Source organism: Scyliorhinus torazame, chromosome 18 (genome assembly GCF_047496885.1).
Source record: "Scyliorhinus torazame isolate Kashiwa2021f chromosome 18, sScyTor2.1, whole genome shotgun sequence".
Lineage (NCBI taxonomy): Eukaryota > Metazoa > Chordata > Chondrichthyes > Carcharhiniformes > Scyliorhinidae > Scyliorhinus > Scyliorhinus torazame.
The window spans coordinates 155614243-155758421 of NC_092724.1; the positions used below are offsets into that span (position 1 = coordinate 155614243).

Sequence of the window (144179 nt, forward strand, 5' to 3'; positions counted from 1 at the left end):
GCCACGACCAACACAGTTGTTAATTTTAAATCAGCCCTTATCACTCTCTACAATCCTTTCAGCAGGTGCTAATGGTAAACTAGAACCGGCTGCTAATTGTTTCAGTCCGGCTGGGTTAATCACTGGAACCGTCCCACGCAAATAAATCACTGAAGTGTTAAATTAGTGAAGTGGAGGATGTGCAAGTGAGCCTCTAATTTCTCAGTAATAACCTCATTTACATTCTCTTGCACTGTTTGAAACAGCAGCCTCAATTTGCCCTTCTCCTCTCCTGATGGTGCTGGTTACAGTACAGTCTTGCTGGATTTGTTCCATTGCCATGTGTACCGAGGTACAGTGAAAAGTATTGTTCTGCGTACAGTCCAGACAGATTGTTCCATACATGAAAAAAAACATAGGGTATACATCAATACAGAATGTAGATAAATAGTCACAGGCATCGGGTGAAGCATGTGGAGTGTGGTGCTACTCAGTAGAGAAGATGTGTGAAGAGATCAGTTCAGTCCATAAGAGGGTCATTCAGGAATCTGCTGACAGCGGGGAAGAAGCTGTTTTTGAACCGGTTAGTGCGTGTTCTCAGACTTCTGTGTCTCCTGCCCAATGGAAAGGGTTGGAAGAGAGAATAACCCTGGTGGGAGGGGTCTTTGATTATGCTGCCGCTTTCCCGAGGCAGCGGGAGGTGTAGACAGAGTCAATAGGTGGGAGGCGGGTTTGCGTGATGGACTGGGCTGTGTTCACAACTCTCTGTAGTTTCTTATGGTCTTGGGCCGAGCAGTTGCCCTATCAAGCTGTGATGCAGCCAGTTAGGATGCTTTCAATAATGCATCTGTAAAAATTGGTGAGAGTCAATGTTGACATGCCAAATTTCCTTAGTTTCCTGAGGAAGTATAGGCGCTGTTGTCGGTTCTTGGTCGTAGCGTCGACGTGGGTGGACCAGGACAGATTGTTGGTGATGTGCACACCTAGGAATTTGAATTTGTCAACCATCTCCACCTCGGCACCATTGATGCAGACAGTGTAGCCATCTGGGATGGCCACGTCCCGATTACAAAATGGACACTTGCAAAGACTGCAGGGAAAATTGGACAATGCTAAGAAACAAGCAGGTGCAAGCTCTGTCTGTTGATTAGAACCTTAAACTCTCAGACAGGACAGAAACTGCCAAGCAAACTACATACTAATGAGCCATCTCCGGGAACAAAAGGGAAACATTTAGATACACAATGTTAGGACAGACTCCCCGGCGCCAGAAGAAGCTAAGGCAAAGCAGACTGACAGTCACCAGGACACGGCCAGTGATCAGGGAACCACCCCTCTATTGGAGGAAATCGATACCGATGATTGGGAAAGACCCAATTAGTTGAGGCCAAGTTCAAGGCCCGCCCAAAAGAGTGCGAAGCCCTTTGCAGTATAAGAGATATCACCCAAGGGAGATCGCCCTCCTTTGGCTTTGGCTGTCAGCGAAGAGAGAGACCTGCCTAGCAGCTGCATCAGACCAAGTAAGTTCCAAGTCAACACGCACTACAAGATAGACGCTCCTAGTTGCTGCCCTGTAAACAGCTCAACCCAGCAGCCTCAGAACCGAGCAACGGCCATTGTTCCTCTGACTGAGTGGGCACCCGAAGCTAAGTATAGGCTTTAGTAATAATGGTAGTTTAGGTTGTAGAGTTTTATGCATGAGTAGATTTGACTGTGTGTAAATAAATGAGCATTACTTTTGAACTTACTAACTGGTGTATCGAGTCTTTGATCAGTATTCGGTTCTGAGCCTTGTGGCGGTGTTGAAAGATACCTGGCGACTCTTGAGCAAACGTGATTAAATAGAGCCAAATTAAGAGCCAACCAAAAGTTAGCAACAACAGGTTGTATACGATACTTTGCTTTCTGAAGTCAATGACCAGCTCTTTAATTTTGCAGACATTGAGGAAGAGATTGTTGCCATTACATCACGTCATTAGGTTCTCTATCTCCCTCTTGTACTCTGACTCATTGTTGTTCAAGATTCAACCCACTACGGTTGTGTTATCAGCAAACTTGCAGATGGAGTTGGAGCCAAATTTTGCCACGCAGTCGTGTGTGTATAAGGAGTATAGTAGGGGGCTAAGTACGCAGACTTGCAGGACCCGGGTATTGAGGACTATCGTGTGTCATGTGAGAGTACCTTCAAGAAATGGGTGTTTATAAATGGGTGTGTATATAAGTATCTATAGTGAGAGTACCTTTAAGAAATGGGTGTTTATTACTGCAGTGATGTCAGAGAGTGGGTGGAGCTGGGCTGTCTGTCAGCTTTTTACTTTTGTTTTAGGCTGTTTGCTGCAGGTTGTGTTTTAGTTTCGTTTTCAGTGTTGGAGCTGAAGCCAGACAGAGCAGGTGCACAGTTGATCTCTCTGCCATGAAAAGATTATCTCTTGATCATTTGGTGAATTCAGAATTATAAATGTTTTCAGTAGTGAATGTAAACCTGGTGTGCTTGTCAAAAGGTATTTTAAGTCTTATAGATGTTAAAAATGAAGCTTAAAGGATTACTTAGTGTTGTATTCTTTGGAGGTTGTATTTGAATTAATGGTTGCTGAGATGTTCACTGTATGTTTTAAAAAGGTTAACTTGAGTTCATAGAATAAACATTGTTTTGCTTTAAAAAATACTTGTCCATTTCTGCTCTACCACACCTGTAGAGTGGGCCGTGTGCTCCCCGTACCACAATCTAGTAAAAGTTGTGGGTCAGGTGAACACCATGATACACTTTGGGGCTCTCTAAACCCTGGCTCATAACAAATTTGGGGCTCGTCCGGGATAAAAGTCTATCTATTGGATTGGCTTAGTGAGCTTAAAGACAGTGAGGGGTGAGCCTATTGTGGTTGCTTATCAGGTGTGGTATTCTAGTTGAGGACAATGGCTCTTTCAGAGGCTCAGATGTTTTTGGGGGTGGAGATGGTCACACGCAGTACCTTATTGACAGAGTTTAAAAGCAGACTGTTAGATTTGGCAAAAACATTGCAGTTAACATTACCTAACAAAATGCGAAAAGCTGAGGCCATTATGGCGGTGGTTAAGCATTTGAAGTTGCCCGAGATACAGTTTGACTCATTGGAAATGGCAAAAATTCAGTTACAAATTAAACAAATGGAGCATGAGAAAGAATTATAGCAGCTTGTATACGAAAGAGAGGAAAAAGAGAGAGAAGAAAGGAAAACAGAAAGAATAGACCTAGCAGAACAAAAAGAAAGAGAAAGGGAGATACAGATCAGGGACAAAGATAAAGAGAGAGAGTTTGAACTTCAGAAAATGTCCATGAAACACGACAGTCAGTTAAAATTGGCAGACGTAAAGGGAAACGTATAGTTGGAGGATAGTGATGAGGATAGTGAGAAAGAGCATCATAGTTGAAGGCTTGGTGGGAATCTATTTAAATATGTCCAAGCATTGCCAAGAAGGAGGTAGAAGCCTTTTTTATTTCATTTGAGAAGGTGGCTAAACAAATGAAATGGCCACAGGACATGTGGGTATTACTGATTCAGACAAAGCTGGTAGGTAGAGCTTGTGAAGTATTTGCATTACTACCGGAGGAGGTATCTGGAACGTATGAGGAGGTGAAAGAATCCATCTTAAGTGCATATGAGCTAGTGCCTGAAGCTTACAGACAAAGGTTTAGAAATTTAAGGAAAGAATTTGGTCAAACATACTTGGAGTTTGAAAAGATCAAACAGAGTAATTTTGATAGGTGGATAAGGGCTTTGAAAATAGACAAAACGTATGAAGCTCTCAGAGAAATTATACTTTTGGAGGAGTTTAAAAATTCAATTCCTGATGTAGTGAGAATTCATGTGGAAGAGCAGAGGGTTAAAACTGCGAGATTAGCAGCAGAAATGGCAGATGATTACGAATTAGTTCATAAATCAAAGCTTGGTTTCCAACATCAGTTTCAGCCGGTGAGGGATAGGAACTGGGGACATGAGAATTACTCAAGTGGTAAAGGTAAAGGTGATCTGATGGGAGATAATAAGGAGAGTGTACCTCAGATTTAAAAAGAAATCCAGGAGGGTGGAAGAGACATGAAAAATTTCAAATGTTTTCACTGTAATAAACTAGGCCATGTAAAGTCACAGTGTTGGTGGTTGAAGAAAAGCACTGGGAAGGCTGATATGGTAAAACAGGATAAGACAGTAGGGTTTGTGAAAGTGGTAAAGGAAAGCCCAAGTGAAGCGAAGGAGGTGCAAAGGATTGTACAGCCTGATCAAGAGGTGATTGATAAGAAGGTGTCAGAGAGGGCAGCACAGAAGAGAAGTGGGTTAGCCCTGTTGCCTCACGGCGCCGAGGTCCTAGGTTTGATCCCGGCTCTGGGTCACTGTCCGTGTGGAGTTTGCACATTCTCCCCGTGCCTGCGTGGGTTTCGCCCCCACAACCCAAAGATGTGCAGGGTAGGTGGATTGACCACGCTAAATTGCCCCTTAATTGGAAAAAATGAATTGGGTACTCTAAATTTATATTAAAAACAAAATTACTTCCTGATTTTGCAGAAGTTAACAGGCTCCCAGGTTATGTTATAATTTAAAATTCAACCCTACTCCAAATTCAAGAAAACAGAACTTGCCTCATCAAGTTCAAAGGGCTGAAGAACACCGAGGAGATGGAGACGCGAGTGAAACAAAAGTCAAGCTGCCATTAATCCCGCAATACGAAGGAAATTCTTATCGACAGCTCAATGAGTTTCTGTTGTGTGTGTGCTGGAAGTGGAGATGTACCTTAGCAGCAGGGTGTAACCTGTACAAAAGTACCATCCAAAGAATCTTTGAAACCATCCCAATTACAAAGAGATAACAAGCATCAAGTATGTTAGGGCAAGTAATGTTCGTTTTTGTAATTGTGCCGTTAACATTTAGACAGGAAAGATATTGCCTTGTGACACAGGGGGGTCCGTGAATATTTGATAAAATGGAAATGGGGCCTCTGGAGCAATCAGATTGAGAAGGCCCGACTGCAGCTCCCCCTGCTGCCTGACATGTGTCAACACCACTCCGGAGAGCAAGGCATCAAAACAACAATTTTCCTGTTCAAGTCCTTCAGGTGACTTAATGGCATTGAAAAGGCTGAGCCTGAACTCGTCTGGTGTCAGGTTCATCACGGCAGCCTCTGATACTTCAGTGGGTTTCCCCAACACAACGCACAGTCCTCAAACATCATAGCATACGGTCCATAAATTATTAGAATGTATATTATAAAATTAGTACAGATTCTATGACTAAGCGGGATTTAGGGAATAGAGTAGTTGTGTTACAGATTATGCGATAGAGGTCGGGGTGATAATAATGGCAATCTAACAGCAATAGCAAGGGTGGCACAATGGTTAGCATTGCTACCTCACAGCAACAGGGACCTGGATTCAATTCCAGCCTTGGGTTACTGTGTGGAGTTTGCACATTTTCCCTGTGTCTGCGTGAGTTTCCTCCAACAATCCAAAGGTGTGTAGGTTCGGCGGGGTTATGGAGGCCTAGGTAGGGGGCTCTTTTGGAGGATCGGTGCTGACTTGATGGGCCGAATGGACACCTTCTGCACTGTAGGGATTCTCATGGGGGAAATTAGATAAAGCTTGCAGATACCTGATAGTGATGGGGTGACATCTGATAGTGAACAAAGAACAAAGAATAAAGAAAAGTACAGCACAGGAACTGGCCCTTCAAGCCTGCGCCGACCATGCTGCCCGTCTAAACTAAAATCTTCTACACTTCCGGGGTCCGTATTCCTCTATTCCCATCCTATTCATAGAGAGTATTCATAGTGATAGGGTGATATCTGATAGTGATGGGGTGATATCTGATAGTGATGGGGTGATATCTGATAGTGATGGAGTGATATCTGATAGTGATCTCTGATAGTGATGGAGTGATATCTGATAGTGATGGGGTAATATCTGATAGTGATGGGGTGCTATGATAGTGATGGGGTGATATCTGATAGTGATGGGGTAATATCTGATAGTGATGGGGTGATATCTGATAGTGATGGGGTGCTATGATAGTGATGGGGTGATATCTGATAGTGATGGGGTGATATCTGATAGTGATGCGGTGATATCTGATAGTGATGGAGTGATATCTGATAGTGATCTCTGATAGTGATGGAGTGATATCTGATAGTGATGGGGTAATATCTGATAGTGATGGGGTGATATCTGATAGTGATGGGGTGATATGATAGTGATAGGTGATATCTGATAGTGATGGGGTGATATCTGATAGTGATAGGTGATATCTGATAGTGATGGGGTGATATCTGATAGTGATGGGGTGATATCTGATAGTGATATCTGATAGTGATATCTGATAGTGATGGAGTGATATCTGATAGTGATGGGGTGATATCTGATAGTGATGGGGTGATATCTGATAGTGATGGAGTGATATCTGATAGTGATGGAGTGATATCTGATAGTGATGGGGTGATATGATAGTGATAGGTGATATCTGATAGTGATGGAGTGATATCTGATAGTGATGGGGTGATATCTGATAGTGATGGGGTGATATCTGATAGTGATGGGGTGATATCTGATAGTGATATCTGATAGTGATGGGGTGATATCTGATAGTGATGGGGTGATATCTGATAGTGATGGAGTGATATCTGATAGTGATGGAGTGATATCTGATAGTGATGGGGTGATATGATAGTGATAGGTGATATCTGATAGTGATGGGGTGATATCTGATAGTGATATCTGATAGTGATGGGAGTTATATCTGATAGTGATGGATATCTGATAGTGATGGAGTGATATCTGATAGTGATGGAGTGATATCTGATAGTGATGGGGTGATATCTGATAGTGATGGGGTGATATGATAGTGATAGGTGATATCTGATAGTGATGGGGTAATATCTGATAGTGATGGGGTGATATCTGATAGTGATGGGGTGATATCTGGTAGTGATGGAGTGATATCTGATAGTGATGGAGTGATATCTGATAGTGATGGGGTGATATCTGATAGTGATGGGGTGATATCTGATAGTGATGGAGTGATATCTGATAGTGATGGGGTGATATGATAGTGATATGTGATATCTGATAGTGATGGGGTGATATCTGATAGTGATGGGGTGATATCTGATAGTGATGGGAGTTATATCTGATAGTGATGGATATCTGACAGTGATGGAGTGATATCTGATAGTGATGGGGTGATATCTGATAGTGATGGGGTGATATCTGATAGTGATGGAGTGATATCTGATAGTGATATCTGATAGTGATATCTGATAGTGATGGAGTGATATCTGATAGTGATGGGGTGATATCGGATAGTGATGGGGTGATATCTGATAGTGATGGGAGTTATATCTGATAGTGATAGGTGATATCTGATAGTGATGGGATGATATCCAACATTGATAGGCGATATCTGATAGACATGGGGTGATAGCTAATTGTGACGGGGTGATACCGACAGTGATGAGTGATATCTGATATTGATGGTGTGCTTTCCGTTAGTGATGAACGCTATCCCATAGTGATCGGATTATAGATCATAGAATCCCTACAGTGCAGAAGGAGGCCATTCAACCCATCAGGTCTGCACCAAAAGAGCACCCTACCTATATGATAGTGAGGGGGTGATATCTGATACTGATGAGGTAATATCTGATAGTGATGGGGTGATAGCTGGTTGTGATGGGTGATATCTGGTGCTGATAATAGTGATGGGGTCATAACTGATAGCAATGGTGACATCAGAGAGTTATGGGTGATATCTGATAGTGATGGGGTCATATCTGATAGTGATGGCGTGATATCTGATTGTAATGGGTGATATCTGATGCTCATGTGGGTTATCTGATTGTGATAGGTGAGCTCTGATGGTGATGCCTGATAACTGATAGTGATGGATACCATCTGGAAATGATGGGCAGATATCTAATATTGATGGTGATATCTGATTGTGAAGGGTGATATCTGAGAGATGTGTGATAGCTGATAATGATGGGTTGATATCTGATAGTGATGGCGTGATATCCAACATTGATAGGCGATATCCAATATACGTGGGGTGATAGATGATTGTGACTGGGCGATACTAATAGCGATGGATGATATATGATAATGATGTGTGATATCTGATGGTGGTGGGTTGATATCGGATAATGATGGGGTATATCTGAAAGTGATATTTGATTGCAGCGAGTGATATCTGATGTTGATGTGGGATATCCGATAGTGACGTTTGTGGAAGAGGTGCCAATCAAGCGAGCTGCTTTGGTCCTGGATGCTGTTGGAGCTGCACTCACCCAGGCCAGTGGAAAGTATTGCATCACATTCCTGACGTGTGCCTTGTAGATAGGGATATGCTTTGGGGTAATCAGGACGTGAGTAACTCACTGCAGGATTCCTAGCCTCTGGCCTGCTCTGGTAGCCACAGAATTGATATGGCTAGTCCAGTTCAGTTATTGGTCAATGGCAACCCCTATAATGTTGCTAGTGGGGGATTCAGCGATGGAACATTAAACGCTGATGCTTAGATTCTCTCTTATTGGAGATGGTCAATGCCTGGCACTTGTGTGGTGCGAATGTAACTTGCCACTTGTCAGCCCAAGCCCTGATATTGTCCAGGTTTTGCTACAGTTGAACATGGACTGCTCCATTATCTGAGGAGTCTCGAATGGTGAACATTGTGCAGTCATCGGTGAACATCCCCACTTCTGACCTTATGTTGGAAGGAAGGTCATTGATGAAGCAGCTGAAGACGACTGGCCTAGGACACGCCCCTGAGGAACTGCTGCAGTGATGCCCCAGGACTGAGATGACTGACCTCAAACAACCCCGACCATCTTTCTTTGTGCTAGGTATGACTCCAACCAGTGGAGTTTTCCTCATGATTTCCATTGACTCCAGTTTTGCTAGGGCACCATAATGCCATGCTCGGTCAAATGCTGCCTTGATGTCAAGGGCAATCAAACTTACCCGATATCTGATAAGGTGATATCTGATGGTGTGATATCCAATGCAATGGGGTGTAACTGATGGTGATGTGGGATATCTGATAGTGACGGATGACATTGGGTGACTCTCTTGTTGCGTTTGGACTTTCTCCTCTTGACTGTGTGGGTTTCCTCCAGTTTCCTCCCACAGTCCAAAGATGTGCAGGGTCGATGGATTGGCTATGCTAAATTGCCCCTTAATTGAAAAAAAAATGAATTGGGGACTCAATTAATTTTTTTAGAAAAGTGATGGATTGATATGCGATAGTGGTGGGTGAAGTTGGCACAGTGGTTAGCATGACTGCTTCACAGCACCAGGGACCCGGGTTCGATTCTGACCTTGGGTGACTGTGTGCTCCCCATGTCTGTGCGAGTTTCCTCCGGGTGCTCCTGTTTTCTCCTCCAGTCCAAAGATGTGCAGGTTAGGTGGATTGGCCATGATAAATTGCCTCTTAGTACCAAAATGATGTGTAGGGTAGGTGGGGTTATGGGGTGGGGCGCTCTTTCAGAGGGTTGGTGCAGACTTGATTTGGCCAAATGTCCCCCTTCTGCACCGTAGGGATTCCATTCCATGATATCTGGTAGCGATGAGGTGATACGGTTGTGATGGGGTGCTATATGCGAATGATGTGAGGTACATAATTGTGATGGGGCGATATCTGACAGTGATAGGTGACATCCCCCTGGTGCCTTCCTGGTCAGCCTTCTCCCTCACACCCTCTATAAACATGCTCATCGATTACTCTGCTGTCCCTAACCTATCACAGTGATCCCCATTTACCCGTCACTACTGCACTCGCTGACACACATTGGCTTTTGTCCAGCAACACTTCAATTTCCAAATGACCATTCTGGTTTTTAAATCCCTCATTCAGTAACAATAAGCCAAGAAGTAGTTTTCTTGACTGAGTCACTGTTGCAGCTCATCCCAGGCATTCAATTTGGAAGAAGAGCAAAGGTGTTCCCTTGTGCCCCTGGTCAATGCTTAACCCTTGAGCGACTTCACCAAAAAAAAAACCCAAGCTATCTGCTCAATCATATTGCAGTTTGTGAGCACCTCCTGTGTGCAAACTGGTTGCTGTACTTCTGACATTACAACAGCAATTACAGTTCAAAATGTACTTAATTGGTTTAATACCAGCTGTAAAAGGGAATTAAAAATCAGTCTTTCTTTATTCTACAACTGCACTATACCACTAGGTGGAACTAGAGTACCTTATTTCACACTAGTGACAGCTCAATAAACTACTAAAGTCAAAAGTAATAAAGTTGTAAAATAACATTACTGTAATCAGGGTTGTTTACTTTTCCATTCAGCATTTGTTCTGGTATTATTTTAGACACCAGTGAGTGACGCCTTGGCAATGTTTTTCTGCATTATCATTGTATGTAAGTAATGGAGAATTCAGGGTCCTCATTCCCGACCCATCAAACCAGGAACAGAGCCATAACTGACCAATTACCTGACTGAGGTACATCACTCCACAAGTGTTACTAATCATGGTCTTTGCTTATATGTAATACTGGAATGTTAAGAAGTCTAAGTTGACATCTCTTTAAAGTGCCTAAATACTGTAATGTAGCTTTAAGAAATAACACATGGAGTTAGAGTTGGGTCACGTTTGTACATTTGGGCCCCAGTGAATCTAGCATTATTAGTAACCCAAAAGTCCGAACTGGAAGGTATATTGACTAGAAGAACAGCCTGAGGGCTAGAATTGTAAGTAAAAGGGCACGAAGGGCAATTTATCATGGCCAATCCACCTAACCTGCACATCTTTGAACTGTGGGAGGAAACCGGAGCACCCGGAGGAAACCCACGCAGACACGGGGAGAATGTGCAAACTCCACACAGTCACCCGAGGTCGGAATCGAGCCCGGGTCCCTGGAGCTGTGAGGCAGCAGTGCTAGCCACTGTGCCACCCAACTCCATTTTATTGCCCCATACACCCGGTAATCCTTCAATCGCAGTCATTAATATATTCAACGACTTGAGCATTCACAATCCTTTCGAGATGGACTTTCAAAGATCCATAATCCCGAGTGACGAAATTGCTAATTGTCTAGCTTCATAGTTGGGGAAAACGGGCTCTCAGCACCCAAGCTCTGGACCAACCTGAAATGTTTAACCCTTTCCCTCTCCACAGATACTGCCGGCATTTCCTTAATTTTCTGTACACGTTTTAGATTTCCAACAATCATCCATTCAATCTGCGTGCGTTGGTGCTGAATTCTGTCTGATAATGCATGTGAAGAAGCCTTGCGATCTTTGACAATATTAAAGGCATTATACAATGTTGACAGACAAAAGACAACATGTATTTAGTCTGAATATTTTATTATATTTGCTGTGAAAATGAGGATACTGTTCTTTAACCTGTTATGTCCAGTCTACACAAGAGTCACACGAGAACATTAAAAAATCCATTATTTTAAAAGGGGAAGAGCAGGGATATGGCAAGACAAACAGGTAAAAATGACATTTGGTCCCAGTTCTAACCTCAATGGCTACAAGACGTCCAATGATGCATGCTGACGGCTTAGAATGCTATTTCTTCAATACGCCACATTCAGAAATTGAATTAATCAACCAAAAGTAGCTAGGCGAGAGAGCACAGAATCCAGGAATTGAATACTGCTGCACATTGATGTGAGGCACAAAATACAAGAGGCATAATGTGAGTTCCACCATCCCTTTCCAACACACCGAGGCAACGTTTCTTTCATATTTTTTTTGTTGCTGAAGCTTCATCTACTGCTGAAATGGTGTTCCGCCAGCCCCATTTAGCACCAGCTCTTTGCAAACCTGTACAGGATTCTTCCCTCTGCTGTAACATGCCAAGACACTGCACAAACCGCTCTCCTTAGCAGCTGTAGGCCCTCAATACTCAATTTTGTACATTTGGAATACTACTTTTAACGGGTGTGCACTCATATCACAAATGTCAGCAGTGATCAGACTAGCCCCAGAGCAGTGCCATCACACCCAAAGGCAGCTTAGTCAGACAAAATGGGTTCTGGATCTATGCTATCGGTATAAAAGATTAAGAAATTCTATCATGATTTTTTTTCTCTTCTGCCATTATTTCAAAAACAATTTTAGCATACATAAGGCAACATGGTTACACAGAATAAAAATTACAGGATTTTTTTTTTTTTAAATCCGAGAAAGAACTGCCTCTAAAGATTATATTATATTCTTCTGCCTGGTTGAAACATTATTGTCATCATTCACATTTCCAAGCTTAGCTTCGCATTTATGAAACAGATGAGAAGTGGTCAAATCCCCACTGCAGAGTGTCAAGACATCTAATTTGCTCAATGCTTCCTCTTTTAAAGCAAAACTGCAGTCCCTCTTTGCCCCTCCCCGTCAAAGAACAGAAACAAATTAAAATGAGACTGGGGAATGAAACCTGTAGCCATGCCTCTGACCTAGGTATAACTAAAAAAATGGGTTTGATTTTCTTTTGCCAATGATCTCGCTGTGCAGTATAAATCGAACACTTTGTTCCTTTTCAAAAAAAAAAAGATAACTTTGGTACAGGAGGTGTATTTTTTCTTTTATTTTGTTTCCTCCGTCAGATGGGCTGCTGGTCTTGCATTGATTACTCTTTCCAATTCTTTGTGATATTGAGTTGCCACTCCCAAGAGAGGTGTTTCTGTTGATCATCATCTGTGAATAAGGATCTGATAACGTAGCTGCCCCTCGCCAGCATTCCTTTGGGGGCTTCTTCCTGTGGTGTCACGTACATGTGTTCGGAGTCGCTTGGACCATAGCTCCCCACCATGTATTCAGTCTTATCAACTGTTCAAAATGTACAAGAGAAAGCATTTTAATGAATCATCTATTAACAACCCAAGTGCCCATGTACCTGTTATTTAACTAGCAAACCAGTGGGATACATGGTTACTTAGCAGTTCCCTTCCACATGCTACCAACCCAGCATGTACTCAAAAGGCTCTCTCTGTATTGACCCTCGAGTACCCAATTCTTTTCCCCCCCCCAAATAATGGGCCATTTCGCTTGGCCAAGTCACCTACCCTGCACGTCTTTTTTTTGGTTGTGGTGGTGAGACCCACGCAGACAGACTATTGACCCTTTTCACCACTTAGGAATATAGACGGTCATTCGGTATCTTGCCCCTGTTCCACTATTCAAGTCAGCCACCCTCAATATCATTTTCAAACAAAAACCAGCGTTTTGAAGCTTTCCAACTTGCCCAACTGAAATGTTTATGGGGAGGGGAGTTCTCCATTTAACTGAAGGGATAGGATAGAATAGGCCATACAGCGCCGTGAGCCTGCTCTGCAGTTCAATAAGATCATGGCTGAACTCCTAAATCTCTTTCCTGCTCAATCTCCGGTGCTTAAAACCTTTAGCATCCAAAGTTCTATCAATTTCAGTCCTGAATAATACTCAACAACGGAGCATCCACTGCCCCCTGGGGCAGAGAGTTCTAAAGATTCACCATGTTAAGTGAAGACATTTCTCATCCGACTGATTTGTCCAGTGCCTGGTTATCATGTCCTAATAGAACTCAGCATTTTCTCTACTACTGATACCAGATTAACTGGTCAATAGTTCCCCGTTTTCTCTCTTCCTCCTTTGTTGAACGCAGTAAAGTTTACATTTGCCACCTTTAATCTCAGTTGTTTTAGAATCTAGAGACTTCTGGAAGATCAACATCAATGCATCCACTCTCTCTGCAGCTGTGACTTCAACCCCAGAGGGTAGGCCGACACATCCATGTTTTTGGTCCCATTAATTTCTTCAGTTTTCTCCACACTAATATCCTAAAGTTACTCACTCTCATTAAGACTTTGTTCCCTGCATTGCTCTGCATCTCCCACACAAACGTCAGATCCCCAAGGGATCCACATTTTGTTGATTTCTCTCTTTTTACAAAGAGAAAGAAGCTTTTGCAAACTGTTTCGATATTTCTTAATGGTTTATTCTCATTCTATTTTACCTCGCTATCACTTCCTTGGTCATCTGTTGCAGATTTGTAAAAACTTTCCCAAACCTCAGAATCACTGCACTTTTGGACAACTTTGTAACCCACTTTTGTTTTAACACCATCCTTAACTTTTCTAATTCGCCACAAAGGGAGCTTAGTTCAAATCAGTCAATTAGTATAAAGGTGCCTAGAATTAGGTTTGAATGGATTATGGCGACATTAACCGGATATCACACTCTGCTTCCCAGATAGCGAGGGTTCACTTACAGAAGTCTTTGACCTAGGAGAATGAGAAATATCCAGTTTAAACCTAAAGAAAAATATGCATCTTTCAATGAGCTACGTAACACCCAGTTTTATCCCTCTGTGCAGATACCCAAACCCCCATAGATTCCTATGAATAGAACACATCATTGTAGTTGATACACAATGTGAAAACACAAAGAAAGAAATATGTTTTAAAAAGTAATATTGGGAAAGGTTTCTCATTCCAGAGACAGTCAGAGGTGTTGTGCTCTTGTAGCGATTATTTTCCTTACAGATTTTCAGGGTGTTTATAAGTCTAAATCAGATAACCCACTTTTGAAATCTACCCCTAGAGTAATGTAGAACTCAAAATGTTATGGCTGGTTTGCGATTTATTACATGCAAACAGAAATATCAACCCAATCAGCACAAGATTCAAATCACAGCAATATTAACTATTAATTCTAAATGTATCAAAAATTTGCAGCACGGTAGCATAGTGGTTAGCACCGTTGCTTCACAGCTCCAGGGTCCTAGGTTCGATTCCCGGCTGGGTCACGGTCTGTGCGGAGTCTGCACGTTCTCCCCTTGTCTGCATAGGTTTCCTCCGGGTGCTCCGGTTTCCCCTCTCGGTCCAAAGATGTGCGGGTTAGGTGGATTGGCCATGCTAAATTGCCCTTAAGTGGGGGTTACTGGGTTAGGGGAGGTACATGGGCTTCAGTAGGATGCTCTTTGTAAGAGCCGTTGCAGACTCGCTGGGCCGAATGGCCTCCTTCTGCATTGTAAATTCTATGAAAAAATGATCAAAATAACACATCCGGTTTTGTCTGAAACAACAACGTTGTTGCATTTAACATTGCATTATTGTGAAGAGGAACTAGTGTGTGTTTGTATTTGGTTGGGAAGGGGAGTGGAGGATTAGACTGCTTTTCGGAACGGGGAATAAAAAAGAAGAGGAGCTTTAAAAGATTTGATTTTTCATGGCAATTAATATTATAAACAGACATCTCAAGAGCAAGTGACACACTTGTACTCACTTTGTATTCCTTTCCTCGACGTTGCCTGAACATATTTCAGCCCAGAGACTATTTCTTTATTAACCTGGAGAAACAGAGAGGCTCAGTAAACAAATGGACTCTCAGCTATTGATACAATGCTTGCTAATCCTTGCAGTAGTTCAAACGTTCGTCACAAGTCTTGGACATAAAACACCGCGCTCGTTCCCGAGAACCAACCTCTGTACTTCAACACACTGGTATGAAGCATATTTAGTTAAGCTTCACATCCACCCCATTCTGATGTAGGAATGGACCCACAAAATTGAAATTGTGTATTAAATAGAGTGGATACAAGGGTGACGAGGTGGTAAGGGGAAAAAAAAAAAAAATCACAGAGTAGGCTGCTGCGGAGAGGCTCACGCAGGCTGGAAGCAGAGAGTTGTCACCATTAGTTCGTTTCAACAGCAAATCTTTGTTTAATCCTTTGACGGAATGTGGGTGTCAGTGGCAAGACTAGGTAAGGATGGAAGATTTCCTTACTTAAAAGAACCAGCTGGCCCTTTACGGCAATGCCAGTTTCATGATCACTGTGAGACTAGCTTTCAATTACAAAATTTATTCATTCAAATTCCACCAGTTGCCTTGGTGGGATTTGAACCCATGTCCCCAGCGCATTACCGAGCTTCTGGACTGCTGGTGCAGTGACGTTACACCATGTCGCCATCTCCCCCAAAATATTAAAATAACCTCCATGAATACTGGAGGATTTTATTTATACCAACTCCCTATATATTCCCACTGGGTTATATTAAGTTTTCTGCCAGTTTTCCAAGCTATTCCATTCCATACAGGAAGGAGATGGGAACAACAGGAACAAATCTAAAAATAGAACCAAATAGTCCGAATTCTGAATTCTAAGCTGCTTTAAGCACAAAGTGGCGGCAGCCCCACAGTCATAACAATGGAACCATTTGTCAATCTGACAAAGCCAACTATAACATTGCAAATCTGTTCTTAAACTTAAGAATCGCTTGGTCCAGACGACTAAAGGGAGAGGGGCTGCAGTGGATGAGGAGTTGGAGGCTACAGCAACAACAAACAACATTTGCCCAAGTTCGCAAAGCCTGGTAACATTTAAACCAGGGGTCTCACTATCACGCTTATGAGTTTGTATGCAGAAACATACCCTGAAGCTGATTTTTATCTTGTATTCCACGCCCTCTTTCAGTACAAAAGGATTCTTTTTAAAGTTATCAAGGTCACCTGAAAATAAAGACAATTAGTCAAACACACAAGTTCAAATAATTTTTAAATTTAAGCAGTTTCATCTTGCACTCTCATTCTGAAAGTGTGTCTGGATAGAATTACACTTTGGGGTGAAAATCACCACGGCACCTTGAAAGAAAAGCGACAGAAACGAAGCAGAACCGAGAGCGAGGACAGAATGCATTAGTCGAAAGATAAGTAGACAGGAACAAGGATTTTGAACTCCAGTGGGATTAGTGCAGGTGATCCTGCCAAGAGACCTTGGGTGAGTAATCAGATACAGTCTGAAGTTCAGCATCAAAACACAAATCTGTGAACAAAGGGCCTAATTCTAAACTTCTCGTGTTACAACTTCACAGGCTAGTTTCTGGCCACTAGTGTTTTCCGAAAACACAAATTCTTAACAACAAGCTTGATGATTGCTTAAATAAGACAGGCTACTGAACTGGCCAAAATCCAAATGGAATTTTAAAAAAAGAGACCACCTCCAACATTTAACCGCTCTTCCCTTTTATTGCTGCGTACAAATGTTTGTCCTGAAGCCAACTTAAACCAGGTAACTCCCAAAATGGAACGAGGGAACCTTCTTTTCAACTTGCGCTAGCGGTTGGAATCCAGAAATCCAACTAAAATGGCACCTGAATTTGCAGAGGTAATCCAGCCAAATAAATTAGACCAAATATTAAATCTTTTTCTTTTCATTAAAATGAGAAGTGTAAAACACTGCCTTGGGAAGGAAAAGTGAAAAGCACAGTTCATGAAATATTATATTAGGTAAAGGTGAAAAAAAGATTGATGGGTTTAACCAGAATTTCACATTCAACGTGGCCAGTCATTGCTGAGCTGTAAATGAAGCTAACATAACGGGTGCTTATGGTGCCTAAACCGTACATTCTAAAGTGCCTTTAACATATTAAAATGCCCCAAGATGCTTCATCAGAGGGATATAAAGTGAAATTTGGCACAAGCAATATTAATTAAGGCAGATGGTCAAATGTTTGGCCAAAGTTGTAGGTTTCAAGGTGCATCTTAAAGGAGGATAGAGAAGCAGAGATGTTTAAGGAGGGGATTCCAGGACTTAGAACTTAGGCACCTGAAGGCCAGGCCACCAATGGTGGAGCACTTAAAATTAGGGATCGCAAAGCGGTCTGAATTAGATGGACACATATATGTGGGGATGGAGGGGATTAGCGATAGGGAGGGGCAAACCGCTGAGGGATCTTCAAAGGAGGGTGAGAATTTTTAAATTGGGGCTTTGATCGATCAATGTAGGTCAACGAGCAGAAGGGTGACAGGTTAACAAGACGCAGTAGAACAGGCAGCAGTTATGGACAACATCAAGTTTAGAGATGGCACAATGTGCCAAGAGTATGCAGAGTAGTCAAATCTGGAGGAAACAAAGGTAGTGAATGAGGGTTTCAGCTGAAACTGGAGCAGATGTTAGAGTCAACCTAAAAACCGTACAGTGCTTTGGTCACGCCTTAAGGCTGTACTTAATTCTTTGGTCATCAAGACACAAGGAAGATATTCAAGATCTGAAAGAGATGGGACTGATTCTTTGCCAGTGAAGTTAAAGAAAAGCTGGAGAAATGTATTATCAACCTTTAAAAGATGAAACGGCAGTACCAAACAGCAAATGGGACAGAAAAGATAGGTTTGAAACATTACTTCAAATTAAACTGCAACCACGATACAAGGAGACAGATTCAAACTAGTAAAACATTGATCAACTTTAACGCCTTTGAAAATTACACACAAGGGCACATTTCGTGATTATGAAGACCTCGAGCAGGGAGCTTTACTCACCTGTTAAATCCAAGACCAAGGCATGAGGTGCTGCTGCACACACCAGTGTTAATCGAACCACCTGAACATTTGGAACATTCGGGTCTGTAAATGAAGAATAAAACACCACTTAATAAAGGCTGATCCCCAAACATGTTTCTCAATACAAAGCAGACTTAAAGTGGTCAGAACACTGTAAAGATCCAAATATCACTTATCTGATACGGGTTTATAGTCATACTCAATACTATCCTCGTGGAATCTGCAGTTTGTCCAAGTACAACTCCGTACGAAATCGGAACTGAAGTTTACCATGAGTGTATTCAGCTTCTATGTCCTAAATTATCTCCACAATGGCTTTTCTAAGCGATACCGCAGCGAAATCTCCTTCAAACAGAGAAGTAACAATCTTTCATCTCAGATTTGATGGAACAGAGTTTCTTGGTCCCCTCCCTGACATTTTTCCTCAACTCCTGGCCAGTATCTGATTACACCACAACCATGGGTTACTGAAACACTGTACAAGTTGCTGTTGCAGCAAAAGGAGTGAAAGTTTCCCTTTAAAAGTGACAAACCAGGATGCTATGCGCTTGCCTGCGATGAGAACAGTTGAAAACTGTTGACCAATCAACACAAGCTGCCAATGCGATTTTTTACGTTAAATGTCCACCTTCTAGGAAGTGCAGTCTCCAAATGCACATTAAAATAGTGGTTTTCATTCAGTCAAAGTTTATTTTCCCCCCTTTTTATCAAAAAGTTCCGGGAAATTCAACTGAAGGACTTCAGAATTGCCACACCTTTGTGAATTTCCACTCACAACCACTTACTACAATGCCAAGTCACATTACCAAAAAAGTAGAAAATTACTCAGTGCCTTTGAAAGTAATAGTGCATTATTAGAAACACTTCTCTGTCCCAGAGCACCGAGAGCAGTTAAAACCATTCTGCCTCCCATGTTAAACTAACACTGAACAAGCCAGTATATCCCATGTTCTACTGTGAACCAAGACAGAAATTATATGCAAACCTTAAAGAACTGTACCAGACTGTGCTTACATTAAGCAGAATAGTAACACTATATACATTTTATGCAATTTTGAATTCCAGAGTTTTAGTTTTCATGATTCTATGCTCAAAGTCATGGTGATTCCAGTCACAGTAACAATCCCAATCACAGTAAGAAGTCTTACAATACCAGGTTAAAGACCAACAGGTTTGTTTTGAATCACTAGCTTTCGGGGCACTGCTCCTTCCTCAGGTGAATGAAGAGGCAAGTTCCAGAAACATATATTATATATATATATATATATATATATATATATATTATAGACAAAAGTCAAAAATGCAAGACGATACTTTGAATGAGAGTCTTTGCAGGTAATTAAGTATACAGGTCCAGACGGAGCCCCAGTTTACTGCAGCCCATCTGCACCAGCACTTCGGTAACAATGTCATCTGAAATAACTTGTTTTAACATTGTACTGTAGCCACCTGGGTTGGCCACTTCCCGACTTAAAATGGAGAACCGCAAAGGCTGAAGGGAAATTCAGCCAACACAGGCAAAGACTAGCAAATACAGAAATCATGTATATTGAAACCTGCAAAACAACCAGACAGCACTGAAACCAGCAGCCATCTGCATAGTAATGTGCGATTCCCAGGCACAATGGCAACAGTTAAGGTAAATAAAGCCAAGCCAGACTCCTCGGCGCCAGCAGGAGCCAAGACAAAGGAAGGCCAACGGACACTTAGGGACCGCCCAGCGATCAGGGAACCGCTCCAGTATTGGAGAAATCGATCCAAGTGATCGGAAAGTAGTCTAATCATTTGGAACCAGGTACGGGGTCCGTCCCGAAAGGCGGGAAGCCCCTGGGGACTATAAAGTAAAGCCCCCCAAGTTCAAATCATCCTTCTTTGGCAGGGTCACTCAGCAATTTGAACCAACCCTCGAAAGTGACCTGCCTCGCTACCGCCAACCAAGTCTCAAGTCAACGCTCGCTACGAGATAGGTGCTCCTAGCTACCAATCCATACCACAGCTTTTGAATCCTGCAGACTCAGGACCTGAACGAAAAGCCATTTATTCCGCTGACCTGGTGGGCCAGTCCGAAGCCAAGTATAGGCCTTTTAGTGATAGAAATAGCCTAGAAAGTAGAATTTATGCATGAGTAGTGATTTACTGTGTATAATAAATGTGTTTTGATTTGAATCTTACTAATTGGTGTGTTGAGTTATTGATCATTACTTGAACTTGAACCTCATGGCGATATCATAAAGATACCTGGCGACTCTAGAGCAAAGGTTAAACAAACAGAGCAAATTACGAATTAAGAGCCAACCAAAAGTTAGCAACAGTACGTTTTCACAAATGAGGGAATTCCATTAGGTGTGACAACTGCCTGGGTTGATGACATTACCCCCTTCCCTTCTGAAGCCTGACTGACACCACAACCTCAGAATTACACCACCACCCATTGTGTCATGGCACTCAAATCAGGAAACCCACGACGCCAGTCACACCTTGCACCAAGCATGGCACAAAATCATATCTATCCCCAACACAGGCTGTAAAAATGTAGCTGCAAGGATCCTGCACAATCTGTTTAACGCTTTGAAGAAGGTTACTGCGCGGTTTCCTTTTCCTCCTCCCACTTGAAGTAATTGACGCAAAATTTGAACGGCCTTCAAACCTCACACCCACATCACACACTCGCAGCTTGGCGCAAGTTCAGAAGATGACAGACTGATTAAATTAAACCTATTCTCTAGAGTTTAGAAGAATGAGGCGCAATCTCAATGAAACAAAAGATTCTGAAGGAGTTTGATAGGGTAGACAGATTGTTTCCACTGGCCCAAGAGTCTAAAACAAGGGGGCACAGTTTGAGGATAAGGGGCTGATCATTGGGACGGAGATGAGGAAAAAGTTCTTCACTCAAGGATGTGAATCTTTGGAATCATCTACTCCAGAGATTTGTGGCTGCAATAATTGAATACATTTAAGGCTGGGACAGACATACTTTTGTTCTCAGTGAATCAAAGAATATAGGGAGCATGCAGGAAAGTGGAGATGAAGACCAAGATCAGCCATTATCGTATTGAATTGCAGAGAAGACTCAGTGGACCATTTAATCTACTCCTGCTCCTATTTCTTGTGTTGTGAGGTGGTGACCATTTGACCCCATCAGACCTGCTCGGCCATTCAATAATATCATGGCTGATTGGATTGTGACCCAACTCCACTTTCTTGCCTGATCCACATAAACCATAACTTCCCTTAAACGGAAGACCTCTTCTCTTTAAATTGTGCCCCCTAGTTCTAGATTCCTACACGGGGGATACCTTCCCAGCATCATTTAGGTTTTAGGCACTAGTTTCAGACGCAAGGTTCTCACCTTCAAACTGAATCTGAAAAGATTACTCCTACCTGGAGCGTCCTTTAATTTATTTAAATTTATTCATGGGATGGGAGTATCACTGGCTAAGCAAGCATTTATTGCCTATCCCCAGGAGCCCTCAAAAAGGTGGTGAGCTACCTTCTTGAACCGCTGCAATCCATGCGGTGCAGGTGAACTCACAGTACTGCTGGGGAGGGATCAATGATTTATAGCCAGTGATGGTGATGGAAATATAAAATCAGGATTGAGTGACCTGGAGGGGAACTTCCAGGTGGTGGTGCTCTAACTGGTCTGCTGCCCTTGTCCTTCTAGATGGTAGCGAATGTCCATTTGGAAGGTGCTAAGGATCCTGCAGTCCATCTTGTAAATGTTACACACTGCTGCCACTGTAGGTTGGTGGTGGAAAGAGTGAATGTTTGTGGATGGGGTGCCAATCAAGCAAGCCGATTTGTCCTGATGGTATCAAGCTCCTAGAGTTGTTGGGAGCTGTACTCATCCAGGCAAGTGGAGAGCACTCCACTTGTGCCTTGTAGATGGTGGACAGGCTTTGGGGAGTCAGGTGGTGAGTTAACTACTGCAGAATTCCCAGCCACTGATCTGCTCTTGTAGCCAGTGTTGATATAGCTACTCCAGTTCAGTTTCTGGTAAATGGTAACCTACAACGATGTTGATAGTGGGGATTTAGTGATGATAATGCCATTGAAAGTCTTGTTAAAGAGAGTCATTGCCTGGCATGTGTATGGTGCAAATGTTACTTTCCAGCCCAAGCCTAGACATTGCCCAGGTCTTGTTGAGAATTTCAATGTACACTGTTACAGTATGAGTCACCACGAACGGTGCTGAACATCAGTGAACGTCCCCACTTCTGACATTATGATGCAAGTAAGGTCATTGATGAAGGAGCTGAAGACGGTTGTCCTAGGACACTACCCTAAGGGGCTCCTGCAGTAATGCCCTGGATCTGATATGATTGACCTCCCAACAACCACAACGATATTCCTCTACACCAACTAGGTCTCCAATCACTGGGGAGTTTACCCCGATTCCCATTCACTCCAGTATTGCTCGGACTTTCTTGTTGCCATAGCATCATAGAATTTACAGTGTAGAAGGAGGCCATTCGGCCTATCGAGTCTGCACCGGCCCAGGGAAAGAGTACCCTACTCAAGCCCACACCTCCACCCTATCCACTTAACCGTGCCTATCCTTTTTGGTCACTAAGGGCAATTTTTGCATGGCCAATCCACCTAACCTGCACATCTTTGGACTGTGGGAGGAAACCGGAGTACCCGGAGGAAACCCACACAGACACGGGGAGGACGTGCAGACTCCGCACAGATAGTGACCCAAGCCGGGAATCAAACCTTGGGGGGGGGGGGGGGGGGGGGGGGGGGGGGGGGGGAGGAGAAAGGAGAGTCACTCTCACCTCACCTCTGTAGTTCAGCTCTTTTGTCCATGGTTGCATTAAGGCTGTAATGAGGTGAGGAGTGTAGTAACCATGGCAGAGGCCAATCTGTGCATCACCAAGTAAATTATTATGAAGCAAGTGCCACTGGATAGCACTGATGACGACCCCTTCCATCACTTTATTAATGATCGAGAGTAGACTTATTGGATGATAATTGGCCAGGTTGGATTTGGCCTGCAATGTGTACAGGACATACCTGGGCAATTTTCCACATTGCTGGGTAGATGCCAGTGTTGTAGCTGTACTGGAACAGCTTGGCTAGGGGTGTGGCAAATTCTGGAGTACAAGTCTTCAGTACTATTGCCGCAATACTGTCAGGGCCCATAGGCTTTGCAGAATCCAGTGTCCTCAGCTGTTTCTTGATATCAAGTGGACTGAATCAAATTGGCTGAAGATTATGATGCTTGGGACCTCTACAGGGAGCCAAGATGGACCATCCACTCGGCACTTCTGGTTAAGTTTGTTGCAAATGCTTCCTTATCTTTTGCACTGATGTGCTGAGCTCTCCCTTCATTAAAGATGGGGACAATTGTGGAGCCTCCTCCATCACCATTCACGATTGGATGTGGCAGGACTGCAGAGCTGAGATCTAATCAGGTTACAGATTGTGGTCGAGTACGATTTTGCTGATGGCTCACAGAACCTCATAGTTGCCCACTCTGAAGTTTCCAGATTGGTTCACAGTGGTAGTGCCACACAACACGATGGAGGGTATCCTCAATGTGAAGACAGGACTTAATCTCCATTAAGGACAGCGCAGTGGTCGCTCCTACTAATACTGTCACGAACAGTTGCATCTGCAGCAGGCAGGTAAGTGAAGATGAAGTCAAGATTCCCTCACTAGCAGTCGCAGAGCCAGTCTAGAGGCTATGCCCCTTAGGACTCAGCCAGCTGTCTGCAGTGTGCCATCAAGCCACTCTTGGTGGTGGGACATTGAAGCCCCCCCCCCCTCATCAAGTGTACATTCTGCACCCTCGTCACCCTCAGTGCTTCCTCCAAGTGGTGCTCAACATGGAGGAGTACTGATTCATCAGCTGAGATGGGTGTGATAAGTGGCAATCAGCAGGAGATTTCCTTGCTCATATTTGACCTGATGCCAAGAGATTTCATGAAGTCCAGAGTTAATGCTGAGAACTTCCAGGGCAACACCCTCCCAATTGCATGCCACTATGCCACCACCTCTGCTCTGTCCAGTCAGTGGGACAGGGCATATTCAGGGATAGTGATGGTGGTGTACATTATTTGTAAGGCATGATTTTATCAGGATGACTAAATGAGGCTGCTGCTCAACTATTCTGAGACATTCCGTCCAACTCCCAAATGTTAAATCAGGACTTTGCAGGGTTGACAGGGATGAGTTTGCCCAGTTGATGTTATAATTGCATGAATTCTGGTTCAAAAGACTGCAACTTAAAAAAAATAAAATGTGGAGGAACAAAGTCACAGGATGTCACAGGACCACAAATTTATTTCAATAAGAAAAAAACCATTTATTAAACATGAAAAGATTGGGTTATGATACAATACGCCTCAACCCCCCCCCCCCCCCCTTAACAACGACACACTGTTTTAGGATTAACATGGATTACAAAGTACACGTTAATCTACAATGGTCCCATTAGCACAAAGATCCTTTAAGCTCACAATATGACTGTGGGCAAATACATCTCTACACTCTGAACCCCAAGTGAACTTTTGTGGATGTCTCCTCAGAATCCAACAAGATGATTGTCACATGAGTTTCCAAACTACACTCCCAAAAACATGCTTTAAAATGTTTTCTCATAATTATGCTTTCCCTTCGAGATTTGCATTCAGAAATCCAGGCCAGATTTTCCAAATGACACTTGAACAAAGCTTCCACTGTACATTTTACACGAACCCACTTTGGATTTGTGTGTCGAGGGACAGCACTAAATTGCCCTTTAATTGGGAAAAAAAAAGAGAATTGGGAACTTTAACAAAAAAAAGTATTTCTTTGACTTGATTGCTGTGTAAACTACTCACAATTGCTTTAGCTCTCGATTCTCAGACAATATTAAAAGGGCAGCGGACATTTAATTCACCTTTGATGGCTGCTGTGCCACTATAAATCTGGTTACTGCAATTGTCTCAAAATGCAAAAACTAGACAGACCTGGCTCCTCCCATTAATTCTATAATCTGTATCCCACTAGGTTGTCCCATGATCAATCCCGGCCCCGGGTCATGGTGTGTGTAGAGATTGTACATTCTCCTCGTGTCTGTGTGGGTTCCACCCCTATAACCCAAAGATGTGCAGGTTAGGTGGATTGACCATGCTAAATTAACCCTTAATTGGAAAGAAAAATAATTGGGGACTCTAAATGTTTTTTTTAAATAAACTTCGAATACCCAATTTATTTTTTTCCAATTAAGGGGCAATTTAGTGTGGCCAATCCACCTACCCTGCACATCTTTGGGGTGTGGGAGCGAAACCCACGCAAACACGGGAGAATGAGCAAACTCCACACGGACACTGACCCAGAGCCGGGATCAAACCTGGGACCTTGGCTCCGTGAGACAGACAGCAGTGTTAACCACTGCGCCATCCTGCTACCTGGGACTGTAAATTTAATAAAACATTATCCCATGACCTGCTTAGCTAGGACTAAACGCCACTCCATCACATTATCTAGACCCCAGGGAATCTCCAGCTTTCAAAACAATTTCCCATTAGCCAACTTTAAGTAAACAAGGAAATGGTTAGAATCAATAATTACCTCACTTTTTACAACTTCTTAATCACAGCTTTAGCTGCTTGCATGTATTTTAAACCAGGGTTTCCAATAACATTTTTAATAACAAATATACAATATGCATATTAATTTCTACATTCATCACACTAGTTAAGGACAATGACGGAAGATTTCCTTCCCTAAAGAGCATTAATGAAACAGATGGGTTTTTGTAACAATTGACAATGTTTTCATGGTCAGACGTTTTATTCAAATAGTTTTTACTGGATTCAAATTTCACCATCTGCTATGAGGAAATGAATCCTGTCTCATTGCACATTACCAGGTTCGAAGTTACTTGCTCCCTGATTGGTTCGAGAACATTGTGCAAATAAACTGCCCCAAGTACACTATGAACTCAACCTCTAGGCTATTTTTGCCGATTTGATTCATCCAATCTATAAGATTAAAATCTCCCACAATTATTGCCATACCTTTCTTACAAGCATCAATTTCCTGGCTTGTAATCTGTCCTAAAGTGTAGTTACTGTCAGAGGGCCTATAAGCCACCATGACCAGTGAATTCTTTCCTTTGCTATTTCATGTCTCCACCCAAACTGACGCAATATTTTAATCAAACCAAGATCATTTCTCACCACTGTACTAATCTCATCCTTGATTAACAGAGCCACCCCACATCCTTTCTCCTGATCTTCCAAAATGTCAAAAATCCTTGAATATTCTGGTCCCAGCCATGGTCACTTTGCAACCATGTCTTTGTAATGACTATATCATATCCATTCATTTCTATCGGTGCTTTCAATTCATCCAATTTGTGCTGAATGCTGCATGCGTGCATTCAAATAAAGAGCCTTTAATTCTGGCTTTTTGCCTTCTGATCTTATTTGCTGGCTCACACTGTTCCTTCCAGTCACACCCGAGGTATCATTCCCCCATCGCTCCTCTGCATTATTAACTCGTCTTTTCTCTAACTAAATCCTCTGCATCCCTGGTTATGCGATTCGGCAGTATGCTGGACCTAACACGGTTCAGGTGAAGGTGCTCCTAGCAGTTCTGGAACAATCACTTTCCGTACAGCAGTTTGCCTGTGTGCTTGTTCAAACTTTCACCCATTTCTAAAGAGGAATAGCTTCTAGTTATTTGACAAAAAAAAACACACAAGCATGTTAGCATTTGTTCAGGAGCAATTCAATAAGCATTCCAGGGAGGCCAATCTTCAAACGTGCATCTTAAGAGTGAATGCTGACAGGTTATTGGCTATGGATGCTGGGTTGGTAGAACAGCCAAGTCTTAGCCAATCTCACCTGATCGCTACTCCTATATTTTCCAGTATGAGTCATTGGATAACAACCCGGCCAAATTTCTTTCTTTCCATAACAGAGACAATAAAGTCCACTGTGATGTCCATACCGCTGAGTAGCAAATTCAGTATTGATCGAAAGTTTATCTCGGGATGTGCACTGGTATTTTCCAGTATCGCAAGATGTGGCTCGCGTGTTAGCTTACTGAGTTAGAGTTCAATAACGTACACTACCCTGCATGAAGAATAGTTGGGAAATATGTGCATGTCAGTACAGAACATTGAAATATGATCATGCTGATGCACAAGGCAAATTTTAAGAAGTAATTACACCCAAGGAAACATTTTGTAACAATGTTAATTATGAGATGGCTTAATTACAGCACACTGGATTAGTATAGATTTACTGGGATACGCAGCAGTTTTGTGCTCTGTACAATCTCTGTTCGTCCAGCTGGCAATTTATCCAGTCTTAAGAAAAAATGTATTAACGGGTTGTGACACGTCAAACCACTTTCTACAACAAATGAAGGCGACTAACAAAATCCACGAATGGCAAATTTACACGATGTCGTGCACAGCAGTCTTGCTGTATGAAATGGCTCAGTAGAGTATTGCTCAGAAACTACACTTCGGACTTCCGGTTGCGGCTATGCAGAGCTAAGTCGCACGTTCGGCATCTCCCGCTAAAAACGGACTTTTGGGCTCTTTTTAGGTCCCGCAACGGTGCTTGTTCGACGTTTCCCGGTGTGGGAAGGAGACAGCAACATTCCCCCGATAGTGTATGGAGTGGGGCGATTAACAAAGTGGCATTGAAGCAAAGAAAGGTGCGAGGGAGGAGGACCAAGATGGTGGCGGGCGGAGACCAGACAGCGTGGAGGCAGTGGGTGCAAGAGCAGCAGGAGCTTCACCAGCGTTGTTTTAAGGAACGGAAAGCAGAGCTGCTGGAGCCAATGAAGGCTTCAATCGATAAGCTGCTGGAGACCCAGACGGCCCAAGGGGCGGCGATCCGGGAGGTCCGGCAGAAGGTCTCGGAGAATGAGAACGAGATCCTGGGCCTGGCGGTGAAGGTGGAGGTGCACGAGGCGCTCCACAAGAATTGGCATGCGAGGTACGAGGAGATGGAGAACCGGTCGCGGCGGAAAAACCTGCGGATCCTGGGTCTCCCGGAGGGATCGGACGTGGGGGCCTACGTGGTCACCATGCTGAATTCACTGATGGGAGCGGGGGCCTTTCAGGGGCCCTTGGAGCTGGAGGGGGCCCACCGAGTGCTGGCGAGGAGGCCCAAGCCCAGAGAGTCGCCGCAGGCGGTGCTGATGCTGTTCCACCGGTTTGCTGATCGAGAGTGTGTGTTAAGTTGGGCCAAGAAGGAGCGGAGCAGCAGGTGGGAGAACGCGGAGGTTCGGATCTACCAGGATTGGAGTGCGGTGGTGGCGAAGAAGAGGGCCGGTTACAACCGGGCGAAGGCAGTGCTGCACAGGAAGGGGGTGAAGTTCGGTATGCTGCAGCCGGCGCGTCTGTGGGTCACAGATAAGGATCTACACCACTATTTCGAGTCCCCGGAGGAGGCGTGGGCCTTTGTTCAGGCCGAAAAACTGGACTCAGACTAGGGGTCAGGGATGAGGGGGTCGCTGTGGAGGGATGGTTGGGGATTGCTGGGTTGTGTTTCGAGGGAGGATTCTTTGTTTCTTGGGGGCTGGTTGGGCATTGTGTTAATTAGGTCCGCCGGGCGGGCTCGTTGGGGGGGGGGGGGGGGGGACGACGGACGGACGACTGCTTATGGGGTCGATGGGGCCCCGCGGGGGTGGTGGTGGTCTGAGTTTGGGGGGGGGGGGGGGGGGGGGGTAGTGGGACCGGGCCTGGATAGGGTGCTGCGCATGGGGAGGCGGGGACGGGCGAGTGGAAAGCGTGGGCTTTTTCTCCCGCGCTGGGAGTGGAGGTTGCTGACGGACGAGGTGAGCAGGCGGGTCCGGAAGTGTATAGAGAGGTACCTGGAGGCTAATAACAATGGGGAGGTGCAAGTAGGGGTGGTCTGGGAGGTGCTGAAGGCAGTGGTCAGAGGAGAGCTGATCTCCATTAGGGCACATAAGGAGGGGGGGAAAGGAGAGAGAGGGAGAGGTTGGTGGGGGAGATGGGGAGGGTGGATAGGAGGTACACGGAGGCCCCCGGAGGAGGGATTGCTTAGGGAGTGGCGTAGCCTCCAGGCTGAATTCGATTTGTTGACCACCAGGAAGGCGGAGGCGCAGTGGAGGAAGGCGCAGGGGGCGGTATATGAATACGGAGAAAAGGTGAGCCGTATGCTGGCGCACCAGCTTCGGAAGCGAGAGGCAGCTAGGGAGATCGGGGGAGCTAGGGATGGAGGGGGGAACACTGTGAGAAGTGCGGTGGGTGTCAATGGGGTCTTCAGGGACTTCTACGAGGAACTGTACCGGTCTGAGCCCCCACTGGAAGAGGGAGGGATGGGTCGCTTCCTGGACCGGATGGGGTTCCGAGGGTTGAGGAGGGGCAGGTGGCAGGGTTGGGGGCGCCGGTTGGGTTGGAGGAGTTGGTCAAAGGGATAGGGAACATGCAGGTGGGGACGGCATCGGGGCCGGATGGGATCTCGGTTGAATTTTATAATAAGTATGCGGACCTGCTGGGCCCGCTGTTGGCAAGGACCTTTAACGAGGCAAGGGAAGGGGGGGGCTCTGCCCCGACGATGTCCAGAGCGCTGATTTCCCTGATCCTGAAGCGGGACAAGGATCCCCTACAGTGTGGGTCATACAGGCCGATCTCACTCTTAAATGTAGACGCAAAGTTGCTGGCAAAGATTTTGGCCATGAGGATAGAGGACTGTGTGCTGCAGGTCATACACGAGGATCATACGGGGTTCGTGAAAGGGAGGCAGTTGAATACCAATGTACGGAGGCTCTTGAATGTTATAATGATGCCGGCGATGGAAGGGGAGGCGGAGATAGTGGCGGCGATGGATATGGAGAAGGCCTTTGATAGGGTGGAGTGGAGGTACCTGTGGGAGGTGTTGGAAAGGTTCGGGTTCGGGGAGGGGTTCGTCAGGTGGGTGAGGCTGCTGTATGAGGCCCCGGTGGCGAGTGTGGCCACGAACAGAAGGAGGTCAGAGTATTTCCGGGTACACCAGGGGACAAGGCAGGGGTGTCCCCTGTCCCCCCCCCTGCTCTTTGCACTGGCGATTGAACCCCTGGCCATGGCATTGAGGGAGTCGAGGAACTGGAGGGGGCTGGTGCGGGGTGGGGAGGAGCATCGGGTGTCGCTCTATACGGATGATTTGCTGCTATATGTGGCGGACCCGGTGGGGGGAATGCCGGAGGTGATGAGGATCCTTAGGGAGTTTGGAGATTTCTCCGGGTACAAGCTTAATATGAAGAAGAGCGAGTTTGTAGTGCACCCGGGGGACCAGGAGAGGGGCATTGGCGAGCTCCCGCTAAAAAGGGTGGAGAGGAGTTTCAGGTACCTGGGGGTTCAGGTGGCTAGGAGCTGGGGGGCCCTGCATAAGGTTAACTTCACGAGGCTGGTGGAGCAGATGGAGGAGGAGTTTAAGAGGTGGGACATGCTGCCACTCTCCCTGGCAGGTAGAGTGCAGTCAGTTAAAATGACGGTGCTCCCAAGGTTTTTGTTCCTGTTCCAATGCCTCCCCATCCTGATCCCTAGGGCCTTCTTCAGGCGGGTTAACAGGCGCGTTATGGGGTTTGTATGGGTGCAGAAGGCCCCGAGGGTGAGAAGGGTGTTCCTGTAGCGGTGCAGGGGTGCGGGGGTTGGCGCTGCCTAATCTCTGTGGGTATTATTGGGCCGCCAACGTGGCAATGGTGCGTAAGTGGGTGATGGAGGGGGATGGAAGAGGCAGGAGATGGCGTCCTGTGGGCACAAGCCTGGAGGCGCTGGTGACGGCGCCGCTGCCACTTCGTCCAACGAGGTATACCACGAGCCCGGTGGCGGCGGCTACCATCAAAATTTGGGGGCACTGGAGACGTCACAGGGGGGAGGTGGGGGCCTCGGTGTGGTCCCCGATTCGGGGGAACCACCGGTTTGTCCCGGGGAATATGGATGGAGGGTTTCTGAGCTGGCACAGGGTAGGCATTTGAAGGATGGGGGGCCTGTTTGTGGACGGGAAGTTTGCGAGCTTGGGGGAGCTGGAGGAGAAGTTTGGGCTCCCCCCGGGGAACACCTTCAGATATATGCAGGTAAGGGCGTTTGTTCAGCGGCAGGTGGTAGAGTTCCCACTGTTGCCGCCACACGGGGTCCAGGACAGGGTGCTGTCGGGGGTGTGGGTTGGAGAGGGAAGGATTTCGGCAACATACCAGGTGATGCAGGAGGAGGCGGCGGCTTCAGTGGAGGAGTTAAAGGGTAAGTGGGAGGAGGAGTTGGATGAGGAGATTGATGAGGGGATGTGGGCGGATGCCCTGGGGAGGGTGAACTCTTCCTCCTCTTACGCGAGGCTCAGCCTCATACAATTTAAGGTGCTGCATAGGGCTCACATGACTGGGGCAAGGATAATACGTTTCTTTGAGAGCGAGGACAGGTGTGCTAGGTGCTCAGGGAGCCCAGCAAATCACACGCACATGTTCTGGGCCTGCCCAGCGCTGGAGGACTTTTGGAAGGGTGTAGCGAGGGCGGTGTCGAGGGTGGTAGGTTCCAGGGTCAAGCCGGGCTGGGGGCTCGCAATATTTGGGGTGGCAGAGGAGCCGGGAGTGCAGGAGGCGAAAGAGGCCGGTATTCTGGCCTTAGCGTCCCTGGTAGCCCGGCGAAGGATTCTTCTTCAGTGGAAGGATGCGAGGCCCCCAAGCGTGGAATCCTGGATCAACGATATGGCGGGGTTTATTAAGTTGAAGGGGGTGAAATTCGCCTTAAGGGGATCGGTACAAGGGTTCTTCAGGCGGTGGCAACCGTTCTTGGACTTCCTGGCAGAACGTGAGAAGATGGTCAGTAGCGGCAGCAACTGGGGGGGGGGGGTCGTTTTTCTTGAGTGGGTGTGTAATTTTGCCGTTGTGTTGATGAAGGTTGTTAATTTATTATTTATGTATATTGGGAGGGGGGGTTCTTTCTGTATTTTGTTGTTGATATTGTGAAAATTTGAATAAAATTTTTTTTTTAATTTTTTTTAAAAAGAAACTACACTTCACGTTTTACATCAGCTTCGCATTCATTTCAAGCTCAGCTCAAGAATTATTACAGTGTGGCCCGCTGGGGAATACAAACCACTAACCTCTTAAATTGGAAAACACTGCAACACAAACAAAATAATATTCACCGAGAAACACATTCAAAACGTTAGACACATCTGGACAAAGGGGAAAAATTGAAACGGGCGTGGCAAAACGGGACTATGAGACACATATAACGTGCAAGCTGCTGCTTTTTTGGTGTAATAATCAATTTCTCCCAGAACAACAAGTAAAAGACTAAATGCATGGGCTGATAAAGTGAAATGAATAACCGAATCTCCAATTTTATTGAACGATAATAGAGACTGATCTTTTTCAGCAGCCACACGTTAAGCAAAGAGCTAACTTGCATTTACTAGAACCTTTAATGTAGTATAATGACTCAATGCATTTCACAGGAGCATTGTGAAATAAAATTTGACACCATGCCGAATAAGGAGATGTTATGGGGGGAATTATCAAAAGCTTAAAGTATGCGACTGGAAGGGAGTGAGATTTAGGGAGGGAACACCAGAGCATAGAGCCTTGGAAGCTGAAGGTACAGCGGGTCAATTAAAATCAGGCATGGAGAAAAAGCCAAAATTGGAGGAATGCAGACATTTTGGAGTGCTGTAGGAGGCTACAGAGTTTTTTCTTGCACGGTGTGGGGTGGCGAGAGAGGAATCTGAAAACAAAGATGCAAATTTTAAAATTGAAGTGTTGCCAAACCAGTCAGCATACAAGGGTTTATTGGTAAATGGGACTTGCTGCAAGATTGGATCTAGGCTGTAAAGTTTTGGATGAGCTCTAGTGCATCATGCAGTGGGCACAGCTCAAGGAGGAACACATCCCAGCTCTGAACTGTCAACTGAACAATCTCTGAACAGCGCTCTACATTAAAGTTGAAGCCAAGCATTTATTCATCGCAACTTAATAAGGAAAAACCCAACTATCCTCTCTCCCACCTGAAGAGCCATTATTAGTAATGTTTCATTTTCATAAACAAATATGTCACGGGACCTAACTAGGCAAACTCCTTACGATATTTAAATTAAAAGGCAGTACCAATTTGGGAAGAAAATGGGGATTTTATTGTGACAAACGTTACTGGCAAGAAACTCAGACAGTTCATTTTCACAGCAAAGTTTACATCATCATTGGCATCTCAGTCCTCTGGATAGATGTACAAATATCGAGGAATATAAATCAATGCCAAAATAATCTGTCCAAAAGGTGCAGTCAGTCATATTACTGCCTTACAATTACTCACATCAAATTGTCTCATTGTAAAATAAATGTAGCCTCCAAGTGAAGACTATTCTCAATGCATGCCCTGCTATTGACAGGATCTATTTCAATTCAAATTAATAAGTGTTTTGATGGGTCCCTCAAGTGAAAAATGGTACAGATCTTTTTTCTTGTGGAATCTGTATGTGACTTTGTTAGTACAAATTTTGGCTATTTTAGGAAACAATAATCAAGCTAAGTGCCCAAATCCTTTCCTCTACTTTGTAGCTGTTCACATTCAGCTCGGAGTTGGGACTAACATTCTGAAACTATATTTATTAGGTACGCTTGGCAAAAATACTGCAGCTGGAGTCACAACGCAACCACTGCAAAAGATTATTTCATCGGATTACAGTTTGGACAACAAATTTTGGCTGCTATATTTATGCAGATAAATGCATGCTCTGTTGTGATTCATGTACAAGAGATACTTATGTCCAAATTAGGTAAATATCAACTGCACGTCAATAAAAAAAAACCTAAAAGAATCCTGAAAAACAAATAAAAACAGAAAATGAGAAACGCCCAATCGTTCATCAGCTGGATGTTAAACGTTTACACAACCCTTCATCAGAACTAGCGACTGGCTACATCCAAAACAGTTGGCCCACCTGTCAGGTCTAGATACTAGTTACCGATCCCATCTACAAGAAATGCACCTCATCTTCAGTGTCCATTTTACAATTACTTACAACAAATCACAATTCCTTGGAAAATGTAAGATAAAATTTTACACAACAGCCAAAAACGTGACCTTAATGGTAAGGCTCCAAATTATACACTTCTGTTAATTATATTTAAGGATAAAAATGTGGCAGGTACTGTTGCTGCAGTCACTTCAGGAAGAAGAAAATATTTTGCAACCATGTCAAAACGAGCTTGTTTTGTATCGTTCCCCAGCCTCCATCACACTCACTGGGAAACCACATACATGCAGGACGTGCGTGCAGGTTAGTTAACAGAAGCAGTGAGGACATAATACTGCAAAATAAGCTGAAATGCACATGTCTCAAGATGATCATTCACCCTGCTGTGTCGAACAGATTGAAGGGAAAATAGCATAAACACTTACATTTAATCAACTAGCTCAACGTTACAAGATTTCAGATCAGGCCCCCGGTGAAAAGCCAACATTCCAGTGACTCCCCCAACCACGGTCACACAGCACATTAACAAAGACTTCCCACCGACATTCAGTTTTAACGGTACATCAGAGTAGGATGCATCAGGTGTTGCTTTAAAAACTTGAAAGAACTTACAAGACAAAACTTTGGGTATCCTTCAGTACAAAGTTTTAACTTCCTTTCTATCATAGAATTTACAGTGCAGGAGGCCATTCGGCCCATCGAGTCTGCACCGACCCTTGGAAAGCCCACCCCACTTAAGCCCCATCCCCGTAACCCAGTAACCCCACCTAACCTTTTTTGGGCACTGAAGGCAACTTGGCATGGCCAATCCACCTAACCTGCACATCTTTCGACTGCGGGAGGAAACCGGAGCACCCGGAGGAAATCCATGAATGAAACAATGACAGGAAGGTTTGATTTAAATAACTCGGAGCTTTGTAATCTATTCAAAGCTGGATCACAATCAAGTAACAAATTCGAGTGCATAAACCAGGTTAGAACGCAATAATGCCAAAGCTCTTTTGTTCTTTTATACAGTAATGCTAAAATATTTAACAGTAGGTGATCGGATAATGGATTACTACACAGAAAGGCAGGCATGTGCATTTCGTGCTGCAACATTATTTGTTTTATTTATAAAAAGATTAGCTTTGCACAAATCTGAAAACTAAGACCAGCAGGTAAGTACAACCAGTAACCTTTTGGGAGGGGAGAAGCCAGAGTGTACCTTTAAAATAACCAAACAAGCAAAGTGTCCAGGCATAGACAGTCTCCCTGATTCAGCCACTTTCATCAGCTTTAAGCAGACCTGAAACAACAGAATGCTGGCTTTTGTCTCAAGGGTTCTGGAATACACAGCTGAGGAACTGATGCTTCAGTTGTGCCCATCCTTCGTCAGACTCCGACATGAACTGAGTGTTATGTTTTGGGCACCAATCTTCAGGATAGATACATTGACAGCAGAAGGGGTGCAGTGCAGTCTGATACCAAGGTTGATACCAAGGCTTAACCACTTTGAAAAGAAGCTTGTATAAACTTTGGTTTTAAAAAATAAGGGATTCTATAAGGTACATACAGAGAAACTGGCTCCAAGGTTGGGGAATCCAGAGCAAGATGGCACAATCTTAAAATTAGAAACAGGTCATTAGGGGTGAAATCAGGAAACACTCTTGCTACAATGATCATGCAAATCCAGAATGCACACACAAGGCTGGGAATTCTGCCTCAATTTAAATTTTCAAGACTGACCATCAATAGATTTTTGTTAGGTCACAGTAATGGGGCGAGATAAAAATCAGAGTTGTAGAGCACAAGGTGGCACAGTGGTTAGCACTGCTGACTCACAGCGCTGAGCACCCGGGTTCGTTCCCGGCCCCAGCTCACTGTCCGTGTGGAGTTTGCAGGTTCTGCCGTGTCTGTGTGGGTCTCACCCCCACAACCCAAAAAGATGTGCAGGATAGGTGTATTGGCCACGCTAAATTGCTCCTTAATTGGGGAAAAGAATTCGCTACTCTAAATTTATATTAAAAAAAAGAATTGCACAGCACAGAATTAAGCCACATCTATGCAGTTCTCTGAAAGGGATATCCCCTTAATCGCTTTCTCCTCCCAATATTTATTCACTTCCTTTTAGAAAGTTCATGTGGATTCCACTTTCACCATAATTTCTGATGGGGCATTCTATATCTCAACTAGCTACTTCTTCATTAAAAAAAAAATCTCCCAATTTCTTCTCCCTCTGATGTTATAATTGCACACTATAGTTACTAATTCACTTAGCAGTGGAAACAGTTGCTCCCCGACCCACCCACCCCATTGTTCAATGCTGAACACCTCAACTGAATCACCTCCTAACCTCCATTGTTCGAATGAAAACAGCGCCCATTTCTTTGGTCTGTCAACAACTGCAATAATGCCCAAAAAATCCATTTTATGCCCCGTTGCGATTCGGAATTACTGAACAATGCAAATATCTGATATTATACAGTAAAGTGGTGATGCACACTGCCAGGCGGCTTTAACTCATTACCTTTATGTAATTATACAAATTTCCTTTGGTTCATTAAAAAAAATATTGTATTGATTTTGAACCATTCTGAATAGTATTGCATCTCAGTAGCAAGGTTCCGAAAAGTTCTTTTTCTCATCTTTCCTGAAGGACTAATCCTTGTTGGGTTATTTTTCCACCCCTTCCAAACTCATTTGCCATTAATTCTCCTTTATTTACTGAAGCAACCTGAATTTATCTTTATCAAGCCCCTTTAAAGGTAAAAATGAAAGCAACCCAGAGGCATAATTAAACAAAAGGCACTCAATTGCATCAAGTGGATTTAAAGGAGAAATAAGACTTCTCTGCCACTTGCACATCAGACAGCCCGCACTCAAATGTAAGGTAAGACTAATAATTTCTTCAGCAATACTCTTCGTCAGGGAGGTACCCAATTTAGAGTACCCAATTTTTTTAAGGGGCAATTTAGCGTGGCCAATCCACCTACCCTGCACATCTTTGGGTTGTGGGGGCGCAACCCACTCAAACACGGGGAGAATGTGCAAACTCCACACGGATAGTGACCCAGAGGCGGGATCGAACCTGGGACCTCAGCGCCATGAGGCGCAGTGCTAACCACTGTGCCCCCGTGCTGCCTCTAGAAGATTTTTTATTGTTTCGTCCTCATGTGATAATTCATTTTATTTTGACTGACTAAAGATGTTCAATGCTACACTCATGAAAGGTCAAGATTGCTCTTTGCCAATTAAAGGATGATACACTGCAGGAGGCACTCTGACACCAAGCCGGAATATGCAATTCCCAGATATCTTTATATCCTCATTCATATGTCCCCATTCAAGAGAGAATTAACTAACTTTCCCCTCCCTAACTAAGCAGCACTGAGGCCAATTCTACGGTCACCACAAACTTCCAGCTAGGATCAGATTAAACCTAGGACCTTGCTTGTCTGTAAGATTCAGCTGCTTCCTGGTTACACTCACGGAGCCATCAGGAGGATTTTTTGTGGAACGTAACATGTTCTTGTGTTTGTTTTGCACATTTTGGACCAAATTTGCTTCCCTTCCCTGGAAACAGTTGTGTATACTGAGAAAATAGAGTAGGGTCTGATGATGGATTAAAAAAACAAGGTAGAGGGTGCCACTTAAGTAAATACATTTCTTGAATAAAAACAGATGGTACAAAAGTAGCTTATACAAAAATTGCAGGGCGGCACGGTGCCGCAGTGGTCAGCTCTGCTGCCTCACGCTGCCGAGGACCCAGGTTCAATCCCGGCCCCGGGTCACTGTCAGTGTGGAGTTCGTACATTCTCCCCCCTGTCTAAGTGAGTCTCTCTCTTCCCCCCCCACACACACAACCCAAAAGGATATGCAGGGTAGGTGAATTGGCCACACTAAATTGCCCCTAAATTGGAAAAAAAGAATTGGATACTCTTAAATGTATTTTTTTAAAGTTCCAACTTACCAAGAACTTTAGAGCGATTCCCCAGCAGTAACTCTTTGTACTTCCTGAGGCTCTCATCATCTTTGTCCAGTTCCTCAATCTCCTGAAGAGTCTTCTGTGCTGGTGCCTTGTAACTCACTGCAGATTCATCCTCTAGATTCTCGGCAGCAATGACAGCCAGCTGTTCTGCGGTTGGCTCCTGTTCCGCCATTTCTACTTTCTCACAGCTATAAAGTAAAATAAATAAGTATCCACCCAATGCAACGGGATTACTTAAAAAATCTGCACAAATAAACCACCAGACTTCAAAATTCAGCACAGATAATAATAATACACATGCATCCTGGAAGGTGCAAGGAACTCAGTTAATCAATTTGGACAAATGGCTTCGGTAATGTACGGCAGCACTATACAGGAAATTTGACAAATGCATTGTGAAAAGCTCTTTTAATTACAAATCAATGGCTGTCTTCTGTGTAGTCAAATGTGTTCAATATTATGCACTGTTGAACGAGAGATTAATATACTCTGGTACTGTTTGTTACTATAAAAATAATTTTTTAAATTCCATCTTAAACAAGTACTGCTCTCCATTATTTATTAAAAGTTAAAGTTTACGGTTTTCCCCCAAAAAGGTCATATTAACAGCAAGAGAACCAAGTATTTGTAGTGATTCAGCAAGGGTATTTAATTAAGGTCAATTGTGCAGATGTTTGAGACACTGTGGAGGCTGCATTTTTCTTCCCCTCTTACTCCTCTCAGTACACACACGGTGCAAGGAGTTTTGACGCCAAGGTTATTTAAAAGGGATTCTAGGACATCTATAAATACTGTAGAGCATGATTAGCTTTCTTATAGAAGAAACCTCATCTCTTCCATTTTCCCCACTGCAATGAAGTTACTGTGAAAATCCCTTAGTCGTCACACTGCAGCACCTGTTCGGGTACCATAAGACATAGGAGCAGAATTAGGCCACTTGGCCCATCGAGTCTGCTCCGCCATTCAGTCATGGCTAATATTTTCTCATCCCCATTCTCCTGCCTTCTCCCCATAACCCCTGATCCCGTATTAATCAAGAACCTATCTATCTCTGTCTTAAAGACACTCAGTGAATTGGCCGCCACATCCTTCTGCGGCAAAGAGTTTCACAGACTCACCACCCTCTGGCTGAAAACATTCCTCCTCATCTCTGTTTTAAAGGATCGTCCCTTTAATCGGAGTCGCCCATTTTAACCAGTGAGTGGTGATGGTCTGGAATACACTTCCTGGGAGGGTGGTGAAGGTGGGTTGCTTCACATCTTTTTAGAAGGTACCTGGATGAGTAATTGGCACGCCATAACATTCAAGGCTATGGGCCAAGTGCTGGCAAATGGGATTAGGTTGGTCCGGACCTTTCATGCGTCGCTGCAGACTCAATGGTCCAACTGGCTTCTCCTGCACTGTAGTAGTATCCTGTGAGTTTCCCTTCTGAGGACAGTTAACTCCGTTTCCCTCCCCAGATATGCCATGATCTGAGTATTTCCAGTGTTTTCTGTCAGATTTACAGCAACTGCAGTGTCCTGCTTTTTAATTAGTGCCATGATCCTTTGTGTTTTGTGATAGATAATTACGGTTACAGTAGCACAGTTGTTGGCTCTGTTGCTTCACAGCGCCAGGGTCCCAGGTTTGATTCTCACTTGGGTCACTGTCTGTATGGAATCTGCATGTTCTCTCCGTGTCGGTGTGGTTTTCCTCCGGGTGCTCCCGTTTCCTCCCACAAGTTCTGAAAGACGTGCTGTTATGTGAATTGGACACTCTGAATTCTCCCTGTGTACCCTTGGAAAGGGTCCAGAGGACGATCACAAGAATGATCCCTGGAATGAAGAACTTGTCGTATGAGGAATGTTTGAGGACTCTGGATCTGTACTCATTGGCGTTTAGAAGGATGAGAGGAGATCTTACTGAAACGTACAAGATACTGCGAGGCCTGGATAGAGTGGACGTGGAGAGGATGTTTCCACTTGTAGGAAAAACTAGAGCGGTTATGCTTTTCCGCTCGAGCAGAGGTTATAGAGTGATCTGATCTGGTTTTAAAATAGTGAAGACCTTTGACGAGGTTAAAACAGAGATTGGGACTTACGGTGGCGGCTATGAAGGAGTAAGTCGCACATTTGGTGGCTCCCGCTCGGGTCGGACTTTTGAACTTAGATTGGATGCTCAAGATCGGGCGATCCAGAAAGTAGAGAAGGCGCTGGCTGACCAGGAGGAACATCAAACAGTGGTGGAGTTGGAGGTGGGGATGCTGAGAGACCAGCAGAAAAGGCTCCTGGAGAAGGTGGAGGACCTAGAGAATAGGTTCCGTCAGCAGAGCTTGAGGATCGTTGGGCTCCCGGAGGGATCCGAGGGAGCGATGCTGGGGCATACATAGCGGACATGTTCGAGAAGCTGCTGGGGGATGAGGCATTCCCCTGACCCTTGGAGGTGGACAGGGCTCACAGAGCGCTTGCGAGGAAGCCGCGAATGGTAGACGCTTACGGAAGCGTAGTGGGGGTTGAGCAGATGTTAGACTTATCAGAGGGGGTGATTTATTTTGTGCTGCTACTTGGATAGGGGGAGGGGGGAATGTTCTGCTGATGAGGGAGGGACTTTTGCTGAGGGACAGAGAAGAGGTCGGGGGTGGAGGCTGCCTGGGGGTGGGCTGGTGGAGGCATGGGGGGCGGGCTGGCGATTGGCCCAAGAGAGGGGATGGCTGATCGGCGAAGGGGGGGGGGGGGGGGTGCGATGAGCCCCCAACTAGACTGATCATCTGGAATGAAAGAGGGCTCAATGGGCTGGTCAAGAGGGCGCGCGTGAAGGCGGACGTGGTAATGCTGCAGGAGACACACCTTAGAGTACCTGATCAGATTAGGTTAAGGAAAGGTTGGGTTGGACAGGTTTCTCACTCGGGACTGGACTCGAAGCCTAGAGGGGTCGCGATCCTGATCAACAAGCGAGTGGTGTTTGAGGCGGGAAGAACAGTTTCGGATGGAGGAGGCCGGTACATTATGGTCAGTGGGAAATTGGAGGGGGTGCAGCCGGTACTAGTAAATATATACGCGCCAAACTGGGACGATGTGAAGTCTACAAAGAGGATGATGGGGAAGATACCGGACCTAGATTCGCATAAGCTGGTCATGGGAGGGGACTTCAATACAATTATTGACCCTGGTTTAAACCGGTCAAGCTCAAAAAATGGTAGGGTGCCAGCAATGGCTATGGAGCGAAGAGGGTTCATGGAGAAAATGGGGGGGGGGGGGGGGGGGGGCCCAAGGACCCAAGGAGATTTGGGCAGCCAAGAGTAAAGGAGTTCTCCTTCCTACTCTCACATGCATAAAGTGTACTCCCGGATTGATTTCTTTATTCTGAGCAGGGCTCTACTGACGGGGGTGGTGGACATGAAGTACTCGGCGATCACAATCTCAGACCATGACCCGCACTGGGTTGACCTACAGGTTAGTAAAGACAGTAACCAGCGCCCGCACTGGAGGTTAGACGTGGGGCTTTTAGCGGATGAGGTGTCACAGAGTCATAGAATTTACAGTGCAGTGGTTGAGGAAATGCATTCAGAACTACCTGGAGGTCAATGACACGGGGGAAATTTCAGCAGCGGTGGTCTGGGAGGTATTGAAGGCGGTGATTAGAGGGGAACTGATCTTGATACAGGCCCACAGGGAGAAGATAGACAGGACAGAGACGGACCGACTGGTAAAGGAGATACTACAGGTCGACAGGAGTGTGTGGAGACCAGAGGCAGGGCTTTTAAGGGAACGGTGGAGGCTACATGCGGAGTTTGGTTTGTTAACCATAGGGAGGGAGGTGGAGCAGCTAAGAAAGGCGAGGGGGACAATTTATGAGCACAGAGAGAAGGCCAGCAGAATGCTTGCACAGCAGCTTAGAAAGAGGGGGGACAATTTATGAGCACAGAGAGAAGGCCAGCAGAATGCTTGCACAGCAGCTTAGAAAGAGGGAGGCAGCCAGGGAGATAGGGAAAGTAAAGGATGGAGACGGGAACCTGGCGGGAGACTCAGCAGCGGTGAATAAAGGCGTTTAAGGAGTTTTATAGTAGGCTGGACGGGTCGGAGCCCCCACCTGAGGCAGAGGGGATGAGGCACTTCCTCGGGGGGCTGAATTTCCCGAAGGTGGACAGGGAGCTGGCAGAAGGACTGTGGGCCCCGATTGGGATCAAAGAGATAACGGAGGGGCTGAAGGCCATACAGTCGGGTAAAGCCCTGGGGCCGGATGGGTACCCAGTGGAGTTCTATAAAACGTTTACTGGGATATTGGGCCGCTGTTGATGAGGACATTCAATGAGGCAAGGGAGAGAGGGGTGCTTCCCCCGACGATGTCACAGGCCACAATCTCGCTGATTCTGAAGCGGGATAAGGATCCGGAGCTATGTGGGTCCTACAGGCCGATGTCCCTGTTGAATGTGGACGCCAAACTGCTGGCCAAAGGTTTTTCCTCTAGGATTGAAGACTGTGTTCCGTACATGATTGTGGAGGACCAGACAGTTCGTTAAGGGAAGGCAGTTGGTGTCCAATGTAAGAAGGTTGCTAAATGCGATCATGATGCCCCCAGAAGGTAGGGAGGTGGAGGTAGTGGTTGCAATGGACGCAGAGAAAGCTTTTGATTGAGTAGAATGGGAATATCTTTGGGGGGTACTGGGACGGTTCTGATTTGGGCAGGGCTTTATTGACTGGGTCAGGTTACTGTATCAGGCTCCTGTGGCGAGCGTACCGACGAATAGGACGACATCGGACCATTTTAGGCTACATCGGGGGACGAGACAGGGGTGCCCCCTCTCCCCACTGTTGTTCGCGCTAGCTACAGAGATGCTGGCAATTGCGCTGAGAGCCTCGAGGGGCTGGAAGGGGTTGGTCGGGGGGTGGGTTTGGGTGGGGTGGGGGGGGTGGAACACAGAATCTCGCTTTACGTGGATGACCTGCTCCTGTATGTATTGGACCCAGTGGAGGGGATGGAAGAAATCATGAGGATTCTGGGGGAATTTGGCCGGTTTTCGGTGTACAGACTAAATATGGGGAAAAGTGAGATGTTTGCGATCCAGGCAAGGGGACAGGAGAGGTGACTGGGGGAACTGCCGTTTAGAGTAGTAGGTGGAAGTTTTAGGTATCTAGGCATCCAAGTTGCGCGGGAATGGGAACGGTTGCACAGACTTAATCTGGACCAAATGAAGGACGACTTTCGGAGGTAGGACAAGCCCCCGTTGTCACTAGCTGGGAGGGTCCAGGCGGTGAAGATGATGGTCCTTCTGAGATTCCTGTTTGTGTTCCAGTGTCTCCCCCATCTTTATTCCGCAGACCTTTTTTAAAACGGATTAACAAAGTTATCACGGGCTTTGCATGGGCGGGCAAGATCCCGCGAGTAAAAAAGGGGATGATTGAGCGGTGCCGGGGAGAGGGCGGGCTGGCGCTGCCAAACCTCAGTAACTATTATTGGGCGGAGAATATAGCCATGATTAGGAAGTGGATGGTGGGGAAGGGTCGGCATGGGAGCGTATGGAGGCGGCCTCATGTAAGGACACCATTTTGGGGGCATTGATAACGGCGCCTCTGCCGCTCCCGCCGGCATGGTATTCCACCAGCCCCGTGGTGGTGGCAGCCCTGAGAGTCTGGGGCCAATGGAGGAAGCACGTGGGAGCGGAGGTAACATCGGTCTGGTCTCCAATCTGCAATAATAATCGATTTGCCCCGGGAAGGATGGATGGAGGGTTTCGGAGATGGCAGTGGGCAGGAATTGAGAGGATGGGGGATATGTTTAAAGAAGGGAGCTTTCCTAGCTTGAGGGAGCTGGAGGAGAAATTTGGATTGGCGAGAGGAAACAAATTTAGGTTCCTGCAGGTGTGGAACATCCTACATAGATAGGTCTCAACCTTCCCACTCCCATCACCAAGGGGGATTCAGTATAGGGTAGTTTCCAGAGTGTGGGTGGGAGAAGGGAAGGTCTCCGACATCTATAAGGAACTCATGGGGTCAGAGGAGCTGAAGCGCAAGTGGGAAGAGGAGTTAGGAGGATGGTCTCTGGGCGGATGCATTGAGTAGAGTCAACTCGTTCACAACATGCACCAGACTCAGCCTGATACAGTTCAAGGTCATTCACCGGGCTCACATGACAGTGGCCCGGAGATTCTGGCAGGGGTTTGCAGACATCATGTGCACGGTGTTTAAAAACAAGGATGGCATCAAGTCCGGAGGTGGCGATTTTCAGGGTGTCGCAAAATCCGGGAATCCAGGAGGAGAAAGAGGCAGACGTTCTGGCCTTTGCGTCACCGGTAGCCCAGAGATGGATATTATTAGCTTGGAGGGACTCAAAGCCCCTGAAGTTGGAGACCTGGCTTGCTGACATAGCTAGCTTTCTCTGTTTGGAGAAAATCAAGTTCGCCTGAGAGGGTCAATGTTAGGGTTCGCCCGGAGGTGGCAACCATTCTAGTCGACTTCTTTGCAGAAAATTTATCGTCAGCAGAAAGTTGGGGGGGGGGGGGGGGGGGGGGGGGGGGGTTAGTTTGGCTTAGAGTAGGGGGATAATAAAGGTGGGACTTGTAAGGGAGGGAGGGAGGGAGACGGCATTTGCACTATGTTTATAGACTTATGTATATTGTTTATTTTTTCGTTGTAAAACCAACAATACCAGAATTAAATGTTTATTTTTTAAAAACAGACTGTATCCAAGGTGAGATAGTTCTAGAAAGCAAAAAAAAAATTAGGGGGGATGGGGGGGGTTCCCTCTAATTCTATCTTTTACCCTCTAATTCTATCTTTTACTCTCGTTCTATGCTTCTCTCTACATCCTAGTTATTCTGTAGTCTCTCCTTCTTTCCCTATGTAGAGTGTGCATTGTCTGTAGCATGCAAGAAACAACACTTTTCACTGTATACTAATACATGTGACAATAATAAATCAAATCAAATCAGGAGAGCCTGGTTACAAGCCAAGGTTCAGGAAGAACATCACCGGTACAGATTTGATGGGCTGAATAGCCTATTTCTGTGCTGTAACATTCAATGAGATGCCATCACTCAGGTGAGACATAAAACACAAGCCCCATTTCTCTATTCAGGTGAATGATGCTAAAGACGTACAGGGCATTTTGTCAAGCCCCTGTCAAGACGCCCGCCCCAGCCGCCATCAAAAACTGAATGACTGATCTGGTCCCTGTGGGGCCCTCATGAGCAAACTGACAACCCCCAAGAGTTGCATTTAAAAAGTTTCCAAGAAATCGGCCAAGATACTATATACAAATCCGTTAATTTTATTCCCGTCTGTGTGGAGTTTGCACATTCTCCGCGTGTCTGCGTGGGTTTCACCCCCACCCAAAAATGTGCAGGGTAGGTGGATTGGCCATGCTAAAAAGCCCCCCTAATTGGAAAAAAAAATTGGATACTCTTTAAAAAATTTAATGTTAATTTTAGTTCATGATATATTACGACACACCTGAAGGGGAAAGATACAAAGTAAATATTTCCAACTATCAAATACTGCATCAGTTTAAAACACCCATTGATGGACAAAGCTACGTAAGAGTTAGCCTAAAAGCTCCTGTCGACAGCTAAAGACAAGCGGTTCATAAAAATTAGATACACCGCTTTTCCTGATATGGCAAACATTAATTGAAGCTAATCAAAAAAAAGTTTATTTCATTTTGAAACACCCATCTTTTTAGTGCTAAAGTGCTAGAATGAGTTTTGTCCCCCACAATTAATCAAATGGTAAGCACCCCACACAGACATCAGCAAATGTTGCTCGAACAAAGCAGCAAATTGAAAGGTCAAGTTTGAGCTTTGCAGATTAAAAATTAATTGGAGTCAGCACTGCCCAAGTGCACCCAACAGCCAATTGAAGATAGTTATTGATCAGCAGGGAAATGGTAAACGATTACCATGTAAACAGGTGGATAGGCTTAGGATTAGGGTATTCACATAAATGCTTTGTGAAAATCACAGTCACACTGCAAGCCCAGGCACAAACTTCAGCAGAGCGCTCTTTCCTATTTAAAAGACCTCTGTGCATACTTGGCTAGCCACCCAGAAAAGTCTGCAGCTTCAAAGTATAACCACCAAAACACATTCCCAAAACTCCACTCTCAGATACTGTATCAGGCTCAGGCTCTTTTTCTAAACCCAAAGAGGCAAGTGTAACAGGGGCACTTTGCCCTGTCTCTTTTTTTAAAATAAATTTAGTGCACCCAATTCTTTTTTTATCCAATTAAGGGGCAATTTAGCATGGATAATTCACCTACCCTGCACATCTTTTTGGGTTGTGGGTGAGAGACCCATGCAGTCACGGGGAGAATGTGCAACCTCCACACTGACAGTGGCTGGAATCGAACCGGGGACCTTGATGGCGTGATAGCTCATAATAATATTGTGACACACAGGCTGGCCATTTTACTGGGCGGCACAGTAGCACAGTGGTTAGCACTGTTGCTTCACAGCTCCAGGGACCCGGGTTTGATTCCCAGCTTGTGTCACTGTCTGTGCGTTCTCCCCGTGTCTGAGTGGGTTTCCTCTGGGTGCTCCGGTTTCCTTCCACAAGTCCCGAAAGACGTGCTTGTTAGGTGAATTGGACATTCTGAATTCTGCCTCAGTGTACCCGAACAGGCACCGTAGTGTGGCGACTTAAGGGATTTTCACAGTAATTTCATTGCATTGTTGATTTAAGCCTACTTGTGACAATAATAAAGATTATTTCAGGCATTGCCACCTCAAAATGACAAATCAGGAAAAATGAATCGTTTGCCCCAAAACATTTTGCATTGATGGAAAAAACAAATACATAGAACATAGAACATTACAGCGCAGTACAGGCCCTTCGGCCCTCAATGTTGCACCGACCTGTGAAACCACTCTAAAGCCCATTTGCACTATTCCCTTATCGTCCATAGGTCTATCCAATGACCATTTGAATGCCCTTAGTGTACATGTCACAGTTCATGATAACAAAAGAACTGAACAGCTCAAAAAGCCATTTTAGCCACTGCGGTCCATCCCCCTGTGCCTTCCCCACCCCCCTCCTCCCCTTCAGTCTCTCTCTCCCTCCCCTTTCTCCCCTATCGTCCACCACTAACCGGGATGGCAACAACACCGCCTACGCCGGTGATGGGGTCCTCTACAGCCACCTCTGCGGGAGTGGTGGCCTCCACTCTCCCCACTGTTCCTGGGGTTAGGTCACCGTTTCGCCTCATGACCCAAAAGCTTGGGAGTGAAGTGTTCTGCCCACCCCACCATGTCAATCGAGGCCTGTGTTGTGGCAGAGGTTGTTGGCCCTTCGGCCATAGTTGCAGCCTCGAAGGTGTATGGCAAAGCTGTCTTCTTTTTGAGAGCTGAGCGGGCGGTCCACCTCACCCTGGAAAAAGGGCTCACGGTGGGCGGGATCTACCTGGTGGTGGACCCGCTGGAGGCCACCGCCGAGAGAGTTATCCTCTTTAATGTCCCGCCTTTTATTCCCACGGAGCTCCTCCTCACCCACCTCCATCAACTGGGGGAGGGACGGTCAGAGGTGATACCGCTCCCACTCGGCCTCAAAGATCCCACCCTCAAGCATATTTTCTTATTCCGGCGCCAGGTCTTTGTTTGCCTGGTTCGGGAGGTGGTCCTGGAAGGGACTTTTGAGATCCCTTTTGGGGACAAAACCTACCGCATCTTCTAGTCCGCGGGTGGCGCCCGGTGCCTCGCCTGCAAGAAGGTGGGACATATTAGAAACAATTGCCCCACCTCTAACACTGCCACTGATGGTGCCGCCGCCCCCGCTACTTCCACTGGCGTGGTGGTGAGGGGGCTGCCGCGTGGCCCGAAGGCTGAGAAGACGACCAACAGGGCGATTTGCCAGCGGTCAGGTTTGGATCCTTCTAGGGCAACACGGTGGCGCAGTGGGTTAGCCCTGCTGCCTCACGGCGCCGAGGTCCAGGTTCAATCCCGGCTCTGGGTCACTGTCCGTGTGGAGTTTGCACATTCTCCCCGTGTTTGCATGGGTTTCGCCTTCACAACCCAAAGATGTGCAGGGTAGGTGGAATTAACATGCTAAATTGCCCCTTAATTGGAAAAAAATTAATTGGGTACTCTAAATTTATAAAAAATTTTAAAAAGATTTTGATCTTTCTGACCCTGACTGACCCAGTGCCCCTGGCTACTGACCCGGGTGCAGCCGTTACACCTTCGTCATCGGATGCCGGGCCCAGCGACACTTCTGCGCGGGCCCCTCTGGGTGGCAGTAATGAGGTGCGCGACCTCGAACCAGAGGGTGCTCTGTCCCAGCCACAAATTCTTGAGAGAAGCATTGAGGGACAAGGAGTCAGACTGGAGGGGCCTCCAGAGATAGAGGTCTCCCGACGTGTGACCCTCTCCCCCGCAAACGGCGTCAATCCAGGTTCTTTTCCATCGATGTCACGCCCAGTCCCCGAAAGGAAAGAGGCTGGGGGAAGTGCGTGGAAGCAGGGTGCTTCAGGGTCGCGCGGGACCCGAGAGAGCCCGTTCCACCCAGCACAATTTAGCACCCCGGACATGTTCAATTTCTCGGGGGAGGGGGTCAGCGATAACCCCCTGCTTCTTAGGTTCTGAGCGGGTTATGGTTTGGAAGGCCCTCTGTCCCACCCGCTGTCTTTGGGCACCTCTGCCACCATCCCAGACCCGTTTCCAGAGTTATCTTCGGGGCCTTCCAGTGACCAGGTGGCGGGGGCGGAGCAGGCATCTGCACCACCGCCTCCCGCTGGCCCGGGAGGAGACGGAGGAGATCCCGCCTGTCGCTGATCCCGGTGGCGGGATCAAGGCAGCCCGAGTTAGTTGGTGGGCCCGTGTCACCGTGGTGGAGGATTCGGTCCCGGAGGGAGACTGTCCGAAGGTTGTCAGCCGCCCAGTGTTGGGAGCGCAGGGTGCACGAGACGCACCATAGCAGGGTGCGGGTCTCACTCATGCCTGATACTATGTCGCCCGTCACCCTCTCTGGGGAACTCCCAGAACCTGGCACTTCATAATTGAAGGTTCTTTTGTTTTTCTGCCTCTGTAGATAGTTCAGGCAGTGCCCTATTGCCCCCCCCCCCCTCACCAACACTCCGACTCCCTCCCTCCCACTACCCTCCTTTCCCCTCTCGCTGATTACCACCTAATGCTCCTCTCTTCCACCCCCCCCCCTCCCCCCCACCCCCCCAAGCTGATGAATTAGTACTCCTCCATGTTGAACACCACTTGGAAAAACATGGTGGCAATGGAAAATAATGTACTCTGGGTGATGGACTTCAGTGTGGCTCAGTAACCCCACTGCTGACTGTGTCCTAAAGGGCCTAACTGCTAGAATGGGTTTACGGTGGGTGAAAGATCAAACAAGAGGGAAAAACTTACTTGGCCTTGTGTTCACCAATGTACCCATCACTGAAACATCAGTCAATTACAGTATTGCTAGGAGTGACCAGCACACTGTCCATGTGAAGACAAAGTCCTGCCTTCACATTGAGGATACCAACCATTAAAAAAAACCATGACTTCCCGTTCCAGCCTCCCCGAACAGGCGCCGGAATGTGGCGGCTAGGGGCTTTTCACAGTAACTTCATTTGAAGCCTACTTGTGACAATAAGCGATTTTCATTTCATGAGGCAGGGATTCTGCGTCGGTAACTCACTTCCCGTCTTCCCAAAGCCTGTCCACCATCTATAAAGCAAAGTCAGGATTGTGATGGAATGCTCTCCACTTGCCTGGATGAGTACAGCTCCAACAACACTCCAGAAGCTTGTCACCATCCAGGACAAAGCCATTCACATGATTGGCACTCCATCCACCACCTTAAACATGTACTCCCTCAACACTAATGCACGGTTGCAGCACATCTACAAGATGCACTGCAACAACTCACCCAAGGCACCTTTAACAGTTCCTTCCAACCCCGTGACCTCTAACACCTAGAAAGACAAGGGCAGCAGATGCATGGGAACACTGCAAGCTCCTCTCCAAGCCACACACCATCCTAAGAACGACTTCACCTTCACTTGTCGCTGGACAATCCTACAGTTCCCTTCCTAACAGCACTGCATGTGTTCCTACAACATATGGACGACAGTGATTGAAGAAGGCAATTCCCTGACACCTTCCAGGGAAATTCAGGGTGGGCAATAAATGTTGGCATAGCCAGTAACACCCACAACCCGTGGAATAATTTAAAAAGTAAGAGAATAGGAAGGATGTAGGAGGCTTTTGAAGGATGGAGGCAAGAAAGAGGTTACTGGTGGTAGGGACCTCACATTGGAACATGCAGGGAGATTGGTCTGTACCTTCTTGACTCGAATATTCATTTTATTCCCCAGAGATGTGAGCCTGCAATCGTAGGCTTGATGTCAGATGACATTAGGTGACTTACAACCTTTTTCAGATGAGATAATCGATTAGGCAAATTCAGAAACCATTTACTGTGTTGGGGAAGTGATGACAGTCGAGGTGATGCTCCTTTGCTAATTAGGGAGCATTTATACAGAACATCACCCTCAGGAAAATTAAACAGGAGATCTAAAAGGTCTAATGAAAGGGACAATTGTATGTAACCCATGGAAAGAGCCTAATGGCCCTTATCCAGGTCTATGCCTAATGTTCTTATAACTATCTTACTTTTAATTTGTTCCATTGTAGACAGGTGAAAATATTTAAAATCAAAGCAACATTACAGTCAACCACAAGTGACACATCACTTTTCTATGGAATGCATGAAGAGTCATGGAGGATGCAACCAACAGGAAAGATGATTAGGAAACTACCCCCAAGCCCAGTCAAAGTAAACTATTTTCACCAGGAATTAGAATGTCTATTTCTAACACTAAATGCCACTGATTGATTTAAAGTAGTTACACGTGGTATTTTTTTCCTCTCCAAGATTTCTATTGGTAGCCCAACAGCACGATTCAAATGATTGGTCACTATTTTTCCCCGAGATTAGTCATCCACATCCAGTAATGGTGAAAAAGCAGAGAGGGGAGAGTGAATTGCTCAAATACAATCCTGAAAGGTGTTTAGAACAGTACTTTGAGTAGATTTTTGAATTACAGAAGATTGGAATAGATCACTGCTGGAAGGGTGATTAAGGCAGGGGGTGGGGTGGTGCCTGTAGGAGAAAGTAGGTTAGTTCTCTTCAAAGTCAAATGCCACAATATCCGGAGAAAAAAAACAATCTGCAGCTCCTGGAGTGACAGGAAATATGGATCAGATAGGTTTTTCAGATGAAAGCTTCCAACCTTGTCTTTCTGTAGATTAGCACAATATTCACAGATATAGAACAAGGGCTGGTTTAGCACAGGGCTAAATAGCTGGCTTTTAAAGCAGGCCAGCATCGCGGGTTCAATTCCCGTACCACCCTCCCCGAACAGGCGCCAGAATGTGGCGACTAGGGGCTTTTCACAGTAATTTCATTTGAAGCCCTTGTGACAATAAGCGATTTTCATTTCATTTTCATTTCAAAGCTTATACCAAGTTAGAATTGTGTTTGAGCACAATATTCACAGATATATAACTAAAGCTTACACTAAGTTAGAACGCTGACGTGATGTCTACCATGGTGACCATAGTATAAATATCTGTAAATTCTAAAACAGTAATTTGATTAAGCTCATATTCATCAACTAAAAGTAGCTCAAGTCTCACCCAATTGGGTTTTACTGCCCTGTCATTTGTGTCCATTTACAGCATATGACATCACAAGTTGTCTTGTCAACCATCTAATTCCAACAGTGTAAACCTTTTAGAAGTAGCAACCTACATTGCTGAGAATGCTTTAACACTTTGTTCTAAATTACACTGTGAGCCAGATTGTTCAGCCAGTTCAATGGGAACATCCCTAAATTTCCTTACTAGCTCCAAGATATTCCAGCAATGGAATCGAGATGAGCAGATTTACAAATTCATGCCTGTGTACATGTGGAAATGCTATCACCAATCTCCTGCGTCCTCTTCTGTGATTGGCTTTGCTCCACATGTTGCACAACTGATTAAAATGGCAGGTCTATGCCTAACCACAGACTTGTCAGTGCGTGACTCCAGCCCAGTTCCTTATTCAGGCTTCTAAACACAGCACCAACGCTTACATGGTGATTTTTTCCCCTGCCATTTCCTTATTTACAAGAAAAAATTTCCAAGGTCTAAAAGGTGAAACCCGACAAAGAATCTAGGTCACACAACACAAATCTTTGGTATTCTGAGGGTCATGAGAAAGTTAGCTGGTGTTTGTTTGCTTTAGCATCAATGCTAGTGATTAACCATTTCATTAGTACCAGAGTTCTCCGCATGGAAATGAATAAGGACAGGTTGCTGTGTGTACAAACCAATGAAACTTCATGGTGTGGCTCTCTTTGGTTGGCTCTGAATATGGCGGTCAATATGGTCGCCTTCCTTAATCCTAATTATGTTTGCTCTAGAGTCGCCAGGTATCTTTCGATACCGCCACAAGGTTCAAACCCGAATACAGATTCATAGAATTTACAGTGTAGAGGGAGGCCATTCGGCCCATCGAGTCTGCACCAGCTCTTGGAAAGAGCACCCTACCCAAGCTCAACACCTCCACCTGATCGCTATAACCCAGTAACCTCACCCAACACTAAAGGCAATTTTGGGCACTATGGGCAATTTATCATGGCCAATCCACCTAACCTGCACATCTTTGGACTGTGGGAGGAAACCGGAGCACCCGGAAGAAACCCACGCAGACACGGGGAGAACGTGCAGACTCCGCACAGACAGTGACCCAAGCTGGAATCGAACCTGGGACCCTGGAGCTGTGAAGCAATTGTGCTATCCACAATGCTACCGTGCTGCCCACGAGATCAAAGACTCGGTACATCAGTTAGTTAGTTCAAAGCCAATGCTTATTTATTTACACACACAGTTAAATCTACTCATGCACAAATACTACAGACTAAACTATCACTACTGCTAAAGCCTATATTTAGCTTGGGGCGCCCACTCAACTCAGAGGAACAATGGCCGTTGTTCGGTTCCGAGGCTGCTGGGGTCGAAGTAGTAGAGGGGAAACAGCTAAGGTCATCCATCCGGTAGCGAGCGTTGACCTTGGACTTACTTGCTTCTGGTGCAGCTGGTGGACGGGTCTCTCCGCTGTGAGAGCCAAGTCCAAGAGAGCGATTCTCTCTCGGGGCCTTCTTCTTATACCCGAAGGGGCTTCGCGTGCTTTTGGGCGGGCCTCGAACTTGGCCCCAATCAATTGGGCCGTTTCTTGATCATTCCTATTGATTTCATCCAATAAAGGGATGGGTGCCCTGATGGCTGGGCGTGTCCTAGGTGGCCGTTAGCCTGCTTTGTTTTGGTCTCCTCTGGTGCCGGGGTGTCTGCCTTAGTATCGGTTACTCAAATGTTACTCTTTTGCTCCTGGAGATGGGCCATTAGTATGCTAATGGGCCTACAGTTTTGCTCTTGTCTGGGAGCTGCGGCTCCAATATACAGACAAGCTCTGAAACTGCTTGTTTTCTCAGCATTGTCCATTTACCCTGCAATCTTTGCAAAGTGTCCATTTTGTAATCGGGAAGTGGCCATCCCAGATGGCTACAATGGGTATAAACAAGATTCAATTAGCAACGCAAACATTTTGATGTGGCTAAACCACTGGATTAGAAATCCCATCAAATCAGCTGGAGATTGCAAAAAGGGTTCAACAATCGTTACAAAGCTCTTGAAAAGGCAAGTGCGAATCAAGCTGAAGCTGTAAATATTCCTTTCACCAAGCTGGAGTAAATATTGCCTCAGATATTTCCAGAAGCCCTCCATAGATTTGCACCTTGACAGAGAGAGGCATGTGCACCCTGACAATCCCTTGAGCAAAGCCAGTGGGTGCTCCTTGCTTAAGGTCTGGGGAAGATTCCAAAGAGTCCTCAGCAGAACAGTTGAAGGAAGACTGTGCATCACCAATGGCAAAGATGGAAGACGGTTGCAGTGGGAAGCTGGTCCCAGTCATCAAGGTTTTACACGTCACCAAATCTGACCACCAACCTGTCAAGGCCATGTGGACAGTAACAGCACGCCAAGGTCCCCACATTTCACACACGAGCATCAACTGGGGTCCATTTGCAGAGCCAGATAGTGATAGAGAATTGGTAAATGGGAACCCTGGGAGTCCTTAGTCAGGAATTTGCACACAGGTGACACAGAAGGTGGTTGGATATCTGTGTTGGGACAGGAGGGGTCTTTGGACAACATCATCTATGACCGAGAGGTCCTCTTCAGGATACCTTTGACACACCTAAACAGCAAAAGGAGGGGAGGTATAGTTCAAAAAAGTGGCCCAAATAAAATGTTGCACATCCCCCTCGCTGGGAAACCACACTGCATGATCATCATCTTTTGTGATTAATGAAAGAAAACATTCCAAGTTGCAAAATTCAATGTCATGTCATGCCCAATCAGAGCTATGTCCTATCCATAACTTTAGAAACATGAACTGGAAGCAGTTTGGAATCTCCATGAACTATTTTTCAAAATGGACTTAAAATGCTGCAAAAGGTGGCTACTGAGAGTCACCCGACTTGACCAGCGGATTCAAACTGTTCTTTCGCGACAGTGGCGAAAGGGCACATTTCAGGCTCCTCTGCAGGGTGAATGTCAGTATGCAAAGACTCAGGTTGTGGCTAATTCACTGAAACCCAACGCCATAATTGAAAAGATAGCTGCGAAGGGCCACATGGTAAGGCAGCCATGTTGGTCACTTTTTTTTTTAAAAGCCTCAATTTCTATCTGCAGCATTCAGAACAACTGCAGAGTCAACAGCAGCACAAAGTACAGCAAATATGTCTTTAAAACTGGAGACAGCAACATCTTTAAGATCTCCAAACCTGTTCCTTTTCAAGTCCAGCAGTACAGAAAACCAACCTCCCGGTAACGAGATTAACAGTAACTCTATGATCTTCTGAAAATCCATCTCTTCAGGGGAATCCTGAAAACAATTTTGATATCTGGCACCAGCTATTGAATCCACCTAAACTACCCTTCAGGAGTGAAATTACCTTCTTTACCTGGCCGGTAATGTGTTTCTCCTAAGACAAGCCAATCACATTAATGTCAAAGTATTCTTTTGTATACAGTTTTGTAAAAGTGCACTATTCTCATTAACTGCTTTTCCCTCAAGCGTGTATGCTTGAGTGGTGAGTGGGACACGGAGCATTTAGAGTTTCAGCGTGAGCTCATGAATAAATAACCCTCATTGAACCTATGAAAAGCTTACTGCTAATCATTCAAGTTCTCCACGCACTCAGGGTAGCACAGTGGCGCAGTTAGCCCTGCAGCCTCACGGCGCTGAGGTCCCAGGTTCTGGGTCACGGTCGGTGTGGAGTTTGCACATTCTCCCCATGTTTGCGTGGGTTTCGCCCCCACAACCCAAAGATGTACAGGCTAGGTGGATTGGCCATGCTAAATTGCCCCTTAATTGGAAAAAATGAATTGGGTACACCAAAATAAAAATTTTACATTTTTTTTAAATTCTCCATGCACTCCAGTTGCAAAACACCCACATCTTCATTTTCAAAAACACACTTTTTACTACAGCCCCTGTCCATAACAGTTAGTAACACTGCTGCCTCAACAGCACCAGGAAGCAGAGTTTAACTCCAGCCTTGGGTGACTGTGTGGAGTTTGCACCTTATCCCAGTGTCTGTGTAAGTTTCTTCCGGGTCCTCCAGTTTCCTCCCCCAATCCAAAGATGTACAGGTTAGGTGGATTGGCCATGCCAAATTACCCCTTAGTGTCCAAAGATATGCAGGTTAGGTGGAGTTACGGGGTTATGGGTATAAGGTGGGGAGTGCACCTGGGTAGGGTGCCCTTTCAGAGGGTCGGTGCAGTCACGATGGGTCGAATGGCCTCCTTCTGCACTGTAGAATTCTTGGGTAATCTCAAGAATGACCAACTGGAAAGAAAAGCTGCAATTGTATCATGAGTTATCAAAATTCCAAATTGGCATCAAGGTCAGTGAGGACCTACCTTCTGGGGAGGAGCAGCTGAAGGTACACCACTACTGGAAAGGGCAACAGCAACTCTCGTGTGCATGAAGTTGGTTTTACCATCCAGTATAGGATTTTGAACGCAAATTCCTGACAAAACTCCGCAATCGTACAAAGACCCGTTTGACACTTTACATACAGCTCAGCCAAAACCAATATGTCACTGTCATTAGCACTTTTGCCCCAACCCTTGACTCCAATAAATATGTTGTGGAAAAGTTCTACTATGACTCTGATGGAGTCTTCACTGTTATCCCAAAAGAGGAAACGATCATCCTTCTTCTAGGGGACTCCAGGGTTGGCCGTGACTCTGACAACTGGGACGGAACCATTGATAAAATCTAGTTCAGGGAAAAAGCCAATGCAAATGGCATGCTCCTGCTGACAAAGTGCGCTCAGTGTGGCCTCATTGTATCACCAGAAACTCTTTGTTCAATTAAACCTGACCAAAGCATTTGATTTGGTCAATCACAGGTCTCTGTGAATCATACTCCAAAGATTCAGATGTCTAAAAAACTTAATTGCAACCCTGCAATTGCTTCATGATGATATTATGCAACTGAATCTGGACTGGGATCAAGTGAAGCTGTGTGATAGCACCCATATTATTTACAATCTACCTAACACTGCCTGTCCTTGAATGTTGCCAAAACAAAACAAAAAAAACTCATTGACCCACACCTGGACAGCCAAACATTCCATCTTCCATTTATATTGAAAGTGTGACTCTGGAATATGTTGAGCAACTTGGCAGCCACATCTCTCAAAAGGCCACTCAGTGATCAACATCAGATCAGTTGCTCTACGGTAACCTTTTACAAACCATGGCAGCGATGTTGACAACAAAGACCTCCACGGGTCAACTAAAGTACAGAGCAATTCTTGTCACCATGCTCCTTTACTACAGAGAGACTTGGACAGTATCAGCCACGCAAGAGCACTTGACAAATTCCAGCATCAATGCCTCCATCACATCCTCTAGCCTTAATCGAACGACCGTCAAACAAGTGCTGGTGTCCTTCTTTCAGCCAGCTCCACAGGCAAAATTTCTACAGAATCAACTTCTATGGTCTGGACACCATGTCCAGATGGCTGAAAAAAAGTCAATTATGTGACTCACAACATCTCAATGAGGCAGAGGGACAGCAGAGAAGCAAAGAAATTAAATCCAGCATTCTGGATCTGGCTACCTCTGGTCCACATGGAAGGCCCAGAAACTCTCAAAGCTGAGTAGACGTCGTCCACTAATCAAAGCAGTCATCGACAACTTCCAGAAAAATGACTAGCTATACACAGAAGCCATTTAGAGTGTTTAGCCACAAAAAATAACTATACTCATTTTTTTCGTAAAAACAGACCCTTCTGGAAGAAACTGCAGAAATTATAGAGGCAGGTTTATTTGGAAACAGAGGCTTGATCTGTTTTAATGCATGCGAGGAAAGAGAATTATTTCTGAAAAACAGCGCTGAACAGTACAGAAATAATATTTTGTTGGAAGTTAATTTTCAAGGAAAATTAAATATAAATCTCAAAAATGGCCACTCTTTATATCAACCATGGTTCCTAGTGGCACTGATTAAAATAAACGCATTATTTAAATTACTGGAAGAACAATTATACATCCATTTGTATTCGGGTGGCATAGTGGCAAGCACTATTGCCTCACAGCGCCAGGGACCCCGGTTCGATTCTGACCTCGGGTGAGTGCCTGTGCGGCATCCGCACGCTCTCCCCGTGTCTGCTTGCTTTTCCTCCGATGTTCCGGTTTCCTTCCACAGTTCAAAGATGTGCGGGTTAGGTGGATTGGCCATGCTAAACTTCCCCTAGTGTCCAAAAGGTTAGGTGGGGTTATGGGGGCATGGCAGTGGTGTGGGCCTAGCTGGTGTGCTCTTTTGGAGGGTCGGTGCAGACTCAATGGGCCGAATGGCATCCTTCTGCAGCGTTGGGATTCTATGATCTAAAATGCTAGCGGGTTGCAGGTAATGTTTGGTGATGCGCATTAGAGTTGTAGCACTTACCTATCAGCAACCATCTTCAACATTCTCCCATGGGCAACAACTCCTTGTTAATGCATAGTTCCACAAGGACTCATTACCTCAGAAACCACTGGAGGCGTCATATAGCTGTACACAATCCTATCCTCAGGCTGAGGGTGGAGGTGGTGACTCACACTAGAATGCCAAAATGAGCTTAGAAGAATTTGTATTCCCCAATAAGCAGCCACCCAAAAGTTGTATTTATAAATGAGGCACCATTGCTTGTATTCACAATTCAATCCATTTTCAAAGCAAATTCTCCCACACAAGTACAATACAGCACAAATGGAAACCATTCAGGCCATTCATCCTGTGCCAACTGTTTAGCAAGAAAATCACACCACTACATGCCGTTTAAATATAACAAAGGGGAAACAAATTTATTTAGGTGAAAACAAGTGGGCATCAATACACCCGGGGGTTCATAAATGCAGCAGTTATGTTGACACATTAGGTTATCACTTTGAATGTGGCATCTCCCCACCCATAATAATTCACTTGTGTGATTTCTTCATGATTTGATAATGGCTTATGTAAACATTCCGAGGGTAAGACATGAGTGAAATTAAAGCTGCATAACTTTTATTGGGAAAAAAAATCAATATTGACTTAGTTTAAGGTGACAAATGCATATCATAATCAAGGGCAGAGCTGGTGGACATGATGTAATTGACCCAGCTCCATCCTCAGCAGCAACCCAGGGTTCAACTGAGATGTCAAACAAACCTCAATCTAAAGGTGAATCCATACAATTCGTTATCAACTGCAATTATCATGAAAAAGTAGCCCAAAATGCCACCATCAATGTTTAGAAACAGGAATGGGATCAAGTAGAATTCATATTCAAAGATTGAAAAGTGAAGAAATAGCTATCCTTTGTTTTAAATAGAAAAGCAAACTTTTCTATTTAAATATGTTGATGCAGGTGGCCCTAAATAAGAGCAATTTTTGACCAAAGAAACAAAACTAATGTTCAATGAAAAAAAGCTCGACGAGGTGGTTATCCAAACTGAAAATCAGCACCAGACACCATGGTACAACTATTCTGTGACTCACAAATAGAAGTGACAGCCAGTGTTACAAAATGAACATCTCCAGAGCAGTCAATAACATAATAATTAAAATGTCATTTACAAATGTATCCAATAATCCCCACAGTGACAAGTGAATAAGGTCAGAAAGTGACCAGGCCACCCTGTTTGCATATTTCGCGATCAAGAGCTTGTAGACTTTCCAGGTATGCCCGATTACATCAACCAGTTGCCATGGCAGCATAAGTTAGTTGGGTAACTTTTGTTAGGAAGTAAATTAGGCAATAACATATCGGAATTGGTTGCGCTTTATTAATTATTGATTAAGAACACATTAAAAAATGTTACATTAAATTTAAACAATTACAGATCACTCCTGAATTTCTAAGATGCACTCACTCATTAGAGAGAATATCCTGCTTAAGCATACTTATCATATTAATAGAAGTAGCCAAAAGGGAACATGTCTGTCTTTAGCAGAAAGAATATGTTAACCTCAAAATATGTCTGCATAAGCAATTTGATACAAATTGAAGTAGAATGAAACTCTAAATCCAAGCACCAAATTTTATTTGAACCTCATTAGTTAACTTTAGTGTTCAGAAAACATTTTAAAATCATCTACTGGAGACAAAATATTGCTTACCCCGACATCAAAAGGTGACTAAACCAACTTAAAGTGATGCAATTGCCTCTGGTATAGTATACAACTCAAATAGTCGCTACAGAAATTTACTTTTGAAAAATGCCACTTTCTTCTCCTCCTCCGTGGGGCTCTTGACATCATAGCTCATTTCCCCACAAACCAGAGGCTTTTGCCAATTGTTGCCCCCATTGCTATAAATCTTTCCGCTAAAGACAGACATGTTGCCTTTTGACTACTTCTAATAATACAATAATTAATGAATGCCAAAGACAGTAGCTTGGCTACAGTCAGCGGGCTGGCATTACTTGGTTCCTGCAAATGGGAAAAGTCTGCCTCTGTATAATAATCATTTTTAATAATTTTTTTTATTGTCACAAGTAGGCTTAAATCAACACGGCAATGAAGTTACTGTGAAAATCCCCTAGTCGCCACAATCCGGCACCTGTTCGGGTACACTGAGGGAGAATTCAGAATATCCAATTCACCTAACAAGCACGTCTTTCGGGACGTGTGGAAGGAAACCGGAGGAATCCCACGCACACACAGGGAGAATGTGCAGACTCCACACAGTGTTACAAGCAGGGCATTGAACCTGAGACCCTGGCACTGTGAAGCAGCAGTGCTAACCACCATGCTATAGCGCTGCTCCTGGGTCGAGACTGAAAAATACATTATATTGACAGTCACCAACACTAAAAGATTATACAACACAAAACCAAAAACTGGCCACCCGAGAATAGCTGGCTGTCATGGAATCCACAATTACACACAAAAGTACCGATATCGTACTGAAAAGTTGTCATAACACTATCAGTATTACAAGAGTACAGCAATTAGCAAAAAAATAGATTAAAAGAACCCGACAATAGTTCTAACACTTCACAGAAAGTACCATGGAATCAGACCTGCAAAATCATGCCCGCTTATCTTTTAACAACTGCAAAAATCACGAGACAAAATCTAAAACTTCCTGAATCAGATTTCAAAAGGTGACGGACAATTCCTATTTAGCAGGAAAATAGTTACAACTACCTAATCTCAACTAGGAGACAAGAGCTTCAAAAGGCTTTTGTCTGGGAGAGGCTGTCAGCTGAAGAGATGAGAAGAGAAAATGAATGAGTGAACTGTCGTCTCTAAAATCCCAACGTTCCTGCTGGTTGGCAAAGAAAAAGCAGTCAACAGAATATAAAAAAACATTGCAGAATTCCATTAATTATAGATTCTCTCAACTAAGTGTACATCATTTATTTTTTTAAATATAAATTTAGAGTACCCAATTCATTTTTTTCCAATTAAGGGGCAATTTAGCGTGGCCAATCCACCTAGCCTGCACATCTTTGGGTTTATGGGGACAAAACCCACGCTAACACGGGGAGAATGTGCAAACTCCACACGGACAGTGACAGAGCCGGGATCGAACTTGGGACCTCGGTGCCGTGAGGCAGCAATGCTAACCACAGTGCCACCTGAGTGTACGTCATTTAATACAAGGTTTGCCGATAAAGCCACCATGCTGTACTGTATAATATTTCTATAGAGCTCCCAAGCATTTGCTGAAAAGCTATAAAACACTGGTGATGTGCATGCAAAACCAAAGCAATGTCATGCAAATCCCTCGTGGTCCAACTTTGTAACCCTGCCAGGTTCAAGCTGTTTCTCCACCTCTCTTCCATCAATGCCCATAAATTGCTTTCATTTCTCCATACTAGACAGAGATGTTGGAGAGTCAGTCCCAAATTCTGTAAATTCCTGTCACCCGATTTGTACCCTGAACTCAGTTTCCCTACAGGTTTTCAACGCTTCAACCCGCACTTGCTCCCGTTGGTTCAAGAACCATAAAATAAAAGAGGCTGGTCGGGGGAGGGGAACAAAAATTTGCATAAAAAATACAACAGTTCATATGAAATGAAAGAAAGCGGTAAAGACTGACAAGAAAAAAACCTCTCAAGAATAAAAATAAAGAGCGCGTAACTGATTAAATGGATTTAAAAGGAAGTTAAAACTGAAAAAGTACAGTTGCGATTCTGACGTGACACTGTAGGCTCTTGTTCAAAGAATTCCAACTGGAGCATGTGAACATTGCTCCTGTTCACTACTAGGTGTTTGAATTATTACAATTACGGCAAGAATTTCCAATATAAGCCTGATCTCCCTTGCAAAGTCACAAAATTAAACCGTGCTGGCTTTGGCATAGATGAGCAACAAGATGTTTCCGTACCCAACTCATTCATTACCTTGTGACCAGATACTGGACAACACTGAAGTACTGTTTACGTAAACAAATTCTAGTTTCTAACATTTAATCCAACAAATATCAGAGAAAAGAACTAAATGTAAATGGGTTCAGTTTTTTTTAAGATCAACGATTGGGCACTGTGCTCGGATTATTCACTGCCATTCGTACATTTTTGTTCTTGTACTTGCATTGAGAAATGACAAAGTATTCAGAACTGGCATAAAACTTATTCTCAGACTCAAAGCCTCATTTACAGTTTTGTGCCTCAGGAACACTTTGGGTCATTTATATGGTTACAAATATTGTCCTTTGGCAATATTTCCATTTAAGACAACAGGGCCCTGCCCCCCCCCCCCCACCCCACACACAAACTGCCAATGTGAAAATTAAGATGAATGGTGAGATTATCACATTAGAGAATGCAACACTGTCAACAGCAGAGTTTTTAAAAGCTGACGCAAGTGTAATGTGACAGATGAATGCAAGCAAACAAACTAGGGGAAACTTCTTATCCAGCATATAATTAACATGCTATCAAAATAGTTTATGAAGTGCATGCGAGATGCTTCCTCTATAATCAAAACTAGGGCAATTAGCCAGCTTGCCCATCAGACCAAACACTATCACAATATTAACTTAAAGACATTAAGGGCATATATCTGTCATTATCGTCAAAACACCACAACTTTGCGAGCTTTAATCGGGCCAAGGCGGTGCTTCATAAAAAGATGATAAAATTTGGAATGCTGCAACCGGCAAGACTGTGGGTCACATATCGAGGGAGGCACCACTACTTTGAGACGGCGGATGAAGCGTGGACTTTTATTGTGGAAGAAAAACTGGAATGAGCGGGTTATTAAAAAGAACGTTTGAACAAAGTGGTGGGGCGAATGTGGGGGGCAAAGAGGGGGGTTAAAAAGGGGGGAAAGAGGAGTTTTATGTACTAATCCTGCGATGTGGTAACTTTTCTCTCCCCCACAGGTGGTGATGGGGGGAGGAGGGGAGGTGGAGGAGATGGGGCGTTGGCCATTGGGGGCGGGGCCAAGGGAGAAGCGCGGGCTTGGTTCCCGCGCTATGATAATCATGGCGGGAATAGAGAAGCAGGAAGGAGGGGGCGTCGCACGGTGTGAGCCGAGGTCACGGGGGGAAGCCGAGGTCGGCCAGAGTTTGCTGACTTCTGGGAGCAACATGGGGGGAGTAATTACGCTAGCGGGGGATCTAGCAGGGGGGGGGGGGTGGGAGGGGGGAATTACTGGGTTGCTGCTGCTGGGGAGAGGGGGGAGCTGGTATGGGAGAGGATGGGCGGGGGGGCACCGCCTGGGGGAGATACAGCTGCGTGGGAACCGGGTGAGGAGCTGGAAAAAGGTGATGGCTAATCGATAAGGGGGGGGGTAGGAAGCCCCCCAACTCGGCTGATCACGTGGAACGTGAGAGGGCTGAACGGGCCGATAAAGAGGGCACGGGTACTCGCACACCTTAAGAAACTTAAAGCAGATGTGGTTATGTTACAGGAAACGCACCTGAAACTGATAGACCAGGTTAGGCTACGCAAAGGATGGGTGGGGCAGGTGTTCCATTCGGGGCTAGATGCGAAAAACAGGGGGGTGGCTATATTAGTGGGGAAGCGGGTAATGTTCGAGGCAAAGACTATAGTGGCGGATAACGGGGGCAGATACGTGATGGTGAGTGGCAAACTACAGGGGGAGATGGTGGTTTTGGTAAACGTATATGCCCCGAACTGGGATGATGCAAATTTTATGAGGCGGATGCTAGGACGCATTCCGGACCTAGAAATGGGAAAGCTGATAATGGGGGGAGATTTTAATACGGTGTTGGAACCAGGGCTGGATAGGTCGAAGTCCAGGACTGGAAGGAGGCCGGCAGCAGCCAAGGTACTTAAAGATTTTATGGAGCAGATGGGAGGTGTAGACCCGTGGAGATTTAGCAGACCTAGGAGTAAGGAGTTCTCGTTTTTCTCCTATGTCCATAAAGTCTACTCGCGAATAGACTTTTTTGTGCTGGGAAGGGCGTTGATCCCGAAGGGGAGGGGAACGGAGTATACGGCTATAGCCATTTCGGATCACGCTCCACACTGGGTGGACTTGGAGATAGGGGAGGAAACAGGAGGGCGCCCACCCTGGAGAATGGACATGGGACTAATGGCAGATGACGGGGTGTGTCTAAGGGTGAGGGGGTGCATTGACAAGTACTTGGAACTCAATGATAATGGGGAGGTCCAGGTGGGAGTGGTCTGGGAGGCGTTGAAGGCGGTGGTTAGAGGGGAGCTGATATCAATAAGGGCACATAAAGGGAAGCAGGAGAGTAAGGAACGGGAGCGATTGCTGCAAGAACTTTTGAGGGTGGACAGACAATATGCGGAAGCACCGGAGGAGGGACTGTACAGGGAAAGGCAAAGGCTACATGTAGAATTTGACTTGCTGACTACGGGCACTGCAGAGGCACAATGGAGGAAGGCACAGGGTGTACAGTACGAATATGGGGAGAAGGCAAGCAGGTTGCTGGCACACCAATTGAGGAAAAGGGGAGCAGCGAGGGAAATAGGGGGAGTGAGGGATGAGGAAGGAGAGATGGAGCGGGGAGTGGAGAGAGTGAATGGAGTGTTCAAGACATTTTATAAAAAATTATATGAAGCTCAACCCCCGGATGGGAGGGAGAGAATGATGGGCTTCTTGGATCGGCTGGAATTTCCCAAGGTGGAAGAGCAGGAAAGGGTGGGACTGGGAGCACAGATCGAGGTAGAAGAAGTGGTGAAAGGAATTAGGAGCATGCAGGCGGGAAAGGCCCCGGGACCGGATGGATTCCCAGTCGAATTCTATAGAAAATATGTGGACTTGCTCGCCCCGGTACTGACGAGGACCTTTAATGAGGCAAAGGAAAGGGGACAACTGCCCCCGACTATGTCTGAAGCAACGATATCGCTTCTCTTAAAGAAGGAAAAGGACCCGCTACAATGCGGGTCCTATAGACCTATTTCCCTCCTAAATGTAGATGCCAAGATCCTGGCCAAGGTAATGGCAATGAGAATAGAGGAATGTGCCCTGGGGGTGGTCCACGAGGACCAAACTGGGTTTGTGAAGGGGAGACAGCTGAACACGAATATACGGAGGTTGTTAGGGGTAATGATGATGGCCCCACCAGAGGGAGAAACGGAGATAGTAGTGGCAATGGATGCCGAGAAAGCATTTGATAGAGTGGAGTGGGATTATTTGTGGGAGGTGTTGAGGAGATTTGGTTTTGGAGAGGGGTATGTTAGAAGGGTGCAGCTGTTGTATAGGGCCCCAGTGGCGAGCGTGGTCACGAATGGACGGGGATCTGCATATTTTCGGCTCCATAGAGGGACAAGGCAGGGATGCCCTCTGTCCCCATTATTATTTGCACTGGCGATTGAGCCCCTGGCGATAGCGTTGAGGGGTTCCAAGAAGTGGAGGGGAGTACTTAGGGGAGGAGAAGAACACCGGGTATCTTTGTATGCGGACGATTTGCTACTATACGTGGCAGACCCGGCGGAGGGGATGCCAGAAATAATGCGGATACTTGGGGAGTTTGGGGATTTTTCAGGGTATAAATTGAACATGGGGAAAAGTGAGTTGTTTGTGGTGCATCCATGGGAGCAGAGTAGAGAAATAGAGGACCTACCGTTGAGGAAGGTAACAAGGGACTTTCGTTACCTGGGGATCCAGATAGCTAAGAATTGGGGCACATTGCATAGGTTAAATTTAACGCGGTTGGTGGAACAGATGGAGGAGGATTTCAAGAGATGGGATATTGTATCCCTGTCACTGGCAGGGAGGGTGCAGGCGGTTAAGATGGTGGTCCTCCCGAGATTCCTCTTTGTGTTTCAGTGCCTCCCGGTGGTGATCACGAAGGCTTTTTTAAAAGGATTGAAAAGAGCATCATGGGTTTTGTGTGGGCCGGGAAGACCCCGAGAGTGAGGAAGGGATTCTTACAGCGTAGCAGGGATAGGGGGGGGCTGGCACTACCGAGCCTAAGTGAGTATTATTGGCCGCTAATATTTCAATGGTGAGTAAGTGGATGGGAGAGGAGGAGGGAGCGGCGTGGAAGAGATTAGAGAGGGCGTCCTGTAGGGGGACTAGCCTACAGGCTATGGTGACAGCCCCATTGCCGTTCTCACCGAGGAACTACACCACAAGCCCGGTGGTGGTGGCTACACTGAAGATTTGGGGACAGTGGAGATGGCATAGGGGAAAGACTGGAGCCTTGGGGGGGTCCCCGATAAGAAACAATCATAGGTTTGCCCCGGGGGGAATGGATGGGGGATATGGAATGTGGCAATGAGCAGGAATAACGCAACTGAAAGATCTGTTTGTGGGTGGGAAGTTCGCGAGTCTGGGAGCGCTGACCGAGAAATATGGGTTGCCCCAAGGGAATGCATTCAGGTATATGCAACTGAGGGCTTTTGCGAGGCAACAGGTGAGGGAATTCCCGCAGCTCCCGACACAAGAGGTGCAGGACAGAGTGATCTCAAAGACATGGGTGGGGGATGGCAAGGTGTCAGATATATATAGGGAAATGAGGGACGAAGGGGAGACTATGGTAGATGAACTAAAAGGGAAATGGGAAGAAGAGCTGGGGGAGGAGATCGAGGAGGGGCTGTGGGCAGATGCCCTAAGCAGGGTAAACCCGTCGTCCTCGTGTGCCAGGCTAAGCCTGATTCAGTTTAAGGTATTACACAGGGCGCATATGACTGGAGCACGGCTCAGTAAATTTTTTGGGGTGGAGGATAGGTGTGCGAGGTGCTCGAGAAGCCCAGCGAATCATACCCATATGTTTTGGTCATGCCCGGCACTACAGGGGTTTTGGATGGGGGTGACAAAGGTGCTTTCAAAAGTAGTAAGTTCGTCCTAAGGGGGTCGGCTCAAGGGTTCACCAGGCGGTGGCAACCGTTCGTCGAATACCTCGCAGAAAGATAGACGGAATGGAAAAAAGAAGGCAGCAGCAGCAGCCCAGGATCGGGTGGGGGGGGGGGGGGGGGGGGGGCAGAAGGACTCTCAGGGTTGTTAATATATACTGTATAATATGTATAGGTCGTTGCTACAGATAATTATATATTGGACTGTTAAATTATATTTTTGGAGAGTGTTACTTGTGACAAGGCAGTTGCCAATTAGGGCTAGTTTTCATTTTTGTTATTTATTATTTATTCATTTTTTGTTTATAAAATAGGTCATTGTTATTTGTGTTGTTATAATATTGTGTAAAGGATGCACAATGTACTGTGTTGGTTGACCAAAAATTTTCAATAAAATATTTATTTAAAAAAAAACACCACAACTTTAGTATCCCACAGTAATTGTCTCAAGTTGGTACTGCTACAATAAACATTTTTCTGACTTTGATGTTGACTGTGTACCCAACTAAAATGCTGTACACAATTTAAACATTGATTTTATTGCCTCAGCCTTCCAGTTCACCTGGCTCCTGCTCAAATAGGACCTTGGTATATGTATGCACATTGCTGTGTTCTGTCGGTGCATCGTAAAATACTAACAAAGACAGCAGCTGAAATGTTAACATGAAAGTTTCTACGTGATACAGTCAGAACACTTGGTTTCTGAAGCATGTCTGCTAAAACGTCACTGCCCCATAGTAACATATTGTAACATAGTATTGCGAACCAAAATTACAGATCTGTGCAACGGTTAGCAATCAATGAATGTTACAGTGGCAATTTTAGTCGTGTAAGTATACTATACAGGACATTCAGATCACTTTATTTTCTCAGGAATTAATTGGATGCAAGTGATACCAGAAAATGTTGAAACCCATATCTCGGGACTTTTACAACATCCTGGAACGGATTTTTGAGAAATACACATTATGTATACTGCTTTATATGAAATGTTTACTGCATCATACGAGAACTAAACAGTAAACCTCAATGACTATTGGAAATTAACAATTAACATCTGTTTCAATTGTTCTTCATTATTTTGTTTCAAACCCAGAAATTGCTAGTGACAGCAACAAATCATTACATTCAAACAATATTCCTTTGTGTGCTATTTTAGCAAGTGTTCATCCACTAGTTTTAACAGAGTTGCTGGCTAATGAATCAATAATAGAATGTAAATTAACTGCCTTGGAACCATTGTAACAGAATATAGTCACCTGTATCATCCTGAAATTGTCTCATTTGCTGCAATGTGCTTTTGAAGCCTATACAAGCCCAATTCGGTTCACAACTTGTCACTCTCGAGACACAGATTACAACTCAAGTGTAATCTGTGCACCATTACATTTTTAAAAAAATTTAGAATACCCATTTCTTTTTTTTCTACTTCAGGGGCAATTTAGCGTGGCCAATCCACCTACCCTGCACATCTTTTGTGTTGTGGGGGCGAAACACACGCAAACAGAGGGAACTGTGTAAACTCCACATAGACAGTGACCCAGAGCCGGGATCAAACCTGGGACCTCGGCGCTGTGAGGCTGCAGTGCTAACCACTATGCTACCGTGCTGCCCGGTGTGCTCCATTACATAACAATTATTCCGCAATTCATTATTATACAATGCTTCAAAATTTTGGTCAAATGAACGATTATATAGCTTCACCTGCAAAACAATCTTAAATTAGAGCCTTGCCTTCTATAGTGGTCAAAAGAGGCAGAGATTATTTGGGAGGTACCATAGATCTATCAAGGACCATTTGTAATCATAGAATTTACAGTGCAGAAGAGGCCATTCAACCCATCGAGTCTGCACCGGCCCTTGGAAAGAGCACCCTACACCGTAACCTCACCTAACCTTTTGGACAGTAAGGGGCAATTTATCATGGCCAATCCACCTAACCTGTACATCTTTGGACTGTGGAAGGAAACCGGAGCACCCGGAGGAAACCCACGCAGACATGGGGAAAAAGTGCAGACTCCGCAGTCACCCGAGGCCGGAATTGAACCCGGGACCCGGGAGCTGTGAGGCAGCAGTGCTAACCACTGTGTCAATTGTCTGCATCTATCTGCATTGGATACTGATATATTTATAAAAATCATGAAAATATGGATTATATACAACAAAGATTAAGTCAAGTATATGATCGGGGTTTGGTATACGGTAAATGTGGCATGTATGATTTCATGGAAAATACATTAATGAGGGATAAACATTAGCCCTTATAGTTAGTCCGCATTTTTAGCTTGGTTTCCAAAAATATAGCTCTGATGGTAATTATGATTAAAATATATTTCCAATCTCAACAATGCAAATTTGTGAGAGGAGGAAATAGTGCAGATTCTGGGCATATCCCTACTGGGAGCAAAAGAGTCTACAAAGTTCTCAACAGCCAGTTCAAGAAGTGTCATCTATCTGCCTGTCCAGTTAGAAAAACGGAAACCGTCAGGGACATTGTACAACAGAAATAAATTGGATCAGAACTTCAAACAACTGAAGATCCTACTTCCACTTTGTTTTCAAAAGAGTAGACTGCTATGACAGATCATTCCTGCCAACACTTCAACAAGGTGGATGACTGTTTAAAGGACAGATTAGGGGCCATTTCTTCTAGGTTAAAGCCCTAAGATTGTTTTGATTAAAGTGTAAAGTTATGCATTTCCATACAGCAAGCGAAAGACAAATTTAAAGAATATTAAGGTTTTATACGTGTGCTCTTCACAAAGCTGTTAATTTAGCAGTCATTTAGAGCTGGTTCATTAGATTTGTTTGAAACTATTCATCGCAACACAGCTTGGACTCCTCAAACAATAAGGTGAACACACCAAATGTTTTTGTGGCCCAAATATTTCTAATATCACCAAGTTACATTATTGCCCCCATTTCCTGGTTACATCCATCCAATTTACAATCAGTGGTATAAGGTAAATTGTTCACATTTTGTCATTTAAATTTGTTAAAATATACACAATATTCAGAGCTAATAAAACATTATCCCCAAGTGTACCAATAATTGTGTGCCACTGCTTCCCAAGACTGAAATTGCATAAATATGCCATGAGCTTGCAACTTATATGTATTAAAAGCATGCCACATCGTACAATACTTCCTGTCAGTTGCTCACTTCCCCCACACCACTACCACTGCAAGGTTGCACTGAACTCAAGATCTGACAACATGTTTCCTCTGGCCAGGGAATCATCGGCAAGGGAACAATAAGAGTGTTCTCGAAATGAGGGGAGGCATATTAAGGCAAATTTTAGAATTGGCAGAGTCTGGCTTGCTTTTCCAGAAGAAAAGCAGCATCTTTGAAGGCAAAGATTGGTAAAGTTATGCAGGGCCATTGGAGAAAATATAAATTGGCAGGAATTAATTTGATACAGCTTTTGACAAAGTCAGCCCAAGCACAGGGTGTCCTCTTTCTGCATCCCATAAACTTATTCGGTCAGCTTGGAGCCTCCTCGATAACCACCAGAAACAGGACAGAGAGGACAAATGGAATTAAGATCTAAAATATGGGAATCACTACATTGTAATAGGGGTACCTAGCTGGCAAAGCTTTGTGCGGGTTATCTAGAGGAAAAACAAAAAAATGTACATTATCTAAAAGGGAAAAATAATTTGCATAACCGCAGGAAAAGGCAGGGAAGTGGGGCCTAGAAACAATGGCTGTGCTGTAACCAATGATTCTCAGGTATCAGATTGCAGATCGTGCTGCTTGCTTTGATCCCAGGATCCATCATGCCTGCCAGGACATTATAACTAAACCTTATTTGCAAATGCTTACAGCAGAGAAGCTTCATGAACAATATGGCCGACTGCCCGAGGCGGCGGCTGCAGCCTGCTTCCCCCAGCCAGTAACACACGAGCTCGATTGCCAACATACTACCCCATACAGAGGGGGTTGTGCAACAGTGAGAGACTCTTGTGTTGACTGAGCCGATGAGAGCTCCGGCAATGGTAACTCCCCAGCTCCCGTTCACAAACACGGAAAGAAAATTAATTTGAAAGGGGCAGCCGATCGCCGGTATTCACAGTGAACATTTCCGGGCGCCAAGACACCGCCTTCACCGTAAGAAAGGCTGAGAGAAGGGGGAGGAAATGTGGCCGATGAGAAATACACAAGGAGCTTTCCCTTACTCACACTGACTGAGAGCCCGGGCATTATTTTTATCAATTAATTTGAAGTCTGGTGTTTAATCCAACAGCAGCTCCCCGGCGGGTTGGTGCAGATTCCGGTTATTTACCGATCAGCAATCATCACATTGAATTCAAAAACTGCAAACCAGGAAGTGACCTCGCCATGTTCCTGCTTGGGCCAACAATCACCAGCAACCCCCCTCCCACCAACAACACCCCCCCCCCCCCCACACACACACACAGAAACAAACCCCCCCCCCACACCAACAACCCCCCCACACACACAACACCACCCCCCCACACACACCAACGACCCCCCCCCTCACACGCCAACGACCCCCCAACACACCAACGACCCCCCCCCCACCCACCAACGACCCCCCCCACCACCAACGACCCCCCTCACCACCAACGACCCCTCACCCCACCAACGACCCCCCCCTCACCCCACCAACGACCCCCCCCTCACCCCACCAACGACCCCCCCTCACCCCACCAACGACCCCCCCCTCACCCCACCAACGACCCCCCCCCTCACCCCACCAACGACCCCCCCCCTCACCCCACCAACGACCCCCCCCCTCACCCCACCAACGACCCCCCCCCTCACCCCACCAACGACCCCCTCACCCCACCAACAGCCCCCCCACACAGACCCTCCCCAACGCAGCGACTCCCTCAGCACCGCCCCCCGCCCATATCCAGTTCAGCTCCAAGGGGATAATTCCTCTCCCTCCCCACAGTCCCCGTTTTAATTCAGCCGCAGCTCAGACTGAGGGAGCTCGACCGTCGCGCGCTCCCGGGGGGGGGGGGGGCACGACCCCCGCGCGCTCCCGGGTGGGGGGGGCACGACCCCCGCGCGCTCCCGGGGGGGCACGACCCCCCGCGCGCTCCCGGGGGGCACGACCCCCGCGCGCTCCGGGGGGGCACGACCCCGCGCGCTCCCGGGGGACGACGACCCCCGCGCGCTCCCGGTGGGGGGGGGCACGACCCCCGCGCCGCTCCCGGGGGGGGCACGACCCCCGCGCGCTCCCCGGGGGGGGGGCACGACCCCCGCGCGCTCCCCGGGGGGGATGCACGACCCCCGCGCGCTCCCGGGGGGTGCACTACCCCCGCGCGCTCCCGGGGGGGGTGCACGACCCCCGCGCGCTCCCGGGGGGGTGCACGGCCCCCGCGCGCTCCCGGGGGGGTGCACAGACCCCCGCGCGCTCCCGGGGTGGGGGCACGACCCCAGCGCGCTCCCGGGGTGGGGGCACGACCCCAGCGCGCTCCCGGGGTGGGGGCACGGCCCCAGCGCGCTCCCGGGGTGGGGGCACGCCCCAGCGCGCTCCCGGGGTGGGGGCACGGCCCCAGCGCGCTCCCGGGGTGGGGGCACGGCCCCAGCGCGCTCCCGGGGTGGGGGCACGGCCCCCGCGCGCTCCCCGGGCATTGGAGGGGCTGAGGGAAGGCCCCAATCCCCCGCCCCCTTACCGGGTTGACGGCTGCCTCTCTGCTCTCTCCGCTGCTCTCCGTCTCCGCCGAGCCTCAGAATGAGCGGCTCCGCCCGACTCTCTGGCAGGGCTGGGCCCGTCAGCGCGTCACTTCCGGGACGGCCCGCACGCCCCCAGCGGCCACCCGCCCGCACTGCAGGCCGCTTGGGGGCAAGGACACCAGACACCTTGGAGGCCACTGCAGTGCAGTGCCAATGTGGGGGTGTGCAGGCAGTGCCAATGTGGGGGTGTGCAGGGCAGTGCCAATGTGGGGGTGTGCAGTGCAGTGCCAATGTGGGGCTGGCTCACCAAAATAACAGCAAAATACTGCGGGATGCTCGAAATCTGAAATGAATACAAAATGTGTAGGGAAAGCTCAACCGGTCTGGCAGCAACTGCGGACACTTGACGTATTGAGAACCCCACTGATGTTACCGGCGACAGTGTACCAAAGCCCCGGGGACAGTGTCTCAAAGCCCCGGCGGGAATGTCTCAAAGCCCCAGCGACAGTGTCTCAAAGCCCCGGCGGGAATGTCTCAAAGCCCCAGCGACAGTGTCTCAAAGCCCCGGCAGGAATGTCTCAAAGCCCCGGCGACAGTGTCTCAAAGCCCCGGCGACACTGTCTCAAAGCCCCGGCGACAGTGTCTCCAAGCCCCGGCGGGAATGTCTCAAAGCCCCGGCGACAGTGTCTCAAAGCCCCGGCGACAATGTCTCAAAGACCCGGCGACAGTGTCTCAAAGCCCCGGCGACAGTGTCTCAAAGCCCCGGCGGGAGTGTCTCAAAGCCCCGGCAACAGTGTCTCAAAGCAACGGGGACAGTGTCTCAGCCCCGGCGACAGTGTCTCAAAGCCCCAGGAACAGTGTCTCAAAGCCCCGGGGACAGTGTCTCAAAGCCCCGGCGACAGTGTCTCAAAGCCCCGGCGACAGTGTCTCAAAGCCCCGGGGACAGTGTCTCAGCCCCGGCGACAGTGTCTCAAAGCCCCGGGGACAGTGTCCCAAAGCCCCGGCGACAGTGTCTCAAAGCCCCGGCGACAGTGTCTCAAAGCCCTGGCGACAGTGTCTCAAAGCCCTGGCGACAGTGTCTCAAAGCCCCGGCGAGAGTGTCTCAAAGCCCCGGCGACAGTGTCTCAGCCCCGGCGACAGTGTCTCAAAGCCCCGGCGACAGTGTCCCAAAGCCCTGGCGGGAGTGTCTCAAAGCCCTGGCGACAGTGTCTCAAAGCCCAGGCGACAGTGTCTCAAAGCCCCGGCGACAGTGTCTCAAAGCCCCGGCGACAGTGTCTCAAAGCCCCGGCGACAGTGTCTCAAAGCCCCGGCGACAGTGTCTCAAAGCCCTGGCGACAGTGTCTCAAAGCCCTGGCGACAGTGTCTCAAAGCCCCGGCGACAGTGTCTCAGCCCCGGCGACAGTGTCTCAAAGCCCCGGCGACAGTGTCTCAAAGCCCTGGCGACAGTGTCTCAAAGCCCTGGCGACAGTGTCTCAAAGCCCCGGCGAGAGTGTCCCAAAGCCCCGGCGACAGTGTCTCAAAGCCCTGGCGACAGTGTCTCAAAGCCCTGGCGACAGTGTCTCAAAGCCCTGGCGACAGTGTCTCAAAGCCCTGGCGACAGTGTCTCAAAGCCCTGGCGACAGTGTCTCAAAGCCCCGGCGAGAGTGTCCCAAAGCCCCGGCGACAGTGTCTCAGCCCCGGCGACTGTGTCTCAAAGCCCCGGCGACAGTGTCTCAAAGCCCCGGCGACAGTGTCCCAAAGCCCCGGCGACAGTGTCTCAAAGCCCCGGCGACAGTGTCTCAAAGCCCCGGCGACAGTGTCTCAAAGCCCCGGGGACAGTGTCTCAAAGCCCCGGCGACAGTGTCTCAAAGCCCCGGCGACAGTGTCTCAAAGCCCCGGCGACAGTGTCTCAAAGCCCTGGCGACAGTGTCTCAAAGCCCCGGCGACAGTGTCTCAAAGCCCCGGCGACAGTGTCTCAAAGCCCCGGCGACAGTGTCTCAAAGCCCCGGCGACAGTGCCTCAAAGCCCCGGCGACAGTGTCTCAAAGCCCCGGGGACAGTGTCTCAAAGCCCTGGCGACAGTGTCTCAAAGCCCCGGCGACAGTGTCTCAAAGCCCCGGCGACAGTGTCTCAGCCCCCGGCGACAGTGTCTCAAAGCCCCGGCGACAGTGTCTCAAAGCCCCGGCGGCAGTGTCTCAAAGCCCCGACGACAGTGTCTCAAAGCCCCGGCGACAGTGTCTCAAAGCCCCGGCGACAGTGTCTCAAAGCCCCGGCGACAGTATCTCAAAGCCCCGGGGACAGTGTCTCAAAGCCCCGGCGACAGTGTCTCAAAGCCCCGGCGACAGTGTCTCAAAGCCCCGGCCACAGTGTCTCAAAGCCCCGGGGACAGTGTCTCAAAGCCCCGGCGACAGTGTCTCAAAGCCCCGGCGACAGTGTCTCAAAGCCCCGGCGACAGTGTCTCAAAGCCCCGGCGACAGTGTCTCAAAGCCCCGGCGAGAGAGTCTCAAAGCCCCGGCGACAGTGTCTCAAAGCCCCGGCGACAGTGTCTCAAAGCCCCGGCGACAGTGTCTCAAAGCCCCGGCGAGAGAGTCTCAAAGCCCCGGCGACAGTGTCTCAAAGCCCCGGCGACAGTGTCTCAAAGCCCCGGCGACAGTGTCTCAGCCCCGGCGACAGTGTCTCAAAGCCCCGGGAACAGTGTCTCAAAGCCCCGGCGACAGTGTCTCAAAGCCCCGGGCGACAGTGTCTCAGCCCCGGCGACAGTGTCTCAAAGCCCCGGCGACAGTGTCTCAAAGCCCCGGCGACAGTGTCTCAAAGCCCCGGGAACAGTGTCTCAAAGCCCCGGCGACAGTGTCTCAAAGCCCCGGGAACAGTGTCTCAAAGCCCGGGGGACAGTGTCTCAAAGCCCCGGCGACAGTGTCTCAAAGCCCCGGCGACAGTGTCTCAGCCCCGGGGACAGTGTCTCAAAGCCCGGCGACAGTGTCTCAAAGCCCCGGCGACAGTGTCTCAAAGCCCCGGCGACAGTGTCTCAAAGCCCCGGCGGGAGTGTCTCAAAGCCCCGGGGGACAGTGTCTCAAAGCCCCGGGGACAGTGTCTCAAAGCCCCGGCAACAGTGTCTCAGCCCCGGAGAGAGTGTCCCAAAGCCCCGGCGACAGTGTCTCAAAGCCCCGGCGACAGTGTCTCAGCCCCGGCGACAGTGTCTCAAAGCCCGGCGACAGTATCTCAAAGCCCGGGGACAGTGTCTCAAAGCCCCGGCGACAGTGTCTCAAAGCCCCGGCGACAGTGTCTCAAAGCCCCGGCCACAGTGTCTCAAAGCCCCGGGGACAGTGTCTCAAAGCCCCGGCGACAGTGTCTCAAAGCCCCGGCGACAGTGTCTCAAAGCCCCGGCGACAGTGTCTCAAAGCCCCGGCGAGAGAGTCTCAAAGCCCCGGCGACAGTGTCTCAAAGCCCCGGCGACAGTGTCTCAAAGCCCCGGCGACAGTGTCTCAAAGCCCCGGCGAGAGAGTCTCAAAGCCCGGCGACAGTGTCTCAAAGCCCCGGCGACAGTGTCTCAAAGCCCCGGCGACAGTGTCTCAGCCCCGGCGACAGTGTCTCAAAGCCCCGGGAACAGTGTCTCAAAGCCCCGGCGACAGTGTCTCAAAGCCCCGGCGACAGTGTCTCAGCCCCGGCGACAGTGTCTCAAAGCCCCGGCGACAGTGTCTCAAGCCACCCGCCCCGGCGACAGTGTCTCAAAGCCCGGAACAGTGTCTCAAAGCCCCGGCGACAGTGTCTCAAAGCCCCGGGAACAGTGTCTCAAAGCCCCGGGGGCAGTGTCTCAAAGCCCCGGCGACAGTGTCTCAAAGCCCCGGCGACAGTGTCTCAGCCCCGGGGACAGTGTCTCAAAGCCCCCGGCGACAGTGTCTCAAAGCCCCGGCGACAGTGTCTCAAAGCCCCGGCGACAGTTGTCTCAAAGCCCCGGCGGGAGTGTCTCAAAGCCCCGGGGACAGTGTCTCAAAGCCCCGGGGACAGTGTCTCAAAGCCCCGCAACAGTGTCTCAGCCCCGGAGAGAGTGTCCCAAAGCCCCGGCGACAGTGTCTCAAAGCCCCGGCGACAGTGTCTCAGCCCCGGCGACAGTGTCTCAAAGCCCCGGCGACAGTGTCTCAAAGCCCCGGCGACAGTGTCTCAGCCCCGGGGACAGTGTCTCAAAGCCCCGGCGACAGTGTCTCAAAGCCCCGGGGACAGTGTCTCAAAGCCCCGGCGACAGTGTCTCAAAGCCCCGGCGACAGTGTCTCAGCCCCGGGGACAGTGTCTCAAAGCCCCGGCGACAGTGTCTCAAAGCCCCGGCGAGAGTGTCTCAAGCCCCGGCGACAGTGTCTCAAAGCCCCGGCGGGAGTGTCTCAAAGCCCCGGCGACAGTGTCTCAAAGCTCCGGCGAGAGTGTCTCAAAGCCCCGGCGACAGTGTCTTAAAGCCCCGGCGACAGTGTCTCAAAGCCCCGGCGACAGTGTCTCAAAGCCCCGGCGACAGTGTCTCAAAGCCCCGGCGAGAGTGTCTCAAAGCCCCGGCGACAGTGTCTCAGCCCCGGGGACAGTGTCTCAAAGCCCCTGCAACAGTGTCTCAAAGCCCTGGCGACAGTGTCTCAAAGCCCCGGCGACAGTGTCTCAAAGCCCCGGCGACAGTGTCTCAAAGCCCGGCGACAGTGTCTCAAAGCCCCGGCGACAGTGACTCAAAGCCCTGGGCGACAGTGTCTCAAAGCCCCGGCGACAGTGTCTCAAAGCCCGGCGACAGTGTCTCAAAGCCCCGGCGACAGTGTCCTCAAAGCCCCGGCGACAGTGTCTCAAAGCCCCGGGGACAGTGTCTCAGCCCCGGCGACAGTGTCTCAAAGCCCCGGGAACAGTGTCTCAAAGCCCCGGGGGACAGTGTCTCAAAGCCCCGGCGACAGTGTCTCAAAGCCCCGGCGGCAGTGTCTCAAAGCCCCGGCGACAGTGTCTCAAAGCCCCGGCGACAGTGTCTCAAAGCCCCGGGGACAGTGTCTCAAAGCCCCGGCGACAGTGTCTCAGCCCCAGGAACAGTGTCTCAAAGCCCCGGCGACAGTGTCTCAAAGCCCCGGCGACAGTGTCTCAGCCCGGGGACAGTGTCTCAAAGCCCCGGCGACAGTGTCTCAAAGCCCCGGGCGACAGTGTCTCAAAGCCCCGGCGACAGTGTCTCAAAGCCCCGGCGACAGTGTCTCAAAGCCCCGGCGACAGTGTCTCAAAGCCCCGGCGACAGTGTCTCAAAGCCCCGGCGACAGTGTCTCAAAGCCCCGGCGACAGTGTCTCAAAGCCCCGGCGACAGTGTCTCAAAGCCCCGGGAACAGTGTCTCAAAGCACCGGCGACAGTGTCTCAAAGCCCCGGCGGGAGTGTCTCCAAAGCCCCGGCGACAGTGTCTCAAAGCCCCGGCGACAGTGTCTAAAGCCCCGGCGACAGTGTCTCAAAGCCCCGGCGACAGTGTCTCAAAGCCCCGGCGACAGTGTCTCAAAGCCCCGGCGACAGTGTCTCAAAGCCCCGGCGACAGTGTCTCAAAGCCCCGGCGACAGTGTCTCAAAGCCCCGGCGACAGTGTCTCAAAGCCCCGGCGACAGTGTCTCAAAGCCCCGGGAACAGTGTCTCAAAGCACCGGCGACAGTGTCTCAAAGCCCCGGCGGGAGGTGTCTCAAAGCCCCGGCGACAGTGTCTCAAAGCCCCGGCGAGAGTGTCCCAAAGCCCCGGCGACAGTGTCTCAAAGCCCCGGCGACAGTGTCTCAGCCCCGGCGACAGTGTCTCAAAGCCCCGGCGACAGTGTCTCAAAGCCCCGGCGACAGTGTCTCAAAGCCCCGGGGACAGTGTCTCAAAGCCCCGGGGACAGTGGTCTCAAAGCCCCGGCGAACAGTGTCCCAAAGCCCCGGCGACAGTGTCTCAAAGCCCCGGCGACAGTGTCTCAAAGCCCCGGAGAGAGGTGTCCCAAAGCCCCGGCGACAGTGTCCCAAAGCCACGGCGACAGTGTCTCAAAGCCCCGGCGACAGTGTCTCAAAGCCCCGGCGACAGTGTCTCAAAGCCCCGGCGACAGTGTCTCAAAGCCCCGGCGACAGTGTCTCAAAGCACCGGCGAGAGTGTCTCAAAGCCCCGGGGACAGTGTCTCAAAGCCCCAGGAACAGTGTCTCAAAGCCCCGGCGACAGTGTCCCAAAGCCACGGCGACAGTGTCTCAAAGCCCCGGCGACAGTGTCTCAAAGCCCCGGCGACAGTGGTCTCAAAGCCCCGGGGACAGTGTCTCAAAGCCCCAGGAACAGTGTCTCAAAGCCCCAGGGACAGTGTCTCAAAGCCCCGGCGACAGTGTCTCAAAGCCCCAGGAACAGTATCTCAAAGCCCCGGGGACAGTGTCTCAAAGCCCCGGCGACAGTGTCTCAAAGCCACGGCGACAGTGTCTCAAAGCCCCGGCGACAGTGTCTCAAAGCCCAGGAACAGTGTCTCAAAGCCCCGGGGACAGTGTCTCAAAGCCCCGGCGACAGTGTCTCAAAGCCCCGGCGACAGTGTCTCAAAGCCCCGGCGACAGTGTCTCAAAGCCCCGGGGACAGTGTCTCAAAGCCCCGGGGACAGTGTCTCAAAGCCCCGGGGACAGTGTCTCAAAGCCCCAGGAACAGTGTCTCAAAGCCCCGGCGACAGTGTCTCAAAGCCCCGGGGACAGTGTCTCAAAGCCCAGGAACAGTGTCTCAAAGCCCCGGGGACAGTGTCTCAAAGCCCCGGCGACAGTGTCTCAAAGCCCCGGCGACAGTGTCTCAAAGCCCCGGCAACAGTGTCTCAAGCCCCGGGGACAGTGTCTCAAAGCCCAGGAACAGTGTCTCAAAGCCCCGCGACAGTGTCTCAAAGCCCCGGAGACAGTGTCTCAGCCCCGGCGACAGTGTCTCAAAGCCCCGGCGACAGTGTCTCAGCCCCGGCGACAGTGTCTCAAAGCCCCGGCGACAGTGTCTCAGCCCCGGCGACAGTGTCTCAAAGCCCCGGGGAACAGTGTCTCAAAGCCCCGGCGACATGTGTCTCAAAGCCCCGGCGACAGTGTCTCAAAGCCCCGGCGACAGTGTCTCAGCCCCGGCGACAGTGTCCTCAAAGCCCCGGCGACAGTGTCTCAGCCCCGGCGACAGTGTCTCAAAGCCCCGGCGACAGTGTCTCAGCCCCGGCGACAGTGTCTCAAAGCCCCGGGGACAGTGTCTCAAAGCCCCGGCGACAGTGTCTCAAAGCCCCGGCGACAGTGTCTCAAAGCCCCGGCGACAGTGTCCCAAAGCCCCGGCGACAGTGTCTCAAAGCCCCGGCGACAGTGTCTCAAAGCCCCGGCGACAGTGTCTCAAAGCCCCGGCGAGAGTGTCTTGTTGCTCTGTTTCCTTAATCCTAATTATGTTTACTTTAGAGTCGCCTGGTATCTCTCGATACCGCCACAAGGTTTAAACCTGAATACTGATTAAAGAGCCAAAACACCAGTTAGTTAGTTTATTTACACACACAGTAAGATCTACTCATGCACAAACTAAACTCTAACGCTAACGCCTATACTTAACTTTGGGTGCCCACTTAGTCAGAGAATGGCCGTTGTTCGGATCTGAGGCTATTGGGTTCGAAGATATACAGGAGAAGAGCTAAGGGCGTCCGTCTGGTAGCGAGCGTTGACCTTGAACTTATTTGCTTCTGGTGCAGCTGGTGGATGGGTCGCTCTGCTTTGAGAGCCAAGTCCAAGAGAGCAATTCTCTCGTGGTGGTTCCTTCTTATGCTTGGAGTGGCTTTGCGCGCTTTTAGGTGGGCCTTAAACTTGGTCCCAATTAATTGGGCCGCTTCTCAATCACTGTTATTGATCTTGACCAATAAAGGGGTGGGTGCCCTGATGGCTGGGCGTGTCTCAGGTGGCCGTTGGCCTTTGCTTTGTTTGTGCCTCTCAGTGGGGAACTGGCGCCGGGATGTCTGCAATAGTATCGGTTACCTGAGTGTCATTCCTTTGTTTCCCGGAGATGGGCCATCAATATGCTAATCGACCCACAGTTTCAATTCCGTCTGGGAGCTGTTTCCCAAATATACATTCAGGCTCCGTGCCTGCTTGTTTTCTAGCATTGTCCACAGTTCCCTATATTCTTTGCGAGCATCCATTTTGTATTCTGGAAGTTGGCCATCCCAGATGGCTACAGTCTCAAAGCCCCGGCGAGAGCCCCAGCTGTTTCACCTGAGGAAGGAGAAGTGCTCCAAAAGCTAGTGTTTGAAACAAACCTGTTGGACTTTAAGCTGGTGTTGTAAGACTTCTTACTGTGCTCACTCCAGTCCAACGCCGGCATCTCCACATCATCCAAATAATTGTTATGCACACAATATCGCTTAGGTAACCAAGCCTAGGAAAACATCTCTCTCGGATCACAGGTGTAATTGCCCTGTCTGACTTTTGGATGGAAAACTAGTCTTTTCCCAATGAGGATGCTGGCAGTCTCTTTGAAATTCCCCTCTGTGGCTTCTGCTGTCTACCTCTCTCAAATCCCTTGCTGTTAGAAGTTTATCATTTGTGTAGCCCCATTGATCTCTGGTAAACAATGTTTCTGATATGGCCATTCGCACCTCAATATCTCTGGATGCCTGCTAATATTGTTATTATGCAAATCGCATCTCATTGTTCCTCTAGATGCCTGCTAATCTTATTACTTGTCTGTTATTTTGTTTTCATCTCAAATTCACTGTTAACTTTCCCAAATTCTGAACATAACGTTTGGAGTCCAAAATAATGCTCTGCACTTTTTAAAAATACAAATCTGCAACACCACCAAAATTGTCTGCGGTAACTAGGCTTAGTGCTCCTGACCAAACAAAAGTTGAGATGAATGTGGAGTGGAATGCCTGTTCACCTGTGCTGACGTCCCTGTATCCTCTCGATCAATGTAACATTGGCACCCCTGTCAAATAGCATTAGAACTGTTTTTTACTTACTCTTTTACACAGCGAGTAGCTGGACCTGGAATATACTGCCTGCCAGTCTGGTTGAGGCAGATTCAATCATGGCTTTCAAAATAGAATTGGATCATTATCTAAAGAGGAAAACATTGCAGGGCTACAGGGAAAAGGTAGGGGAGGGGCACTCAATGAATGGCTCTTGCAAGGAGCCAGCAGTGACCCAATGGGAAAAGTGGCCTCCTTCTATGCTGTAACCATCCTGCACTTTTTATTAAGAAAATGAATGAGAGGAAATACAGCAAAAATATAACTTAGAAACAGCATTGCTGGATGGATGCTTTCTGCTTGAAGCATTTATCTGGAATTGGGTTGCATGGGGGAAGTTTCTAATTGTGCTCCAGGAAGAGTGTGATTTAGTAAAATCACCACAGACTTTTCAGCAGTGTATGCAATGCCTAAAAGCCACCTGAACTTTTGAACTTTTGTTTTCCTTACTTTCTGCTTGTTATTCATTTATTACTCATTATTCCTTCCATGGTTTGAAATTCATCAGACTGGCCCTTACAAAACCAGACTAATGACTCATCTCAATTCCAACTCAACCTTGTCTGAGCTTAACTTCCCATTCTAAGGTTTGATCATGTATAAACAATATATGATGAAAACAGGGCACGGTGGGAAGTGGAAAGGTCATCTTGACCAACAGTCACAGAATCATGAGAATTTACCATGCAGAAAGAGGCCATTCGGCCCATCGAGTCTGCACCGGCCCGTAGAAAGAGCACCCTACCTAAGTCCACACTGTCACCCTATTTTGGGCAGCACGGTAGCATAGTGGTTAGCACAATTGCTTCACAGCTCCAGGGTCCCAGGTTCGATTCCCAGCTTGGGTCACTGTCTGTGCGGAGTCTGCACGTTCTCACCCGTGTCTGCGTGGGTTTCCTCCGGGTGCTCCGGTTTTCCTCCCACAGTCCAAAGATGTGCAGGTTAGGTGGATTGTGCCATGTTAAAATTGCCCTTAGTGTCCAAAAATTGACCTTAGTGTTGGGTGGGGTTACTGGGTTATGGGGGATAGGGGGGAGGTGTGAGCTTGGGTAGGGGCTCTTTCCAAGAGCCGATGCAGACTCGATGGGCTGAACGTCCTCCTTCTGCACTGTAAATTCTATGATTCTATTCCCACACCTCCACTTAGCCCCGCAATCCCACCTAACCTTTTTTGGACACTAAGAGCAATTTATCATGGCCAATCCACCTAATCTGCACATCTTTAGATTGTGGGAGGAAACCGGAGCACCCGGAGGAAACCCACGCACACACGGGGAGAACGTGCAGACTCCGCACAGACAGTGACCCAAGCTGGAATCGAACCTGGGACCCTGCCAGTTTTGCAGTGCCACCTGGGCACCTTGGCAGTGTCAGGGCAGCAATGTCCAGGTGCCACCCTGGCAGTACCAAGGGTGCCCGGGTTCCAGGGTGAGGGCCAGGGGGCCACCTAGCCTTAACCACATAGGGACCTCCGATGGGCTTGGCAGGGAGGTGCTGTTCCGCCTGGTCTAGGGTGGATCAGTACGGAATGGTGCCACTGGGGTTCTCCCTGGGGAGGCCGGTGGATGGCGAGAGCCTGATAGATCTCGAGTCAGCACGCCTAAGTGGGTTTTAAACCTACTTAGGCATGCGAGGCTTGGTGGGCGGGATGATGATCGTGACGCCTCACGAGACCTGGGTAGATCTCGCGAGGAGTACCTACTGCCTGACAGCCCGCGGGTGGCCTCTCCTGGCTTCTACCAGCCACATCATACTCCCGTTTGGGCACAGCGCGGCAATTGGACTGAGAAATTGGCTGCAAATTTGAATAAGAATTGAAGTTCCACACTGGTATTAAATCCAGGTATTAAATCCTGGAGCAGCATCAACGTTAGCTGTGTAACTGCACTTGTGCAATTATGAAAAAGAGATGGGCCTTCAGGACGATCTGGGGGGGTGGGGGGAGCAGTTTTCGCTCATCCCAGTGTTTGAACATCCCTCCTTCATCTGTCAGGAAATTCAGCTTTGAATGTGGTGGACTCTCAAACCCAATTCCCAATCCTGAACTGATCCATAATGTTCAGTAGATGGTCACTGGGCTGTGATCAGGATTTGATTTGATTTATTATTGTCACATGTATTAGTATACAGTGAAACTTGTTGTTTCTTGCATGCTACAGACAATGCATACTCTACATAGGGAAAGAAGGAGAGACTACAGAATATAATTTTACAGTTGTAACAAGGTGTAGAGAAAAGATCAACTTAATACGAGGTAGGTCCATTCAAAAGTCTGATGGCAGTAGGGAAGAAGCTGTTCTTGAGTCGGTTGGTACGTGACCTCAAACTTTGGTATCTTTTTCCTGACGGAAGAAGGTGGAAGAGAGTATGTCCGGGGTGCGTGGGGTCCTTAATTATGCTGACTGCCTTTCTGAGGCAGCGGGAATTATAGACAGGGTCAATGGATGGGAGGCTGGTTTGCGTGATGGACTGGGCTACATTCACAACCTTTTGTAGTTTCCTGAGGTCTTGGGCAGAGCAGGCTCCATACCAAGCTGTGATACAACCAGAAAGAATGCTTTCTATGGTGCATCTGTAGAAGTTGGTGAGGGTCATAGCCGACATGCCAAATTTCCTTAGTCTTCTGAGAAAGTCGAGTCGTTGGTGGGCTTTCTTAACTATAGTGTCAGCATGGAGGGACCAGGATAGGCTGTTGGTGCTCTGTACACCTAAAAACATGAAGCTCTCGACCCTTTCTACTTCGTTCCCAATGGTGTAGGCTGGCGGGGAAACCCTCGATATCGCTCTGCTGCCTCGCCAGCTAGTGCCTGGACTGAGAGTAAAATAAGATCAAAGATTTGTCATCAGGACCATGTTAAAATCTACCCCTTTGACCAAACATTTTGACGTCAATATCTTCTTGTGTAGTTCAGGTTCTGTCAGATAATGCTCCTGTGAAGCGTCTCACAATCTTGTACATTAAAGTCGCTATATATTTTTTAAATTTAGAGTACCCAATTCATTTTTTTTTTCCAATTAAAGGGAATTTAGCGTGGCCAATCCACCTACCCTGCACATCTTTGGGTTGTGGGGGCGAAACCCACGCAAACACGGGGAGAATATGCAAACTCCACACGGACAGTGACCCAGAGCCCGGATCAAACCTGGGGACCTCGGCGCCGTGAGACTGCAGTGCTACCACTGCGCCACCGTGCTGCCCGAAAGTCGCTATATTAATGCAATTTGCTGTTGTTGCAAGGTTAACAAAACACCAACTTATCTATTTAACCAACGAGCCATCAACTAGCTTCCTGTATATTTCTAAACATTGCTGCTTATCTTTGATCAGATTATTTCCCCATTCCAGAACTAGTCAGCTTCATTTCTCAAATTAATATTGTTAAATTGGAAAATGACTGCTCAACATTTAAAACCCAAAAGCACACACAGAGCACTGTGGAAAACCGAAAAGGTGGGCAGCACGGATGGCCACAGTGTTTAGCACTGGGACTGCGGCGCTAAGGACCCGGGTTCAAATCCCGGCCCTGGGTCACTGTCCAGTGTGGAGTTTGCACATTCTCCCCGTGTCTGCGTGGGTTTCGCCCCCACAACCCAAAGATGTGCAGGTTAGGTGGATTGGCCACGCTAAATTGCCCCTTAATTGGAAAAAAAATAATAATTGGGTACTCTAAATTTAAAAAAAAGAAAAGAAAAAAACCTCAAAAAGATCATGGGCGGGATTCTCCCCTACCCGGCGGGGCGGGGGGGAGGTCCCGGCGCCCAGGAGTGGCGTGAAACACTCCGGCGTCAGCTGCCCCACAGGTGCAGAATCCTCTGCACCTTCAGGGGCTAGGCCGGCGCTGGGACTGGTTTGCGCCGTGCCGGCCGGCGGAGAAGGGGCTTGGCGGCACGCCAACTGGCGCGGAGGAATAGCAGCCGACGCGGAGGAATAGAGTGCCCCCACGGCACAGGCCCGCCCGCGGATCGGTGGGCCCCGATTGCGGGCCAGGCCACCCGTGGGGGCACCTCCCGGGGCTTAGACCCCCCCCCCCGAGGACCCCGGAGGGCCGCCCCGATGCCAGGTCCCGCCGGTAAGGACCTACTCTAATTTACGCCGGCAGGACTGGCAAAAAAATGGGCGGCCACTCGGCCCATTGCGGGCCGGAGAATCACCGGGGGGGCCACTGCCAGCAGCCGCCGACGGTGCGATTCCCGCCCCCAGCCAATTCTCCTTCGCCGGAGAATTCGGCAGCCGGCGGGGCAGGATTACACACCGCCCCCCGGCGATTCTCCGACCTGGCGTGCGGTCGGAGAATCCCGCCCCATAAGAGCACATCATACATAAAGTTGAAGCGCAACCTGATGTATACAATCAAATTCAATTGTGGAGCAACAATTTTATTGGTTCAGTGAGAATGATTTAACTGTACCACGGCTTAAAACAAAATTGGCTTTAGGAAAAAGGTCTAAACTGTCCAGATCGAGGAACAGCTATTTGGGGGGAAATATACACCACCTTATTAAGATCAGTTTCATCCACTCCAACGGGTTTATGATTTGCCAGTTTAACAGCCTAATGTACAGGGAGCCTTTAGTTTTCTACTACTATTCCAAGCTACTGTGGCATCGTTGCTGTTAAGCGGATGATTTACTGTTTCTCAAACGGGAATGTTACCAAGCAGGCTTTTCCGCAACCTTCTCCAACGGCAAGCATGCACCTTCCATGAATATTTTGTGCCCAAAATGTCCTGGGATGCTCTGTTCCGGGCAAACAATAAACCCATTCATTAATTCAGGAATTTGGACTCCAGCTCTCAACTATTTCACAAAACTATTAATCAGTTCTAGCAGGTAATTTTATGACACTCCAGGCTACAAAACAGGTGTTGTACAGCAAACACCTTGTTGCTCTTTTTAGCCTTAGTTTATTACCTCTGATTATGTCACCTTTGCTCACGAGTCGCCAGGTATCTTTCTGATACCGCCACGTGGTTCAAGTTCGAGTTATGATTAATAAGTCAGCACACCCGCTTAGTAAGATTGAAATCAACGGTCATTTATTATATACAGCAATTAATACTTATACAATAATGCTACTTCTAGACTAATACCTATAACTAACAGGCCAATACTTAACTTTAGGAAGGGCCCACAACGAATGGCTTATCGAATCGGATCTGGCCCGCGGGATTCAAAAGGCTGATACGGGTCGATGGCTAGGAATCTCTATCGGGTAGCGATCGCTGGAGTCAGACTTACGGTTCTTTGTTGAAGGTTCTTGCGAAGGTTGCGAGCAGGTGAAGAAGGGAGAGAGAGTGAGATCTGAACTTGGCCCCTAACTTTATAGGGTCCAGGGGCTTCCCGCCTCTCGGGGCGGCCCTTGACCCTGAGTCCCAAGTGATTGGACTTGTTCCCAATCACTGGGTTCGATATGCTCCAATAATGGGGCGATTCCTCGACCGGGGGATGGTCGTTCACCTGACTTTGTTTCGGCCACTGCAGGCGCCAATAGGTCTGGCCCGGCATTCAATTGCTAATATGTTGCCATTGTTCCCGGGATAGCCGATTAAACTGCAGATGCCTGTGTTGATGTGCTGCTAATAGTCTTGAGTATCGATCTGGGGCCCGACTTCCCCAGAGCCAAATACGCTATTCTGTCTGCAGCTGTCCGTTTGTGTCCTGTTGGCTGCTTTTCCCATCAGCCTTTTCGGTTAGCCATTTTAAATCGGGTTTTGGCCAAATTAATAGGGAGTCAGCCATTTTAGGTGGCTACAACCTCAACACCACTAGCAACCGCCCCCCCAGTCAGGTGCTGAGCCTCCTGACCAGGTTTACCTGGAGCTGCTGTAGTTGCTGTAGTTCAGACGGGTGCGGCCGGGAGATTCCAAGCGGGATGCCAGCGATACTCTAGCAGGTCCATAGCTAATTGGAGGACTCCCAGAGGCTACGGCGCAGGAGATGACGCCGAAAATGCGTGGCACCGAGGCCAAACACTGCGAGGGGTGGCAACCCCAGTGGAGAGCCTGCTGCATGAGTGGAGGTGTTCAAGGCATGGCTCAGTCAGCAACAGCCATGGCTGAGGGCCTCGACAGCATATCTGACTCGCTGGGGGGGCTCTAGAGCATGTCCCGATGGCAGGGGGAACCTGTCCCCGTCACAAGTGCACCTTACCCGGGCGCTCCAGAGCATGTCCCAGTCACTGAGGAGTATCGCTTGGGCATCGACACCATGATGCCGATATGGGCAGCTGCCAGGGCCGACAGAGACGGATGATGCAGGCTCAGCCAGAGGGTCAATCAGCTGCCCCTCCGTCCCGAGGTGCCCCAGAGCCCATGTGCACCGAACGGAGGAGGGGCGCTGGGTGCCGATGGTGGCCACCAGCTCCCCCGAGTCCCCCACCCCAAAACAGCACATCTCGGAGTCAGCCTCCGGAACAGGGTGGGCACAGCGAGCCATTGTGCTGGCGGCAAGTGGGCTGGGGCCCTCAGGCCCCAGGACCCACGGAGGATGCCCGCCAGGTGCAGCGAAAGCCACAGGCTGCAGTAAGCAGCGGGCTGCCTCCACCTCTGACGTGCATCCCGGGGTCACACCTAGATGCAGCGGTTAGAGCACGGAAGGCGTGTCGAGGGTCACTGAGAGGGCACTGGGAGGGAAGGAGGAGTAAAGGGGGGGAGTGGGGGGGGGGGGGGAAGGGTCAGGAATGGTGGGGAAAGGGGGCTGGCACCATCGTGGGCTAGAGGCAGTTGGGGGTCACGAATGTACAGCATTAAAACGCGTTGCACGTGAGAAATATTATGCCTCTGGCACATTATGCTACAATATGGGTTAACCTCCAATCCCCTGCCTCAGCCTCCCGGGCATGGTGGTCCTGGATTTCACCCCCCCCTCCCACACACCCGCCAGGCACCCCGTACAGGTGATGGGTTGTGGCAAGCACTCAACATAGATTGAGGAGCACCGATACTCAGCTCACAGCAAATTATCATCACCTCCCTGACTTCGATAGTGACCCTGCGCTGACAACGCCGACAGTCCTCATCACCCTGGAGCGATGTTACGCAGACCCTGGGAGGGTTGAATAGGGTCGTCCGGGGGGGGGGGGGGGGGGGGGGGGGGGGGGGGGGGTTGAAGCCACATCCTTTGAGAGGCGGGTGAAGATGAGGGCCTCCCTGGACCCTCGCCCCCTCCAGGTGGCCGTGTGGGCCTCGCTGTATCGGGTCTCTGCATCAGTTACCGGCCTCCATATTGGCATCATTAGCCAGGTCCTCAACGGTACCCCTTATTCTCCAAGAGCCAACAGGCCATCCTAGGGTTGGTCTTTGAGGAGGCCGGGGACGCCCGATTGCCCCTGGATGTAGCTATCGTGCACACCCCTGGGGAAGCGTGCACAGAAGTGCATGATCTACATGTGGTGGTCACAGATGAGCTGGATGTTCAGGGCGTGGAATCCCTTCCTGTTGGTGTAGGGCACTCCCTGACACCCATGGTGCGCGCAAGGCAGCATGAGTGCCATTGATTACCCCCTGGACCTGATGACGGAAAATCCTGCTTCCCGCGCATATTGTTGGGCCTAGGCAGGTCAAAGTTTATAGAATTAGCTGCCGGGGCAAACAGGGGCATCCATGACTTCACGGATGAACTTGTGGGCGGTAGCTTGTGAAATGCCGCACAAGTCCCCGCACGAGCCCTGCAATGATCCTGAGGCGTAAGAGAGGTTCAGGGCTGATGGCCACCGGGAGCGAGTATTCTCCTCTTCCATGTGGTGCCAAGTCCACGAGGATATGGCACAGATGCCGCACCGTCCTCTTGTTGAGGCGGAGCCTCCTGCGGCACACGCTATCTGTTCGAAGGACCAGCGAGCCTATACACCCTGGGACGTTGCAGGACTCCCCCTCTGGGTCCCTCCCTGGCCTGGTACGGGGCCGAGTCCTCAGGGTGTGGGGCGGGGCCCCTGCACGGGGGCCGCCGCCTCGAGACGATGTCGATGCTGCTTTCTCCGTCTTCTGGCCGTCTGGCCTGCCAGCAACACTGCGAGGGCCGCTTCCGCGGGGTCCAAGGTATTATCCATGTTGTGTAATATCTGTAAGGAATTGGAGAGGGTGACAGACAAGACAACCAGCGATGTCTTCCACCCTGGGTGCAGTCCAACCTGCCCTGCCCACGCACCACTAGCTGCAGCGGGGGGACCCTGTTTACTGGACCCTTGACTCTGTACCCCAGACATCCGCTTGTAACATTACCTGGACCGGGCGCTGATTCCCTCCCCAGTGTGCGTACCCGCGTCTTGTCGCGGAAATGTCCCCAATGCTGGGCCCAGCTCCTGGTTATTCTGACGTTGTGTGCTGCATCCGTGGTGTTGCTTCCCGCAGTGTTCACTAACAGTGTCCAGGCCTTACGGTCTGATTGGGAGGCTAGGCAATAACTACCACATGTGACATGGCTCGTCTATCCACAGGAATCCACTTGAAAGCTGAGTTATGCTCACTTTACTATGATTGCCAATTCTCTACTAGCAATAGCCTTCAGCAAAGGCAGCACGGTGATGCAGTGGTTCCTACTGGGTTCGATCCTGGCCCTGGGTCACTGTCCATGTGGAGTTTGCACATTCTCCCATGTCTGCGTGGGTTTCGCCCCCACAACCCAAAGATGTGCAGGGTAGGTGGAGTGGCCGCGCTAAATTGCCCCTTAATTGGAAAAAAATATCTATAATTGGGCACTCTAAATTTTAAAAAATACAATAGCCTTCAGCCGCTGGCCAGAGGCCGCCATCGTCAGTGGGAGCTGTGGGTGGTCGGTGGGACAGACAATCTGGAGCTGGAGTTGCTCCCGTTATGGATACCACAATCCGAGGGTGGCATGGCGGACCCACGGGCGCTGAGGCATCCCCCCCCCCCCCCCCCCCCCCCCCCCCCCCCCCCGCCCAGTCCACTTGCTGGAGAGGCAGTTAGATTGGGAGAGGGTCGTTCCATTAATGGCGTGGAGATTGCCTTTGATGGGTGATTATTGTTTTCGCTCCATGCCGCGGTGGGATCCTTGCCAACGGGGATGGGCTGGTTAGATAGCAAACCGATCGGCGCCTGGCACGTTTCACGATTTTGGCCTCTCCCGCGATATAGAGGCCGCGTCACGCTCTTGCTCAAGCACAACACGGCCGTTAAATTGCATCCAATATCTCTTTATTTAGCTCGGGTCAAATTCTATTTGGTAACCTTCCTTTACCGTGACAAGATAAATGCAAGGTGCTGTTGTTATTATCGCAGTGAATTGGTGCAGCCAATGGTGCAGCTCATGAAAAGGTTAAACAATCAGTTGTATTCCTTCGAATGGCTTTCCCTGATGCTCTTCCAAACACAAGACACACACTTCTCAGAGGAGTTGGATCTACCCAACCCCACTGGTTATAGCCATATCCTAGAATTTCATACCGACAGAACCATTGCCTCTGCATCTAAGAACTGGGAGCTGGAGTAGATGGTTCAGCCCCTCCAGCCTGCTCCGCCATTTAATACGATCATGCCTGATCTCGTCTCATCCTCATCTCCACCTTCCTGCCCACTCCCCATAACGCTTCATCCTGTTAATAATTAAAAACCTATCTCCTCTTTAAATTTGTTTAATTTTCCGGCGTCCACTGCACTCTGGGATAGAGAATTCCACAGGTTCGCGACCCTTTGAGTGAAGTAATTCCTCCTCATTTCTGTTTTAAATCTGCCGCCCTTCGCCTAAAACTATGGCCTCTCGTTCTAGAATGTCCAATGAGGGGATACATCCATTCACATCCACTGTGTCAATCCCCTTTAGCATCTTATATCCCTCAGATGTCCAATAATTCTTCTAAACTCCACAGACTGTAGGCCGAAACTGCTCAATCTCTCTTTATGGGCGGGACGGTAGCACAAGTGGATAACACTGTGGCTTCACAGCGCCAGGGTCCCAGGTTCGATTCCCCGCTGGGTCACTGTCTATGCGGAGTCTGCACGTTCCCCCCGTGTCTGCGTGGGTTTCCTCCGGGTGCTCCGGTTTCCTCCCACAGTCCAAAGATGTGCAGGTTACATGGATTGGCCGTGCTAAATTGCCCTTAGTGACCAAAAAGGTTAGGAGGGATTGCGGGGATAGGGTGGAAGCGAGGGCTTAAGTGGGTCGATGCAGACTCGATGGGCTGAATGGCCTCCTTCTGCACTGTGTATTCTATGTTCTTATCCATAGTCAACTGGACCCTTGACTCTGTACCCCAGACATCCGCTTGTAACATTACCTGGACCGGGCGCTGATTCCCTCCCCAGTGTGCGTACCCGCGTCTTGTCGCGGAAATGTCCCCAATGCTGGGCCCAGCTCCTGGTTATTCTGACGTTGTGTGCTGCATCCGTGGTGTTGCTTCCCGCAGTGTTCACTAACAGTGTCCAGGCCTTACGGTCTGATTGGGAGGCTAGGCAATAACTACCACATGTGACATGGCTCGTCTATCCACAGGAATCCACTTGAAAGCTGAGTTATGCTCACTTTACTATGATTGCCAATTCTCTACTAGCAATAGCCTTCAGCAAAGGCAGCACGGTGATGCAGTGGTTCCTACTGGGTTCGATCCTGGCCCTGGGTCACTGTCCATGTGGAGTTTGCACATTCTCCTCATGTCTGCGTGGGTTTCGCCCCCACAACCCAAAGATGTGCAGGGTAGGTGGAGTGGCCGCGCTAAATTGCCCCTTAATTGGAAAAAAATATCTATAATTGGGCACTCTAAATTTTAAAAATACAATAGCCTTCAGCCGCTGGCCAGAGGCCGCCATCGTCAGTGGGAGCTGTGGGTGGTCGGTGGGACAGAATCAATCTGCTGTGACTTGGCAAAGTCTTTTTTAAAAAATATTTCTTTATTCTCCTCCTTTTTCGCATTTTCTCCCCAATTTACACCCACCAACAATAAACAATAACAAAATCAGTAACGAATATTCAATCCCCATATCAATAACAACGATCCCATCCTCCCACCAAACCCCAAACATTCACCCACATGTTCACATAAACAACTGATTAACCCCCATTAATACCCATCGCCCCCTCCCCCTCACCCCCCCCCCCCCCAACTAATGTTCGATGTTATCCAGTTCTTTAATAATGCCCATGAATTGTAGAACCCCTCCATCCTTCCCCTCAGTTCAAACTTAACCTTCTCAAGAGTCAAGAATTCCAACAGGTCTCCCCACCACACCAGGGCACAGGGTGGAGAGGTTGATCTCCAACCCATCAGGATCCGCCTTCGGGCGATCAACGAGGCGAAGGCTACAACATCTGCCTCCGTTTCCAACCCTGGCTGGTCAGACACCCCGAATATGGCCTTCCGGGGGCCCGGGTTCAGTTTCACGTGTGCCACTTTAGATATTACCCTAAACACCTCCTTCCAGTAATCCTCTAGCTTTGGACAGGATCAAAACATATGAACGTGATTAGCGGGGCCACCCCCGCAACGCTCACACACTTCTTCTACTCCTTCAAAGAATCGGCTCACCCTCGCCCTCGTGAGGTGTGCTCTGTATACCACCTTCAGCTGTATCAGCCCCAACCTCGTGCACGAGGTGGAGGCATTCACTCTCGGAGCACCTCACACCAGACCCCCTCCATCATATCCTCTCCTAACTCTTCCTCCCACTTTGTTTTGATCCCTTCCAGTGGTGCCGTATCCTCCTCCAAAATAGCTCCGTAGACCGCTGACACTACCCCCTTCTCCAGTTCCCTTGTCGTCAGCACCTCCTCCAGCAATGTGGCGGCCGGCTCCTCCAGGAAGTTCTGTATCTCCTTTCTAGCAAAATCTCGAACCTGCATGTATCTAAACATCTCCCCCTGCTCCAGCCCATACTTCGCTTCCAGCTCCCTCAATCCTGCAAACCGACCCCTAAGAAACAAATCTTTCAGTGTCTTAATCCCCTTCTCCTCCCATTTCCAAAAATTTCCATCCCACCTCCCTGGCTCAAATCTGTGGTTCCCCCGAATCGGCATTTCCCTTGACCCTGCCCCCAACCCGAAGTGTTGGCGAAACTGCCTCCAGATTTTCAATGAAGCTATTATTACCGGACTCCCTGAGTATTCTCCCGGGGCTATTGGGAGCGGCGCTGTTGCCAGTGCTTTCAGTCCCGACCCCCTGCACAAACTCTCCTCCATTCTGACCCACTGGGAATCAACCCCTCTGACCCAGCTCCGCACCTTCTCCACATTCGCCGCCCAGTAGTAATACATCAAGTTCGGAAGACCCAAACCCCCTGCCTGCCTTCTCCTTTGTAGTAGCACCTTCCCCGGGGTAGAGGGGTCAATTACTAGGGGGCATAGGTTTAAGGTGAGAGGGGCAAGGTTTAGAGTAGATGTACGAGGCAAGTTTTTTACGCAGAGGGTAGTGGGTGCCTGGAACTCGCTACCGGAGATGGTGGTGGAAGCAGGGACGATAGTGACATTTAAGGGGCATCTTGACAAATACATGAATAGGATGGGAATAGAGGGATACGGACCCAGGAAGTGTAGAAGATTGTAGTTTAGTCGGGCAGCATGGTCGGCAAGGGCTTGGAGGGCCGAAGGGCCTGTTCCTGTGCTGTACATTTCTTTGTTGTTTGTTCTTTGTATTGTTGTATGGATTTATAACTTGTAATTATGATCATGTGGGTAAACAGATTGAAGGAATTGCAATGGCTTTATATCAAAGATGTTTCACTGAATAAATATCCCCAGGCCGCTGGTTTCTAGGAATAATGTAACAATACTGATGGCTAACAGATGTACACAGCTTGGAAAACAATCGCTGCATTCACCCAAGCTTTCGGGTTAAAATGCATTCTGGAAAATTGAAGAATAAAATTCCTATTGGTGAGCGAACATCAGATTTGACGAATACTGGAAGCTCTTCTATTTCGCTTTTAACCACTTTTCGTGAGTTTACGAGAGTCAACGATCCAGTGAAGGCCCAGTTGATGTACTAACATTCATTCTTTAAAAAACTGTATCAAAAACTTCCTTAAACAAAAATATATTATCTCTGAGGGTTGATTCTAGCTCCCATATACGCATCCTGATGTTTAATGTTTTGTCTATGGGATCTGTGTATTATTTTGCATATAAATAAATGTAAAGCTGTAATTTACACCCTCTGTGAAACCTCTGTAATGTGACCTATGCCAGGAGTGGGATACTAAGATGCCCATGATATGTACACTTACTGTGTTATGTGGGCTCAAGGTAAGACTTTGAGTTACAAGTGTAATTTTAATTGTGTGATTTATTCTGTTGAGAATTAGAGTCACATCTTCCAGGAGTGTAATTAGGAAACACGTCCAGGGACAAAGGGAGGTAGAAGTTTGAAACGCTCTGATGCTTCCAAACGCATTGTTACAAGGACATTTTCAGACGGAACAAGTGGTATTGCTTCTTTGAGGGGAGCTGACAAATTTAGGATAGAAGTTCTATATCAACTCTTTGACTGCTGATAATCCAGTTACGCAAGAGGATTGACCCATATGAGCAGATTGCGAAAAGGTTCAAGTTCCTCTCAGAATTGGTGAACAATTCTGAAATTAATGAGGACAGTATTAAACTTATAATATCGTATTACAAAGATGATATTGACCACAAATTAGTAAACGAGTGTTATCAGTTCAAAGAATATTTGCACCTTAGGAAATCCCAGAACACAGAAGAAAACACGCCAACTAAAATGCAATGCGCAGAAGTTCTTCAGCTTATTTGTGAGCAACACCTAATTGAAGTGTTCCCCAATATTACTACTGTGCTTAAGCTGCACTTGACAATGCCTATCACGAGCTGTGAAGCAGAAAGGAATTTTTCAAAGCTATCCTTTATAAAGAACAAATTTTGGTCTACCATGACTGAAGAGCGCTTAAATTCTTTATGCATATTGTCTCTAGAAATGTATCCTTTTAGTGAGGAGACAATTGAAGTGGACAGCACCAAAACCAAAGGTTACATTACATCATGGGGCAAGATGATCTTCCTGTCCACAGTTCCCAGAAAGGATGGAGCAAACAGAATTCAAACCAAAGAAATATCATGGCGCCATTTTGCTGGAATATGACTAAGTGTCATTTTGGGCGTGAAAATCGTTGCGGCGCGATTCGGATCACAATCTTGAGCCACTTAATAATATTTTATTTTGCCCCACATTAAGTGAGTCAACAGGGGGGGGGGGCTACTTGTGACAATAAGCGAATTTCATTTCATTTCAATGTGCAAACTCCACACGGACAGTGACCCAGAGCCAGGACCTGAGCAGGCTTCTCAATGCCATGGAGGAGAACGGGCCACAATATACCCACATGTTGGCAGGAGACCAATCCTGCCTCGGAGGCAGTGGCAGCAGGTGTGTGCCAGCAGCATGCCCAGGAGGATGGGGGAGCAATGCTGATAACAAATTAATGACACCTTACAAGCTGCAAGGGTGAGTTCCAACTTGTCTTCCCCTGGCATCCGCCCCTTCCCTCACCCCCAGAAAGTCACCGTTAACCCACTTGCTACCATCTCCCAGCCTCCCACACCCGACCCCCAAGCATCATCCTCAAACCCTCCCGGCGCTCCTCATCACAACCCCTTTCTGCCAAGGCACGGTGCCCGCAAATGCCAGTTGTAGCCAACCCCCAACCCACCAGGCATCGGTTCATAATGTCCCCTTTGTGTTCCCACAGGAGAAAGTCACCACAACAGAGGGGAAAGTGAGAAATGGACGGGGTTGTGCTCCGAATTCTCACTCCGTTCGAGGAGAGGGCAATATAGCCCATTGGAGGGGGGGGGGGGGGGCAGAGGTGTGTCATCACCGCCAGCACCAGAGAAATGAGGACGGATCCACTGCACCTGCCTCCAGATGACATGTTTTGATTGTCTAGACCCTTGTCCATGCCATTTACTAAAACCATGCCCCTTGTCTTGCAGGAACGCCATCCGATGAGGCCGGGCCATCAACGAGCACTGAGCCCCCGCAACCCTCGACAGCACCTGGAAGGAGCTCTCCGAGGAGGACAGCAAAGAGGTGTTACATCTATCACCCGTACCATCCACCATCGCAGAGACAAGCACCTTGGTGAGCAGTGTGGGCTTAGAAACTCCAAAGTATATTATGCAGTCCACCTGACCTACAACCTTTACGTCGAATAACAAAATCCAATAAACCAAATCCCTTTTCACTTGAATGGGACTGGTCCTTTCCCTGAGATTCTGACCCAGTCTCAACCAGCAGATCTGGAAAGCAAACTATATCTTTACAGTTACCACGGCATTTAGCCACAATCAATGTGGTTTTTACTCAAACAGCTTTTAAAATTAAAACATAGAAAGACAGGAAAATAACACTTCTTTCTCCTTCTGTTGTCCCAAAAAGTCAAACTGAAACTGAAACCCCCTCCCACCTCACAGCCACAGCCCAGCTCCACCCACAAAATGACATCACTGAAGCCATGTGATAAGACAAAAATCTTTCTTAAAGGAACACTCACATGACAGCAGACACGAGCAGAGAGGCATCTGGGTCACTACCTGGTGAACAGCATGGAGCTTCTGCGACACATCAGGTGGAGACAGGAACATCCCAGGGATTGGGCAGTTTGAGGACTGCTGGATCCCAGGACTCAACTATACCCCAGCTAGGTGTCATACCTCTGGACGGGTTCCTCCCTCAGCTGCTAGAGATGCAAAGGCAGAGTCCAGAACTATAGGAGAGGTTGTCAGCGATATTCCTGCAACTGCAAGGTGAAATGGAGCAGTATCAAAGCCTTCAGGAGCAAAAGATGTTGCTGCCATCGCGTAGCACCCAGGCTAATGGTGCAAGGGTGGCATCCGCAGTGGAAAGCCTGGGGCAGGACGTCCGAGCCATGAGTGACAGAGTCCAAGGCATGGCTCAGTCCTTGAGGGACATGGATGAGGGCCTCGAGAGCATGGCCCAGACACACGGGGCAATTGTTGAGAGCTCCGACACCATGTTGCAGAAAATGGTGGGCCAGGTGAGGCTTCTGGAGCTCACTTCAGCTTCCCCTCTGTCCCATGGAGTCACCCAGGGACTCACGAGCACCCCGAGGGAGGAGGAAGTGCTGGAGCCCATCCTGGGAACTTCCATCAACGAGACACTGGAAGTCTCCAGCCCTTCTGAATCGCCCCTTCCTGATACCTGCGCATCTCAGGGGCGGCAGGTAGAACAGGGTGACGCGTCTAAACCAGTGACACCCAAACATTGGCCCGGTCCCTCCAGGTCCCCGCCCTCCAGAGGACGCCCGCCAAGGTTATCTCAGGCTTCCGAATTGGAAGGCAGCAGGCTGCCTCCACCTCTGATGTGCACCTTGATCTCCAGTACCTGTATCATTTCTCACTACAGCACTGATCCCGCCCTTTACTCGCAAAGCTAAACCACCTCCTTTTCCATTCTATCTATTCTTCCAAAAGAGTAGCATTGGATTTTCAATTCCCAGACCTAGTCTCCTTGTAACCATGTCTCAGTAATCGCTACTAATTCATACCCCTTTGTCTCTATTTGTGCTGTTAACTCATTAATTTTGCCCCTAATGCTTCATGCATTCAGACACAACCCCATAAGTTTGCTCTATTATCAAATTTGCCTACTCTTGTCTGATTCCTTGCTGTACTATGATGTTCACAAGTTCTGTCCCTTTGTTTTATTTTCTGGTAACAATCCACCTCATCACGAACCTGCACTACTACCTTCTCCTTTAACTTTGATTTTCTAATTTTCCATAAAACTGAACCCTCTTCCCCCACTATTTAGTTTAAAGCCCTATCTACAGCCCTGGTTATGTGATTTGTGAAGAGTCCGGTCCCAGCAAGATTCAGTTGAAGACTGTCCCATCGGAACAGCACGGTAGCACAGTGGTTAGCACAGTTGCTTCACAGCTCCAGGGTCCCAGGTTCGATTCCCGGCTTGGGTCACTGTCTGTGTGGAGTCTGCACGTTCTCCCCGTGTCTGCGTAGTTTTCCTCCGGGTGCTCCGGTTTCCTCCCACAGTCCAAAGATGTGTAGGTTAGGTGGATTGGCCATGCTAAATTGCCCTTGGTGTCCAAAATGTTTGGGTGGGGTTACTGGGTTACGGGGATAGGGTGGAGGTGTGAGCTTGGGTGGGGTGCTCTTTCCAAGGGCCGGTGCAGACCCGATGGGCCGAATGGCCTCCTTCTGCACTGTGAATTCTATGAAACTATGAAACAGCTCCCTCCTTCGCCAGTACCGGTGCCAAAGTCCCATGAATTCAAACCCATTTCTCCCACGCCAACCTTTGAGCCACGCATTTGGCTCTTTAACCTTATTAACGCAGTGTCATTTAGCCCGTGGCTCAGGTAGTAATCCGGAGATTATTACCTCTTTGGTTCTGCTTTTTAATTTAGCCCTTATAGTTCATATTCCTCCAACAGAACCTCTATCCTTGTCCCAACTATGTCATTAGTACCTGCATGGACCATGACAACTGGATCTTTACTCTCCCACTCCAAGTTTCTCTGCAGCCCAGATGAGATCCTGAACCCTGGCACCAGGTAGGGAATGCAACCTTCAGGAGTCTTGATTCTGGTCACAGTGAATAGTGTCTATGTCCCTAACTATAGTATCCCCGATTACAACTGCATTTCTCTTCTCTCTCCCCAACTTGAAGGCTCCCTGTACCACGCTGCTGTACTGATCTTCCCCACACAGAGAGCAAGAATCTCAAACCTGTTGGACAAGGGCAGAGGCTCCTGTAACCCTACCCCCTGGGTCCCTCTACCTGCCTCACTCATAGTCACACCCTCCTGTCCCTGACCACTGGAGCCACTTCCACAGTGTGGCAAAACGTTAGCTTCCCGGGGGTATCAGAGCCCAAGGAGGGGGCCAGGGGGCCAGGGGGTCGTCAGCAGCAAAGGTTGGTCCTATTGTCACAACACTGCCTCTGGAAGGATTTTCCCCTTGATCACCAGGGCTTGCCTGACACCCCTGCCTGTAGACAGAGGAGCCCTCCCGTTTTCCTTGTGGCCTCAGTGGGCACCACCTCTATTTGTGACCTTGCCAAGGACGCAGAGTTCCTTCCCATCCCTCTGTGGGTCGGCAGCTTTGGAAGGCCCACCCGCCTTGCCTATGTGTCTGCCTCCACCATTTGCTATCTCTCCTCCTGGCAATAGCATGGGGGAAATCCCACCTCCCAACCAAGCATGCCCAACAGCTGAAAAATTCCCTTACACCAGGATTTCCTCCCCTGTTCCTGGGAAGATCCCGCCCAGAGAATTATATAATGGTTTAAACAGCAAGATTCAACAAATAGCAATGAGATGTGACTGGACAGGAATTAGCTTTCTTTAAATTCATTTTTACGGGATGTGGGCGTCGCTGGCTGGGCCAGCATTTATTGCCCATCCCTAGTTGCCCTTGAGAAGGTGGTGGTGCACTGCCTCTTGATCGGCTTAGTCCCTGAGGTGTAGGCACACCCACAGTGCTGTTAGGGAGGGAATTCCAGGACTTTGACCCAGCCACAGTGAAGGAACAAAATCCTATTTTATTATACACAAATAGCAATTAGGTGGGACTGGACAAGAAGATTGGCCAGGGCCGTGGAAGAGCTCCCTGCCCTTTCAACGGTTCTATCTGATTTGCACAGTGATCCCCAACATCCTATTTGCATTGGAGACTTGGACACCCTACAATGGGCTCCTCAAAGCACTGGAGAGGTGCAAGGAGCAGTGCCTTCACAATGTCCTCCAAATCCAGGGGCAGCAAAGGCAGTCCTACAGCAATGTCTTCTCCCAAGTTAAGTGGTGCTGGACGGGATATGTTGCTCGTATGTCTGACACCAGAACGTGAAGCAATTGCTCTACTCAGAACTCAGTCACAGCAGGGGACTCCGTAGGGGACAGCAGCGCCACATTAGGGGTTTCCTCAAAGCAACCCTGAAGAAGTCAAACATCCCCACCGACTCACAGGAGACCCTGGATTGGGACATACCAAAATGGAGAAGCTTCATTCGGGAAGGAACCAAACCCATCGAAAGACTTTGTCGGGAATGTACAGAGGGAGGGAGCGCAGAAACCTCTAAACCCCCCAGCTACCCAACCCCTCAAGCACCATCTGCTCCACATGTGTCAGAATCTGCAGAATTGGCTTTGGATTTATCAGTCTTCTTAGAAGCCATCGAACCAGAATGGAAGGATGTCATCCTCGATTGCGATGGTGCATTTAGGAAGAAGATCAGGGGGGCGGGATTCTCCGCAATCGGCGCTATGTCCGCCGACCGGCGCCAAAAACGGCGCGAATCAGTCCGGCATCGCGCCGCCCCAAAGGTGCGGAATTCTCCACATCCTGAGGGGCCGAGCCCTCACCTTGAGGCGCTAGGCCCGCGCCGGACTAATTTCCGCCCCGCCAGCTGGATGGAAAGGCCTTTGTTGCCCCGCCAGCTGGCGCGGAAATGACTTTGCCGTGCGGCGCTTGCGCGGGAGCGTCAGCAGCCGCTCACGGCATCCCCGCGCATGCGCAGTGGAGGGGGTCTCTTCCGCCTCCGCCATAGTGGAGACTCTGGTGAAGGCGGAAGGAAAAGAGTGCCCCCACGGCACAGGCCCGCCCGCAGATCGGTGGGCCCCGATCGCGGGCCAGGCCACCGTGGGGGCACCCCCCGGGGCCAGATCGACCCGTGCCCCCCCCAGGACCCCGGAGCCCGCCCGCGCCGCCTTGTCCCGCCGGTAAGGTAGGTGGTTTGATTTTCGCCGGCGGGACTGGCTTTCCAGCAGCGGGAGTTCAGCCCATCGCGGGCTGGAGAATCGCCGGCGGGGGGGCCCGCCAACCGGTGTGGCGCGATTCCCACCCCTGCCGAATATCTGGTGCCGGAGAATTCGGCAACCGGCAGGGGCGGGATTCACGCCAGTCCCCGGCGATTCTCCAACCCCCCGCCGGGTCGGAGAATCCCACCCCAGAACTCTATCGAGTGAACAAGATCTCATTTTAACATCTCTGACAGCAAAGAACCCTACCAATGCCACCATCCCACCTTCAGCGCCACACTAACGTGTGAGTGTAGATTGTAGCCCTAAGTGGAATTCACAACCTCTTAGCTCACGGGTAAATTGCCTCAATCGAAGGCAGACATTCACTATCCAGTCGGAACTTAATTGCTAATAAGTTCTTCGGCCTTTTCCACTCAGGCGCATGAATGGTTTTCCTCTGCGACCCACGGAGTATCTTCGCTGTGGAGAGGCAGGCCTCTGGTCTGAGAACAATATGTCCATTGTGCAGCAGGGGGAACTTGATGTGTTCAGATTAGTAGAACGTTTGAGACTGACTCACCAAGTGTGGGAAAGATGATGTAATAAAAACACACTAATTCCAGGAACCAGAGAAGTGCTCTGTTCTGTAACTGAACTCTGAACGCTATCAGCTCCGAACTGCCAGTTATTTCAATTTGACTCTCTGACCTGAGTAATTTCTTGCTATTGTAAAGTCCCGCCTTTTCGACTCCCTTGTTTGCGTGTACGCTTACCCACGCTAAAGCCTGTGTACACCAGATCACCCATTGCATGAGCAATCGCTCGTGTTTTCTTAGCCCTTTCTCATTGAAGACACTTTATTCTAAATGGAATAGATTCCATTAGCCATGACAGAGCAGAGACCTTGGCATGTTTTAATGGAGCGATGATGTCAAGGTCTCTGGCAGCAGATTCTTTCCATTAGTCTTGGCCACAGACATTAAATTCTCTTTTTTTAAGTCCCTTTCTGACAGGGTGTGTCTGGAGTGGTGTTGCTCTTTTTAACTGGATACTGATATGACAGTTATTAACGATGATATTGCTTTTCAGAGTCGCCAGGTATCAAATGATACCACCACAAGGTTTTACCGGATATCGATCAAAGACCAAACAACCAGTTAGTTAGTTCAAGTTCAATGATAGTTTATTTACACACAAGAATTACTTCGACGTGCAACATAAAGCACTACAAGATAAATTACACCTAACACTACAACAACCTGTACTTAACTTCAGGCACCCGGCTTTATGCAGAGGAACATGGCCTTTGTTCGGAGCTTGCGTGGCTGGGTCTGGAGAAGTGACTTTGTTTCTGCTGGGCTCATTCGTCTGGTAGCGATCGTTGGTCTTGAACTTGTCTTCTGGTCGTGAAGCTGCACTTGGTTTTAGGTGTAGGTCTGGGCCAAGAGAGACCGAGCGCCGGGGCCAAGAGAGACTGAACACATGGCAGTATCTCTTTTTATCCTTCGGGGGTTTCGCGCTCTTTTGTGCGGGCCTTAGCTTTGGACACAATAATTCGGCAGGCTTCGTTTACTGCCTTCGATTTTAGCCAATAAAGGGGCGGGTGCCTTGATGGCGGGGTGTGTCCTGAGCGGTCATTGACCTTGGCTGTTTGGGCTTCCTGGGTGAAGGGAGTGGCGCCGATGAGTCTGTATCTGTATCTGATACCTGAGTACAAATCTTTTGTTCTGGGGAAATGGGCCATTAGAATGCAAATCGGCTGGGGGTTTCGATAGTATCTGGTTACCTAGTGGCAAATATACACTTAAGCTCTGAGTTCGTCTGAATCCTGCATTGGCCATATTTCCCGTGAATCGTTGCAAGTGGCCATGTTTCCCTTTGTAAATGGCCATGTTTCCCTTTGTAAGTGGCCATGTTTCCCTTTGGAAGTGGCCATGTTTCCCTTTGGAAGTGGCCATGTTTCCCTTTGGAAGTGGCCATGTTTCCCTTTGTAAGTGGCCATGTTCCCCTTTGGAAGTGGCCATGTTTCCCTTTGTAAGTGGCCATCCCAGGTGGCTACAATGGTCAAAGCCCAAACAGAGAGATGAGCCTGGAAATGTCCCAATCAGGTTCTGTTCAATTTTGAAATGTTAGCCCATAAGACGTAGAAGCAGATGTAGGCCATTCGGCCCATCAAGTCTGCTCCACCACTCAATGAGATCATGACTGAGCTGAGAGAATCATCAATTCCACTTTCCCACCTTATCCCCAAAGCCTTTGATTCCCTTACTGATGAAAAATCTGTCTATCTCAGCCTTGAACATACTTAATGACCCAGCCTCTACAGCTCCCTGCGGTAAAGAATTCCACAGACTCACTACCCTCTGAAGAAATTCTTCCTCATCTCTGTCTTAAATGGCGACCCCTTACTCTGAGATTATGCTCTCTGGTCCGAGACTCTCCCACAAGGGGAAACAACCTCTCAGCATCTACCCTGTCAAACCCCCTGAAATTCCTCTATGTCTCAATAATCTCGCCTCTCATTTTTCTAAACTGGAAACGGCGTAACTTTACTGTAGGGTCTTGGAATAAGCTCAGTGAATAAGTGTAGACCGAGTGGTCATGTGATGATGCAGTTGCTTAAAGGGTCATGTGACGGAAACATGGGAGTTCTCCCCGGAATGCGAGCCTAGCAGAAGCATGTAAGAGCTGCTCAGAGCACTGAACAAACTATTGTTGTTGTAAGTCCTTGGTTGCCAGTCATTGGAACCCAGAACTTCTACTATAAGGAAGATGGTGACAGGTGAAACTGAGCTCAGTGACTTAATTTCTTCCACTGTGTAGTTCATGTCCAGAGTTGGTTTTCACAATTTGCTAATGCTATTAAGCTCAAGATCTTGTACCATGCATTGCAAAAGAACACCAATCAAGAGTTAAATTTTTAAAAATAAATAATTTTAAAATACCCAATTCATTTTTTCCAATTAAGGGGCAATTTAGCGTGGCCACTCCACCGACCCTGCACATCTTTGGGTTGTGGGGGCGAAACCCACGCAAACACGGGGAGAATGTGCAAACTCCACACGGCCAGTGACCCAGAGCCGGGGTCGAACCTGGGACCTCGGCGCCGTGAGGCAGCAGTGCTAACCACTGCGCCACCTGCTGCCCTTTGAGTTTTTAATAATCTTCTTGAACAGGAACTAATAAAATCTGATTTTAAAAATGTAAACTTAAGAAACTAAGAGCTATACCACCCCTCCTGCATGCTCTGCCATTCAGTAAGATCATGGCTGACCTTCGAAATGAAATGAAATGAAAATCGCTTGTCACAAGTAGGCTTCAAATGAAGTTACTGTGAAAAGCCCCTAGTCCCCACATTCCGGCGCCTGTTCGGGGAGGCTGGTACGGGAATTGAACCATGCCTTGGTCTGCTTTCAAAGCCAGCGATTTAGCCCTGTGCTAAACTGCCCCTTACTAACTCCATTTCAACTCTTCAATCCTGCCCTGTCCATGTATTCATAACTTTCTTAGTCTGCAGCAAACTTAGGGCAGCATGGCGGCACAGCGGTTAGCACTGCTGTCTCATAACGCCAAGGCGGAGTCTGCACTTTCTCCCCGTGTCTGCGTGGGTTTCCTCTGAGTGCTCCGGTTTCCTCCCACAGTCCAAAGACGTGCAGCTTAGATGGATTGGCCATGATAAAATTGCCCCTTAATGGCCAAAGGTTAGGTGTCGGGGTAATTGGGATAGGGCAGGGAAGTGGGCCTAGGTAGGGTGATGTTTCAGAGGGTTGGTGCAGACTCGATGGGCTGAATGGCCTCATTCTGTACTGTAGGGATTCTATGAAACTACCCACGCCTGTCTTGAACGCACTCAATGACCGAGGATCCATAGTTCTTTGGTATTCAAATGACCCACAGCCCTACTGCGTGAAGAAACCTCAACAAAACCAGGAACTGAAATACTGAACCCAGTTCCAACAGCGTTGGCTCATGGAGAACGGCAATCTTTTTGCTTCCTTGCATTATTCGTTTCACGCAACGAACGACAGAGAAAAGCAGCTGCAAAATGAATTTAAAGGTCAAAACTAAGAGAGTTTTGCTTCTTACTTTGGCAATGCAAGTAAAATTATGGATTGTAATGCAACTGTATTTCCCCCTCAAGTGTTCATATCATCCAACACGTTTGTGAGAAGTTCATGAGTGGGCAGCACTCACCCCATCAGGAATAATGTTGCCAACTCTGGTTGGATGTATTCCTGGAGGTATCATCACATGACCGGCTGCCGTTAACAGCCAACCCCCATCCCCCCTCCCCTCCCCCCTCCATTGGTCAACCAACACATCTGTCATCACAGGGTGCAACCTTTCACAGCCAGCTGGAAAGCAAACAGACTCTTTGTTCCTCAATTTGGGACCATCAGTTTACTTTCCCATCTCCAATATTTCTAGAACTAATAAAGAGTTTTCAAAGAAAATGAAACTAAAACACGTGGGGATACATATTCCCCAGACACATTAAAGCACTAATGAGCCTCCAAGGGGCTCAAGATGGGCTCCGCTTAACCCTGGTTCAGCAAGGATGCCATCTTGGTAAAGGAGTTGAAGGATGCCCTCCAGTCACATGGAAGATTGCAAATTGCAACTGATCTCTTATTGACTTTCCTGCTAGCATTGATTTATGAGCTGTGACTTTAATTAAGATGTGGGGCGGGATTCTCTGACCCCCGGGACCGACTCGGGGAATCGCTGGGCCGGGCGTGACTCCGGTGACCGGAGAATCGGCACCATTGGCACCGGCGTGGTGCTGGTCGGGGGCCGCTCTTCGTGGCCCCCTCCGCGCAGGATGAGCTGAGTGGCCGCTGAGATAGCCCGAATCCCGTTGGCACCATTTACATGTGGTCTTACCCGGCAGGACCTCGGCATCCATCCTGCGGGGGGCGGCCTGGTGGGGGCGAGAGTGCGATCCGACACCGGGGGAGGGGCGGACTCCACCGTGGCCTGGCCCGCGATCGGGGTCTACTGATCAGCAGGCCAGCTTCTCCTGGTGGGGGTCTCTTTTACTCTGCGCCGGCCCCTGTAGCTCTCCGCCATGTTGTGCCGGGGCCGGCGCGGAGAAGGAAGCTAGCGCACATGAGCGAGTTCGCGCCGGTCACAGCGCACATGCGCAGACCCACGGCGCCCGTTTGACGCCGGTATCGGCTGCTGGAGCTGGGTGAGTCACTCCAGTGCCGTGCTGGCCCTCTGTAGGGCTCAGGATCGCTGCTCCTGGGGGCCTGTTGCCGCCGCCGTAAAACACAACGGCGTTTACGATGGCGTCAACACTTAGCCTCAGGACCAGAGAATCCCGCCACGGTTCTTCCATTCTTCACATTGTTGAATGCATTTAATTTAAAAAAAATCTTTTTACTGGCATTTCTCATATTTATAAACCATTGTATGTATGCACATCACATTTTTCTCACCCGCGCTAATTTCCTTTATTATACAGAGGTTGAATGCATTTATACCACACCTTCCACAAACCCATACATCTCAAAGTGCCTTACAGCCCACAACCTACCTTTGAAGTGTCGTTATTGTTGTATCCTGGTGCCAATTTGCACAGAGTCAGCTCCTAAATACAACAATGTGATAATGACAATATTCCTCCATTGCAGGGGTGTTGGTTGTGAGGCACTCAGGAGAACTCCCCTGCAACGGGATCTCCTGCATCGAACTGAAAAGACAGTCAGGCCTCATTTTTACTTTTTTTCTGATAAATAGCACCTTCGACGGTGCAGGACTACCTCTGAACAGCACTGGCGTGTCAACCTAGATTGTACACTTAAACCTCCAAAGTACAACTTGCACCGCAACTTTCTGTGGCAAAACATTAACCTTCCAGTGAAATTTAAAATATCGCTGTTCTAGTCAATCGCTATCTGCTAAATGATTGCCTCTGAAGTGCTCAGTTCAGGGGAATGGGCAACAAATGCTGCCTTTGCCAGTGACACATCCCATGAAAGAATAAAGGAATAGAGCAAAAATCTATCAACCACCCTGGAAACCTAGTTCCAATTTTAAGATGAAAGATTCTTGTTTTAGACTTCCCACCAGAGGAAATAGTTTCTCTCTATCTACTCTCTGAGCACTTGCAGGTCATGGGACTGGGGCTAAGGAGGGACCTTGATCCTCAAAGTAACCAGGTATCCACTCTGCTCCAGCTATATCATGTAATCGTAACAATACGCAGCACCTTGGAGAACGGTAAGGTGTAAGTTTGTATTATAAGAACATAAGAACTAGGAACAGGAGTAGGCCATCTGGCCCCTCGAGCCTGCTCCGCCATTCAATGAGATCATGGCTGATCTTTGTGGACTCATCTCCACTCTCCGGCCCGTACACCATATCCCCGAATCCCTTTATTCTTTAGAAAGGTATCTATCTTTTTCTTAAAAACGTTTAAAGAAGGAGCCTCAACTGCTTCACTGGGCAAGGAATTCCAGAGATTTACAACCCTTTGGGTGAAGAAGTTCCTCCTAAGCTCGTATTCATGACTTTCTGCTTGCTGATTTTAGGCTGAGTGGAGGTGCGGCTCTTTGCCGCAGGGAAGGGCAGCGTCAGAGGAAAATAAGTTGATGGGTGTGTAACCAGTCGCTTCCAACTCATTGTATGTATGTTGTTTCACAGTTTCTTCCACAAAATTAAAACAGAAAAAGCTACTATTTGCTTCAAACTTAAGGGGCAGCACGGTAGTAGAGTGGTTAGCACAATTGCTTCACGGCTCCAGGGTCCCAGGTTCGATTCCCGGCTGGGTCACTGTCTGTGCAGAGTCTGCACATTCTCCCCGTGTGTGCGTGGGTTTCCTCCGGGTGCTCCGGTTTCCTCCCACAGTCCAAAGATGTGCAGGTTAGGTGGATTGGCCATGCTAAATTGCCCTTAGTGTCCAAAATTGCCCTTATTGTTGGTTGAGTGGGGTTACTGGGTTATGGGGATAGGGTAGTGTGGGCTTGGGTAGGGTGCTCTTTCCAAGAGCCGCTGCAGACTCGATGGGCTGAATGGCCTCCTTCTGCACTGTAAATTCTATGATTAACTGTTCCTCGTTGTGTGCACTTTAAGCCCTATTTTGTACAGATTAACTATTCCATCAGCAGCAGAAAGCCTACTTCGTACTTGTCCTCCACCCCAGAAGTGCTGCCTTCCACCGACCCTACCAGCGAAACAACTCTCTCCATTAGGGAGGTTGACCTATAGGTGATGGTCAAAGGCTCTATCGCCAATGCAAACAAGAGGGGGACATGGGGCACCCCTGTCTCGTTCCCCTGTTTAATTGGAAATACCACGGGCTCATGTCATTTGTGTGGACACTGGCTTTCGGAGCTTTGTACAACAATTGTACTCAAGACACAAACTTGGGCCCTAACCCAAATTTTTCCAATACCACAAACAAGTACCCCCATTCTACCCTGTCAAATGCTTCCTCGTTATCCCAATGCAACAATTACCTCCTGTTCTGAACCCCTCCGACGGGGACGGCACCACATTTAACCAGCGCCGCACATTAGACGCCAATTGCCGGCCTTTAACAAAACCCGTCTGATCCAATATCTTGAGGGAGACAGTACTCCAGCCTCAGTGCTAACAACGTGGCCAATATCTTAGCATCTACGTTCAGCAAAGAAATAGGGCGGTACGACCCGCCTTCCACCGGGTCCTTCTTTAACAGAAGGGAAATGGACGCCTGCATCAGCTTTTCGGGTCGGGAACGCCATGTTACCAAATCCTCAAACATTTACCACTAATAACGGTACCAACTGTCCTGCAAACCTCTTATAAAATTCCACCGGAAACCCATCCGGTCCCGTGGCCTTACCCATCTGCATTTGCTCTATAGCTGTCAAGACCTCCTCTGCCCCCCAAGGCTCTTCCAACCCTTCCAGCTCTTCCTCCTCCACCTTGGGACAGTCCAAGCACTCCAAAAACTCCACCATATCCGACCCCTCCCCAGGCGGCTCCGACCTATAAAGGTTCTTATAGAACGCCTCAACCGCCCCACTGATTTTATCTGCCGCAGACACCAACCCGCCATCCGAATATTGAACCTGAATAATCTCTCGGGAGGGCGCCTGCCAGCTCAATTGGCAAGTCGAGACGACTGGCCTTCTCCCCATATTCGGGCATAATCCCACTCGAGCACTGCCTTATCTGTGGGCAGTAAATCAAACTGCATCTGCAGCCTTTTGCTGCTAACCAAGGGCTCTGGGATTGGGTCACTTGAATATCTACCTCCAGGATTTCATCTACAAACCTTTGCTGTTCCTCCCTTGCCTCCCTATCTGTATCTGCTTTATGCCAGATTATCCCCCCTCTCACCATTGCCTTCAGGGCCTCCCACAGAACTGAGGGCGAAACCGCCCCATTCTTATTAAACCCCACATACTCCTCGATTGCCCTTGATATCCTTCCACAGAACCCCAGGCCTGCCAACAACCCCACATCCAGCCTCCGCGTGCCAGACGCTAAACCGGATCCACCTCTAATGCCAAATCTGCCGGATGTGGGGAGTGGTCTGAGATAACTATCACGGAGTATTCCGCTTTCCTCATCCTAGGTAAAAGAGACCTTCCCATCATGAAAATGTCAATCTGCGAATATAATGTATGTATTGGGGAGAAAAAGGAGAATTCCCCACCCCCAGGATGCATAAACTGTCACGGATGCGCCCCTCTCATCTCTTCCACAAATGCCATCAGTACCTGTGTCACCGCCCAAGGGATTAACAATTTTGGTTTAGACGGGTCCAATTTTGGATTCAGAAAACAGTTCAAATCCCTCCCCAATATCAACTGGTGCATGCCCAAGTCTGGTATTGCGGCCAACAACCTCTTCATAAATGCTACACCGCCCCAATTTGGAGCGTATACATTCACCAAAACCACCGACTTACCTTCCAGCATCCCCGTGACTACAACGTCTCTGCCACCCTGATCTGCCACAATGCTACCTGCCTGAAGCAGGACTCTTTTATTAATTAAAATTGCCACCCACCCCCCAGGCCCTACTATCAAAGCCCGAGTGAAACACCTAGCTCACCAACTGTTTCGAAGCCCAGTCTGATCCTTCACCTGCGGGTGGGCCTCCTGCAAAAGCACCGCATCGGCCTTTAAATTCTTCCTGTACTGTTCTGCCTGTCTCACTGTATGTGCGTGCTGTGAGAAATGCACCTGAAAGCTTGCCACACTGCAGAGAATACAATAACCGAGGCAGGGCTCCTGCAAAGATAGCCAGCTTTTGCAGGGACATCTAAAACTGTCTCTCTTTCTGAGAAAGTTGATAAACCAGCAGAAGGAAGGCAGCTGGAAAAGAACTGAAATCTCGACCAAACTACTGAACTACAAGACACTGGAACTGAAGAATCAACTATTTGCCAGTAGAAGTCAACTATACTGAAAACAATTGTATCGGCCGTATAGCCTCATCATCGACTGTTCTGTATAACTTCTTATTTATATTTATTTACTATTGGGCTCAATTCTTACTTCTAATCCATATGAATGTTGATGTATGTGATTTACCTTTTCTCTTTACCCTTTTAATAATGAATTAACTCAAGATAGCAAGGTTAAATTGGCTCCTTTTAAACTTAGTTATTGGGTCTGAAAAAGGTACCTAAGGGAAACATAGAAAATAGGAGCAGGAGGAGGCCATTCGGCCCTTCGAGCCTGCTCCGCCTTCAAATATTGATCATGGCTGATCATCCAACTCAATAGTTTAGTTCCACTTTCCTCCCATATCCTGTGATCCACTTCGCCCTAAGTGCTTTTTTTAACTGCTTCTTGAAAACTTACAGGGTTAGATTCTCCATCGGCGGAATCCTCCACTTCGCCAGCAGCGCACTCACGCCCGCAGATTTCCCGACGGCTTGGGGGTGGCCATAATGGGAAACCCCATTGGCCGGCTGCCGGGACGGAGGATCTCGCTGCCGGCTGGGGCGCACCTTCTTTGTAACCTGCTGCACCTGCATACTTACCTTCAGCGACTCCTGTACAAGGACACCCAGGTCTTGTTGCACACAATTTATAGCCATTGAGTTAATAATATGCCTTCCTGTTTTTGCTACCGAAAGGATAACCTCACATTTATCTACATTATACTGTATCTGTCGTGCATTTGACCAGTCACTCAACTTGTCCAAATCACACTGAAGCATCTCTGCATCCTCCTCACAGCTCACCCTTCCCACCAAGCTTTGTGTCATCTATGTTTCCATGAATTGGAGCGGGAAAAGTCAATTGTTCCTTGAAACCGATTTTGAGTAACTGCAAAATGTGTTAAACCAGAGCTTTAAAATGTCTACCTTTGATGCAAGCACTTTTCTAGAACAGCCAGAGAGTGTTACGTTTGAAGATTTAAAGGTTCTGCCCCTCAAACAGTTAAAAAGTGTTATTGAGGCACTTAGAATTAGAATTCTGGCCAAAACCCAGAAAACCCAGAATATTAAAAGGGGCAGCCAATCGTCTATAGGTGAAAATTGAAAAAATGGGTAGGATGGCGGCAGAGAAATTAAAATTGGAGCAGAGAGAAAAAGATAGAGAATTTCAGCTGAAATTGCTCAAATTGAGGGGTAGGGATCCTGCTGTGTCTCTTGAAGACCACTAGCTCAGACTTTGGTGTAGAGGTAACCCAGTTTGCTCATTCAATCCCTAAATTTGATGAAGCAGAGGTGGAAGCCTTCTTTATCTCTTTTGAGTGGTGAGCCCAGCAGTACAAGTGGCCAGTCCAACAATGGCCCCTGTAAACTTTCAGGGAAAGCTCACGAGATCTACCCTGTGTTGCCTGAGGAGAATGTCACTGACTACAAGGCAGTGATAGGGGCTATATTAAGTACGTCCAAGTTAGTGCCAGAAGTGTACTGTCAGAAATTCAGTACCCTCAGGAAATGGCCTGACCAGATGTACCTGGAATTTGAGAGGCTTAAGCAGCTTGCTTTTGACCAGTGGGTGCGGGCATTTAAAATAGAAGCCACTTAAGAGAACCTCCGTGAAATAATTCTTCTCAAAGAGTTTACAAACTCCATACCCGTTCCAATAAGAACCCACCTGGAGGAGCGGAGGGTCCCAGGGACCAGACAGGCAGCCACACTGGTCGACAATTATGAGCTGATCCAAAGACCCTCGTCCCAGAAGGGACCCTCCCCGAGTCAACCCCAACCAACTGGAAGGGACAAAGAGGGGGAGAGTGATAGGAAACCGAGCACTCGTGGGAGCGAGGGAAATTCTGTGGGACCCTCCTCAGAACAAGAAGAATGGTCAGGAGGCCAGGAAAACTGTGTTTTAACTGCTGGAAGATAGGGCATATTCAGGGCGATTGCTGGAGGTTACAGGAAAAGCCAGTAGGATTTATTGGCGCTCATACACTCTGAGCAGAGAGTGGAACTCAGTCGGAGAGAATAGCAGACCAGGCTATGGTTCTGACTGCAGCTGTGAATTCGTGCAGGGGCACTCCTGAGAGTGTGACTGAGGTTAAACAAGTCTGAGAGTTACTGGCATGTTGTACCCAAAGGACAGGTGGCTACATTCCCCCAGGGCGAGGCGAGTAAGCCTGTAGTAACACTGAGGGAAATGGGGAGCCAGCCAGACTCTACTGCTGGGTAAAGGCATGACCTTACCATTGGAGAGTGCAGTAAGTGCCAAGGTGTTGTGAAAGGCAATTGATGGAGCGTACATGCCCACCCCCCTACATCGGGTGCATCTAAAGTGCAACCTTTCATCAGGGCCGGTGACCATGGGAGTCATTCCGTGGATGAGGTCAACCTGCTCCTTGGAAATAGATCTGGCGGGATCAAGGGTGTTAGCATCTCCAAGTGGTCTTAGAAAAGCCCCTTGAACTCAAGGAAACTGAGCAATTGCAGGAGAACGTGCCTGGCATTTTACCTGACTGTGTGGTAACCCAGTCTATGGCCAGACAAGCGACACCAGAGGAAGGTGAAGTGGCGTTGCAGCAGAAGAGTCCCTGGTCTGGTTATCTGAAACCGTTTTTGGGAGTCCAGGGGAACCTGAGGAGGTCATTAATAACTCTTCCTTAGGCACTGCCCAGAACGCTGACCCACAGTTAAAAACAGTGGCTCAGACTGCTCACGCTGAAGTAGAGGCTGAGTGCTACTACATTAAAAATGAGGCGCTGAGGAGGAAACGGACACCTTCCCCACCCCCCCTTGCCGAACTGTAAATGAGAAGGGGACAGTGAACCATCGGGTAGTAATGCTGCTGAGATACTGTGGAGAAATATTGCAGCTAGCCCACAAAATTCCAGTGGTTGGGCAGGTCGGTACATGCAAAACCCAAGCCGGAATTCCTACTGGCCGCACCTTCACAGGAATGTAGTAAAGGTTTTGCAGAACCTGCTACAGGAGCCAGGTTGTGAGAAAACCCTAACCTGCAGCGTGACCTGCACCTCTGACTATCCGTGTCGGCTTTTGGGGAACCATTCAGCAAGGTGTCAGTGGACTGTGTGGGGCCGCTGTCCAAAACAATGGGGGGGGGGGGCGCAGGTATATCCTGACCATTATGAGTCAGGCTACCCGTTTCCCAGAGGCGGTTCCCCTGAGAACCAGAGCTGCCAAAATAGTGGTGAGGGAATTGACCCAATTCTTTATCAAGTATGGTTTGCCCAGCACTCTGATCAGGAGTCAGATTTCACGCCCAAGGTATTCCAGGAGGACATGGATAACCTGGGTGTGACCCAGCTGAAGACGTCAGTGTATCTTGCAGTCGCAGGGGGCGCTGGAATGGTACCACCAAACCCTAAAAACAATGATCAGCCACATGTACCCCCATGACTGGGATAAGGGACTGGGTTTCCTTCTATTTGCAAACAGGGCCTCACCCATTAGAGTCCACCGGGTTTATTCCATTTGAATTAGTTTACAGGCACCAAGCGTGAGAGCCTCTGAAACTGATAAAAGAGAGGTTTCTAGGGCGGAAGGAGGAATTCTCCATGTTAGACTATGTAACCGTGTTCTGGAGCAGCACATGAGAGATTGTCAAGTGGCCTGAAAACCGTTGAAAATCTCCCAGGCCGCGATGAAAAAACAGGCAGACAAACATGCCAGGAGGCTATGGGCAGGCTTCTCAGGCCTCGTTTCGCTCGGGCGAGAATGAGACAAGGGCGGTAATAGCGGAAGAGGACAAAAACAAGAACTGTGCCGGGCGCCAAACAGCTTGCGATGCAACCGGCCCACTCCCGTAGGTGAAATCGGGATCAAGCCGATAATCACCACTTAAGCCCTATTTCCGTACAATTAACAGGAGCCACCCCATATCCAACGGCCACCCATGATTCATCGCCCTCCCCAGCAAGTGCTCACGCTGGTGCCGATTAGTACTCCTTTTGAAAAATGTGAACCTGGTGGAAGGGCTTCTGCGAGGAGCTGAGTAGCCATCATTGCTCACAGGCTAAGAGCCCAGGGGCACTGGGCTTGCTGCCCCAGTGCTCAGCGGGGGGTACTCTTGGCTGGGGTGGGCCGCCATGGGAGGGGGGGGGTTGGCATTGCAGGGGTAGGGGAAGGGGGCAACCGTGCACGGTTCCACTATGCCAACCCTGGATTGTGTGTACCCATTCCGGTGGCAACCCTTGTCACTGCCTGTCTGCCCCACCGACCACCCATAACCCCCACCGACTGCTGGGGCTTCTGGCCGTGCGTCTGAAGGCTGTTGCTGAATTGGCAATCATAGTTAAGTGAGCACTTGACACATCCCAAGTTGATTCCCATGGATGGGCCATGCAGCATATGGGACTCATTGCCTAGCATCCTAATCAGACCGTGATGCCTGAACATTGCGGGAGGCAACACGACACACGCAGCGGCTCAGATCCGAATACCCAGGGGATGGGCCCCAGCACCGAGGACATGTCCAAGGCCAGAGGTGGGTAAGTGCAACAGGGAGGGGACCAGCATCCAGTCCAGGTAAAGTTATGTCTGGGTTCAGGGGTACAGGGTCTGGGGTCTGTTGAGGGGGGTTTACTGCAGCTGGGTGTGTGTGGGCAGGGCGCCCCGGGCCTGGATGAGGGGGAGGGAAGGGGGAGATCAAGGGGGGAATGGCAAGTACCAGCGTGGGAGCGACTGCTGTTTGTCAGTCTAACACCCTCTCCAATTCCTTGGAGATATTGAACGGTATGGATGGTATTTTGGACCCTGCAGAACAGGCCCTAGAGGTGCTGCTGGTAGGCCGGGCAGCCAGACGCCAGCAGGAGCAGCGTCTGAAAAGGCTCGAGACGATGCCCCATGTGCCAGACCCCACCCCATACCCTGAAGACCCGGCCGTCCATCAGGCCAGGGTGAGACCTTGCTAGTGCCCCTGCCATCTTAGCACTGCCAGGGTGCTGGTCTGGCAGTATCAAGGTGCCCAGGTGCCAGAGGGAGTGCCAAGGTGCCACCCTGCTCTACTCCCAACCACCCGGTGGTCTCTCATGGCTGGGAGACGTCCACAGGTGCCACTATGCCTGGTCCATGTTTGTGGAAAGAGTACTAAATGGCGCACTGGTGAGGTCTCCTAGGCATAGCCATTAGGTCCCAGGTGCCTAATGGCTCATTTAAATATGCAGATCTGGATCCCGTTAAATCTCGTGAGGTGTTTTGAGCAGCGTAAATTTCATGAGAGGCGTCTCTCAAGATTCAACGGCCTCATCCCGACAGCAAGTCAGGAGCAATGGGACTGCTAAATCGGGCACTTTGTAAATGGTTATACTTTAAACTGTCTATTTAATTTGAAGATAAAATGGAGTTGGGGTATTAAAGGACAGCTGGACACAAGTGTCATGTGACAAACATCGTCATAGAGATGGGCTTTGGGAAGGAAGCTATTGAAGAAAAACCTGCAACCTAAACCTAAGAGATCCCTAAACCTCACAAGTATGGCCCACTGCAAGAAACCAAGAGTGAGAAAGAGAGCAGACGGGCAGCCAGTCTCCATTTCTCACTGCAAAGAATGCAGGTGGGAGCTCATGTTCGGATTGAAGAGACCAAGTTCATGAGGATTTGAAAAGGGCTGGAAGGCTCACCGAGCTTTAGTTATGATGTGGAGCTTTAGTTAGAGGGAGGAATCTCCAATGTAACTCCTACCTTGAAAGTCACTTTGGATCTTAGAAATTATCTGGCTAGAAAGTGAAAATAGAAAACAAGCTGAGAATAGTTTTGAACTGGTTTATGGGGAATGAAGTGTCCAGTTAAGGGGCAGTAGAAACACGGAAGGACTTTCAGTCACTTTAAAAGTGAAATGGGGAAACCTTACAGCTGTTTAGAGGATAAGATATCTACTGAAATAGTACTTGGTCAATGTTGTTTTTAGTTTGTTTGTTGCAGTAAAAGTCTTAAAACTTAAATTCTTGTGTGACCTTCCAGTCAGTCACTGGAAATTCAAATAAAGTCTCCACAGGGATAGGAACATTAATATAGAGCAACCACTGTACATTTATTGTAATAAATGTTACATTGATAGTGGGCCCCTTTAAGGGGGGGGTTTCAGAGGGTCATGTCATTACTAACATAGTATTAAAATCTCTAACATCACATCCGAAAATAGCTCACAATTACCCTTTAAACCATACTACTCAATACAGTGAATACGATATTCTTAATTGCTAACTTTATTCCCATGTAAACAACAAGATAACAACCATCTCAGCTCTCAATCCACCTTAAATACCAATGGTACAGAGGTATATTTGTTTTATACAGTTTATTCTTTGAGAAAGAGATCTCTTGATGTTGATTTACAGAAAAGATCTAACTCCGGGTCAGACCCATCCAGAGGCTCTGGCTGCATGTCTTCAAAATCTGGTACAGCTGGCTTGGTTCAGTTCTCCATTGTCCTCAGACAAGTCTTCGCTGTTTTTAATCCCTTTTTAACTAAACTGCAGAGTCACAGCTTTATCCAGAACAGAACTGAACTGAAAATGCTTTCCCAAAAAGCCTGATGTCTTTGTTCCACCCAAAATGACATCATCTCACCAAGCTGCAAGTTTTTTTTTTATAATAAATATTTTATTGAAAATTTTTGGTCAACCAACACAGTACATTGTGCATCCTTTACACAATATTATAACAACACAAATAACAATGACCTATTTTATAAACAAAAAATGAATAAATAATAAATAACAAAAATGAAAACTAACCCTAATTGGCAACTGCCTCATCACAAGTAACACTCTCCAAAAATATAATTTAACAGTCCAATATATAATTATCTGTCGCAACGACCTATACATATTATACAGTATATATTAACAACCCTGAGAGTCCTTCTGGTTCCTCCTCCTCCCCCCCCCCCCCTCCTCCCCCCACCCCCCCCCCCCCCCCCCGATCCTGGGCTGCTGCTGCTGCCTTCTTTTTTCCATTCCATCTATCTTTCTGCGAGGTATTCGACGAACGGTTGCCACCGCCTGGTGAACCCTTGAGCCGACCCCCTTAGAACGAACTTAATCCGCTCTAGCTTTATAAACCCTGCCATGTCATTTATCCAGGTCTCCACCCCCGGGGGCTTGGCTTCTTTCCACATTAACAATATCCTGCGCCGGGCTACTAGGGACGCAAAGGCCAAAACATCGGCCTCTCTCGCCTCCTGCACTCCCGGCTCTTGTGCAACCACAAATATAGCCAACCCCCAGCTTGGTTCGACCCGGACCCCCACTACTTTTGAAAGCACCTTTGTCACCCCCATCCAAAACCCCTGTAGTGCCGGGCATGACCAAAACATATGGGTATGATTCGCTGGGCTTCTCGAGCACCTCGCACACCTATCCTCCACCCCAAAAAATTTACTGAGCCGTGCTCCAGTCATATGCGCCCTGTGTAATACCTTAAACTGAATCAGGCTTAGCCTGGCACACGAGGACGACGAGTTTACCCTGCTTAGGGCATCTGCCCACAGCCCCTCCTCGATCTCCTCCCCCAGCTCTTCTTCCCATTTCCCTTTTAGTTCATCTACCATAGTCTCCCCTTCGTCCCTCATTTCCCTATATATATCTGACACCTTACCATCCCCCACCCATGTCTTTGAGATCACTCTGTCCTGCACCTCTTGTGTCGGGAGCTGCGGGAATTCCCTCACCTGTTGCCTCGCAAAAGCCCTCAGTTGCATATACCTGAATGCATTCCCTTGGGGAAACCCATATTTCTCGGTCAGCGCTCCCAGACTCGCAAACTTCCCATCCACAAACAGATCTTTCAGTTGCGTTATTCCTGCTCTTTGCCACATTCCATATCCCCCATCCATTCCCCCCGGGGCAAACCTATGGTTGTTTCTTATCGGGGACCCCCCCAAGGCTCCAGTCTTTCCCCTATGCCGTCTCCACTGTCCCCAAATCTTCAGTGTAGCCACCACCACCGGGCTTGTGGTGTAGTTCCTCGGTGAGAACGGCAATGGGGCTGTCACCATAGCCTGTAGGCTAGTCCCCCTACAGGACGCCCTCTCTAATCTCTTCCACGCCGCTCCCTCCTCCTCTCCCATCCACTTACTCACCATTGAAATATTAGCGGCCCAATAATACTCACTTAGGCTCGGTAGTGCCAGCCCCCCCCCCCCCTATCCCTGCTACGCTGTAAGAATCCCTTCCTCACTCTCGGGGTCTTCCTGGCCCACACAAAACCCATGATGCGCTTTTCAATCCTTTTAAAAAAAGCCTTCGTGATCACCACCGGGAGGCACTGAAACACAAAGAGGAATCTCGGGAGGACCACCATCTTAACCGCCAGCACCCTCCCTGCCAGTGACAGGGATACCATATCCCATCTCTTGAAATCCTCCTCCATTTGTTCCACCAACCGCGTTAAATTTAACCTATGCAATGTGCCCCAATTCTTGGCTATCTGGATCCCCAGGTAACGAAAGTCCCTTGTTACCTTCCTCAACGGTAGGTCCTCTATTTCTCTACTCTGCTCCCCTGGATGCACCACAAACAACTCACTTTTCCCCATGTTCAATTTATACCCTGAAAAATCCCCAAACTCCCCAAGTATCCGCATTAGTTCTGGCATCCCCTCCGCCGGGTCTGCCACGTATAGTAGCAAATCGTCCGCATACAAAGATACCCGGTGTTCTTCTCCTCCTCTAAGTACTCCCCTCCACTTCTTGGAACCCCTCAACGCTATAGCCAGGGGCTCAATCGCCAGTGCAAATAATAATGGGGACAGAGGGCATCCCTGCCTTGTCCCTCTATGGAGCCGAAAATATGCAGATCCCTGTCCATTCGTGACCACGCTCGCCATCGGGGCCCTATACAACAGCTGCACCCATCTAACATACCCCTCTCCAAAACCAAATCTCCTCAACACCTCCCACAAATAATCCCACTCCACTCTATCAAATGCTTTCTCGGCATCCATCGCCACGACTATCTCCGTTTCCCCCTCTGGTGGGGCCATCATCATTACCCCTAACAGCTTCCGTATATTCGTGTTCAGCTGTCTCCCCTTCACAAACCCAGTTTGGTCCTCGTGGACCACCCCCGGGACACATTCCTCTATTCTCATTGCCATTACCTTGGCCAGGATCTTGGCATCTACATTTAGGAGGGAAATAGGTTTATAGGACCCGCATTGTAGCGGGTCCTTTTCCTTCTTTAAGAGAAGCGATATCGTTGCTTCAGACATAGTCGGGGGCAGTTGTCCCCTTTCCTTTGCCTCATTAAAGGTCCTCCTCAATACCGGGGCGAGCAAGTCCACATATTTTCTATAGAATTCGACTGGGAATCCATCCGGTCCCGGGGCCTTTCCCGCCTGCATGCTCCTAATTCCTTTCACCACTTCTTCTACCTCGATCTGTGCTCCCAGTCCCACCCTTTCCTGCTCTTCCACCTTGGGAAATTCCAGCCGATCCAAGAAGCCCATCATTCTCTCCCTCCCATCCGGGGGTTGAGCTTCATATAATTTTTTATAAAATGTCTTGAACACTCCATTCACTCTCTCCGCTCCCCGCTCCATCTCTCCTTCCTCATCCCTCACTCCCCCTATTTCCCTCGCTGCTCCCCTTTTCCTCAATTGGTGTGCCAGCAACCTGCTCGCCTTCTCCCCATATTCGTACTGTACACCCTGTGCCTTCCTCCATTGTGCCTCTGCAGTGCCCGTAGTCAGCAAGTCAAATTCTACATGTAGCCTTTGCCTTTCCCTGTACAGTCCCTCCTCCGGTGCTTCCGCATATTGTCTGTCCACCCTCAAAAGTTCTTGCAGCAACCGCTCCCGTTCCTTACTCTCCTGCTTCCCTTTATGTGCCCTTATTGATATCAGCTCCCCTCTAACCACCGCCTTCAGCGCCTCCCAGACCACTCCCACCTGGACCTCCCCATTATCATTGAGTTCCAAGTACTTTTCAATGCACCCCCCTCACCCTTAGACACACCCCGTCATCTGCCATTAGTCCCATGTCCATTCTCCAGGGTGGGCGCCCTCCTGTTTCCTCCCCTATCTCCAAGTCTACCCAGTGTGGAGCGTGATCCGAAATGGCTATAGCCGTATACTCCGTTCCCCTCACCTTCGGGATCAACGCCCTTCCCAGCACAAAAAAGTCTATTCGCGAGTAGACTTTATGGACATAGGAGAAAAACGAGAACTCCTTACTCCTAGGTCTGCTAAATCTCCACGGGTCTACACCTCCCATCTGCTCCATAAAATCTTTAAGTACCTTGGCTGCTGCCGGCCTCCTTCCAGTCCTGGACTTCGACCTATCCAGCCCTGGTTCCAACACCGTATTAAAATCTCCCCCCATTATCAGCTTTCCCATCTCTCGGTCCGGAATGCGTCCTAGCATCCGCCTCATAAAATTAGCATCATCCCAGTTCGGGGCATATACGTTTACCAAAACCACCGTCTCCCCCTGTAGTTTGCCACTCACCATCATGTATCTGCCCCCGTTATCCGCCACTATAGTCTTTGCCTCGAACATTACCCGCTTCCCCACTAATATAGCCACCCCCCTGTTTTTCGCATCTAGCCCCGAATGGAACACCTGCCCCACCCATCCTTTGCGTAGCCTAACCTGGTCTATCAGTTTCAGGTGCGTTTCCTGTAACATAACCACATCTGCCTTAAGTTTCTTAAGGTGTGCGAGTACCCGTGCCCTCTTTATCGGCCCGTTCAGCCCTCTCACGTTCCACGTGATCAGCCGGGTTGGGGGGCTTCCTACCCCCCCCCCTTGTCGATTAGCCATCCCCTTTTTCCAGCTCCTCACCCGGTTCCCACGCAGCTGTATCTCCCCCAGGCGGTGCCCCCCCGCCCACCCCCTCCCATACCAGCTCCCCCCTCTCCCCAGCAGCAGCAACCCAGTAATTCCCCCCTCCCACCCCCCCCCGCTAGATCCCCCGCTAGCGTAATTACTCCCCCCATGTTGCTCCCAGAAGTCAGCAAACTCTGGCCGACCTCGGCTTCCCCCCGTGACCTCGGCTCGCACCGTGCGCGCCCCCTCCTTCCTGCTTCTCTATTCCCGCCATGATTATCATAGCGCGGGAACCAAACCCGCGCTTCTCCCTTGGCCCCGCCCCCAATGGCCAACGCCCCATCTCCTCCACCTCCCCTCCTCCCCCCATCACCACCTGTCGAAGAGAGAAAAGTTACCACATCGCAGGATTAGTACATAAAACTCCTCTTTCCCCCCTTTTTAGCCCCCCACATTCGCCCCACCACTTTGTTCAAATGTTCTTTTTAATAACCCGCTCATTCCAGTTTTTCTTCCACAATAAAAGTCCACGCTTCATCTGCCGTCTCAAAGTAGTGGTGCCTCCCTCGATATGTGACCCACAGTCTTGCCGGTTGCAGCATTCCAAATTTTATCTTCTTTTTATGAAGCACCGCCTTGGCCCGATTAAAGCTCGCCCTCCTTCTCGCCATCTCCGCACTCCAGACTTGATAAACGCGGATCACCGCGTTCTCCCATTTACTGCTCCGAGTTTTCTTTGCCCATCTAAGGACCATTTCTCTATCCTTAAAACGGAGGAATCTCACCACTATGGCTCTGGGAATTTCTCCTGCTCTCGGTCCTCGCGCCATCACTCGGTATGCTCCCTCCACCTCCAACGGGCCCGCCGGGGCCTCCGCTCCCATTAACGAGTGCAGCATCGTGCTCACATATGCCCCGACGTCCGCTCCCTCCGCACCTTCAGGAAGACCAAGAATCCTCAGGTTGTTCCTCCTTGCGTTGTTCTCCAGTGCCTCCAACCTTTCCACACATTGTTTCTGATGTGCCTCATGCGTCTCCGTCTTCACCACCAGGCCCTGTATGTCGTCCTCATTCTCGGCTGCCTTTGCCTTCACGACCCGAAGCTCCCGCTCCTGGGTCTTTTGTTCCTCCTTTAGCCCTTCGATCGCCTGTAGTATCGGGGCCAACAGCTCTTTCTTCATTTCCTTTTTGAGCTCTTCCACACAGCATTTCAAGAACTCTTGTTGTTCAGGGCCCCATGTTAAACTGCCACCTTCCGACGCCATCTTGGTTTTTGCTTGCCTTCCTTGCCGCTGTTCTAAAGGATCCACTGCAATCCGGCCACTTTCTTCTCCTTTTTCCATCCGTATCCAGGGGGGATTCCCTTCTGGTTTACCGCACAGTGTTTTTAGCCGTCAAAATTGCCGTTGGGGCTCCTATCAAGAGCCCAAAAGTCCGTTTCACCGGGAGCTGCCGAAACGTGCGATTCAGCTGGTCATCGCCGCACCCGGAAGTCACCAAGCTGCAAGTTAATTAGATCCCCAGGAATCCCCTTAATCAAAACAAAATTGCATTAGCCCAAGTTTTTTATGATTAATTGCACCTCTGGCTCATAAAAGCTTTGTTGTCTTTCAAACCAAGCTTTGTTTTAAAACATGACTTTAGCAGTCAAACACATACTAACCTAAGCTTTTAACCCTTACTTCTCCAAATACTTATAATACATCTGAAATCCCTACATTCATCACATGCACAGAGCTGAGTGTGGGCTTTCCTCATATTATTATCATTCTCTATACCTAGTTATATTGTTAATAAATAGCTCCATAGTTACTCTGCTTGGTAGTCGCCACTCCTTCCAAGTTATTACTAGGGGCGGCACGGTAGCACAGTGGGTAGCACTGTTGCTTCACAGCTCCAGGGTCCCAGGTTTGATTCCTGGATTAGGTCACTGTCTGTGTGGAGTTTGCACGTTCTTCCCATATCTGCGAGGGTTTCCTCCGGGTGCTCTGGTTTCCTCCCACAAGTCCTGAAAGATGTGCTGGTTAGGTGAATTGGACATTCTGAATTCTCTCTCAGTGTACCTGAACAGGCTCCGGAATGTGGCGACTAGGGGATTTTCACAGTAACTTAATTGCAGAGTTAATGTAAGCCTACTTGTGACAATAAAGATTATATTACATTACATTTGGGGAGAAGTATCAAAAGAGCATTTTTCATAAGCCAGAAAATGGCAGAGTAGACCTTGTATTCAAGTCATTGGAAACACGTCTATTCAGCATTCAGAAAGCTTGTGCCATTTGAACCTAATTTGGAAGACTGGGTTTAATACATTGAACACCTGTGATATTTCTTCAAAGCAAGTGAAATACAGGGGAGGAAAAGCAAGAGTTAACAGCCTGTGCTGCCGAAACACATGAATTAATAAGGAGCTTGACTTCTCTCATTTTCTTCTTTTTTTAAATTCATTTAGGTGATGGTGAGTTGCCTTCTTGAACCGCTGCAGTCCTTGATGCTCCTGACACTAAAACCTTTGAAGAACTCATAGAAATAATAAATGGGCTTCATCATCCGAAGCAGAGATATAAATTTAGTTCAACGCCAAGAACACCCGGGGAAGGGCTAGCGACCTTCGTGGCGAGGTTGCGATAAACGACTGAACATTGGATTTTTGGTTTTATCCTTAATGAGATGTTGAGAGGCCACCTAGTGTGTGGGGTGAATAATACTGCCATACAGAAGAAACTGTTGGCAGAAACAGAAATAACCCTAAATAAGGCGTTGGAAATTACTCCCGCCATGGAAAGTGCAGAAAAGGGGGTGATGGAACTTCAAGCGTGATGGCAACATCCATTAAATTTAGAGGGGAACTGCGGGACTTTCTGAGGAAACAGGTGTTGGCTTTCCCGCTGATGCCGCCATGGGGGATACAGGACAGAGTAGTCTCTGGTATCTGGGTGGGGATGGGAAGGTGTCAGATGTCCATCAGGAGTTGTTGGAGGGGGAGGAGACCCCGGTGGAGGAACTGAAGGGCAAGTGGGAGGAGGAGTTAGGAGGAGAGTTAGAGTCGGGTCTGTGGGCAGACGCCCTAAGTAGGGTCAATTCCTCCTCATCATGTGCCAGGCTCAGTCTAATACAGTTTAAAGTGGTACACCGGGCACACATGACGGCGGCGAGGATGAGCAAGATTTTCGGGGTAATAGATGTGCGAGTTGCGCAGGAACCCCAGCAAACCATGTCCACATGTTCTGTGCATGCCCGAAGCTTGGAGGATTCTGGCAGGGGTTTGCCAAGGCAATGTCCAAGGTGCTAGGTACGCGGGTGGTGCCGAGTCCAGAGATGGCGATCTTTGGAGTGTCAGAAGACCTGGGAGTTCAGGGAGTGAAAGAGGCCGACGTTTTGGCCTTTGCCTCCCTGGTAGCCCGGAGACAGATCCTTTTAATGTGGAGGGACTCGAAGCCCCCGAGTGTGGAGACTTGGATCAGTGACATGGCTGGGTTTCTCAAGCTGGAGAAAATAAAGTTTGCCTTGAGGGGGTCAATGCTGGGGTTCTCTCGGAGGTGGCAGCCGTTTGTCGACTTTCTTGGGGGGAGGGGGGGTAGATGCAATATGGTTAAGGGATGTACAGCAGGGGTTGGGTGGGAAATGTCTAGTTTACCATGTTGATGTTTGTTATTATTTTGTTTGTTATTGTTATAAAAATATTGCAAATACTACAATAAAAATATTTTTCAAAAAAGTTTAGAGAGGAACTGCTAATGGCAGTAGTGCCAGGCATGTGGGTGCAAAGTTTAACAAGCCAAAAAGTACAGAAGCAGAGAGAGTGCAGATGTGTAGGAGATTCAGTCTACAAACCAGGAACGATGAAGAATGTTATCGATGTGGGGGAGCCCAGCCCCAGGAGAAGAGTAGGTTTAGGGAAGCTGTGTGTTATGCCTGCAGCAGGAAGGAGGATTTAAGCAAGTGTAAGATTAAAGAGGACCTGCCCTGCCCTAGAAAAAAATCCCAGCTCCAGCGCACAGTGTAGAAAGTAATTCAGAAGAAGGATCATATTTATATAGGTTAAATAATATTAAGGTGGGCAAAGTGGCTTCCATCACAGTCAGATTAATGGTTAACTGTTGTTCACTCAAAATTGAGATCGACACAGGCTCTCATTGATGGGAGAACAAACTTATTGATACCTACAGGGAGGAGTCTAGCCCCTGAGATTAAAGAACATGGCAATCAGGTTGGCAATGGATACGGGGAGTCAATGAGGATTTTGGGAACAACTAACTACAGCACCTGTCAGTTACAGGCAGCAGTTTGCTCAACTGTATTTAATTATAATTGAAAGCCAAGCTTTTTTTGTTGTTTTTAAAAATTAATTTAGAGTACCCAATTCATTTTTTCCAATTAAGGGGCAATTTAGCATGGTCAATCCACCTAGCCTGCACATCTTCGGGTTTTGGAGGCAAAACCCACGCAAACACAGGGAGACAGTGACCCAGAGCTGGGATCGAACCTGGGACCTCGGCATCGTGAGGCAGCAGTGCTACTCACTGCACCACCATGCTGCGTTCAAGGACCAAGCTTGATGGGATGAGATTGGCTTCAGGAAATAAAATTGAATTGGCTAGAAATTTACAAAATTAATGTATAGTCCGACATGACGTCCTCTGGAGATATCAGGGGACATTTCGAGAAGAACTCGACAAAATATGAGGCTTGGGACCCAAAATTTACGTACGTCCATAGGCTACAGCAACATTTTACAGACCAAGGCTCAGGACCTATTCCCTGCATGAGAAGGTGGAAACTGAACTTAGAAAATTAGAGGATGAGTATCATCAAGCCCATGCAGTTCGCAGAGTGGGCAGCTGCCATTTGCCAATACTTAACCCAGATGACTGTCTGCATATGTGGCAACTATAAATTAACAGTCAATCAAGTTGCACAGGTCTAAAATAGAGGACCTGTACACCAAGCTAGCTGGAGGTCTTACTCTAAGTTGGGCACGAGTCGTGCAACTGAGCACCTGGAGCTGGTGAGTTTGTCAATATCAACGCACATAAGGGCCTATACCAGTACATCGGACTGCCGTTTGGAGTATCATCAGCTGGGCAATTTTCAACGCAGAACGGAGTGCCTACACAAGGTTTACCTAAGGTAGTTGTTTTCTTAGATGGTGTCCTAATCCAGAGATGTTCCACAGAAGAGGAACACCTAACCAACCTAGGTGAGGTTTTAAAAAGTGTTGCAAAGGGGAAAAATTAAGATGAAAAAACAAAGCAAAACGGGGAATTGGTTAGAGGCAGGTGGTTGGAGAACTGATGAGATGCAAATTTGCCCATCAGCGGAAAACAAGTATTTTGCATATAACATAAGAACTAGGAACAGGAGTAGGCCATCTGGCCCCTCGAGCCTGCTCCGCCATTCAGTGAGATCATGGCTGATCTTTGTGGACTCAGCTCCACTCTCCGGCCCGTACACCATATCCCCGAATCCTTTTATTCTTTAGAAAGATATCTATCTTTTTCTTTAAAACGTTTAAAGAAGGAGCCTCAACTGCTTCACTGGGCAAGGAATTCCAGAGATTCACAACCCTTTGGGTGAAGAAGTTCCTCCTAAACTCGGTCCTAAATCTACTTCCCCTTATTTTGAGGCTATGCCCTCTAGTTCTGCTTTCCCCGACCAGTGGAAACAACCTGCCCGCATCTATCTGTCCATAGCTTTACCCTTCCCTTCCCCCCAACTTGCTAGTTTAAAGTCCTTGTGACCAACCTATTTATCCTATTCGCTAGAACACTGGTCCCAGAATGGTTCAGGTGAAGACCGTCACAACAGTACAGGTCCCTCCTGCCCCAGTACTGATGCCAATGCCCCATGAAATGGAATCCCTCTTTCCCGCACCACTCCTTTAGCTACGTGTTAACTTCCCTAATTTTCTCAACCCTATGCCAATTGGCACATGGCTCGGGTAGTAATCCAGAGATTATAACCCTGGAGGACCTGTTCTTTAATTTAGTCCCTAGTGTTTGATAGTCCCCAAACAGGTCCTCTTTCCTAGTCTTACCTATGTTGTTAGTCCCAACGTGGACCACAACAACTGGATCCTCCCCCTCCCTCTCCAAAATCCTTTCAAGCCGGTCAGAGATGTCCCTCACCCTGGCACCGGGCAGGCAACATACCATGCGGGACTGGAGAAAACAATGGGGCTAGAGAGGTGGTAACTTCAAAGTGGAGCGATAAGGAAATTGACACACTTGCCAAAAACCAACTCCACGGGATGAATAACATCAATGGGAAGAAAATAGTATAACTATAAAACATTAGGTAGTGGGAGAGACAACTAACATCAGAACTGCAGGAGATGCAGATAGTCTACCAAAAGAAAGCAGCCATTTTTCCACCTTTGCTGATCCTGAAGTCTATTTACCAGACATGGCCATCTCAGCCTGGTTGCAGTAATTATTTGCTGTATTTAGCTCAGAATGTTACTTAATATTGGATGTGTTTTTGGGAAGAGGGGTGCCTCAAGAGTGCATGGAAACATAGGTAACTGGGAACCAAGAGATAGTTTCATGTAAAAGCAAGTGTGTGTAGTCATCAGTATACTAGTGTCAGTGTATTATAGTCCTTCTTGTCATGTGTGTTTTTGTCTTTAATAGATATTCTATATTAATTGTTCACATAATAGTTTGACTGTTCCTCACTGGGTTCTACACCGCTCTTCACATTATACTCAAAAAAACCCCACCTACATCATTACGAACTGATGTTCCACATTACCCTTCTGGGTTTTGGGATGCCCTCGCACTGAACATTAGTGTGGTTCGTAACAAAAATTAGGAGCACTTGGCCGGGATTTTAAAAAGCATCATTCCTTGGGTTTAGGGAATTTGTTCTTTTTAAACATAACGAGAGTGAGTAAAGTGTGGGACCAAGTGAGGAGGTGTGATTTAAAATAAGGTGACTGCAAAAATGGCTCTTGCAGTGGCTAAGACTTGTTTGGTAGTAGACAATATAACCATGGAAAGTTTGAAAAGTATACTTAAAACTGAACTGATGGAATTGGCGAATACATTACAATTAGGATTCCCTACAGGTATTAAGATAGCTGAAGAAATAGCAAAGCATTTAAATGTACAAGAATTGTCATACAGACTAAGTATTTTGAAAAGTGAGGAAATTGAATTAGATAAAATTCAATTACAACTAGAAATGAAAAAAATTGAACTTGAAATGCCAGAAAAGCAAAATGAAAGAGAAAAAGAGAGAGCTTTTCAAAGGGAATTGGAAATGCAGAAATAGCAATGGGAGAGAGGGAAAAGGAGAATGAGAGGATTTCAACTTCAAATCCGGGCAGTGGGGAACGAGAGACCAGTTGGAGGAAGTAATTTTAGACATGAACCTAGTAATCTTTAGATTTGTGCAGGCACTTTCAAAATTTGACAAAAAGGATGTCAAGCCATTTTCTAATTCATTTTGAGAAAATATCCAGACAAATTAAATGGTCACAAGATATTTGGACATTGCTCTTACAGAGTAAATTTGTAGGTAGGGCTAGTGAGGTCTTATGTGTTATCAGAGGAAAGCTCTGGGGAGTACGATACAGCGAAGATTGCTGTATTGAGTGCTTATGGGTTTGTATCGGAGGCTTACAGGCAAGTTTCAAAGTGGAAAAAAACTGTCTGGACAGACTTACAAAATATTTTTGATTGGCGGGTGAAGCATAAAAGTAGAAGAAACCTATGAGGTCCTTAGAGAAGTAATTCTGTTGGAAAAATTGAAAGATTTATTACCTGCAGTGAAAAGAACTCATGTGGAGGAACAAAGAGTTAAAACCGCAAGACAAGCTGCGGAGCTTGCTGCCGACTACGAGTTGGTTCAACACACTTTTAAATCTGAGAAAGATAGAAAATGGGAAGGCCCGAGAAAAGACAGACAAGCAAGAGAGGGAGTGGTTGAAAATTCCAAGGAGACTTCACTTCAAAGTGAAAAAGATTATGCTGAGGGACTGAGAGATATGAGGAAAGTAGATGCTTTCATTATAGATTGTAATGTTGGGATTTAAATGGAAAGCCGGTTGGAGTTATAAATCTTAAGAAAGGAACTATTAAATCCAAGACCAGAGGGTTTATACAGAGAAGACCAAACAATAGGGATAAAAACTTGCGCACAAGTTGTACAGGGACAGAATGACCAGCAGGTGGCTGATATGTTTAGGAATTTTGCATCTGAAGGGAAAGTATTCCTATGTATAAACAATGGCACGGGGAATGATATTAACACTTTTAAAAATAAATTTAGAGTACCCAATTAATTGTTTCCAATTAAGGGGCAATTTAGCGGGGCCAATCCACCTAGTCTGCACATCTTTGGGTTGTGGGGGCGAACCCACGCAAACACAGGGAGAATGTGCAAACTCCACACGGACAGTGACCCAGAGCCAGGACCAAACCTGGGACCTCGGTGCCATGAGGCCACAGTGCTAACCACTGCGCCACTATGCTGCCTTGATATTAACATTTTAAGAGATACAGGAGAAAGTCAATTCCCAATGTTCTGGGATAAGGGTATTTGTTGTCTAGAAGCAATATTGAAGGTAGAGTATCTGGTCAGCAGTATCCACGGTGACACAAGAACTTGGGTGAAAATAAATTTAAGGAGCAACTTGAAGATGGGAGAACTAGTTGTAGTAGCAGCAAAAACATTCCCCATTGCAGGGCAGCACGGTGGTGCACTGGTAGCACTGCAGTCTCACGGCACCAAGGTTCCAGGTTCGATCCTGGCTCTGGGTCATTGTCTGTTTGGGGTTTGCACATTCTCCCTGTGTTTGCGTGGGTTTCGCCCCCGCAACCCAAAGATGGGCAAGGCAAGGTAGGTGGATTGAACACACTAAATTGCCCCTTAATTGGAAAAAATGAATTGGGTACTTTAAAAGTTATTAAAAAAACATTCCCCATTGCAGGGGTTTAATTCATTCTAGGGAATGACATAGTTGGATCACATGTAACAGTGTTCATGAGAAAATTCCATGCTTTATTGCAATGACAAATGGGCAGAGATACATTAAATTGCATTACTTCCTGAGTATCGGAAAGAGATTATTAGGATAGCTTTGGGGGACATAAAGAAAACACAAGCAAAGATACAGAAACAGTTTTATTGGCCGGGACTACATAGTTAACTTATGTCAAATCATGTCGAGTAATAGGGAAACCAAGCTGCAATAAAGCCAGCATCTTTGATCCCTATTCCAATTTTCAAAGAACCTTTTACAAGAGTTCTGGTTGACTGTGTAGGACCGTTGTCGATAACACGGAGTGGAAATCAATGCCTGTTAACTATTATGGATATAAACACTAGATTTCCTAAAGCCATACCATTAAGAACCATTACACCCACGATAATGGTAGAGGAATTAACCAGGTGCATTACTAGATATGGTTTACTGAAAGGGATACAATCAGATGACGGGTCAAATTGCATGTCAGGATTATTTATTTATAAAGGTCATGAATAGTCTGGAAATAAGACAATATGAATTATTGGTGTATCATCCAGAGTCAGAGCATTAGAGGTGCATCAAATTTCGCAACCAATGAGAGCATATAGCCAAGGGTAGTCCTTCCTGGGAGGTAGAAGTCACGAGGACTTGGGATGGGGCTCCTTTCCCCATCTGGAGCCATTAAACCCAAGGAAGACTCAGCCGAAGCCCCACCAACCCAGCACAAGCCTCGCTGACCCCCACTTCCCAGGAAGGGCCCTCCTCAGCACCCAGGCAGCAATTGTTGGGAGGGTCCTTAGCACCTTGCCACCCTTCGGACTGCAAGATGCCAGGTCGGCGCTCCTCAATGCTTGCACCAATTTACTCCAGCAGGGCTCTCAACTGGAGCATCCTGCCCACCAGTGACATGCAAAGAAGCTCCAATGAGCTACAAGTATGGTTCCATTGGGTCGGGAAGCCCAACTGGGCTGCCGGGAAACTCACTATGGCAATGCGGGCACACGCGCTATGGTTTGCCACCTTGCACAAATTCTGATTGTGCCCTGCCCAATCAGGTTCCCAATCCTATCGGCAGGGAACAGAGAATCCCGGCTAGTCTCCCGAAAGAAAGCAGTCATTTTTCTGCCTTTGCTGAACCGGAAAATTTCCCAGACGCGGCCACCTTAACCTGATTGCGGTAATTATTTGCTGAGTTTAGCTCAGTTTCTTAATATTGGATGTTTTTTAGGAAGTATCTCAAGATCAGGGAAGCACAGCAGTTATGGGCCAAGGGGTAGTTTCATGTAAAAGTATGTGGGTGTAGTCATCAGTATAAATTTTTTAAAAAATTAATAGAGTATCCAATTATTTTTTTCCAATTAAGGGGCAATTTAGCGTGGCCAATCCACCTACCCTGCACATCTTTGGGTTGTGGGAGCGAAACCCACGCAAACACGGGGAGAATGTGCAAACTCCACACGTACAATTACCCAGAGCTGGGATCGAACCTGGGACTTCGGCGCCGTGAGGCAGCAGAGCTAATCACTGTGCCACCACCGTGCTGCCTGTCATCAGTATACATGACTACAATGTAGTATAGTTCCTCTTGTCATGTGTTTTTGTCTTTCAAGTTACTAAATGTTCTTTATTAATTGTTCACAATGACCAACTGTTCCAGAGTTGTACAGCATTTCTCACATACCAAAGAAACATACACCACGACAAACTAGTGTTCCAGGTTACCATGCCGGGTTTTGGGATGCCTTCGCACTTATCAGCGTGGTTCATAACATAAGATTCCAGGAAGCTAGAGTAAAATTAGAGAGCCTTTAAGGCAAATGAAAGTGATTTATTTAGGGTTTAAGAGTAGATGCACATGGGTTTCACCTGACAAAAGATAAAAGTCAGAGCCATTAAAGAAGCACCAGCCCCAAAGAATGTGTCAGTTAAAATATTTTCTTGGAATGGTACATTATTATGGAAGGTTTATTTCAAATGTGACCATGATATTGGCACCTCTACCAGCATTATTAAAACACCAGAGACGGCATTGGAGATGCTGCAAAACAAAGCCTTCCGACAAGTGAAACAAGCCCTGCAGTCATGCTGCCGTTTTGTCCATTTTGACCCTTCAATAGAAATCATTTTCACTTGTGAAAATTCCCATATGGAATAGGAGCAGTCTTGTCACATAGCTTAACCAGTCCTCCAGTTTATCAGCTATTCTTCAAGGACGGCAACCGATGCTGAAGAGGCACTTTTTTTGTGGGGGGGGGGGGGGGGGGTGACTGGCCATCTTCTTTGGGGTAGAGAAATTTACCAATATGTTTACAGGCAGCATTACACCATAATTACTGATCATAAATCCCACCCCTGCTAAGCTCATTTAGAGAAGAAATCATTTCTTCAAGCGTCAGAGAGGATACAACGGAATATACTTTATAGCACGGACCAGATTCACAGATCAAATGCAGACGCTTTGAGCCATCTCCCACTAGAGTTGATGATGGGTAGGTGTATTTGGACCAGGTGTTCCCAAATCTGGCCAGGAGGATGGAGACAGTGTTCAAAGAGACATCATGATTCGACAAAAACTGAGAACATTTGAGGTGGATGACTTGGTATATGTAAAGAATTTTGGTGCTGATCCAAATTGGATCCCTGTAATGATGGTGGTCAGAACAGGTCCAGTATCGTACAGAACAAATGTTCACGGTAAGAGGGAGAAAAAACACCCAGACCATTTTGGAATTGCACACAACCTGTGGGGCAGTCCACCCCTAACATACCAGTCAGTGATACGGCTATGGATGAAAGGAATGCTGCGGCAAGGTACCCCAAGGAAGAGCCAAGTAATGTTCCAGTGGGAACTGTAGACGTTATCTGCACTGACGCACCATTGCAAGTCAAGAGTCAACCCATTGAGGTTCAAAATGGAAGTTGGAACACCTGCCAGCAAATTAAAACACTCCCAAAGGATCAGGAATCCCCAGCCAGAGTTATAAGGGATGGTGTTGAGATGTATTTTGTAAATAGTTCCATTGTTATGGAATGTATTAATGAGGAACTTAAGGGGGACAAGTGTAAGCATGCCCTTTAAGGGATGGGTTCTCAGAGGGCCATGTGACCTGTTGGGCTAATAAGGCCAGACCATGTAAATCCTGGGGATGAGCACAGGTATTCCTGGAGTCAAAATAATCAGTAGCATTATCATTCTCTATACATAACTATATTGTTAATAGTTCCTAGTTATTCTGCTTGGCAGTCACCACATAACACCTACCTTGTTGTACAGGATCCTCTGACTCAGCATGAGGAGTATGGTTAAGCAACTTCAGTGGAACCAAATGAAACTTCATTTGTTACTACAGGACTTTCATTGAGATCAAACTACAAATACAAACTCAGATTTATTAATGTCACCCACATATCTGAATAAGCATTATAAAACATACTACTTTGACAGCAAAGGTGAGGTGTGTGAATGTACATAGTGGGAGTACCCCAATTATTCAAGAACAAGACACCATTTATAATGAATTGGCAATAATTTAATAAGAACATTTTCCATCACATGTCAATACTTCTGGAAGAACAAGATAGAGATGCGAACTCTTCAATGCAAGCATACTGCTGGCATTTTGAAAGGTAACATTATTTCTATTACCATAATGGAAGAAACAAAAAAATTTGGGGGTTCTTTAACAATCTATGTTCTCTGGCTGCCCCCCCCCCCCAAATAGAATAAATTACATTGAATAACTCCTGTTGGTAAGCAAGACATTTATCACAAAGCTCTCACAGGCAACTATCCACTCCCAACAGGCAGATACCACCTCAAATCAACATCTGGAAGCAAGCACTTCCACCAATGCTGCATTAGATTTGATGCCACAAGTCAAATTGAGACAAGAATCAGTCAGGAGTCACATTAAAACCTGTGAGGATGTTTTTCTAAATACATGATTTGGTATCTGGAATATTTTATTTACTTTTATTTTTTTTTTAAATAAATTGAGTACCCAATTATTATTTTTTCTAATTAAGGGGCCATTTAGCATGGCCAATCCACCTAACCTGCACATCTTTGGGTTGTGGGGGCGAAACCCACGCAGACACGGGGAGAATGTACAAACTCCACATGGACAGTGACCCAGGTCCTCAGCGCCGCAGTCCCAGTGCTATCCACTGCGCTGCCCTGTATCTGGAATAATTTATGACGCAACAGGCCAGAGTTCACCATTTGCTCCTTGAAGTGGAAAAAAAAGTGTTGCTCTTTAACTCATAGACAAGGAGTAGAGAATTAAAATGACCAGTGGAAGGACTGACAATGCTGTCATTGGTGGGTAATGCAGGTTGCTTGTGCCCATGGAAATTTGATTTGCAATACCAAGTTTCTGAAAACAAATACAAAATACTTAAGATCTGACAGCACTGATCGAGTCTAGGGGCAAGCAGCAAGAGGCAACCCGGGGAAAACTGGCCCAACCCATTCCTGCTCTATTATACCTGAAAGAACGAGAGATCAGAAAAAATGTCCCCCCACCCCCTGTATCACAAATTAACTATGTTGTGTTATACAATCCTATACTTCAATTTAAATGTGTAAAGCCACAAGAGATCCAACATGCACATCTTATAAAAATTCGAGAATTAACATTTTTGCATTAATTAATGTGAAACAAGCCAACTTCAAACCCAATACCACAAGGCTTCCCTCCGCAATTGAAGTTAGTATTGTATGATTCATTACTTCTGCAAAAAAAAAAAAAAATAAAAGTGTTGTCCAGTCACTACTTTAATGATCAGATATTAAAAATCCATGCCCTCCCATGCCAAACAAAGCTCCCCCTCACTCCTGACTGTCACCATGAGACAGAGGGGAGGTCAGGAACCTACATCCATGATTGGTTGCAGGACATGTGGTGGAATTCATGCTGCAATAAATACATAACCGTATTAAATGCCTTTTCAAAAGACTTGTGTGAATTATCTTTGCGAATGCAGTAACCCTATTTAGGCAAATTCGGACAGATATAGGCATTCAATCCGAATAGCAATTAGGAGTACAAGATTACAAAAATAGTTCATTCTAATTATTTTAGGACCTCTTGAAATGATCCGGTAGACTTATAATGGGGAGCTCCAGGAGCACCCCACACACCCAAAAAAAATCCAATGACCACTCGTGTATATTCCACGAAGTATTAGAATCATAGAATCCCTATGGTGCCATTCGGCCCATAGAGTCTGCACTGGCCCTCTGGAAAGACCACCCTACCAGGCCCAATTTCTGTAACCCCACCTCGGGGCAATTTAGCATGGCCAATCCACCTAACCTGCACATCTTTGGACACTGGGAGAACATGCAAACTCCACAGTCACCCGAGGTCGGAATTGAACCTGGGTCTCTGGCGCTGGGAGGTACAGTGCTAACCACTGTGCCACCATGTTGCTGTTATGCGACAGATTTGCACGATTGCTTAAAAAAGCAAATAACTGAAGAACTGTATAAAAAGTGAAAACTGTTATTTCCTGTTAATCCTCATAACCTGGCCATTTTAAGAGGAAAGCTGGGAATCCACAGGCACACTACAGCCAACAACTTTTAATTTACGTCTGGTTATGAATTTCACCTAATGGCTTTAAGAAATAAAGCAGTTTAGTTTAAGTGCAATTTCACCTCAGCAGTCACTTTTTAACCAATAAGGGAGTATATTGTCAAAAGGGAGACAATTTGCACACAAGGTCCCACAAACAGCAATGTGATAATCAGAGAATAAGTGTTTGAATGAGGGATAAATATTGGTCAGAATACCAGGGAGAACGCCATTGCCATTCAAAATAGTGCCACGAGTTCTTTACCTTTACCAGAGGATACAGATTGGACCAGAGTTAAATCTCACCCTCAATAACATAACACTCCCTCAATATTTAATAATAGCACTAGTGTCTGACTGGGACCTGAACTCAGAGGAGGCAAGAATGCTACACATCGCAGCATCTAATACTATTTGTGGCTCAATAAAACTGATCTGATGGCATATTGCAAAAACAAGGCATTAGTATTAACAAGCATCCAGTTCTCAGCATTATGAACCAGATGCATTGCCATCTTGCAGTAGTCCATCAATCTATTCCCCAAATTAAAAATTTGCACAAATCCAAAGTGAGAAATTTAAGCAGGTACTGTTCCATTCTGGGTCACAGGAATAATTAATTGCTGTAGTCTACAGAAAGCCAAAGGATTGTCCACCACCAATCTCACATTACACACCTGTCTCTGGAATGGAAATCGCTTATTGTCACGAGTAGGCTTCAATGAAGTTACTATGAAAAGCCCAGAGTTGCCACATTCCGGTGCCTGTTCGGGGAGGCTGGTACGGGAATTGAACCGTGCTGCTGGCCTGCCTTGGTCTGCTTTAAAAGCCAGCGATTTAGCCCAGTGTGCTAAACCAGCCCCTCTGCTTCTGTACATCTTCGACCCAGCACGTTATCTGAATCTCCCCCTAATTGTATGCATCTCTGAAAACCTCTTCTTGAGAATGTATTTGACCCATGATCCTCCAATTTGTTCAATTCATAGCTTTCATTACCACAGGGACAAAAGGCGGAGAAAGTCCTTCTAAAGAACGGGGGACAGATTGACAAAATGAAAGGAATGGACAACTTTCAAATCTGGGGGTTTCTATCTCACTTACTTTCTCTAAACTCCAAAGCAGTCTACTCCACTGCTATCCAATGCAGGTTTACACTCTGCATGTTTGGCATCAGCAATGATGTCTTTTTATTTACTACTCTACACACACAGTACCAGAAAAACACCCCAGCTAAGAATTTATTGAAATGCAAATATATAGCTGGCATTAACAATAGCTGGTTAGCTCGATCAAACCAAGCTTGCAAATTTACTAAAGATTAGTTTCACTTCCATTAATCCTTCTAAATAGAAAATGCTGGAGGTCTGTTGAATACTGTGCTTTCTTTGGAATGTTTATGCGGTGTCTTTGCCAGACAACAATTATTGCTCAATGGAAATGGTGCCAATGTAGCAGCTTAACTCCCTTAGAGGCGAGTGCTTGAATTAAATTGGGGGCACTTAGGTATTCAATTATTTTGGGAAAGGATCTAAAGTTTGTTAAAAGTTGCAAACTCAACCATATTGATCATGAAGTGATCTCAGGTGAAGTGGGAGGTGCTACGGTTAATTACTGAGTAATTAGCTTCAACGGTTTTGACACAAGATGAGTACTGCAGACAATCTTTCAGAATTACAATGGAACACTGCAACATATCAATAGCAACACATCAATAATCGATGGAAATACTAAGCCAGAGTTATGTATGCTACAAGCTTTTGTACAATCACTTCATAAACTTGTTCAATGATAGAAACACATTTTGGGGAAAGGGATAGACCCATCTTACTGGTGGCTTTTATATGGAAGATGTCTTGCATACAAATACGGATTTATTTATATGCATGCTTTAAGTGAGGCAAATTGGAAAGAATGCAATGCTTTTAGAAAGAATGTTGATGCTTTTAGCCACAATATAGGAATAAATAAGTTCAGTTTATCCAACGTGGCATAAATATGGTGCAAATCAGCCAATTAAACAGGGTAAGAAATGTGTAGAGTGTAGGTGTAGGGACAAAGAACCCCCCGCCGCCCCCAACATGCATTCTATAAAAAAATCCCTGCTATTAAAGTTCAATACTTAAAAAACAATTTAACAAATCTTTAGCGCTTCCTGCCAAAAAAGGATTAACATTAAAAAAGGTAGGCATTGACAACTTAATACTGGTGAAAACCCCTCTGCTTATTTTTCAATTATTTTAGTACTATTTTTGCTGCAAAATCTGCAGGTTTCAAATAATTTGGCAGATTGCAGCATTCAGGTTAGAAAAATCAGGGTCTTGTTGAAACAGTGTGACCAATGTACCAAGTTAAAACATCCCAATTTACCTTTACACTTGAATATTCATATTCTTGATAAGTTAATATTCCAGATTCAGTTCAATCAACTGGTTCCAATATGTCCACACTCAGTACGTGTGTTAACTGGACAAGCTGACTCCCAAGTCACCGCACCTGCCCAATTCCCATATATCGAGATGTATAACATTCAAAATCTTTAGTTATATATGGCCCTCCAAGTTGCATAATGAGACAAGAAAGCCAGGTACATTCAGTTAACAGTGCGCATTTATTTCATGGTCTGGCGGGGCAAGTCCATCCTCCCATGAAGACATGCAACCAGTAAAGCGTATCCCAAAATGAAAACATTCAGTACAAAACAAGACTGTGACTTAAAAAGTTACATATATTTAAAAACCTATTTCGAGGAGTTATTAGACTACATTGTTTGTGTCCCTCCCACAAGGAAGAAAAAGTCAACCACTGATGAGTTAATTTCAAGGTCACTTAACTTGTATCCATCTGCAAGAAAAGAAACAGACCAATGTTATATGTCAGCATAATCAGCATCAAGATTTTAAACATTCTAGATAATGTTAATACAGCTTTTATGCCAATTTTGCTACATCCATACAGAACCAAAAGCTGGAGGTAGACCGTTTCCTCCAAAATATAAAATCAGACAGTGGCATCAGGTTACTGGCCCTGTGTCCTCACAAACCAGTACAATGCTACAACCAGCTCTCTTTTGGCCCCCTCAGCAGACTAGTTCTTCATCTGGTTGTTAGATGCTCCTTACTTTTATTGATAACACTGAAGGAAGGCTATATGTAGATAAGGAGAAGCTGTTCCCCTCATTAAAAAGTTCAAGAGGGCACTGATTTAAAGTGATTTGCAAAAGAAGCAAACATGAGAAAAACAAATGTTTTGACAAATGGTTTGGGTCTGGAATGCACTGCCTGGAAGTTGTGGAGGCAGGTTCAGAGGTATTCAAGAGGGCATTAGATGATTACTTGAATAAAAGAAACCTGCACGGGTCCAAGGAAAGACACTATGTCAGGTTGCTCATTTGGACAGCATGTGCAGATACAATGGTAGTGGCCTCTTTCTGCACCATAACATGTGATACTTGGATCCATGGTTATCCGACGCCTAGCTGCTGCTTAACTAACTTTTCATTTTCACACAAACTTGGAATTTCAGTAACTTTCTTGCACTAATGACATTCACCCACACAAATCTATTTAATCTGCCAATACTCAACGATCTACATACACATCACTGGTTCTTACCAAATTGCAACTGAAGATTCAGCTCACGAGGTACAAATCTCACATCAATCCATTTCCATTCTTGATTTCTTCCACAAAATGGCTGCTTCAGAAACAAACCCATGATCCAATCTTGGATGAATCTACTGATATCATGAACTTGGATATGTTTTGCCCCTTCAACTGCAACGGTTCACCCAACTATTGCAATGGTTCACCTAACTACATGTTCCTCATCCAAACTTTTGGGTCATAGCTAACCTATACGTCTCACTTCAAACATGAATTTACAGTGCAGAAGGAGGTCATTTGGCCGATCCAAGTCTGTACCTGCCCTCGAGTACCCAACAATTTTTTTTCCAATTAAGGGGCAATTTAGCCTGGTCAATCCATCTAACCTGCACATCTTTGGGTCGTGTGGGTTTGACATGGGGAGAACTGTGCGCACTCCACACGGACAGTACAGGATTCGAACCTGGGTCCTCAGCCCCGTGGGCAGCAATGCTAACCACTGTGCCACGTGCTGCCCAAGAGCACCCTATTTAAGCCCACACCTCAAGCCTGTCCCTGTAAGCCAGGAACCCCACCTAACATTTTGGACACTAAGGGGCAATTTAGCATGGCCAATCCACCTAACCCGCACATCTTTGGACTGTGGGAGGAAACCCACACAGACACTGGGAGGAAGTGCAAATTCCTCAGTCACCAGAGGCCGGAATTGAACCCGGGTACCTGGAGTTGTGATGCAGCAGTGCTAACCACTGTGCCGCCCAAGCATCCCTCTACTATCCTGTTAGAACTCTCATCCTCTTACCGCACTTCTACAAACATGCCACATGGTCTTTCTATCTGAGGCTTCTATTACTGGCAAGACTGCTTCCAACCATTTTTGATTACCACCCACATATACTTGTGCAGTCTGCACCCCAGGAAAATAAGTATGCCTATTGTCACCCACATTTTCTAAGTTCCTCTCTTTTGGTCCATCATCTTGCCTCGAAAAATCACAAGCAAAGGAGGAGGGGGGGGGGGGGCAAATAGCCCTCCAAGACTGCACCACCAATCAATGCAATCCTTGCTGATTTTGTTATAGCACACTTGCAGTCATTTATAACCATTAAGCACACTTGCAGTCATTTATAACCATTACTCAACCACCACCACTTTACAAGTCAAAACCCCACTTAAGGCCTTTCCTTGGAGATAATGTATCAGTCGAGCTTCAACTGTACCTTCTTCTTTAAGGGATCAACCACTCAACAAAATTCTCTTTGGGTGCCCAACAATTTGGTTTTGCTTCTTCCAAATAACACAAAACCCAACAGCACCACATCTGTTACCACCTTGACTGAGATGCATAGACCCAAGTACCAAACATTTTTTTGGGTGTGGGGAAGGAGAGAAATTACACTAATGACTGATAAAACATTCATGACATTATTTAACCAAACACTGGAGACAACCCACCACCAGACTCACCCTGGCATTATAAGCATCCAATTGGGCATCTAGCTCTTCTGCAGAAAGCTGCTGCCTCGGATTTCTTCCACCCCGACCACCTCTTCCACCTCTGTTGCCACCTCTGGATCGTCTGCTCCCACCCCCGAATACACTACCACGGATTCGGCTTAATCCTCGATTTCCACTACAATTATAAAAAGGAAACGTGTGGTCATGGAAAAGATTACCACTCCAAGGATTGACTAGTTAGCAATAAATCAGTGTGCGTTCCCACAAAAATCTTTTAATTCATTTAAAATGTCAAAATACTGCAAGATAAAGAGAAAAAAAACTCACCCAACAAGTGGTCTTCTTTGGGCATCAATTTGTGAGGTAACCAGTTGAATGTTCATTGGTCGCCCTTTTCCGCACAAATAGAAAGACAAAAATGTTAGTTGGCAATTCCATGAGTAAACCACATCTTCTCTACAAAAGCACGGCAGAATATTCAGAGATAATGCAAATACAAACCCCCTGAAATATAGCAATAGGGCAGTCATATTACAGGTTATGACGGCCACGCCTCAAGCTACGATTCTGGTCAGCTGAAACTGAACACTTATCAACTTGCTCCATTGGTCTCAAATCAAGAGGTAGGAAAATACGAAGCCATGAAATCTGCCATGGATTTGTCCCTTTATATATCTGAACCATTTTACAGCAACACTCAAACCTTAATCCAAATGGTTGGCCCTGTAAATCTCATACGAATTGTCAGTCAATACACGCTCCATTATAAACTGATCATACTACACTTTTGAGCTAATGAATAGATGACACTTCAAAAATTAAAATCCAACCAGTCATTGAAGAGTGGTCCAGACTACCCTATCTCTGGGTTACAGAAAAGCAGCCCAAATCATTAAAACCCATGACCCACAGCAGCTTCTCTTGGCTTTGTAAAAGATCAAAGGTAGTTGCTTAATGCATGAAATCAACATGTTCAATTCTAGCCCTGCAATTCAAGCCAGGTTTTCCTCCAATTAGGAGGCAACTCAGCATTTATAGCAATTTGTGCATCTACCACCTCAACCTCATGCTCGCAGATATCGGTCATACTAGCAAGGATTGAGCTGCATCAATCAGACATTTTCAATTTTCAGAATAAGATAGTGAAAGCATGTACGTATTTAAGAAGGACCCGATGGCAGAAGACAAACCAGCTGAATATTAGAAAGTAAAACTGGTGCTGCACTATAAATTATTAATACATTGTATAATTTTTACTTTTAGCATTCAACAAGTTCTCTCACTACACTTTCAACATAGATCTGTCAATTTGTGGCATCAAAGCAAAGTTGTTCTCAGGATCTGTAAGCTATTATGCTATAAACTACCTTAAACTGGATTCAATTTAACGGTCATTTTATTCAATTCATATGTTCTACCATACAAGATTAAAATTACCATCCAAGGGAACTCCATTATACTGCTTCATTGCCTTCAGAGCATCTGCTTTTCTCTCAAAGTGTACATCTGCTGTCCCCAGGCTGCGACCCGATCTATCATAGTGTACAGCTGCTTTCTTCAGTGTCCCAAACTCAGCAAAAAGTTCCTTTAAAAAAAAAAAATAGTTCAGAGATCTCTAAAGGAGCAGACCCAACAACATACCTCTGGCAGGGCCGAGAAATTGATTCTACTGAAGTCCCAATCTTTGATATTAGCTTTCAATGTATTACATATTCAATGCCATTATTTGCTGTTGCATTGCATACTTATTTTTACAATTTAGAAACAGATCATGGCTTAGAGGTAACTCAAACCACAAGAAACAGAAACCCATGATTGTTACTTTTGAAACTACATTTCCATCAAGAATTTGAATGCCAAGTACTGACAGGTTGCTTGTTTTCCACTGACAGCTCATTCAAGGCAATGTTGGATTAGCCCACTAAGAATGACTCGGCGATAATTTGTTTTAACTATAGAAAAATAGACTTAAATGTTAACAGACACAGTTCTATAACTAAATATCTGGAAAGTAAAATACTACTGCCTAGAAGCACAATATAAAAAGGAACAATGGAGGGGTGGAGGACCTTCAGCCGCTCATGAATGCCCTTAATGCAGCAAAAATCCCTAAGCGCCCCTCAGGAGTGCTGATTTAAGTTCTGACACCAAGTCAAAAAAGGGCAGGTGACCGAAAGCTTGGGCAAAATGAAGTCCTTCAGAGCAGTTTACAGGAATTCTAGAGCTTAGGGCGACCGGCAGTGGCGTAATTAAAATCAGGGCTGCACATGGGGCACAAATTGGAAGAGGTCTTGGATGGTTGTGGGGAGGGGGCAAAAGGATTTGAAAACAAGGGTCAGAATTTTAAATATTGAGGTGTTGCTCAAGAAGGAACTAAATGCCGAGAATGGGAAAGGTTGGAAGAACATGGTCAGTTTGGATCATCTGGTCTATGCAGAGTGGAGAGCAGGAGACCGACCAGAAAACTATTTTGGGGTTTTTATACTCTGGTAATTTTTACTTTGGACATTTAGCTGCACGATCGAATACCCAATAACTTTTTGAAAATAAATTTAGTGTACCCAATTATTTTTTTTTCAATTAAGGGGCAATTTAGCATGGCCAATCCACCTAACCTGCACATTCTTTTGGGTTGTGGGGGTGAAACCCACGCAGACACAGGGAGAATGAGCAAACTCCACAGACACAGTGGCCACGGGCTCGGACCTGGGTCCTCAGCGCCATAGTCCCAGTCATAACCACTGCGCCACATGCCGCCCTCCTCTAACTTTTTAAGTACACCTAAAGCAAGGACCATCATATTGTGCTACTGCAAATTCAATCACAATCAAAATATTAATTTTTCAGTGGGAGACATGGAATCAAAAACTGGTAGAATCAGATTCTCATGTATTCGGAGGTAAAAGATTCAACTGTTTGTGTTTAGTCAGCAGTAACAGTAAATAGGAGGCTGGTTAGTTCAGCTAGCAGTTTAGAATAGTGCTGACAGCAACAGTTTGATTCCCATTCCAGCCGAGGTGGACTTGGGGACCTGCCTCCTTGCCCTGTCTAAGAGTGAAGGCAATGGCAAGCCAACACAAAACACAGCTCAGGATGAAGCATCAGAGCAAAGGACCTACTTTTTGGGCACAGCACACATTAAAAATCTTTTTTTTTTTTTTAAATGTACCTAATTAAGGGGC

At 47.5% G+C, this 144179-nt stretch overlaps 2 protein-coding genes across 3 annotated transcripts in view; both read right to left on the reverse strand.

Moving 5' to 3' along the window:
- Nucleotides 1-11294: 11294 nt before the first annotated feature.
- On the reverse strand, nucleotides 11295-72731 carry arhgdia (Rho GDP dissociation inhibitor (GDI) alpha). The gene is made up of 6 exons (XM_072483678.1): nucleotides 72612-72731; nucleotides 38147-38352; nucleotides 18248-18331; nucleotides 16362-16438; nucleotides 15215-15278; nucleotides 11295-12778 (listed from the first exon to the last, which is right to left on the reverse strand). The coding sequence occupies exons 2-6, from the start codon at nucleotides 38334-38336 to the stop codon at nucleotides 12579-12581; spliced, it is 615 nt and encodes a 204-aa protein (XP_072339779.1). The 5' UTR covers nucleotides 38337-38352; nucleotides 72612-72731; the 3' UTR covers nucleotides 11295-12578.
- Nucleotides 72732-138526: 65795 nt separating this feature from the next.
- Nucleotides 138527-144179, reverse strand: part of alyref (Aly/REF export factor) — a 10186-nt gene continuing 4533 nt past the window's right edge. For both annotated transcript variants that reach the window (XM_072483680.1, XM_072483679.1), the window contains exons 3-6: nucleotides 142435-142582; nucleotides 141325-141388; nucleotides 141007-141172; nucleotides 138527-138778 (exon numbers count right to left, since the gene is read on the reverse strand). In XM_072483680.1, coding sequence (XP_072339781.1) covers nucleotides 138764-138778; nucleotides 141007-141172; nucleotides 141325-141388; nucleotides 142435-142582 — 393 coding nt within the window. In that variant the 3' untranslated portion in view covers nucleotides 138527-138763. The remainder of the gene's footprint in view (nucleotides 138779-141006; nucleotides 141173-141324; nucleotides 141389-142434; nucleotides 142583-144179) is intronic.

Excerpts from the sequence above, each read along its gene's own strand:
- arhgdia (XM_072483678.1), bottom strand. The coding sequence starts at position 38,336 with ATGGCGGAACAGGAGCCAACCGCAGAACAGCTGGCTGTCATTGCTGCC. Across the intron at positions 15,279-16,361 it reads AGATAAAAATCAGCTTCAGG|GTTAATAAAGAAATAGTCTC; the intron begins GTATGTTTCTGC and ends CTGTTTCTCCAG. Across the intron at positions 12,779-15,214 it reads GTCGAGGAAAGGAATACAAA|TTGATAAGACTGAATACATG; the intron begins GTGAGTACAAGT and ends CATTTTGAACAG.